The following is a 144,179-nucleotide window of genomic DNA, read 5'->3' as shown; positions in this document are numbered from 1 at the left end:
ACCTCAGGGGCTTCTGCATACATGACTTGGCACCAGAAAAGCTCCAGTTGGCCAAATGGTGGTCCTTTCCTTCTGAGCCCTGCCATGTGCCCAGGCAGCTAATAACAGCCACATGTAGGGTATTGCCGTACCCGGGAGAACCCACATTACAGCTTATGGGGTGTATATCTCCGGTGGCACATGCTGGACACCATATCGGACACTGACATGGCATAGATATATATAGAAAATTGCAAATCTCACTCTGCACCATCTGCTGCGAATTATCTTTTACACAGTACCTGTGGGGTCAAAATGCTCACTACACCTCTAGATGACCGTCTTAAGGGGTGTAGTTTTTAAAATGGGGTCACTTCTCGGGGGTTTCAACTGTACTGGTACCTCAGGGGCTTCTGCATACATGACTTAGCACGAGAAAAGCTCCAGTAGGCCAAATGGTTGTCCTTTCCTTCTGAGCCCTGTCGTGCGCCCAGGTAGCTAATAACAGCTACATGTTGGGTATTGCCGAATCCCGGGAGAACCCACATTACAGCTTATGCGGTGTATATTTCCGGTGGCACATGCTGAGCACACTATATCGGACACTGACATGCCATATACACTACCGTTCAAAAGTTTGGGGTCACCCAATTTTGTGTTTTCCATGAAAACTCACACTTATATTTATCAAATGAGTTGCAAAATGACTAGACAATATAGTCAAGACATTGAAAAGGTTAGAAATAATGATTTTTATTTCAAATAATAATTTTCTCCTTCAAACTTTGCTTTCGTCAAAGAATGCTCCATTTGCATCAATTACAGCATTGCAGACCTTTGGCATTCTAGCTGTTAATTTGCTGAGGTAATCGGGACAAATTTCACCCCATGCTTCCAGAAGCCCCTCCCACAAGTTGGATTGGCTTGATGGGCACTTCTTGCGTACCATGCGGTCAAGCTGCTCCCACAACAGCTCTATGGGGTTGAGATCTGGTGACTGCTGCCTGCTTCTTCCCTAAATAGTTCTTGCATAATTTGGAGGTGTGCTTTGGGTCATTGTCCTGTTGTAAGATGAAATTGGCTCCAATCAAGCGCTGTCCACAGGGTATGGCATGGCGTTGCAAAATGGAGTGATAGCCTTCCTTATTCAAAATTCCCTTTACCTTGTACAAATCTCCCACTGTACCAGCACCAAAGCAACCCCAGACCATCACATTACCTCCACCATGCTTGGCAGATGGCGTCAGGCACTCTTCCAGCATCTTTTCAGTTGTTCTGCGTCTCACAAATGTTCTTCTGTGTGATCCAAACACCTCAAACTTCGATTCGTCTGTCCATAACACTTTTTTCCAATCTTCCTCTGTCCAATGTCTGTGTGCTTTTGCCCATATTAATCTTTTCCTTTTATTAGCCAGTCTCAGATATGGCTTTTTCTTTGCCACTCTGCCCTGAAGGCCAGCATCCCGGAGTCGCCTCTTCAATGTAGACGTTGACACTGGCGTTTTGCGGGTACTATTTAATGAAGCTGCCAGTTGAGGACCTGTGAGGCGTCTATTTCTCAAAGTAGAGACTCTAATGTACTTGTCTTGTTGCTCAGTTGTGCAGCGGGGCCTCCCACTTCTCTTTCTACTCTGGTTAGAGCCTGTTTGTGCTGTCCTCTGAAGGGAGTAGTACACACCGTTGTAGGAAATCTTCAGTTTCTTGGCAATTTCTCGTATGGAGTAGCCCTTCATTTCTAAGAACAAGAATAGACTGTCGAGTTTCACATGAAAGCTCTCTTTTTCTAGCCATTTTGAGAGTTTAATCGAACCCACAAATGTAATGCTCCAGATTCTCAACTAGCTCAAAGGAAGGGCAGTTTTATAGCTCCTCTAAACAGCAAAACTGTTTACAGCGGTGCTAACATAATTGCACAAGGGTTTTCAAGTGTTTTCTAATCATCCATTAGCCTTCTAACACAGTTAGCAAACACAATGTACCATTAGAACACTGGAGTGATGGTTGCTGGAAATGGGCCTCTATACACCTATGTAGATATTGCATTAAAAAACAGACGTTTGCAGCTAGAATAGTCATTTACCACATTAACAATGTATAGAGTGTATTTCTGATTAATTTAATGTTATCTTCATTGAAAAAAACTGTGCTTTTCTTTAAAAAATAAGGAAATTTCTAAGTGACCCTAAACTTTTGAACGGTAGTGTATATATAATTCATTGTCTAAAACAATAGATCATAATAAAACACACATATAAAAGAGAGATAGAGGGTCTCTTGAGGTACAACGGGTTTAGGGGAAACAGAACCCCTTTATCAAGTAAACATGAGACCATAGCCTTTAACCCCTTCCCCCTGCTTGCATTCTGGGCCCTAATGACCAAGCCATTTTTTACGTTTTTCCATTGTCAAATTCAAAGAGCTATAACTGTTTTATTTGTGTGTCGACATACAGTGGAGGAAATAAGTATTTGATCCCTTGCTGATTTTGTAAGTTTTCCCACTTTCAAAGTCATGAACAGTCTAGAATTTTTAGGCTAGGTTAATTTTACCAGTGAGAGATAGATTATATAAAAAAAAAAAAAAGAAAATCACATTGTCAAAATTATATATATTTATTTGCATTGTGCACAGAGAAATAAGTATTTGATCCCCTACTAACCATTAAGAGTTCAGCCTCCTCCAGACCAGTTACACGTTCCAAATCAACCTGGTGCCTGCATTAAAGACAGCTGTCTTAAATGGTCACCTGTATAAAAGACTCCTGTCCACAGACTCAATGAATCAGTCTGACTCTAACCTCTACAACATGGGCAAGACCAAAGAGCTTTCTAAGGATGTCAGGGACAAGATCATAGACCTGCACAAGGCTGGAATGGGCTACAAAACCATAAGTAAGATGCTGGGTGAGAAGGAGACAACTGTTGGTGAAATAGTAAGAAAATGGAAGACATACAAAATGACTGTCAATCGACATCGATCTGGGGCTCCATGCAAAATCTCACCTCGTGGGGTAACCTTGATCCTGAGGAAGGTGAGAGCTCAGCCGAAAACTACACGGGGGGGAACTTGTTAATGATCTCAAGGCAGCTGGGACCACAGTCACCAAGAAAACCATTGGTAACACATTACGCCGTAATGGATTAAAATCCTGCAGTGCCCGCAAGGTCCCCCTGCTCAAGAAGGCACATGTACAGGCCCGTCTGAAGTTTGCAAATGAACATCTGGATGATTCTGAGAGTGATTGGGAGAAGGTGCTGTGGTCAGATGAGACTAAAATTGAGCTCTTTGGCATTAACTCAACTCGCCGTTTTTGGAGGAAGAGAAATGCTGCCTATGACCCAAACAACACCATCCCCACTGTCAAGCATGGAGGTGGAAACATTATGTTTTGGGGGGTGTTTCTCTGCTAAGGGCACAGGACTACTTCACCGCATCAATGGGAGAATGGATGGAGCCATGTACCGTCAAATCCTGAGTGACAACCTCCTTCCCTCCACCAGGACATTAAAAATGGCTCGTGGCTGGGTCTTCCAGCACGACAATGACCCGAAACATACAGTCAAGGCAACAAAGGAGTGGCTCAAAAAGAAGCACATTAAGGTCATGGAGTGGCCTAGCCAGTCTCCAGACCTTAATCCCATCGAAAACTTATGGAGGGAGCTGAAGATCCGAGTTGCCAAGCGACAGCCTCGAAATCTTAATGATTTACAGATGATCTGCAAACAGGAGTGGGCCAAAATTCCATCTAACATGTGTGCAAACCTCATCATCAACTACTAAAAATGTCTGACTGCTGTGCTGGCCATCAAGGATTTTGCCACTCAGTATTAAGTCTTGTTTGCCAAAGGGATCAAATACTTATTTCTCTGTGCACAATGCAAATAAATATATATAATTTTGACAATGTGATTTTTTTTTTTTTTTTTTATATAATCTATCTCTCACTGGTAAAATTAACCTAGCCTAAAAATTCTAGACTGTTCATGTCTTTGACAGTGGGCAAACTTACAAAATTGTTCGGGTACTAATCAGTCTCAACCGGCAGGGATAATACGCTGAGTTCGTACGAAAGGAATCACACCACACAAAGTCTGGTACAAAGCTCCTCACTCAGTGTCAGGAGAGGCGTCACTGCTTTATTACACACATTTGTTCTATATCTCCTTTCTCCTGGGGGTGGGTACATGTTATCACACTTTTATAAAAGCACGTATCACTGTAAGCCTCTTGTTACTTGTGTCATCCTTGGATAGGTTCACCCTTATCTGGTCCTTTAGATATGTCTTCATAGTTCATAGTTCGTTCATACCAGGAAGTGACTTGTTATTGTATTAGGGCGTAGTCCCTGTTCAGGGGCCATCTTGCCACGTATACTTATCTAATGCTACTATTGCTTCATCACAATTATGTACACAACTCCTAAGTCTATATTTTATTAAAGAAAGAAAATTATTATAAACATTAACTTTTGTCCACTCCATCCTTCACAAAATCAGCAAGGGATCAAATACTTATTTCCTTCACTGTAGCTGTATAAGGTCTTGTTTTTTGCGGGACAAGTTGTACTTTATAATAGCACCATTTTGGGGTACATATAATTTATTCATTAACTTTTATTAACTTTTTTTTGGGGGGGGATAGAAGAAAACCTGAAATTTTACCACTCTTTTTTTGGACCCTAAATCTACGTAGTTTATCGTGTGGTATAAATAACACAATAACTTTATTCAGTGGGTTGTTACGATTGCAAAGATACCAAACTTGTATAGATTTGGTATGTTTTACTACTTACACAGTAAAAACACTTTTTTTTCAAAATTATTTGTTCTTGCGTCTCCGTATTTGGAGAGCCATAACTATTTTATTGTTCCACAGATGCAGTTGTATGAGAGCTTGTTTTTGCGGGACGACTTGTAGTTTTTATTGGTACCATTTAAGAGCATATGCAAGTTTTTGATCACTTTTTATCACATTTTTTTAACTCATGATTAACAGAAAACAGCAATTTTTCCATTGTTTTTTATTTTATTTTTTACGGCGTTCACCGTTCGGGTTAAATAACTTATCAGCTTTATAGTCGGGGTCTTTACGGACGCGGCGATACCAAATATGTGTAACTTTTTTGCTTTATTGTGTTTTTTTAATAGTAAAGCATTTTGTAAGGAGAAAAAGATGGTTTTTCATATTTTTTTTTCCACACTAGGGGACTTTAATATGCGATCATCCAATCGCTATTATAATACACTGCAATACTTTTGTAATACTTTTGTATTGCAGTGTATTACTGTCTGTCCGATTAAAATGGACAGGCACCTGCTAGGACATGCCTCTGGCATAGCCTAGCAGGCATTCACTACAGGCAGACCTGGGGGCCTTTATTAGACCCCCGGCTGCCATCTGAGACACAGACACTCGGCGATCCCATCGCCGGGTGTCGGTGGGATGAGAGGGAGCTCCATCCCTCTTTCCAAAACCACTCAGATGCGATCCACGCTATTCAGCACCGCATCTGAAGGGTTAAACGGGTGAGATCGATACTAATATCGATCTCACCCGGTCGAGCAGGGATGCCCCCAGCCCTCAGCTACCTCTGGCAGCTGAGAGCAGAGAGATTTGACAGTTCCCTGTTCTGTTTACGTTATTCTGATGCAGCGCCGTGGAATGGCGGTGCTGTAGAATAAAGCCAACTAATGACCGTGGTGAAAAGGCTTATCGGCGGTCATTAAGGGGTTAATGACCGCCGTAAAAAGGCATATTGTCATTAAGGGGTAATATTCACAGTGTTAGGCGGTCATCTCCAGTTTACTGTAGTATCAATTTTATTATTACACCAAAATTTATATTATATTATATAATATAATAATATATTATATAATATATATATTATTATATTATACCTGTTAGGAGATTATGTCACCCCCAGACGAAGGCTGTGCCGAAACGTGCGTCGTGGTTGGCGCCATCCCGGTTGTGTCATACAGATGGTTATATATTGCGGCTTGTTATTTCATATGCTGTACTCTTTGGAACATGTGTTGCAACTATCCTAGGACCACCACTACTTGTATTTAGTTTCTTGTCCATGTCCTTATCCATCCTGCAGTATTGCAAAGACAATTAATATTATATATGGTATATATCTTTATTTAATATATTGCTTAGCACTTTGCACTTTATAAATAAGATGTATCCGTATTGTTATGGGCATGTGTTCACCCTGTGTATTTCACTCCGGAGATGTTGCTATATCTATTGTGTGACTCTTTTTATTTATTTGTCCTCTATATTTAATAAAGTTTTTTGATACTTTTCAAAAGCATCACTATTGGTGCTTTGTGCCATCACTGTTTAGGTCAGGTTCGCCCCCTGCCGCTAGGGGCTGTGGGGTAACACAGGCGGAGTCGTATGTAGATGCCTGAGGGACTCAGTGGGGTGCCTGCTGAACATGGTGGGGCGGTTCCCTGGTGAAGGGTGCGGGTCCATCCCAGGTTTTCGCGTGGGCGGTCCTGTAAAGTCTGGGTAGGAGGGCGGTTTTTCCACATTTTCCCTTGTTAACCCTCTTCTGGTGAGTCATGAGGCGGTTGCGGTCTCAGTCCAGACTGAGGCACCTAATTAGGTAAACGGGGATCAGTTGGCTGTGTATGTCTGCTTCGAGGGATCGGGGCCCATCTTAAGCAGGAGGTCAGGAAACGTATAGGGAAGGATGAGTATGTGGAGATGTTCTCCCTCCTCCCCTTGGAGAAGTTCTATCTGGATCAGGGGAAGAGGGACTAGAACAAAAAAGGACGAGGAGAAAAGGCGTTATCTCCCGATTCCGCAAATGTTTACCAATTGGTTAATATGGTAAACGTTTGCATTTGCGATTCCAGCTAGTGTGATTTGCGAAAAGACGCCGGAGCACTGCTCGGCCCTTTTATGTTTTATAGATTCTATTGCGGAAGCACATAGGGTGTATGAGGGCCTGGTATGGCTCTGTTATGATAAAGAAGTCACAGTACAGACAACGCAGCTGACACTAAGCTTTATGCAGAACATAGTGGAATGTCAAAAACAGCAAAAAAAATCAAGGGAATCAAAAGAAATTTTATAAAACAACACCAGTCCCAAGTGAATATAATTCGTAATGTTGTAGGGGGTAAGGGAATGATAATGCTGGGAACTCAATCTGTTATACTCTACTTAAACCCTGCCCACCACTGCAGGATAGCTGCTCTGATAACAGCAATCCAACACTCGAGCCTACAGTACCTATTATACGCTAGATCCACCCGAATAATTATTAGTGGGACCAAAGAAATGGTGACCAAAAACATCCAATTCCAATGCTATTCCCTATGTCTGAAGGTTATAGTTCATAAGGGAAACAAATATAGTTACTGGCCATACCAATCAGATCCTGAGTATACAGTAGTAGACGTGTGAGATAATTGTTGTTTGGGTAAATATACGTTTCAAAGATAAGCAACAGTACAGAAGGTTGTATTGATCATGACAATAATTATATAGTTAGATATTCCAAAAAGAAGGACCAGTACAAAATAAAGTTGCACTGATCACAGCAATAGTACTTGTATGTCCCCAGTGTAGAAAGAAGTCAGCTGCATAGTTTAGCTGGCCACCCGATGTCAGTCCATAATGGTGCAGGGGATAGAGGAGTATTCCCTGCACATAATACAAATAGCATCTGATGTCATAAAGTACTGCCCCGGATGTGATGATGAGCGGTACCATTGCACGGTGCAGACGTCTATCAAGCATGTGTCACTGGTGGGAGTATCATGTGTCTCCCATGATACGAATGCCCAGAGTGTAGTCCATGAGGCTTCTCATGACATGAGCTGCCAATGTGTGTCAACAGATAGGGAACCAATAAGTGTGTCAGATGCCGGATACCACATCATCGGTAGCTGTGTATTGTATCTGTAGAAACCTGACCACAAATGTATTAACTCTAGGCACTCTCAGGAGTTTTCAGTGGTGGTCCTCTCTGTGATTTTTTTTTGCTGTTTTTACTTTCCACTGTGTTCTGTAGTCAGCGTACTGACCGCCCCATGATAAAATCACAGCGTACTTATGGAGTGACAGAGGGAGCCGCCTCCCGCTGTCTACCCACTTAAATGCTGCGGTGGCCATTGACTGCACCATCTAAGAGGTTAAATGGTCAAGATCAGAGGTTTCAATCACAGCCGGGCTCCTCCTGTGCCCACACAATCACCATGATGGAATAGTACGTCACGGTGGCCCTATGTAAAGCAATCCATGACGTACATTTATTTTATGGAGGCTTAAGGGGTTAATTTTATGGTTGAACTGTGTATAATCATCAAGGGCATAATAATAGGGGTTGCAGAGGTAAAAGCCTCACTGGTGCCATGCTACCTAAGGGGCCCCAAAACAAGACACTTGAATTATAAATGGAGCACAGTCTAGAAAAATAGTCGCCTATTGGTCAGAGTCTGTAGTGTCCGGAATAAAAAGAATACGTTGTTTCAAGGTAAAGTTGTTATGATGAGACGACCCCTTTAAATACATAAGTGACAGTTTTACACAATGAATTTAAGTGACACTATTGATATAATTGTTCTGCAATATGTCAGCTTCTATGTACAGATATAGTGATCTTTAACTTGACTTTAACCCCTTCCCGACATTTGTCGTAAGTATACGTCATGGAAAGCCAGTGCTTCCCACAAAATGTTGTATACTTACGACAAATGTTTGGCACCGGATCATCGCCGGATCTTAGCTGTATCTTACAGCTGACATCCGGCTGTAATTTCGTGGAACGAAATTAGCTTCGATCCCTGCCATTAACTCCTTCAATGCAGCGTTCAAACGTGATCGCTACATTTAAGCTGTTTGTAGCTCATCAAAACCCCAGCAATGAAATTGCCGGGGTTCCGGTGGCTGCAATGGCAACCGGACAGCTAATACTGGCCTCCCGATCTGCCTAGCACGGAAGCCCATCAAGATCCTTCCGGCGGCGGAGCCTGATCGGCTTCCGTAGCCGCCGGCAAGATGGCGCCGGCTCAGGAGCTGATCCATCATCATCAGCAGTGGAAGTCAGCTGTATGTTACAGCTGACATCCATCTGTAACGGCAGGAACCGGAGCTAGCTCCAATCCCTGACATTAACCCCTTCGATGCAGCAATTATAAAGTGTAAAAAAAAGTCAAAAAAATAAAAGTTTGAGAACAATAAAAGTTTCAAGTAATAAAATAAAACACAATCGCCCTTTTTCCCTTATCAAGTCCTTTATTATTGAAAAATAATAATAAACCATACGTATTTGGTATCACCGCGACCGTAACGACCTGAGGTTTTAAAATATTATATTATTTATTGCACGCGGTGAACGGCGTAAAAAAAAACGTAAAAAACTATATCAGAGTTTCTGTTTTTTGGTTACTTTGCCCTACAAATATTGGAATAAAAAGTGATCAATCCAAAAATGGTACCTATAAAAACTTTCGCTTGTCTTGCAAAAAACAAGCCCTCATACAGCTCCATCGACAAACAAATTAAAAGTTATGGTTCTCACAACTTGGCGACAGAAAAAATACATTCTTTTTACAAAAGTAATTTTATTGTGCAAAAAGTTGCGTTTTTTTGTTTACCTGGCTTCCCAAAAAATAGAAGAAAAGGTAATCAAAAAGTCGCATGTACCCCAAAATGGTACCAATAATCGCTACAGCTCGTCCCGCATATAAAAGCCCTCATACCACTATGTCTTTGAAAAAATAAAATTAATTAAGGCTCCAATAAGTCAGGAAATAAAAAATATGAAGTTGTGCCGGCCCGAGGGGAACATTTCTTCTGTTTCAAGAGGCGATTTATCAAGGACCTAAAATTAGGGAACCAGGAAAGGGAGGGCCCAAACATATCTGCTGGAATCGAGGGCGCCCGTATTATACCAGGACAACACTTTCCCAGCAAAATTGCCCAAACTGCAAAGGTGCGGAGTGTGGACCAAAAGGGGCATAAAAAAGGACGCCATATATAAATGCAACACCGGCCTGTGCAGAAAGGATTGTGTCACAGCGTAACACACATCTATGGATTATTTTATTGTTTTCTTTACCCCATTATTATGCCACCTGACTATGCCCCTGATGTCCTCTGCCCAGCTTACATGTACCCCCACATTATAAATGGAAACACCAGCAATAATCAAACAAATCTACTACCAAGCAAAATCCGCTCTCCAAAAGGCAAATGGCGCTCCCTCCTATTCGAACCCTACAGTGTGCCCAAACAGCAGTTTCCTTCCACATATATGGCATCGTCATACCCGGGAGAACCCTTTTAACAATTTTTGGGGTGTGTGTCTCCAGTGGCATAATCTGAGTATGACATATTTGCCACTGAAATGGCATATCTAGGGAAAAATATACATTTTTAATATGCACCATCCGCAGTGCAATCATTTATGGAAAAGACCTGTGGGGTGAAAATGCTCACTACACCCCTTAATAAATGCCTTGAGGGATGTAGTTTCCAAATGGGGTCACTTCTCAGGGGTTTCTTTTTATTATTTCACATCTGAGCTTCTGCAATTGTCAACCAATACTTTGTAAATGGCCAAATTAGGCCTCAATTTTACATGGTACGCCTTCACTCCTAAGCCTGGTCGAATGTCCAGGCAAAAGATTAGTGCCCCATCCATGTAGGGTGTTTCTAAAACCGAGAAACACCGCATAATAATTAGAGAGCATGTCTTGTTATGGTGGCACAAGCTGGGCACCACATATTGGCATATCTATGGAAAAAATCCCATTTTCACTCTGCAACATCGAGTGCACACTAATTTCTACAAAACATCTGCAGGTTTAAAATGCTTACTACACCCCTAGGTAAATGCATTGAGGGGTAGTTTCCAAAATTGGGTCACTTCTGGGTTTCTACTGTTTTTGGCCCACAGGTGCCCAGAGACCAATCCAGCAACATCTGCACTCCAAATGGCCCTCCTTCCCTTCTGAGCCCTGCCGTGTGCCCAAACAGAAGTTTATGACCACATATGGGGTATTGCCGTACTTGGGAGAAATTGCTTTACAAATGTTGGGTTCTTTTTTTCCTTTATTTGCTGAGAAAATGAAAAATTTTGCGCTACAGCCACGTCTTATTGAAGAAAAAGGATTGTTGTTTTTTTCACTGCCCAATTCTAATAAATTCTAAGAAACATCTGTGGTGTGAAAATGCTTACTACACCCCTAGATGAATTCCTCAAGAGGTGTAGTTTCCTAAATGGGTTCACTTTATGGGCGTTTTCATTGTTTTGTCCCCTCAGGGGCTCTGCAAATGCGACCTGGCCTCCGCAAACCATTCCTGCTAAATGTGATCTCCAAAAGCCAAATAGCGCTATTTCCCTTCTAAGCCCTGCCGTGTGTCCAAACAGCTGGTTATTACCACATGTGGGGTATTGTTTTACTCGGGAGAAATTGCTTTACAAATTTTGCCGTGTCTTTTCTCCTTCAGTCCTTGTGGAAATGAGAAAAAATTTGCTAAACCTACATTTTCTCTGAAAAAAATTAGATTGTCATTTTCAGGGCCTACTTCTAATAATTTCTGTAAAAAACCTGTGCGGTCAAAATGCTCACTATACCATAGATAATTTCCTTAAGGTGTGTAGTTTCCCAAATGGGGTCACTTTTGGGGGATTTTCACTCTTTTGGCACCGCAAGAGCCCTTCAAACCTGACATGGTGATACCCGGACCCGCTAGGAGTCAATGGTTATAGAAACGGAGCGAAGCTCAGATATTCATTCAAGCCATGTGGATACATTGTCCCAAGGGTCCATATCCAACGAGTCTCACATTGTGCCAGCTTATGTTTAACAGCACCTCCCCTCATACCCGATATGATGTGGTCAATCCCCCTCACCTTTAATTGAGATGGATCACAGGAATGATGTAATCTGAAATGTCGGGCTACTGGTTTGAGACCTTCCAAATTGTCCACTTCTGTCGCTCGCTTGATGTCGGACATATGTTCCCTTACTCGGACCTTCAATTCTCTGGATGTAAGGCCAACATAGATTTTTGGACAGGGACATACCGCATAATACACTACAGCTTTTGTGGTGCAGGTTATTGAATAGGTGATGTAGTATATTTTTGTACCTGAGGCATTCGTGAATGTTGATGCCATCTCTATATTTGGACATGCAATGCAGTGTCCACAAGGATTACAGACCCATTTCGGGCCCTTAGTCCCAAAAGGATACTTGGTTTTGATTGGATTGTAGTGGCTCCTCACCAGGTGGTGCCTCAGGTTTTTAGAGTGTCTTGCTGTAATGCTTGGGTGTCTGGTGATGAATCTCTCCAGTGTAGGGTCTGTCAATAAAATGGGCCAATATCGTTTAAAAATTTCCCTCATTTGTAACCACCTTGAGTGGTAGCTGGTTATAAACTCAAGGGCGTAGCTAGGGGGCAGGCGGGGCACGTGCCCCGGGCGCAGTTCAGAGGGGGGCGCCAGCGCCCCCTCATCCTGCACTATAATTGTACCTGTGTCGCAAGGACACAGGTACAATTACAAGCAATGAATGACCGGGCACGTTCCGTGCCCGGCCGTTCAGCGCCTCTCCGCAAATGAAGCGACTGGTACCTTTTGTACCAGTGACGCTTCCGTCGATGAAAGGCGCTGACTGACTGGCAGGGAAAGTCATCCTGCCCAGCCAATCAGCGCCTTTCATAGACGCTGTGTTCAACCCCCTGGAGACCTGCGCAGAAGAGAGCAGGTCTCCATGGCTGCCGGACGGTGTGGGAGCGGGAATAAGGTGAGTTTGAATATTTTTTTATTTTTTATTAAATGTAATAGAACTGTGCGGCTGTATCTGCGGGGGGGAGGGGGGACTTTGTCTACACGGGGGGGACTTTGTCTACGGGGGGTGTCTATCTACAGGGGAACTATATCTACAGGGCTGGGCTATATACAGGGGGAATATATCTACAGGGGGGCTATATCTACAGAGGGGGAATATATCTACAGGGGGGCTATATCTACAGGGGGGCTATATCTACAGAGGGGGGCTATATCTACAGGGGGGCTATATACAGTGCTGGGCTATACACAGTGCTGCTATATCTACAGGGGTGGGCTATACACAGGGGGCTATATCTACAGAGGGGGGCTATACACAGGGGGGCTATATCTACAGAGGGGGGCTATATACAGGGGGAATATATCTACAGGGGGGCTATATCTACAGGGCTGGGCTATATACTGGGCGACTATATCTACAGGGGGGCTATATACTGGAGTGGGCTGTCTATAGAGCACCATATACAGGGGTGGGCTATAGCTACAGGGGAGGCTATATAGTATATAGCCCCCTGTAGATATAGCCCACCCCTGTATATGGTGCTCCATAGATAGCCCACCCCAGTTTATAGCCCCCCCTGTAGATATAGTCGCCCTGTATATAGCCCAGCCCTGTAGATATAGCCCCCCTGTAGATATATTCCCCCTGTATATAGCCCCCCTCTGTAGATATAGCCCCCCTGTGTATAGCCCACCCCTGTAGATATAGCAGCCCTGTGTATAACCCAGCCCTGTAGATATGGTCCCCATGTAGATATGGTCCCCCTGTAGATATGGTCCCCCTGTAGATATAGCCCACCCCTGTATATAGTCCCCCTGTAGATATAGCCCACCCCTGTATATAGTATCCCACAAATAGCTCCCCCTATAGTGCTCCACAGAAAGCCCACCCCTGTATATAGCCCCCTTGTACATATAGTCCACTCCTGTATATAGTGCTCCACATATAGCCCACCCTTGTATATAGTATATACAGGGTTGGGCTATCTGTGGAGCACTATATACAGGGGTGGACTATCTAGTGGAGCACTATATACAGGGGTGGACTATATGTGGAGCACTATATACAGGGGTGGACTATATCTACAGGGGGGCTACATACATGGTTGGGCTATCTGTAGAGCTCTACATACAGGGGTGGGCTATATCTACTGGGGGCTATATACAGGGGTGGGCTATCTGTAGAGCACTATAGGGGGAGTTAGTTGTGGGACACTATACAGGGGTGGTCTGTATGGGGGCACTATCTACAGGGGCTCTATGGCAGGCACTATCTACAGGGGCTCTATGGCAGGCACTATCTACAGGGGCTCTATGGCAGGAACTATCTACAGGGGCTCTATGGCAGGCACTATCTACAGGGGGCACAGTGTGTGTGTTTAGGATACGGTGTATGGTGCTATTATAATTAGAGGTGCAGTGTATGGCGCTATTATATTTAGGGGCGTAGTGTGTGGTATAATGATAACTTTATATTTATTTATAGGTGCAGAAATGTTGGAAAAGTGAGAAGCTGAAGACATCTGAGCAGCAAACTGCAGAAATGGTCTGTGACCGGGAGAAGCCACCATAGAGGTCTGGACCGGATGGAGAAAAAGAACTAGAATCTGAGACGTCACCGGTGAGTCACTTAATGTAAATGTTTATTCTGCCTCTAATCAGTAATGTAGTCACTTTATGATCTGCAGCGAGATGATTATGATAGGATTTATTTTTTGTGAAACAGCATCTCCCAGCATATCCTTATCATTATTCGGGCCATGCTGGGAGCTGTAGTTTTACGCCGTACACACCTATACAGCAGGGGTAGCACTAAATTGAGCTGTATTTGTGCTGGTGTTGTATATATGTACTGAGCTTGGTTCTGGGGCTGTATATATGTACTGAGCTTGGTTCTGGTGTTGTGTATAGAACTATATTGCTTGTGAAATGTACAAATATTTTTATGCTCGCGTTACATAAAAAGAAATGACACGTCGATTGGTAGAGAAAACAAACACGGCGAGGGGGAAGGAGATGTCGGGAAAGAGGTTGGGGGGGGGGGCGCCAAACTGAATCTTTTCCCCGGGTGCTGGAGAACCTAGCTACGCCTCTGATAAACCTTAACTGTGTTTGTGTGTTTGTCTTTTTCTTTGGAAAGAGAAGGACATCTCTAGAAGTGTGTTTCGCCCTGTGATATGCCTTTTCAATGGACCTCATACTATATCTGCGGTTAAGGAAACGATTTTACAATTTGTCTGATGAACAGATTCTCCTAATCCGCAGAAATTGTCCAATGGGGACTGCCTGAATAGTCTGTGGGGGATGGGAAGAAGAAGAGTGTAACAATAATCTGACAGAGGTCTCCTTACGATACACATCGCTTTGCAGAAAGTCATGTATATCCTTGACAAGTTTAATATCTAGAAATTCTATTTGTTTGCAGTGGAATTTATAGGTAAATTTCAGGTTTAATGTATTCGCATTCAGATTAGTCATGAATGAATCAAACTCAGACATCGCTGTCCCACATCCTCCCTGATGACGCGGCTTCCGGAAGTGGGGTGGTGGCCATCTTTTTACCCCCTATCTGACGCCGGTGTCCTCTTTCCGCTTGTGACCGGTGATTTTTGATCTGTAACACATGGGCCAGGTAGGATATAGGAGGGGGTCCCGCTAGGATGATGCCAACCCCAGACGAAGGCATTCACCGAAACGCGCGTTGGGTGTTGGCGTCCTTCCTATGCGAGACCATGACTTTTGGTGTGTACTTATTCCTTACACTCGTCTGTTATCTCATGTTGGCAGTTTGATGCTTGAAAAAGGTCCCAAGGTGGGACAGAAACGTTGCATTTGCCATGTTGGCACAATAAACTTCACTTTTTTCATCTTGATCATCGGAGTGCTGTTGGATTTTCTTCGTGTAATAAAATTTATATATTTTTATACTCCAACATTTTGTGCCGAAGTTGATCATTTTTCCACTTTGTAGTATTCTTCTGGAAAAGAAAGAAGCCAAAGATGTCAGTGTGTCGAAATGCAGACAAGTCATGGCTATGAGAAGTCGTCTTGGCGGTCTTGGCTAGGTGAAGAAAAGAAAAACGAAAAGTGACCTACACTGTACATAAAATTAGTGCCAAACAGCCACAATTATATCTAAAAAAATATATATAATTTTTTTATGCTGCAGTCAAAACAATCATTAAAACCAATGATGAGTCTCACAAGAATCTGCATCACAGGGGCACACTAACTAGACCCCTAAGTTAGTTCAAACCCCTGACCAGTTCCTTAAATTATTACAGACCACAGACAAGACCCCTAAATCAGACCCCAAAATTAATAAGACCCCAGATTAGACTAAAGGAAATTAACTCAGACCGCTTTATTTACTTACTGTTCCTCGCTGGCTTCTCTTCTTTTTGGGCGCCGCTGCACACATGGTCCTGATGCCAGCCAGCACAAAGACCTTGTATGTACCGCAACACACAACATCCTGGCGGTGACTAACATCAAGACCCTGTGTGGCGGGCTGTGAAGGACTTGATGTAGCTCTGGGGCCCACTCACAACTGCGACCAATGTGACCCCTATAGCTCTGCCACCGCTTCCTGTTTAGAATCCATAGCAATGAAATAATAAATGCAATATATCTCATGCATGACTTTCATCTGAATGGACACCATGTAACAATGTGACACTACATTTCTCTACCTTTTCAACCAGTATACTAATAGTTATGTCACTGTACATAGAGATCAGGACAATACACAGTATATAGAGAATTTATATAATAGAAATATATATGGCTATGAATGTATGACATATGGGGGCACATGTATGACAACAATGTGAGTCGATTTCTTGTAAATCTGAATAGAAATTATAAGATCACATTATAAAGCTTCTGGTCCTCAGATTTTGCACATTTTACCCACGTCCAACAGATTTTTGGATTTGTAGATGCGTCAAATTTATGAGAGGCCTGCAAGATGTTAAATGGTGAAGATGACATCCTCCGCCAGGTCAGACATCAGTCAACATGCTTCTAACTCCAGCACCTACACCAAAGTTACATACATTATATATCAATTTTATATTAAAACGCACCATGACATTATTTCAGTGTACTTTCCCTTTAAATTTGCTGAGGCATGAATCATTATGGCAAGTGCCACAAACAACAACCAATAGAATCGCAGGATTTGAATTTAAAGATAGAGAAAAATCATCAGTTGGTGCCAGTCTGCGATTGCTCTTTTCAGAGATAAGACAGGCTCCATTTTGTTCTTCAAAGCGACTTGACAAACGTTTACTTTTATCGGAGAAGACACTACTGCGTATCTGCGTCTTCTGAGAGACAACACCAACTGTCTTCAAGACTTCACAGGTAAAGTGCCGCCATTTACTAACCATAATGACTGATCCACGTCATCCCAGACACAGACACAGATGCTTCTTCCCATACTGAAATTGATTGTATTTTATTAATAAACTCAAAGGTTTTCACCTAAATACCCAAAATCTGGATAAACTAAGGAGACAAGAGTAAAATAACCCGACGTATCATCTCCTTCCGCAGATCTTTCTGATGGATCCCAAGCTGTAGGACCGTATGCTTATTATTATTCTGTATTTAGAGAGGTTTCCATTCTAGAAAATGATATCAATAGGATTTTCCACCATATTCTGATCAGTCTGCCAGGACCATCACCCCATGTCTTCACTTTTACCCTTCGTAGTGGCAATCCCCCCCCCCCCCCCCCCCCGGTGTGCACGGAACTACAACATAGTCTGATTAATTGATTACACAATGCTGTCTCTTCATTCTCAGGATCGCAGGGGTCCCGGAGATCAGACCCCACTAATCAGAATGTTATGTCATATCCTAGTAATATGCCATAACACTCAATTATGAGTAAACCCCTTTAATATTCATAGTATATACATTTTATACCTCAGTGCAGCTGTCCTGTGATTCTTCTTTTTTTATTTTCAACCAAAATTTAAAATTTTCTTTAATCTATAATGTGTGTAAATTGGGTCCGGGGATATGGATAATGTTAGAGGGGTGCTTATTGTGTTTTTACTATAATATATAAATATATTCCTGGTCTCTAATGTAAAATCTGTAACAGGGCCCTTTCTATACCATGTGTTATTTATAATACTGGTGTCTTATGGAAGAGTGGATTTTGGGCCAGCTATGGCAGTAGATCCTTGGTGTCCCTGCTACCTCTGCACCCTCTATAGCTACGCCCCAGTTATAATGTCAGTCCAGCGCACATATTACATGTTTATATTAGTATAAGTTTTTGTAACATCTTCTTCAGGAAACTGGAGGTCCTCAGGCTTATTAGCCATTGGGCCCATGACTGTGTGGCACGGAAGGGGTTAAAGGAGGGATATATCCTGCTAGGGGTGGGTCTGTCCAAGATAAATTTAGGTGGGCCATAGGTCCTATAGGGATAGAGGGCACCCGCCCAGGGGCGCAACTAGGAAAGACTGGGCCCCATAGCAAACTTTTGACTGGGGCCCCCGCCTCCCCTGGGTGTCACACAACCCCCCCTTGTAGATTGTGCCTTTTTTACAGCCCCCCCTATAGATAACGCCATACAGCCCGCTCTGTAGATTGCGCCATACAGCCCCCTCTGTATATTACTCCATACAGCCCCCTCTGTAGATAACGCCATACAGCCCCCTCTGTAGATAGCGCCATACAGTCCCCCTGTAGATAACGCCATACAGCCCCCCCTGTAGATAACGCCATACAGCCCCCCTGTAGAGAACGCCATACAACCCCCAGTAGAGAACGGCATACATCCCCCTGTAGATAACGCCATACAGCCCCCACTGTAGATAACGCCATACAGAGTCCCCCCTGTAGATAACGCCATACAGCCCACTCTGTAGATATCTACAAAGGGGGCTGTATGACATTATCTACAGGGGGGACTCTGTATGGCGTTATCTACTGAAGGGGCTGTATGGCGTTATCTACAGAGGGGGCTGTATGGCGTTATCTACAGGGGGGACTCTGTATGGCGTTATCTACAGAGGAGGCTGTATGGTGATACCTACAGGGGGGACTGTATGGCGTTATCTACAAGGGGGACTCTGTATGGAGTTATCTACAGAGGGGGCTGTATGGCGTTACCTACAGGGGGGGCTGTATGGCGTTCTCTACAGGGGGCTCTATGGCGTTACCTACAGGGGAGGCTGTATGGCGTTATCTACAGGTTGGGTGTATGGCGCTACCTACAGCGGGGCTATATGGCGTTATCTACAGTAGGGGTGTATGGCGTTACCTACAGGGGGGCTGTATGGCGTTATCTACAGAGTGGGTGTATGGCGCTACCTACAGCGGGGCTATATGGCGTTATCTACAGAGGGGGTGTATGGCGTTACCTACAGTGGGGGCTGTATGGCGTTATCTACAGAGGGGGCTGTATGGAGTTATCTACAGAGGGGGCTGTATGGCGTTATCTACAGGGGGGCTGTATGGTGTTCTCTACAGTGGGGGCTGTATGGCGTTCTCTACAGGGAGGGCTGTATGGCGTTCTCTACAGGGTGGGCTGTATGGCGTTCTCTACAGGGGGGGTGTATGGCGCTCTCTACAGAGGGGGCTGTATAGCGTTATCTACAGAGGGGGCTGTATGGTGCTAACGCCATACAGTCCTCCCTGTAGAGAACGCCATACAGCCCCCCCTGTAGGGAACGCCATACAGCCCCCTGTAGGGAATGCCATACGGCCCCCCTTGTAGGGAACGCCATACAGCCCCCACTGTAGAGAGCGCCATACAGCCCCCACTGTAGAGAACGACATACAGCACCCCCTTAGGTGAACGCCATACAGCCCCCCTATAGGGAATACCATACAGCCCCCCCCCCGTCGGGAACGCCATACAGCGTCCCCCCTCCCAAAAAAATGCGACCTACAGTGTGTCCTACAAAATACATGTATCCCCTATCCACAGGATAGGGGATACATGTGTGATCGCTGGCACTGATAAGGAGAACGGGGGACTGAAAGTCCCCTGAAGTTCTCCATGACTAACCTCTGACTTCCGGCTTCTGCGCAGCTCAATTAAAATGAAAGGAGCGCTGGTCACGCATGCGCACAAGCGCGACCGGCGCTCCATTCATTTCTACGGAGCTGCCGACACAGACCCCGGAAGTCCAAGGTTTGTGATGGAGAACTTCAGGGGACTTTCAGTCCCCCGTTCTCCCTATCAATGCCAGCAATCACACACGTATCCCCTATCCTGTGGATAGGGGATACATGTCTTTTGCTTAATGGCAGAGCGGGGAGATACCTCCCTGCTCTGCCGTAGTCGTGTTCAGTGGCGTCCCGCTGTAGCAGCCATAGCAGCTGCTAGCGGAGCCTCCGGCCATGGTGGGGGCCCGTGGCAGCCGCTACGGCTGCTACGACGGTAGTTACGCCACTGCACCCGCCCCACTGAACGTTTTTTGGATAGATTTGGGAGCGGTCTTGCCCATCCTTCCCTACTTTGGGGGCGGGCAGACATCTTCCTCTTTTGGCCGTTACTTGTCCCACCCTCCCTCCCTATTTGTTTTGTGTTGAACCTAATTTTTTTTTTTTTTAAAAAAACAGAAAAGAAAAGAGAAGTATATATTGACAAAAAGTCATAAAAAATAAATAAAAAAAAATATAAAAATAATTAATTATACAATATGTTTTAAATAAGAGACAAAAGTAAAATAAATATATATATATATATATATATATATATTTGTCTCTGAAGCACTATGTGTATTTTATACGGAATTATACTCCATACAATTGTCATGTTGTTTAGCAACTCCAAGTTTGTAAAAGGAATTGTCGTTTTTCTGGTCATGAGGCATTTGATTTGTTTCGAAACTCATGTCACAGCAGGCAGTAATTTGTTATTAAAAGAATTGACCTACATGCCCTTCCTTAGGCGGGCTGGCATACGGGTATAATAAGAAAACTTTATTTTGAAAATACTTAAATAATAAATAAAGCTGTGGCCGACCCTCGTGTCAACCCACGTTTAAAAGTTTAGTTGTGTGTCGTTCAAATTACTTGTATGGTTTATGTATAATCCACCCTAGCCTGTACATGGTACAGGTATGCGCACAGTCAGTCACATTCCCAAATATTCATGGTAATATTCTCTTCTATTTAAGTTTCCCAGGAAGAGGAGAAGAGATGGCGAGGAAGAGGAAGAGAGAGATGGTCACTCTTCATGTGGAGGAGACGTCAGTACAAGATTTTATATCACTGCAGTCACTACATATCAAATCCATACTTAGTGTTACAAACCATTACAAATCTAATCCATCAGCTTCTTATTAACCTCTTCACCCATGAGAATAAACGCCCTATAAGGGTGACGCGTGCTTCTACCAAGGTCATACAAAGCTTAAAAGGAATGTGTCGCTAGAATTTTTTTTTTTTTTTTTTTTTTTTAATTAAACAGTTAGTATATAAATGATTACACATTGTTCTAATTTTTTTCATTTTTTCACAAGTCTGTAAATATTATAAATTAGATTCTAATTTATAGCATTTCCATGTGCTGGTAACTAGAGGGAGCAATTCCCAAAATTGCAGCATTGGCATGTGGTAAAGCAACCTCATTGCCTTATGCTGCAAAATTGGAGAAATCACACTCTTTCCAGTGTCCTCAAACAAGGAGAAAGGAGGGGGTGGAATGTTCAAATCGCCGCCATTTTTTGAGCGAATGCACAATGTAGGAGGATTAGATACAGTGGTAATCACACAATATAAAACTAACATACACAAACATAACTTACCTGCTCCTGCCGCCGCTGTCGCTGCCACTGCCTCCGCTCCTAGTCCTTGCTTCTGAACATATGGACTGAAGCCGCGACCGTAAGTAGTCGTCTTACTGTCCGGCCGCGGCTTCCGGTCCACATGAAAATGGCGCCGGATGTCGCTCTGCCGAAGACCTACCTTTTGGTCTGTGTGGGAGCGGCGCTTCCGCCGTTTCCACACAGCCGGCGTACACTATAGTGAATGGAACGGCTCCCGTTCGCATTCTCTATGGGGATGTATGTGCCATATTCCATCTCTGTATGTGTCGTTAATCGACACATACAGAGATGGAAAAAAAATGGCAGCCCCCATAGAGAAGTAAAAGAAAGAAAAAAGAAACACAAACACACAAATAAATAAAATGTATTTTAATGACATACTAAAAGCAATAACATATAAAAAAAAATAATTTGTGACACCTTCCCTTTAACTAATGCTCTGAGAGGTGACAGCACTAACCCCAGAGACATACCACGAGGAAATGTTCTTAAACATGGATTTTACTAAGATTTCCCTGTCATTTATTCATTTCATTTTTAATTCATTGTAAACTTATTAACACATAATTGTCTGTATTTTATATTTTTACATTGGACTGCTGACTGTAATATCTATTTCTTCACCAAACATGGACTCCTTGGATTGCTTTTCAGGGTTCTGACTCCTATAAAGACATTATACGAGAGCTGAGTACTGCGCGGCAGCCTGAGTAGCGCTCTTTACTTTGAGGGATGTCATGGTGGGACACCCCACTCACTTTAATCTGCTCCTCACCCTCCTCCATTTCTTTTTTTTTTGTAACTTTCTCTTCGTTCTCTGTACTCTTATGCGGCTGTTGAATCCGTCCTCTTTGTAGGGGGCCTGGAGTCATGTAGACTACTCTCCTGCGTGGGAATATTGGCTTTCACCTCAGTTCTTTATATGTACGCTGCATTTATACTTTCTGTACTCTTATGTAATTCTGTACCCCAAATGATTTACAAAATGGACCTTTTCGATCATGAAAATAAAGATTTTATATTTTTACATTGGACTGCTGACTGTAATATCTATTTCTTCTATCACAGTTCGCTGACCTACATGATAGACGAGTGCCGGAAGAGGAGGAAGGAGCATACCCTGCAGCCAGAAGAACGGACTGCTTTCTACAATCTCCTCGGTAAGAGTCACTGCACCTTCCAATGATTCTGACCAGACACAACGAGGGGGATTTATTAGGACTGACGTTTCATACCCCGGTCTTAGTAAACAGTTCGCTGGAGTAGGATGCGACACATTTAATAAGAAGCTAATTTCTCATAATAATTTTGCTGCATCTTTCAGCTGGCCATTCACCACAATCGTGGCGTAACAATTGCACTCACAGGGTGTGTGAACGTGACCGCAGCCCTATCCCTTTTCTCCCAGGATCGGACATAAGATAACAAATATATATATGCTCACCGTTCCTCTTCTCCCTATGCCCTCTCAGCATGCTACGGCTCATACAACATACAGGGCCATATATGTGATGCAGCACTCAACTACCTCAGTGCTGCGTCACATACAACGCTCTGCGCCAGTGCCTTGTATGAGCTGTGGTCCGCAGGGAGAGCCTAAGGTGACCCAGAGGGGAGAAGCGACGTGGAGCGTTGAGGTGAGTACATTTTTATTTTATTATTTTGATGTATTGTCCGATAGGAGGGGAGGGGGAATTTGATCACACAAAGTGTGATTTACATTTATTCTCATGTACAAACATATGACAACTTATTCTAAACATAAGCCATCAATATTTTATCAGTGGGGGTCTGGCTCCTGGCACCACTATAGTAAGCAAAGTAAAGGAGCTGCAGTGTTCCAGCGAGTGTTAGGCTGGGTTCACACGACCTATTTTCAGACGTAATGGAGGCGTTTTACGCCTCGAATTATGTCTGAAAAAACGCCTCCAATACGTCGGCAAACATCTGCCCATTACTTTCAATGGGCTTTACGATGTACTGTGCCGACGACCTGTCATTTTACGCGTCACTGTCAAAAGACGACTCGTAAAATTACAGCCTCGTCAAAGGAAGTGCAGGACACTTCTTGGGACGTTATTGGAGCCGTTTTCTCAGACTCCAATGAAAACAGCTCCAAAAACGGCCGTAAAAAATGCTGCGAAAACGCTGCTAAAAACGCGAGTTGCTCAAAAAACATCTGAAAATCAGGGGCTGTTTTCCCTTCAAAACAGCTCCGTATTTTGATACGTTTTTTGTTAAGCGTGTGAACATACCATAATGAATCCTTTACTGTTTAATCAAGAACAGCGCCATAGATATAGTTGTGGCTGTGCCTGGTACTGCATTTCACTGCTGCTCAGTCCCAATAAAGTGAATGGGACTGATCTGCAGTACCAGATATAGCCACAACCATATATATGGTGCTATGCGTGGGTAAACAACAAAGGGGCCGTTGTTTATCCCTTCTCCCTGCTTGCATTCTGGGCCCTAATGACCAAGCAATATTTTACATTTTCCGTCGTCACATTCGAAGAACTATAACCTTTTTATTTTTGCGTCGACATAGCTGTATAAGGTCTTGTTTTTTAATAGCACCATTTGGGGTACATATAATTTATTGATTAACTTTTATTAACTTTTTTTTGGGGGGGTGGTAGAAGAAAACCTAAAATTTTGCCCATCTTTTTTGCGTCCTAAATCTACGCCGTTTACCGTGTGGTATAAATTACAAATATCTTTATTCAGCGGGTTGTTACGATTGCAACGATACCAAATTTGTATAGATTTTGTATGTTTTACTACTTACACAGTAAAAACACTTTTTTTTTTAAATTATTTGTTTTTGTGTCTCCATATTTGAAGAGCCATAACTTTTTTATTGTTCCGCCGATGCAGTTGTATGAGGGCTTGTTTTTTGCGGGACAACTTGTAGTTTTTTTGGTACCATTTTGGAGTAGATGTGACTTTTTGATCACTTTTTATCATGTTTTTAAGTCAGGATTCAAAGAAAACAGCAATTTGTCCATTGTTTTTAATTTAATTTTTTACGGCGTTCACCGTGCGAGTTAAACAATGTAATAGCTTTATAGTCGGGGTCGTTACGGACGCGGCGATACTAAATATGTGTAACTTTTTTGATTCATTTTGGTTTTTTTAATAGTAAAGCATTTTGTAAGGGGAAAAAGTGTGTTTTTAATTAAAAAAAAATTCAATTTTTTTTTAAATTAACGTTATTCAACTTTTGTTTTTTACTTGTCCCACTAGGGGACAACTACTTTTGTATTGCAGTGTATTACTGCCTGTCTGTTTAAAACGGACAGGCATCTGCTAGGACATGCCTCTGGCATGACCTAGCAGGTATTCACTACAGGCAGACCTGGGGGCCTTTATTAGGCCCCCGGCTGCCATTGGAGACACAGACACTCGGCGATCTTATCGCCGGGTGCCGGTGAGATGAGAGGGAGCTCCCTCTCTCCAAAACCACTCAGACCAAAACCACTCGGATGCGGCGCACGCTATTTAGTGCCGCATCTGAGGGGTTAAACGGGTGAGATCGATACTAAAATCGATCTCACACATTCGAGCAGGGTTGCCCCAGCTCTCAGCTACATCTGGCAGCTGAGAGCAGGGAGATTTAACGGCTCCCTTCTCTGTTTATTTATCCTGATGCAGCGCCGTGAAACGGCTATTGCATCAGGATAAAGCCCACTAATGACCGCCGTGAAAAGGCTAATCGGCGGTCATTAAGGGGTTAAGCATTTACTTAACCTTTAATTCTTTGTATATAAACTATTTTGGATTTAAAGAATTTGAAATGAACTTTTTTCGTAGATGATGAGCACATCCAGCTGTTTTTGGCCAAGGACATCTGTTTGAGGATTTCGGACAAGGTAATTTTATAATGACAAAACAAATAGACAATCAGCCAGATATAGACATGACTGACAAGAAAGATCAGATTTGAATAAAAGGGTTTATGTGGCATTAAGAGATATTCTACTTTACATCTACGTCCTTGGTAAGATAATAATATTAGATTCAGAACAATGAGGATAATCCTGTGATTTATGTGTTAGGATTATGGACCGATATTAATAAACATATAAATAGAATCACCACATAAAGATAAGACATAAGAAGAGACCATTTCTCTATCTCCAAATTCTAACTTCTTGTCTTCTTCCACTAGTATCTGCTGGCCATGGTCCTCGTGTATTTCAAGAGAGCCGGACTGTGTACCGAGGAATACAGAGAGAATTTCTTTGCATCCCTGTGAGTATATTCACGTATCACATGTTTGAAGGAATACTCTCAAGTAGTTGTGGATCATGTGCTTTCAGGGTCACCATCAGGGCAGTACAGCTGGTACGGCAGTCAGGGGCCTTCCGTTCCTTCCTTGGAAGTAAATGTAACACTGGGACCCCGAGAGGACAGTAGGGGAAGCTGCTGCATGAGAAGCATGAAAGCAGCTCCGTGTGGAGAGAGCCGCCCACCAGACATTTAAAAATTGCGGCAAAACTGCCTTATTTGTGCCGCAATTACAAAAATTACATTAAAAAAATAATGGAACAAAACATGAAAAAAACTGTGCTTTTAGGCTATATTTTCACAGTGCAGTTAAATCAAGTTTTTGCTGAGATTTTGCAAAAAATTGAATTTGACTGCACTGTGTGAATAGACCCTAAAGGCCATTTTACCGGCAGATAATCGGAAGGTGCAGCCAGCGCTGTTCAACGAGACATCGTTGATTGGGGCCCGTTTGCTCCTGTCACACGGAGCTATGGATGGAGACGAGTGGTCGTTACACGGATCCCTCGTCCCCATACGTTATTATCATTTACACAGGGAGATGTGCTGCCAACAACGATAATATTTCACTTTTTTAAAACGATACGACCAGCAGATGATCGGTCATCTTGTGTTCGCTGCCCTCTTTACACGGGGCAATTATCGGCAACGAGCGTTATATGAATGCCTATGTCTCCTATATTTGGTGCTGTTGCACACTGAAAATCCACTACAAACTAGAATACAATTTATGTGAATTAGGTTTTCAAATCCGCATTCACATGCAACAGAAACAAAATCTGCATGGGCTTTAAGGCATTCTGCTGATTGTTAAATCAGCAGCATGCCTATTATGTTGCAAAATTGGCACGCATTTCACACTTTACAATGCAAAGGGTTAATTTGCTGCGAATCCTCAGCAAAATCTGTAAAGGTAAATTTACACGTAGCATAAACACTACAGATTTTCCACAATGGATTTCATTTTGGAAAATCTGTAGCGTAATACAGTAGCAGCAGAGTGGATGAGATTTGAACAAATCTCATCCACACGCTGACTAAAAATATACAGAAAAACAGTTCATAAAATGACCTGCGGTGCGTTTTTTTTAATCCGCAGCATGTTAATTTATGCTTTGAAATCGCTGTTTTCCCAATTGGATTTAATGGGGAGGTAAAACCCGCAACAAATAGCAGATGTTGCAATTTTTGTGGTGAAAAAGCTGCAATGTCAGGGGCTTCCCAATGCCGGAGTCCCCAGGCAGAGCATCACAAGCAGTCTGCCCGTGGACTTTGGCCCAGGTAAAGCCCCTCACGTCTCTGTTCATTTATGGACAGTGACTTCAGGAGTTTCCCCAGGGCCGTTCCCCAGGCGACGTATCCCATTGTGTGCCATATGTTTTGGCTGAATTCAATAAAATCCAGGGTATCAACTGGTCACTGACTGCTTCATGGTTTCGTTCTCTATAACTTGAACAAAATCAGTTACTGCATATAACGTACAAACGTGAGCGCCCCACTTTCCGTTGCCCACCCATGGTAATGAAGGGGGGACCCAATCTCTTTGGCTGTATGGGGCCCAGAAATTCCTGATTGCGGCCCTGTTCGCTTTACATTAGCTTTATCCCTTATAGGTTACAAAACAATTATGGTCATGTTTTAGCAGTAAAATAAAAATATTTGAACATTTTAATATCCAAAAGACAAAATATCAAACCTATAGATTACACTATGTAGCCTTCTGACTTTGGGGGGAGGGGTCATTCTAACATCCTTGGACACCATTGCTATCATTTATAGTAACACAAGTTTCCTTTACATTGAGATATAGACGTATACAGTGCTCTGCTCTTCCATGTGTCATTAATAAATTATTACTTTTTTTAAGATTTCTAGCGAACCAGTTTGAGGAGGACGAGGACTTCAGAGACGAGATCTACACGTGGGCCTTAGGAAGTGACTGGGAAGTGAAGACAGAAGAGCTGCATCACCAACGCGACCAGTTGCTCCGCCGGATGGACTTTAGAGCGTGGGTGGCCCGGACCACATGTGATCTGGTCAGTAATATAAAAACAGAACAAGTGCCGTCTTTCATTAAGAGTCTGTGATGAGAAGTCAATTTTACCTCATTTACTATTCCATTTTAGATCATGGCACAAGACCCTTTGCACTGGGCATGGATGAGAAACAGGCAAATCCATCACAGCTGGGCCATACGTGCGTCAAGGAGAAATAAAGAGGAGTTTTACACCCGAGGCCCATGGAAGAGCGCGCTGTCCTGTGCCCGTTGTAGAAACATCATTTTGCATCCGTGGATGTGGAAAGTGGAAGGAAACATCATTAGCCGGATAGACACAGCAGTGGACCCGGAGACACAGATTGAGGTCCCTGACTAATAATAAAGCTGGTAAGTAAAATGTTGGTGTTGCAAAGAAGTAGGTAAGAAAAAATGATCACAAAAGTGCGAAGTAAAATGCAGTAATGGATTTTCTAATCCACATGTTGATGAACAATTTCTCTTGTACCTCTATTCCCACCCAGGAGGTTCTGCTGCCTGATCCACAAGAGAGAGGAAGACCATGATGGATGACCAAACGTGAGAAGCAGGTAATGTATAACACATGCATGCACGCACACAAAAACACATAATAAATACATACACACTAATACTTACACACACACATATAGAACTATACACAATCATACTCACTGACACACTGCACATAGTAACACAGTCACTTTTTAGATTTTCTGGCTCTATTCCTTGTATGGGGGAATCCACAGATACACATGTATACTGTACACGCGCACATACGTTATATAGCGTTAACCTCTCTTAGTATGCCAGAGGAAGGACAGTACAGCGGCCATGGTTTCCCTGCAGGTTTCCTCCACTGGGGGTTTTGCCTGTCCTGAGTGTCGCTCTACGCTCTTTGTGAGTGATGGGAGGTAACACACAATCACAACACACACACATACACACAACAATAAAATTCACATAGTTTAACACTCCTTACGTTGTCTGAGTCATTTCTTGTATGAAAGTGACATATGGTGGTCTGTGTGATGGGTTTGTGATAATGTCCTCCCTTCTGATCGCACTGGAGAAATTTACTGACACTATGTGAGGGATGTCCGCTCATCATCGACATTCAGGAGAGGCATCAGCAGAAGTCTAGAGGAAAGAAGACATTTACAAATCAATAAAGAAATGCATTTATTGGATGTAAGGTTCATGGGTGGGCGTTAGTTAAATTGTAAAATTAAACAACTTTCTAAATAGTCTTTATTAAAAATGTTCTACCATTTTGTTGCTCTAGAGTCTATGCAATTCCTATACATAGCTGGCTGTGCTGCTGCTTTTGTCATAGATCTGACAGCTCACTGCTCGCTCGGGACTGACATTATCTGCTCTCCCCTCCTTTCTTTTAGTGTTAGGGATACCAACAGAGAGGGGCGGGGGTTATAAACTATATTAGATACCCAAATACAGTGACAGCCACAGTGTACCTAAATCTAATGACAGCCACTGTCATCAAATGCAGCAACAGGCACAGTGTCTTAAAACACAATGACAGCCACAGTGTCCACAGATATAGTGACAGCCACATTGTTCAAAATATACTAACAGTCAAAGCGCCCCCAGATATTGTGTTAATCATTGTGTCCCCCAAAAATATATTGACAGGCACAGTTTCCCCCGATATAGTGATAGACACATTGTCCCAATTTTGAAAACCAAACTGAGGGCGGCTGAAGTAAAGACCCGGCAAAGCATCACAAGGAAGGAAACTCATCATCTAGTGACGTCCATCTGTTTAGACTTCTGACAGTCAGTGACTTACAGCCAAGTATTAACAATAATCCTTATATCTATTGTGATGGTAGTTTGACTCTATATGCAGGGATCATCTGGTTTTACTTTTACACCAAATACTCATCTTATTGACAAGAAAATATCCCAGGTCACACTTCTAATAAAAATTAGATGAAAAGCTTTGATATTAACCTTAAAGAGGCTCTGCCACCAGTTTATAAGTGCCCTATCTCCTACCTAATCTGATAGTCGCTGTATTGTAGATAACATCAGTTTTGTTTTTTAAAAAACGTCATACACTTCTCTTCATTCATGTTCAGCTGTACTCACAGCACAGCGTGATCTCGCGAGATCACGCTGTGCTGTCACTTACTCCCACATTAACTTTACCGGATTGTCGGGAGAATGAAAAGACATCTCCTCCTGGCTGTAGGCGATGTCTGGTCATTGTCCCGTATGTCCAGTAAAGTTAATGTGGGAGTAAGTGACAGCACAGCGGGATCTCAGCGACTATCAGATTACGTAGGAGATAGGGCACTTATAAACTGGTGACAGAGCCTCTTTAAGATTAATATCAAAGCTTTTCACCTAGTTTTTATTAGATGAGAATACCACTTTAAAAGATGCGGATTGGTTGGATGCACTGGAGTATCCCTTACTAGCATCTCCTGCTGTTCACAATCAGAAATTATTGCTATCTCACACCAATGCCACTGCTTAGAAGGGGTTGTAGTCCATCTACCAATTGTCATATATGTTTGGCAGTCAATGCCGACTTTTGGCACCTTATATGGCAATGCCCCAATATTTCACACTTTTGGCAGGTAATTGTATCCTTACTGACTGATATTTCCCAGAAGCCAGTTCCTATGACTCCAGATGTTTGTCTTCTTGAAGCCAGGTCCTACTAGAAATAATCACTTTCACAGGAGGCCCTCCTCTTGGCCTGGAAAACCATTGCTATGTGGTGGATGGCAAGGCGATCACTCTGTTAGGCAGTGGCAAAATATGATTCATACAATAATCCCATATGAGCGCTTGGTATACAAGAATAGGTGGTGTCCCAAAAAATTTACCATACTTTGGGATACAAGCTATTCATTCACACTCACACCTTACTCTGAGAACTGACTTAGGACTTCAATGTCTGCCTATCCAATGTAACTCTGAAATGTGATGAGGAAATCGGATTCCCTTGGTTTCTTTTTCCTTAATCTGTACCATGTGCATATACTGTATATTGCTATTATGACCCACATGATGTCTTACTATTGTAGGAAACATTTCTCTGTACCAAAAACAGGGAGAGAAAATGTTTAATGTACACAATTTATTGTAGTACATACGTAAAAAGTAATTCATACAATCTGTTGTGACATTTCCGCTGTAATGTATCTTTCTTATTGTCTACTGAACTTTCAATAAAAAGAGCTTTAAAAAACTTTTGTTATTTATCCAATTTTTTTTTAAATGTAAAAGTGGAGGGATGATGTAAAAAAATGGCTGTATTTCCTAAAAGCTTAATGCAATATTTTTTGCTAAACCCCTAGTAAATAATTAGTGGGTAAAGTAGTTGATGGCAGATATGTGTCATTGAGGCTTCTTGTCTAAGTTATGTAAGTGACTGGAGTTTGGGTCTGGGCCTTAGGGGTGACTGAAGCTCCTGAGACAGAACAATTAAATTGCAAATGCAGATGTGATGTCCTCGAATACAGTGATAGCCACCATATCCCCAAATTTAGCCACAACTTCATACCTCCCAACCGGATCCGGCAGGACAGTCCCGCTGGCCGCTGCATCAAAACAGCTGATCGCTGCTGACTGCAGCAGCGATCAGAAGGCAGGAGTCTTGCGGCGGTGTTCCCACTGGGATCGATGCCGGCCCGGGAGTGGACCAGTACAATCACCTGACCTGTCATCTGACCTCACCGGACAGGTTACTGGACTGGTCCACTCCCGGGACGGCATAGACACCAGTGAGAACGCCGCTGCAAGACTCCTGCCTTCTTCTGACGGTGAGTGACGTCAAAGCAGAGCAGAGAGTGGCAGCAGTAGGCTACCTGTACTGCTCTCCGCTCCGGCGGCATTGTGGCACAAAGTATAGGTTGTGTTGCATTACCTACAGGGGGACTGTGTGTGGCGCTATCTACAGGGGGACTGTGTGTGGAGCTATCTAGAGCGGGGCTGTGTGTGGAGCTATCTACAGGGGGGTCTGTGTGTGACGCTATCTACAGGGGTGCAGTGTGTGGAGCTATCTACAGGGGGGTCTGTGTGTGGAGCTATCTACAGGGGGGTCTGTGTGTGACGCTATCTACAGGGGGACAGTGTGTGGCGCTATCTACAGGGGGCAGTGTGTGGCGCTATCTACAGGGGGGCTGTGTGTGGAGCTATGTAGGGGGTTTTATCTGCACGCCTGACTGACTCTCCTGGTTCACGTATCATGGGTAAGACTACCTCTGAATAGAGAGGTGGGGGCTGACTGATCAGTTTGTGGACCTATTATTACCAGTGACTAATTTTATCCCTAACCCTGTTTATTGCATATTCTGGTTGTATTATATTAGGGTTTAACCATTCATTCATATCACTTAGTACTTTGCCCATACCCCACACTCTGTATCTGGAGTGCTTGTAATTTCGCCCTGGACCAGTTTTGGGAGTCATCTTTGGTAGTGCTTTACTGGAACTACAGAGTCCTCTTGTCCTTTTGTAACTTTTAACATGTTATGTGTATTGATGTGTTAATTAAAGATATGTTATTTTACTACTTGTCTGTTTTGCTCCTTGTTCTCCTTCTGTTCATATATGAATCTATAGGAGTTGCCTTTATCTTGCATTTAGGGAGGTTGCTTTATTTGCATAGCACCTAGCCCTTTACTATTATTGCTATACGAGCTTTCTTTGTGTGTATAACTATGTACAGGGGGGGCTGTATCTGGCCCTATGTACAGGGGGGCTCTATCTGGCCCTATGTACAGGGGGGCTGTATCTGGCCCTATGTACAGGGGGGCTGTATCTGGCCCTATGTACAGGGGGGCTGTATCTGGCCCTATGTACAGGGGGGCTGTATCTGGCCCTATGTACAGGGGGGCTTTATCTGGCCCTATGTACAGGGGGGCTGTATCTGGCCCTATGTACAGGGGGGCTGTATCTGGCCCTATGTACAGGGGTGCTGTATCTGGCACTATGTACAGGGGGGCTGTAACTGGCACTATGTACAGGGGGGCTGTATCTGGCACTATGTACAGGGGGGCTGTATCTGGCCCTATGTACAGGGGGGCTGTATCTGGCCCTATGTACAGGGGGGCTGTATCTGGCCCTATGTACAGGGGTGCTGTATCTGGCACTATGTACAGGGGGGCTGTATCTGGCACTATGTACAGGGGGGCTGTATCTGGCACTATGTACAGGGGGGCTGTATCTGGCACTATGTACAGGGGGGCTGTATCTGGCAAAGTCAGTCAATGTTCAAGTAAAAAGTATGAGGTAGAGAGAATGTTCAATTATATGATGAAACAGTTAGTCAAGATACCTGGTGGGTAATTTACCCCTGGTGCTCCTCTCTGGTCTTCTGATTGGTTCTTCCTCGAAGAAAGTTGGTTCTGGGTACATCTGTTCCTCTGGGCCGGCTGAAGACTCTGGCTGTGATGTCATCAGAGTCTCATCTTTGTCCGGAACACTTTTGCCAGGGACAATGAAGAAAATTAATGGCCCAAAGAACCAATCCAAAGGAGTAAAATCTGGCATCTGCGTCTCTGGTGACGGTAAAGGTTTCTCAACAACAGGAGGTTTCTCAACAATTTCAGCCTCTGCAGGAAGAAACTCTTTTTGACACAATTTAAGTCTGTTACAATGGACCACTTGAGGTGCTCGGCCTTCTATCACTATTTTGTACACGGCTGTGTCAGGATATGGGATGGCTTTGATGGTGTACGGTTCTGTTTCCCACTTCGTGTCCAGTTTGCTCGTTCTGTGATTATTCTTGAGCCAAACACGATCACCAATCTGAAAAGGCTCGGCTCTAGCATGCAAGTCAAAGTCCATTTGTTGCTTCTTGCGGGCTTCCTCCATGCGACTTTCAACAATTTCGTTGGCATCAGCCAGACGTCTCTGGTGGTCACTCACCCAATCGATTCATGGCAACGCATTGATGGCATCAGGCACTGACACATCCAGGTCTAAGTCAGCTGGTAATTTGCCCTGACGACCAAACATGAGGTAGTAGGGAGTGTACCCAGTGGAACAGTGTACAGTGTTGTTGTACATGTAAACTAACTCTGGTAGCAGGGTTGGCCAATTAGTCCTCCTGTGAGATGGCACAGTTCTCAGCATCTCTATGAGCGTCTTGTTCATCTTTTCACAGAGGCCGTTGCCTTGCGGGTGGTAAGCGGTTGTACGGGGCTGCTGACAACTGTAGAGAGAACACAGTTCTTGGAGTAGCGGAGATTCAAATGCTGACCCTCTGTCAGTCAGGATCTTCTCAGAACATCCGTAGGGTAGCATGAAGTTTTTCCAGAAGACAGCTGCAGTGGTTTTGGCTGTCAAGTCTCGGACAGGTACTGCAACCGCAAACTTGGTGTAGTGATCGATGATGGTCATCGCATGTGTGTATCCAGATCTGCTAGGCTCAAATTTCACATGATCTATGGCCACGATCTCCAAAGGTCGGTGACTAATGATGGGATGCAATGGAGCCTTCTGATCATGTTTTTCACCTCTGCTTAGAGCACAAGCTTGACACTCTCTGCACCAATTCTCAATATCTTCACGCATTCCTATCCAATAGAACCGTCTGCGGGTTGTGGCTTCTGTCTTTAGTACACCGAAGTTTCCTGACCGGTCATGGTAGGCTTCTAGTACTGTTCTTGCATCTCGACGGGGTACTACTATTTGATGTAGACGGTCACCAGTGATGGGAACTAGAGTGCTGCGTAGCATTAGACCTTTTTTCATGAAGAGGCATCTCCTCTGTCTCCAGAGACGGATTAATTCAGGGTCCGCATTGCCACGACGAAGTCTCTCAGATACTCTTCTACTGACGAGAAAATCTTGCAGCTCTCCCATCACCCGACTCTCTGCTTGAAGCTTAATCCATTGCTCCTTCCCTTGGAGTGATTCTGAACTCTGTTGCTGGGAGCAGAGTCCTTTCTCCATGATGGTGATTGTGTTCTGCTGGGTGAAGCGGGTGTAGAAGGATGGCATTTCTACTTCTTCCCAGTCTTCTTCATTCTGAGCAGGTACTTCATCGGTTGGCAGGCGGGATAATGCGTCCTCATTCTCATTGGATTTGCCAGTTCTGTACTTGACCACAAAGTCGTAGTTTGCAAGACGAGATTCCCACCTTTGCTCTAGGGCTCCCAGCTTGGCTGTGTTCAGATGCGCCAGGGGGTTGTTGTCTGTGTAGACTACGAATGGTGTTGCCGCGAGGTAGTCTTTGTACTGCTCGGTTACAGCCCATACTAACGCAAGGAACTCCAATTTGAAGGAGCTGTAATTTTGGTCATTTCGTTCAGTCCCTTTAAGCCCTCGGCTGCCAAAGGCCATTACTCGTTCTCTTCCCTCTTGCATTTGGGTCAGGATGGCTCCAAGACCTTTCTTGCTGGCATCTGTGCAGAGGCAGAAAGGTTGACTGTAGTCTGGATAACCAAGGATGGGTGGCTCAATCAGCTTCTGTTTCAGCAGCTGGAAGGCAATCTCTTGATCCTCAGTCCATTCAATAGGAATTTGTCTTTTCAGATGTTCCTTTGGGTGTCCTCTAAGAAGCTCTTGTAGAGGCTCTGCAATCTGGGCAAAATAAGGTATAAAGCGCCTGTAATAACCTGCGAATCCCAGGAAACTTCTCACCTCTTTTACTGTAGTGGGAGTAGGCCAATCCTTCACAACAGCAATCTTTTCTGGGTCAGGCATCACACCTTCAGAGCTAACAACGTGTCCCAAGTAGTTGACTTGTGGCTTCAGCAGATGGCATTTGGAGGGTTTCACCTTCAGGCCATGCTTAATGAGAACCTGGAAGACCTCAGCCAGATGTTGTAGGTGGTCTTCATAGGACTTAGAGTAGATGATCACGTCATCCAAATACAGCAGAACAGTCTCAAAGTTCTTGTGGCCCAGACAGCGCTCCATCAACCTCTGAAAAGTTCCAGGTGCATTACAGAGTCCAAAGGGCATGCAATTGAATTCAAATAGGCCCATGGGAGTGGTAAATGCTGTCTTCTCAATGTCTTCTGGGGCCATAGGTACCTGCCAGTACCCACTTGTCAAATCCAGGGTGGAGAAATAAGCAGCTATTCCCAAAGCAGTCAAGGTCTCTTCTATGCGTGGTAGAGGATAGGCATCTTTGTGGGTTATATTGTTAATTTTCCGGTAATCTACGCAGAATCGCATCTTGCCATCTTTCTTTTTGACTAAGGCAATAGGTGCAGCCCAAGGGCTGTGACTGTCCAGAATCACATTGGCATCCTTCATTTCTTTTATCATCTTCTTGACAGGTTGGTACATAGTGGGTGGTATGGGCCAGTATCTCTCTTTAATTGGAGGATGAGAGCCAGTTGGGATATTGTGCTTCATTATGCTGGTCTTCCCGAAGTCCAGGGGATGTTTACTGAAGGCATGATGGTATTCTCTTGAGACTTCCAATACTCCTTCAATTTGTTCAGCAGGCGTGGCAATATGCCCAACATAAATTTCTGACCACCATGGTGTAGATGAATTCTCTTCTTGTGTACTTGAGTGGACTGTTGGGCAGCAACTGTTGGAACTTCCACAATGTCTTGGAATGTGACCTGTAATAACTGGGCAACAGAGTAGTATTTCTTTAATTCCACCGGGATGTCACTCAGATTCAAGAGGCGGGTGGGTACCTTTCCGTGGGAAACGGTCACTAAACTTCTTGCAGCAAGCACCATAGGATGTTCTTCAAGATAGAGAGGTTCTACTAAGGCTTGGTAGTCTTGGCCTTGGATCCCTGGGTGAGCATGGCACCACAGCAGGGTTTCGGTACCGGGTTTCAGGATCACTGGACGGACATCGCTAATGCGGGCACGGCAGATCTCTCCTCTGATGTTGGCAAACGTCTGCTGAGCGCACAGCACACGAATAGTCTGTTGGATTACCTTCTGCGCAGAGTGTGAAGCGGTTGGCAGGGATCGGTGTAGGGCATCTAGCATTTCCCCATAACAATTTCTTAGGATGTTCATCCCGAGCACCACTGGAGGCATGTCTTCATCATGTACCTTTACTACAATCACACCTTGCTGTGTTAGGTTAGTCTCTCCCACTTGAACGGTGGGTTCCCAGTAACCTTGCAGGGGTACAGTCTGACCATTGCTTGCAATAACATTCAGCCAAACTTCTGGTGGCTGCATCAATAGGTCGCTGCTCCAGTATTTCTCAAACATGGCTTTCTGTATGGTGGTGACTGGCGAACCAGTGTCCAGAAGAGCTGTAAGGGGTACCCCATTAATGTGGATGGTGACTAATTAATGGGGCCCGATATACCTGGTCAGCCAATTTGGATCTTCTGAACCTAGTGTTCTTCCACCCGAGGGATGTCTCTTTTGACCGCCAGCACTCTCTCTCCACATGACCACTTTTGTGGCAGTGTCTGCAGATGGGTCTTCCATTAGTATCAAACCTGTCTGTAGGCAATCTTGCAGATCTCCTGTAGTATCCTTTGCTTGGCCTGTCAGTAGGACGACTCCTATGCTGTGGGGACTCACAATCTTGCTGAGGACGCATCTCTAACTGTTCAAGCTTATGACACACCTTCTCCAAGCTCTTGGTCAGGTTTGCGACTTGGTCCTTTAAATCAGCCACTGCATCTGGAATCTGTACTTGTGCACCCTGGGCAGCAATGAGATTTCCTGGAGACGCAGGACACATGAGCTTAGCATCTCCATAACAGTCAGCAGGACACGCAGCAAATTTAGTTGATTAAAATCCAGGAATGTACTTTAGTTGACTTTTCAGATACTTTGTTTCAGCTCCTTCAATAAACTGCTCCCGCAGTGTGTTATCTGCATTCTGTGCTTCACGTGGGTCCACTTGTATAACGGCCCTCAGGGCCTCCTGTAGGGATAAAGCATAGTCTCTAAGGGACTCACCGGGCTGTTTCTTGCCAAAGAAACGCATCTTTAATTCTGATAGCGTCCTGGTTTCAAAGCTGACCAGTAGTCTTTCAAGAATCTGTTCTACTGTCTTTCTTTCTGAATGAGGCCATGACTTTACCTCTCTCAATGCAGCGCCCATATGCCTGGTGGTGGGTGATCAACTTCGGCTGGGGGAGCCGTTATCGCTGTCGTCAGACATTTCTAATATGAATTCCTGTCGTTGCCCCTAGCAACGGGATGCTCAGTAGCAGAATGTGTAGTAAGTCTCTTATTTGTTCTCACTGATGCGACAAGTTCATCTTTACTTGGGCTGAATTGTAAAAACTTTCTCAGCGGTACTCACTGTGCTGGAGCTGGAACCTCTTTCTCTGTCTTTTTGAAATATAGGCAGCCGCTGTGACTCAGATTCTGTACTTTTCAAGATGGCGGCGCCCATCTACTTCCGGTGGTTCCGGCTGGTTTCTCCTTCCCCACTGCAACAGTAGGTAGGAACTTTGGTTCCACTGTAGTGGTCTGTAACCTGAGGTTCCTTGCTGTTGCTGGGCAGATTCTCTGCTTTCCCGCATTGAAGTGGGCGGGGGTGGAACAAAGAGCAGTTGTGATGCAGCAGACAATTCAATGCAAACACAGTCTCTAATGTCACGTTTCTTCTGCTAAAACAATGATTCTTTCATGTAAGGCTGGGTTCAACAAGCACATTAACGTCCAGGCTACTAGCATCATAGTTATGTACGATGCTAGGAGTCCCTGCCTCTCTGCAGGACAACTGTAATCATGTTTTCAGTACGGGACAGTAGTTCAACGGAGAGGCAGGGACTCCTAGCATCGTACATAACTACGATGCTAGGAGCCCGGCTCCCTGCACTGAGTTCGGTCAGGGACTTCTGGCCGAAATACGTCCGTCCATTACGGACGTTAATGTGCTCGTGTGAACCCAGCCTCAAAGTCTCAAATCACATTCCCTCTCAGTACAGCAATTTCTATCACAAGTTCCAGAAGTAACACTTCAGAGTGATAACCACAGCTTTTACACACAGTCTTTCCAAGATGGCTGCTTAACCTCACATGTGCTGGTCATAATTTCTTGCAACAATAAAGTCTCTTTAGCAGGCACAGAGGTATATTTATCCTGTTCGTGATGCCAATTTATGTGCAGCAGCCCGATGGGGATGAGGGAAAGTGCGGAGACCAATGTTGGGAGTTGTAGTACTCACGGTGGCTGTAGTCTTCTTACACTCCTGCGGAGCTGGCACAGTGAAGGAGGGGGATCTGCATAATGTATGGGTGGTAGTTGTTGATTCCCCCTGGGGCACGCTGTCTCCTGGTGGATGGGATATGGGGTGCCCTTGTTGTTAGTGGGTGCAGTGCAGATTAACACACAGGAGACGGTGATGTAACTTGGTATAATAATAACTCACATTTTCTTTACTGGAAGATTGCAGGCTGCAGCTTGGCTCCACATAGAAGTTATTATCCAGCTAGGGCAGGCGGGATGAGCCAGACGGAGACAGTTTCCTATCTGCAAGCAGCAAAATGAACGGTCTTCTCTCTTGCTTTCCTTCACTTTAAGCAGGTTTGTTTTCCTGTATTAATTTCTAGTTCAAGCCAGAAGCTTTCTGAACTAAATATGCTGTGAGGCCCAGTATTATCTCCGCTCTCCTCACAGGCTGTCTTGCCTCGTTCCTGTCCTGGAACAGACTCCTCTACAACCTTCTCCTGCAATGCCTCATGGGAACTGCCTCTGACCCTCCTCTCTAGCCACACCCTTTACAGGCTGGAAAAATAGATTGTAATGACAATTCTGCATCACTAGGTGGCAGCATAACACAACATATCACATTATGTACAATGCATTACAATGTAAGCAATACTCCTCTTTGGTATTGTCAGGACACTACATTAGCCCACCACTTCACATCGGTATTCAACAGTGAAATTGGTCTATAACTTGCACAATCATCAGGGCTCTTCCCCTCTTTAGGAGTTAGAGTAATATAAGCTTCCAGAGCCTGTGTCGGAAGGGAAGAACCTGAGAGAAGCGAATTACAAACTTCAAGGAATTGTGGGAGAAGTGTGTTACAAAACTTCTTGTAATACATAATGGGCAGGCCGTCAGGTCCGGGACACTTCCCTGACGGAATTGTTTTAAGTCTAGTCTGTAATTCTTCCAGAGTAAAGGGAGATAAAAGGGATGCACTTTCACAGTCTGACAATTGAGGGAAAACAAGTTTATCTAGAAAAGTCTGCACCGCAGTGGTTCGATTGCCGGGTGCGGATAAAGATGTGTCTGATAACCCGAGAGTGTCCAAATCATATAGGCTAGCGTAGAATTGTCTAAAAGCCTCTGCAACCTGTGGGGTGGTAGAAACCTTCTGACCTGAGGCTGTCCTAAGGGTATGTTCACACAAGGTCATTACGTCCGTAATTGACGGACGTATTTCGGCCGCAAGTACCGGACCGATCACAGTGCAGGTAGCCGGGCTCCTAGCATCATAGTTATGTACGACGCTAGGAGTCCCTGCCTCACTGCCGGACAACTGTCCCGTACTGAAAACATGATTACAGTACGGGACAGTTGTCCGGTCCGGTACTTGCGGCCGAAATACGTCCGTCAATTACAGACGTAATGACCTCGTGTGAACATACCCTAACAGAGGACACAAAAGACTTCTCGGTCTGTGTTTTAAGCAGACTGTATGCATATAGCAACATTTAACCCCTGCGTGTCCCCCATACTAAAATAATATAACACGGAATTCTCTTTTAAAGTGGGGTTGACTCGGGGGTCGGCCACAGCTTTATTAACCCCTTAATGACCGGGCATGTTTGTGCCTTAATGACCAAGCCAGATTTGTCAAATCTGGTATGTCTGACTTTATCAGAGAATAACTCTGTGAAAGTTTTGAATATCCAAGTAATTCTGACATTGTTTTTTCGTCACATGTTGTACTTTATTTTAGTGGTAAAAGTAGACTGATACGATTTGCGGAAATTAATTAAAAAATAGAAAAATGGAAGAAATTTTGTAAAAATTACCATTTTCCCCTATTTTTAACTGCTATATGTCACATATGTACATACATACTGTACAATTTTTTTAATTAAATATAGATTTCTATCTCTTTACTCCATTTTGGCAGCACTTTTGAAAAAATAAAATAAATTTTCAGCAATTTAGAGGACTTACAAATTGAATAATAATTTTATAAATTTTGAAGTACATTTTGTTTTCCTGCACCAAGCCAGGTTTTCAGAGGCTCATAGGTGTCAGAATGGTGGAAACCCCCACAAATGACCCCATTTAGAAAACTAGACCCCTTAAGGTATTTACCTAAGGGTATAGTAAGTATTTTGACCCCACAGTTTTTTGCTAAATTTAATACATAGCAGGTGAAAAAAAAAAAAATTCACTTTTTTTCATAAAAGTATCAGTTTGAAGACCAATTTCTTTGTAAAGCGACCATGAGAATGAAGAAACACACCACAAAATCTATCACCCTGTTTCTCCTGTTTTCAAAAATACCAACATTGTGGCCCTAATGCACTGCCTGGACACACGGCAGGACCCAAAAGGAAGGGAGCACCCGGAGGCTTTCAGGACTCATATTTTGCTTGAAAATGTTTTAGGCCCCACTGTACATTTGGAGAGGCTTTGAGCTGCCAGAACGATAGAAACTCCCCATAAACGACCCCATTTAGAAAACTAGACCCCATAACGTAATTATTTAGGTGTATAGTAAGTGTTTTGACCCCACAGTTCTTTGCTAAATTTAATGCATATCAGGTGAAAAAAATTATAATTTCACTTTTTTCATAAAAGTATTAGTTTGAAGACCGATTTCTTTGTAAAGCGAACATGAAAATGAAGAAACACACCCCAAAATCTATCACCCTCTTTCTCCTGTTTTCAAAAATACCCACATTGTGGCCCTAATGCGCTGCCTGGACACACGGCAGGACCCAAAAGGAAGGGAACACACGGAGGCTTTCAGGACTCATATTTTGCTTGAAAATGTTTTAGACCCCACTGTACATTTGGAGAGGCTTTGAGCTGCCAGAATGATAGAAACTCCCCATAAATGACCCCATTTCGAAAACTAGACCCCTTAAGGTATTTATCTAGGGGTATAGTTAGCATTTTGACCACACAGGTTTTTCGCTAAATATATTGAAATTAGTCTGTAAGAATTAAAATGTACTTTTTTTCTGAAACAACATAGAATTTTTTATTATTTACAAGGAATAACGAAGAAAATGCACCCCAACATTTGTAAAGCAATGTCTCCCGATTACGACAATACCCCATATGTGGTAATAAACTGCTGTTTGGACCCACAGCAGGGCTCAGAAGGGAAGGAGCGCCATTTGGATTTATGATTTTGCTGGAATGGTTTTCGGTGCCATGTCGCATTTGCAATGCACTGGAGGGACCAAAACAGTGGAAACCCACCAAAAGTGACCCCATTTTGGAAAAACCTTCAAGGAATTTTTCTAGGGGTATAGTGAGCATTTAGACCCCACGGGTCTTTTGCAGAGTTTATTAGAATTAGGGCGCGAAAATTAATATCAACATTTTTTCCACTAAAATGTTGCATTTTCTCATTTTCACAAGGGATAAAGGAGGAAAAAAACAACCATTTTTTTATAAAGCAATTTCTCCCGAGTACGGAAATACCCCACATGTGGTCATACGTTTTTTCCATTAGAAATGAATTAACCCTTTCAGGACTGATCCATTTTTTGCTTTCATATTTTAGATTTTCACTCCCCGCTTTCCAAGAGCCATAACTTTTTTATTTTTCCATCAATAGAGCCGTGTGAGGGCTTATTTGTTGCGGGACAATCTGTCGTTTTCATTGGTACCATTTTGGGGTACATGCGATTTTTTTTGATCACTTTTTATTAAATTTTTTTGCAATCCTGAGCAAAAAACAGGAATTCTGACACCGGTTTTTAGGTTTTCTTTTTGCGGCGCTCACCGTACGCTATAAATGACATTTTTACTTTATTCTGCGTGTTTGTACGATTACGGCGATACCAGATGTATATAGGTTTGGTCCTTTTTTTTAGCGTTTGCGCAATAAAATGACTTATTTATAAAAAAAAAAATTCTCTGTCACCATATTCTGAGAGCCGTAATTTTTACATTTTTTACTCAAAAAAGCTGTGTAAGGGCTTGTTCTTTGTGGGACGGATAGAAGTTTTTATTGGTACTATTTTCGGGTACATGCGACTTTTTGATCACTTTTTATTCTTTATTTAGGGAGCGGTGGTGACCAAAAAAATTGCGATTCTGTCGTCGTTTTTTATTGATTTTTTTGGGGGTGTTCATCGTGCGGGAAAAATAACATTATAGTTTTATAGTTGGGTTCGTTACGAACGCGGTGATACCAGATATGTGTACTTTTTTTAACGTGTTCATTTTTTTTCTATAATAAAAGTCTTATTATAGGAAAAAAAGCATTTAGTGTTTATAGAACTTATAACTTTTATTTTTACACTTTTTTTTAAAACATTTTTATTACTTTTTTTTACTTTTTTAACTTGTCCCACTAGGGGACACTTAGTCTTGCAGCTTTGATCGCTGCTAGAGTACATTACACTACACACGTAGTGTAATGCACTCCAACTGTCATTGTGACGTGACTGTCACACTGACAGGAAGCAGAGGAGGAACGGCCGGAGGCTGTTCCTCCGAGGCTTCCGTGCATGGCAACCCGGAGGTCATTATCTGACCTCCGATTGCCGTGACAAGCATCGGTAGCCCTCACGATCACTTCGTGGGGGCTGCTGATGTGCTTCAAACCACTTAAATGCCGAAATCAGCTGTCTCAGCTGTCGGGGACAACTGTCAGCGCGGGTCTGTCACTCTGTGTTTACACAGAGTGACAGTTTGAAATGCGGACGAAAATGAACGTCATGGTGCGGGAACTAGCAGCCGACCATGACGTTCATTTTCGTCCTTGGTCGTTAAGGGGTTAATACAATAAAATTGTAAATAACATATTTACAAAATATATAAACACAATGACCTTAACAGAGGTCAATAAACAACCTGTATGCCTGCCTAAACCAAGGACATATAGGTAAATCCCCTTCTACTACCGCCCGCTGTGACATAAAACAGCATCATACAAAATATCCCAACAATACACCATTGTGCCCAGAACAAACCAGTAACCAACTTGTTGACCACCATGAGGAATATCTTTCCACCTCTCGTTTGTATGTTTTTTGTTTTTTTTGTAACAACACTTTCTAAATAACCGTAACGTTTGAGGCCTCTTATTTTTTTTTTTTTATTATTTTTTTTTTTTTTTAATTTTGTTTATATATTTATTTTTTTAAATACGCACACATTCCACCACCCACCAACCAACTCAAACCTTTATATAACCATACCTAAGGGAGGGAGGGAAAAATCCTGTCAAAGAGGCCGCACTACAGGTAACCAGCCCCTATATGCCTTCTCACATTACCCTAAGCCCACCCCTTCTCCTCCCCTAATGCCCCCTACCTAACTCTGACTCACCCCAAGTACCAGGGAGGGGAAGGTAGACATTAACCCTCGCTTAACCCTTTCCCTGCAACAGTCCCTGGCTCAGCGGCTATATGCCTGTGAGCCCCCATGACTGTATGCATAAAGCAACATTTATCTCCTGCGTCTCCCCCATACTAAAATAATATAACAACCGACACGTAATTCTCTTTTAAAGTGGGGTTGATCCAGGGGTCGGCCACAGCTTTATTAATACAATAAAATTGTAAATAACGTATTTACAAAATATATAAACACAATGACCTTAACAGAGGTCAATAAACAACCTGTATGCCTGCCTAAACCAAGGACATGTAGGTAAATCCCCTTCTACTACCGCCACCAGGTGACCGTGTACTCCTTAACTACACGGCTCACCGACCCCAACAAAAACAGAGCCTGCTCAACCCCATCCTGCAACCCTGACAAGAAAAAATCGAGCCCAATGTCCGTCAGGTGCACCCCATCCGGCAGCAACAATCCCCTGTTGTCACCTTCCAACTCCCGATGACGATCCACCACACCTCCCCTAGCTCGTACAAACCGGGACACCCTGGTATTCAAGAAGCGCCTCGCCCGCTCAATGGCATTCACATCCCGCGCCCCATGCCACACCAACCTAGGAACTATTTCCGACCAGACTAACACCAACCAGGGGAAAAAGGAAGCGAACCTCTCTAAGTCCGACTGTATCAGCGAGATCAATTCCCCCAACCTAACCGAACACAGATCATTACCTTTCAAATGCACAACCAAAACAGTTGGTACCAGCCGATGCCGGCTGATGTCGACCACTTCGGGCAGTGCCTGCAACCAGCGCAGGCCCCGGAGGCCCCTCCAATAGATTTCGGTACTTGCAAAGCCCAACGATCTTCCACCAGGGCGTATTGCAGCCCTCCTTTCCGCCCAGAACACATAGGAGTGCCCGACAATCCACACCGATGGTCTGGAACCAAAAACGAAAACTGAATTAATGCAAAATAAGATCCGGGCGAACATGACCAGCAAAACAGTCCGACTTCCACCTACCGATGCGTCTCACTGCCGCATCTGATAACTCCAATTCGCTTGCCATCATGGCCGCCCCAATACGGAATGAATGAGTACCGTACTCACCCGGACCAACGCCTTACGGAAAATAGCAGAATACTGGAACCTTGTAAGCGGCCGCCCATCCGAATGCGACAAAAATTGGACCCCTCCACTACGCACCCCCAAGAAAGCCGACACCGCCGCCACCGGGCAAGCCGAACCCGGAAAAGGCCGAAGCGAAACCCAACCCCGACCAAACACATCCGTCTTAGAGCGACGAATCCGCAAACGAACCCGCACCGATGAAACCACTACATCCTCAAAAAGCAACCCCCCCGGCCGAGCCGCCCCCATCGGAACTAACTCCGAAATCCGCAAAGCCCCGAAAAAACATAACGAGAAAGCCACTGAAAACAACACGGATTCATACGGAGAAGAACAAACCGCCGGCAGCGCCCTTATTAGTTCCTGCAATAAAGAAAAGGACACCGGACGACGTGACTCCCTCCTGGAGGCCAACTTCTTCCAACCCTTCAAGGCTTGCAAAATAAAAAAGGACTTGGTCACGTCCAACCACCCCCTTAACTTGGAAAAGAAAGCAATCCCGGCCAGACGCCGCTGAGCTACCACCCCCTGAAACACCACACTCACGCAAAGCTGTTAAATACTCCAAAGTCACAGTTGTGCGCAGCACCGGATCATCCCCCACCCGTCTATCCCCCGCAGCACTCAACCATTCCTTCCACGCATTACCGTAAGTAGCCCAGGTAGAGGGCGCCAGGGACGACCTCACCAACAGCACTTACTCCGATCCAGCAGCCTCCACAAAAACTCCGGGCAGCTGGTCCCCTCCCGCTCCGCCTGCGGCCAAAGGGAGCGAAAAACCTGCCAATGAAAACGAGATAAGGCGTCAGCAACCACATTATGAACACCTGGAATATGGCGAGCACGAAAACTGATGTTACACTGCAAGCACCTCAACACCAAATGACGGAGCAAAGCCAAAACCGGACCTGAGGAAGAAATAAGTCGGTTAAAAGCAAAAACAACACTCATATTATCCGTCCAAAACACCACAGACCTGTTGGAGAGGCGCACCCCCCACAATTCAACGGCAACCACTATGGGAAAAAGTTCCAACAACGTCAAATTTTCACACCAACCCTTGTCCCTCCAGGAATCAGGCCAAGCTTCCGCGCACCACGCCGAACCCAGCAATGCCCCAAAACCCACCGTACCAGCCGCGTCCTTAAACAATTCCAAGTCCACGCTGGAAATGGAAGGCGCCCTCCAACACGTACGCCCATTGTAGTCCTCCAAGAAAGTGCGCCAGACGCGCAAATCCGCCTTAACAGAACTGGAAATCCGAACATGATGAGAAGGCACCGAAAACTCCCACTGTAGCTAGAAACAACCTCCTGGCAAACACCCGCCCCATGGCCATAATATGACCCGCAAAGACCAACAAACCCAACAACGATTGAATCTGCTGCAACTCCATCTTCCGCGCGGCCAAAGCCATGTCCAATGTGTCACGTAATTTCACCACCTTGTTCGCCGGGAGGCGAAAGACCATAGCAACCGAGTCGATTTCAATGCCCAGAAAACACAACACCGACACATGTCCCTCCGTCTTTTCCTCAGAAAGGGGAACCCCGAAACGCTGAGCGAGAAGTTGAAAGGACCTCAACAAAAACTGACACTGCCCCGAGGACCCGGGCCCTACAAACAAAAAATCGTCCAGATAATGAGTCACCGACCCAGAACCGGTGAGATCCCGCACCGCCCATTCCAGAAATGAGCTGAACACCTCAAAATAAGAACAAGAAATCGAACAGCCCATCGGCAAACACATGTCGTAATAGAAAAACCCCTCCAACGCACGGCCCAACAGATGAAAACAATCCGCATGAACAGGCAACAAACGAAAAGCGGACGCAATATCCGACTTGGCCATAAGGGCGCCCGCCCCCTCCCGACACACCAATTCGACTGCCCGTTCAAACGAAACATACGAGACAGTCGCCAAATCACTGTCAATCCCGTCATTCACCGACCGCCCCTTAGGATGGGACAGATGGTGAATCAAACGGAACTTACCAGGCTCCTTCTTAGGAACCACCCCCACGGGCGACACCCGAAGATTTGGGAAGGGCAACGCAAAAAATGGGCCGGCCATTCAGCCAAGCTCCACTTCCTTTTCCACCTTTTCCCTAATGATGTCTGCAAACTCCTCCACCGACTTCAAATTCCGTGACATAACCGGGTCCGCCTGAGCAGTAAACGGAATAAAGAACCCAAAACAAAAACCCACTCTAAGCAGGGCGGCTTCCGCCATCTTGGGTTATCGGCTTAACCACGGGAGCATCGCGGACACGCGCACAGGCGTCCTCCCCTCGACCAACACCCGCAGGGCAGGCGACCGCCGCCACTCGACGGGAGCACCTGACCACTGCATGGGTACCTCCGCACGAGGCATAAAATCTACAGTGTCCCTCGTTAAAGAGCCAACAGGCTCCTGCTCGACGGACACCCCCAACCCCCCCCGCCAACCCCGCCCCCACCGGAAGGCTTTCGTATCCCACCCCACCTCTGGGCCAGACGCCGACGGAACTCCTCATCGTACCGCCACCAGGCCGAGCCACTGTGCGATTTATACGCACTAAAAATCATATCCAAATACACAAACTGCCCCGCACACGCCAGCCGTGCCTGACTAAACATCCCCCCCAAAATAGCAAAGGCCTGCACCCAATTATTGAACAACCGCACGACCCTAGGCTTACTCAACACACCCCTTTCAAGTCTACGCTCCTTATCCACCATCAACGAATCAACCAACAAAAGAGACCAAATATCAATATAAGCATTCTTCCCAATTTTCTCGCGCACCTCATCAGACACATGAGCACCTAAGGGAGACACACTACAAAAATAAGAATCTCTGAAAGCGGGGACCGACGGAGTGGACATAGATGTGGACGCCTCCACCGTGGACCTCGCCCCCACGGCCTGCGACGACGGTCCCACGGGCAACGAGACGGCCCCCGCCACCAGAGATTGCACCGCAGATAATAAATCAGTGGCAGACATGTTATCAGCATTCCAAGCCCGAAGGCAGGCATACTCACCGTGTCCAGCAGCAGACGCACCTCCTGGCGCTGACGGACCCACGTCAGCCGGCGTGGCAACTGGGACCACCGAAACCACCTCTGGCGTAGGGGGCACGACCCCTGGTGCTCCAACCGAGGAACGGCGACTCCGAGTCCCCCGGTCGGACGCAGCGCGAATACTCCTGCTACCGCTCCGTGCGGCCCGCCAAATATCCCGGGAGTCGTCGGACAATGAGTAGTCAGACGAAGACCGCCTATACCAATGATAATGGCGAAAGCCAATGTCTCCTCGAGCGACCGCGACCGGACACGTGGCGCCGCCCCGACCCAGCTCTACTCGCCCCGTGCCTGCTATGGGACCGATCCCGGCACTCTCCACTTATACTTGCTGCCGACACAGTTGCCACCGCCGCCGGCCCAGGCAGCGCTGGCACCACATTAGCGGGAGGGGCCACCGGCTGACGTGCCACCCGCCTAGCTGACCAGCCCGAAAAGAAGAGCTCCGACCCTTCAAAGGAGCCATCATCACCCGACTCATCCACCCACTGCTTCCCCTTCAAAACCACCCACCTCCCGTCCCTCCGATGCCAGGAGCAGCGGCACACTCCCAGCTGGGGAAGCAGCTGCAGCTGCCGAAATGGAAGCCGACGTTAGGGCCTGCCCCACGAATCCCCTCCTGTCCAGTGGGTGGGTCTAAGGCCCACCACACCCGTGGCTCCCCTGGTCCCCTGTGTCGGGGGAACCACATCCCCCACAACGGCCGCCGACACCCCCGTTCCCGGAAGCACCGGCGCCGGAGGAGTCAGCATTACCGACGGGGTAGGGGCCGGAACACTCGCCACGCACGTAAGCCCTTGCCGCCGGACGCACCCCACCGGAAGTGGAGGGAGAGAGCCGGAACGGCGAACGAGAGGCCCGAGCCGAACGACGCCACCCAGCCAAAGGAGCAGGAGCAGACTCAGCTGACTCCCTCAGCAGGGACTGCAGCCAGTTGCTCCCTTCCGCGGCGATAGTGCCGTGCAGCGCCTGAAGAAGCTGAGAAAAATCCTGTCAAAGAGGACGCACTACAGGTAACCAGCCCCTATATACCTTCTCACATTACCCTAAGCCCACCGCTTCTCCTCCCCTAACGCCCCCTACCTAACTCTGACTCACCCCAAGTACCAGAGAGGGGGAGGGAGACATTAACCCTCGCTTAACCCTTTCCCTGCAACAGTCCCTGGCTCAGCGGCTATATGCCTGTGAGCCCCCATTTCTGGACATCAATTTCAAACCTCTATCCCCGTGCATATAGATTTGACATTTAAGCCGCTGAAAGGATTTAGCCGCCTGAATATTAAGCATATCTTTAAATTGGTGCCTGAGTGAGTCCAAATCTGTATGGACTGAGACTACGGTGTCTTGTTTATGAAGTTGTTCTAGGGTAGAGATCTGAGCCAATAAAGAATGCAGTCTCTTAGTCCTATCTCTCTTCAGGTGTGAGCATAGTGCAATAAATTTCCCCCTAATATAAGCCTTATGGGCTTCCCACACCATGGGCAGTGATACATCCGGGGTTCTATTGAAACGGAAGTACTCTTCCAGTTTTACATCTATGGCTGCCATATGAGCCTCATCTGACAGTACTGTATCGTTAAGCCGCCACAACCAAGATCTACTGGGTAATTCCTGTACATGAATCATTGCTATAACCGGTGTGTGATCTGAAACAGTATTATGCCCAATTGACGCCGACTGCAAATTTGGGAGATGTGAAGTGGACAGAAAAATGTAATCCAATCTACGATACACCTTATGCCTATGCGAATAAAAAGTATAATCCCTATCCTGGGGATGAGATAACCTCCACTTATCAGTCAACTGGCAATTATGCAACATTAATTTAAGTTTATGCATAGCCCGATGAGAGGTCACACGGGTGGCTGAAGTGGAGTCAAGATCTGATTCCAACACTACATTTAAATCCCCCCAACAACCAACATCCCCTCCCCAAACCGTTTGAATGTTCTCAAAACCCGCAACAACCAAGGGATTTGTTTATCATTTGGTGCATATAAACTAGCTATAGTCATCTTTGTGTTACAAAGGGAACCTTTTAGAAAAACATATCGACCTTCTGGGTCAAGTTTCGAAGTCTCCACTTTAAAAGGAAGGACCTTGTGAATACCAACAGATACTCCCCTGGAGGCAGATGTATGAGTACTGTGAAACCATTGACTATATGTGGACACGGGTAGATGGGGCACGCGGTTGTGCCTAAAATGGGTCTCCTGTGGCATTAACACTCCTGGTGTCTCCTGTCTCGGCAAAGACAAAAACCTGGGATCTCTTTTGGGGAGTACTGAACCCATTCACATTTAACGTCAGAAAAGTGATTGGAGCCATGTAGCAGTATAAAAGCTGTCAGCATCCAAATGAGGTGTAAGTGAGAGTACCGGACAAATAAAAACACACAAGTAACTATATAGAAATAGGAAATAAGAAAAAGAAAGGCATCGACATACCGTGAAAGATGGAATATTAGGGAGGCGCCTCCTATCCCACAGAGGACGCCCCACAGACAAGTATGCAGCAGCCTAAATGTAGGATTATCGGAGGGGGATGAGATGAGGAAACCAACCTCATGAAACAAATATAGAGAACACAGACTTCTGCATAATCAGAATAACATAAGCAATATAAGGAGGGTAGATAGAAAAACAGGGCCCTGGTAGTAAGTTACACAAAACAAAGTAGCATTGTAAGGGCCTTAGTGTTTAGCACATAACAATTGGTTCCCACCTGTCTAGGAGCACCAGTAATTGCATTGGAGAAAGTACCTGAATCCCAAGGGTATCAACGTCAAATGACAAGCACAGCAGGTACATGCTATCACCGCCGAAAAGAAGAAACAATGTAGTAATCCCAATCAGGGGAACACAGAAAAAGCTCATGAAGCATCCGATTGTTGGTCCGATCTTTTCCTGCTGCGTGGAGCTTTGCATTTCTGGTTTTTTTGCCAAGCATGAGGATCAGAAATCCCCTGTGGAAGTGTAAAGGATCTGCCAGACACAGCTTCTGTGTCGACGCCCGTGGTTAGTCAGTCTGCACCTGCTCCTAAGTCTGATAGACTGACTGCTTCTTCTACCACTCAGGCTGGGAGGCTGAGGAGTGGGAGAGCCTATCACAGCCTGGCCAGATGGAGCAAGCTCCCGCCCTCTGTCTATTTATACCTTCATTTCCTGCTTCTCATTTGCCTGTGATTCTGCTTGTTTCCTGGCTCTGCTGCTGCTGCTTGTACTATTTGTCCTCTGCTTCATATTGACCTTGGCTTTACTGACTACTCTCCTGCTCTGTGTTTGGTACCTCGTACACTCCTGGTTCGACTTGGCTCGTTCAGTACTCTTGTAGCTCACGGTGTTGCCGTGGGCATCTGCCCCTTCTCCCCTAGCTTCTTTGTACCCTTGTCTGTCTGTCTGTCGTGCACATAGTGAGAGTAGGGACCGTCGCCCAGTTGTACGCCGTCACCTAGGACGGGCCGTTGCAAGTAGGCAGGGACTGAGTGGCAGGTAGATTAGGGCTCACCTGTCTGTCTCCCTACCCCGTCTTTACAGGAAGAGTATCCTTTTGTATCGGCATCCAGTCCGACAAGTCAATTTTTTCAATACCCAGTTTTGACTAGGCCTTAGAAAGATCCTCCGGTGTTCTGATGGTAATCTGCCGACCCTTTTTTAAAATAGCCAAACCAAACGGAAACAACCAACGTATGGGTATTTTCCTCAGTCGCAGAGTTTCAGTCAGGGGCTTCATCATTCGTCGTTTGGCCAGAGTACTGGCCGCCAGATCTTGAAAAACCATAATCCTGCTTTCCTCAAATTTCAGGTCAGGAGTCGCTCTTGCTGTTAAAATGGCAGCCGTGTCCAGGTAATTAAGCAGGCCACATATGACATCCCTGGGAGGCTCATCCCGTGCCGGTTTAGGTCGCAACGCGCGATGAGCATGTTCAATAATAACCTGCGCCACCCTTTCTTGGCCCAAGAGTGTGGCAAAAATATTCCTGACTGCAGGTAAAATCTCCTCCGTAGAGATAATCTCAGAGATGCCCCGCGACCTGATATTTTTCCACCTGCTGCGATTCTCTTGATCTTCAAGTTGCAGGTAAGTATGGTTCAGATGTGTAAATTGAGAGGTCACAGCGCTTTGAAATGCATCAGCCTGGTGGATAATGGCGGACTGAGTGTCCTCTAGTATTGCCACCCTCTGCCCCACGTGTTGAATATCTGCTTTAATGGAGGATATTTCCTTCAGGGCCGGAGTCATTGCGCTGGCCAAAGCCTTTTTCAGAAATGCTCTGGTGATAGAGAGAGGGTCAGACCCACCGATGGCATCAGAATGAATGCAGGAACTGTCATCCGAATCATCTCCCCGACACTCCTCTGGTGGGTTCAGCGTCCCCGGCACCATCTTGCCTTTCCCGGCCGGGGAAACATGCTTCGCATGGAGGAATTTCTCCATCTCCGACTGAGATTTACCGGCCTTTGGCGTCCCCCGGGAATCACTCGACTTGTCTCGATTCGTGCAGACCATCTTAGGTAAGAAACAGCCCTCCAGCTGTAGAAGTCTATGTCTCTGTGAGGAGCGCCGGGATCAAGCGACCATCACACAGCAAGGCGGGGCGCCAGTTTATTATGAGTGATCGTTCTGGTTAATTTCGAGGAAGTACTGTACCTATTTTGTCCACTTGGTGTTAAAGTCTTAGAAATGGGCATCTGGTGGAGAAAAAGTGCCTCTATGATAATATAATGTGGATCAACACCGTTTTCTAGTTTTACATCAGTGGGAGAAGTTAAAGAATATCAAGAGAATATACTATTGTTGAGAATGTAGATTTTTAGCTTTAAGCGAATCTTATATAATCAGGAATTGCCACTTGACTATGAAAGTCTAAATTTGTGATGAATGGAAAATATGATTGCTGAATCAAAGTAGGGCAGAAATGTGGCCACTATGTTAGGTTCAAGCTGGTATTATATCAGCAAGCATTGCCACCTAGTGGTGAAAGTCTGAAGTTGTGATGAATCAAAAATATGATGCTATGTTTGAGATGACTTTCAATGCAATGTATCCCTAACGATGTTTAAAATCTCAAAAAAACAAAACAAAACAGAACAAAGTGTATATATTGAATAAATCCTAGGTCACAGATCTGCAAGTGTCTACCTCATTGCCTACAATAGGGGGACTGTTGCTTATGAATCTCAGAGAAGTGGGGGTAGAGGACCCATGTTCCAGCTCCCTGGCAATATTTTACAGTCATAGCCAGTATATGGCCTGTGGGATAATTAAGACTCCCTGCATTCCAGAAAGAAGGGACAGCAATTGGTGGCAGTGATACATAAGGTGCCATGTTCTCCATCTAACCCAGACCACCATGATGACTTCACCAAACCATGACTCGTCTCTGTAGAGTTTACTGTACAGAAAGATTTGACTCCTCGCTTTTCCAGAACCTCCCTACCTGTACTCCACCCTTTTCACAAACTTATCATCCTGCTACCCCTTTAGTACCGCCCTGCTGCTTCACCCATTATTGTGCTTGCTACTGTTCCAGGTGTCTACATTACTGTACCTACTGTGTATTAAAATGGTAATGGTGTCATAACTATAGATGCCCCATAATAATAGTGCTAACAGATCGTGCCCCAGGTGGTAATAGTTCCCTCACAGTAATGTCCCTGTCTTTGTGCCCCACTCAGTAATAATGCTTCCTTACTGCTTCTACACAATAATAATGCCCCTCACTGCCCCTACAAAGTGCACTCGCTTAGTAAAAGTGCCACCTTAGAGACACCTACTTATTAAAAGTGCCCTCTACTTAGTAAAAATCTCCTTTCACACAGTAATGGTGCCCCCCCCTCCCTTAGAAAAGGTGCCCCCTTAGTGCCCTCCACCAATTAATAGTTCCCTCACACAGTAATAGCGCTCTTAAGACCCAATACAGTAGAAGTGAGATTTTAGTACCACTGGTCCCACATAGTAATAATGCCCTCTAAATAAACGCTACAGTGAAATTAATACAATTATTACGATGAACAATGTAGCCTGTGATGTCAGCAGCACGGCACAGGGGGACATAATGATGTCACTGGATTGCTCCGGCATGTGCCGAGGTTTTAGCGCCTCTGAGGGCACAGATACAGTTAAAAGTGGCAGGGCGCAGGGGTCCTCTTTTAGGAGCGCCCTGCTGCACTCTACCAGCCAAAAAAGGTGCACCGTGGCACCATGACACCACTGCTCGTAAATGGATCCCCCATTACCTGTAGTTGGCAGGGGTGTTTTAAAATCCTACTGTTCCATGTTTTAAATGGGGTATATGAACATATGTTAATTAGTTGCTGTAAAAGCGGTTTCCTAATATTTAGTGAATGCTTTTGCACCCAAGCGGAGAGTCTGTACCTAACTTGACCATTTTTAAAAAGGCCCTTAGCGTACATTACACATGTAATCTCTTACTTCTATGTTGAGTTATCAATGCTTAAAGACTGAGGCTGTACTAATGGTGCAGCGTTGTCACCAATATTCAATCCAGGTGAGAAGTAGATACTGATAGATGGGAATCTGGATTTACATAGTGTTCTTGACAACTCTGCACCTGACAGAAGTTAGAAGAAGGCATGTTATCTTCAGAACTTCACAGTAGAGAAGCATCACACTTTGGGCTTGTAAATCCAAACAAATTATATTTTAGCATAGACGTTTTTCCAAAGGACCTTTTATACATTTTTCTGAAAGGTCTTGGTCTTAGTTATGAACTTGATCATGACACAACATTACAATACATTTATGATACTCTATTTGTAGATTTTCTATTTTACTCATTTGCACATTTCTATAAATATCTGTAAAATCTTCTAATAACTTAGAATAATAATGAGCTTCTTTAGGCTTCGTTCACATCTGCATCAGGGCTCCATTCATGGGTTCCGTCTGAGTTTTCCGTCAGGAGAACCCATGAACTGAATCCTGACTGAAACAAACGGAAACCATAGGTTTCCGTTTGCATCACCATTGACTTCAATGGTGATGGATCCGGTGAAAATGGTTTCCGTTTCTCACCGTTGTGCAAGGGTTCTGTCGTTTTGGCGAAATGAATAGCGCAGTCGACTACAATAATGGCTCCGTCAAAACTTTAGAACCCTTGCACAATGGTGACAAACGGAAAGCATTTGCACCGGATCTGTGAAATCAATGGTGATGCTATGGTTTCCGTTTGTTTCAGTCAGGGTTCCGTTCATGGGTTCCCATGACGGAAAGCTCAAACGGAACAGATGAACGCAGCCCTGACGCAGATGTGAATGGAGCCCTATGTGTATATTTATTCTGTATGCTTTTAATACTATATTGATTGTGTATCATTTCCTTGTTTCTTAGGCTGGATTCACACCTACGTTGTGCCATTCCGTTGTTCTGCTCCGTCAGAGGAGCAGAACAAGGGAATTATGGAACCAACCGTTGCATAACGGACACCGCCGATTTCCGATGGAACCTAATGACTTTAATCGTTTCCATCGGGGTTTTCGTGATTTTACTGGACATAATAGCGCTGCATGCTGCACTATTGTCCTGCCTGATTTTCCATGGAGGCCCCTAACGGAGCCTCCGACGCAGACGTGAACGAAGCCTTACAATGAAACCATTGTGTTTTCAAGAGAGATAAGATGTGGAGTTTGCCATTGTGATACTACAGGAACTACAAATGTATTCGTTTAATACTATATTTAGAAGTTCCTCAAGCAAATGTTTTATTACAAAGCTTTATAACCACTTGTTGACTAGTAAAATATAATATACATGTGACTATAGAGAATCTGTCAGTGAGCAAGATCTATATATTAGATGTCATAGTAACCCTTTTTCCATATACCTTATGATATGGGAGGGGGGTTTGTGCCCCTTCTATTAGTCAGAGTGGGCAAAAAATGGGTCTTGCTCTAAAGGACCTGGCTACAAGGAGGGCCTATTGATTTCAATGAATGCTGCATAATGCCGCATTTCTTCCTACATTATACATATATGAAAATAATATATATATATATATATATATATATATATATATACATATATATATATATATATATATATATATATATATATATATATATATGTGTGTGTGTATGTAACTAGAAGCTGGGTATCCTGCCAGGTAATAACATAAGAATGCGAATAGCTCAACTAGGTGAATAGTCAAGAGCGTGTCTGGTCACCTCGCCTCGAAGCGCTTTTCTAATCAGTTTTCCTCAAGAGGCGTGAAGATGGAAGTACACCAGCACAGGATAAATGAAAGGTGTAACACTAATCCGTCAGTGACCACTACTCCCCTCAATAACAGCTAATCACCTAGACTCCCAACATAATTGAAGGATATATATAATAAAAAGGGATTGTCCAAAGGGGATAAATATAACACTTTTCTGGACGATGTCCCAAGCTGCTCACCACCGCCATGGCTACCTATAGTGTAACATGCTGCAGTATTCTAGAAAGTGTCTTTATATAAACAGACATGTGATGAACCCATCTTAGATCAATGATGGAAAAAAAATGGATCCTAACAGATCATTACTGATATTTTACGGATCTATTATTAAGATCATAACTTAGGTTGCCATCTTTTCCACCCAAAATTATCAGCCAGGGCAGTGAAGAAGTTAATGTAAGCATCCCTGGTGGACTGGTAGGGGTTAATATAAATCTCCCCAGTGGTCTAGGATTAATGTTAGTATCCCTGGTTGCCTAGTGTGGCGATTGATAATACCTGGTATCTAGTGGGTGGCTCACGCCTCCAGACTCCAGCCATGTCTTCTCTTACAGGAAATTGAACATGATGTGACGTGAAGTGCTGTGTCAAATCACAATAAGGGGCATTGCTAGAATCTTAAAAGGGACGCAAACCTCTCAGTATATAGCCACGAAGATGATATATATGCAGCAGGACCCGGATAATACTTTATAATGAAAATCAGTTCTGTGGGGACTAAAACCTGTTTCCTTCGAAGCCGTGCTTATTTGTGTCATAGTTACCTAAAAAATAATCGTGCTAAACAGATAGTGCCCTAGACGGTAATGGTGCCCAACACAGTAATATTGCTCCACACAGGAATAGTGCCCCCTACTGTCCCTACACAGATATAGTGCCCCTACACAGTAATAGTGCCCCCTCAGTGTCTGTACCCAGTAAGAGTGGCCCTTAGTGCTCATACGCATAAATAGTGCCCACTCAGTGAGCCTATTCAGTAATAGTGCCCGCTTAGTGCTCCTTTACAGTAGTGGTGCGGCTTAGTTCCCCAAACAGTAATAGTGCCCCTTAATTACCAACAAGAAAGAGTGGCCCACACACAGTAATAGTGCCCTGTTAGTAACGGCCACAGTAAATGAGCCCCCTACACAGTAATAGTTCCCCCTTAGTAACTCTCCGACACATTGATACTGCCCTCTAAGGCCTCATGCACACGACCGTAGCCATGTGCACGGCTGTGATTTTCGGGTTGGCCGGCTGCGGACTGTCAGCCGCGAGCCGCCTGCAAATCACGGGACATGCACATTATTTTCAATGAGCCCGGACCGCAGAAGATGGCCGTAATAAGACAGGTCCATTCTTTCTGCGGTGTGGGCTCCCGGGCCATGCACGGACCATAAAAACTACGGTCATGTGCATGGCCCCATAGAAATGAATGGAGCCGCAATTCTCCCGTGGATTTTCGGGGGAATTGCGGCCGCAAAAGCACGTTCGTGTGCATGGGGCCTTAATATTCCCACAACACAGTAATAGTGCCCACCTTGGAAAAAATAGAAATAAGTAAAACTAATACTCATCTAACCCCGTGTCCACAATGAGCAGAGCAACTCAGACTACAGGCCTATGACGCAGGCGGGTGCGGTGATGTCACTGCATGACTTTTGCTTATAACCGAGCTATGACAGCTATCTTTTCAAGTAAGTGGAGACCGTCAGGTTTCTGTTGCGTATTTTTCACTGCAAGAATAGCGCTGTAAGCTGCACTTTAATGCTGTCAAAAATACTGCAAACCCGTACAGTAGTGAATAATTCAGTAGGATTAATGTACGAAATCTAGTGCAGATAAGAGCAGTAAATTGGTGAATACTTTGTGTAGACTGCTTCCTTTTTGCATTTCCAGATAATTCATCTGTATGTGTAATTCTCTGTATTCATGTAGCAGTGCTCTGTAAACATGCTTATAATATACTACATTCTCTACTTATTAAGCATGTGGTGTGGACAGCGGCTTCTGGAAAGTCCATGGTTTTACACAGGGAGGTGAATAGCAGATAACAGATATCTGGTTACATCAGGTGGAGACGGTTAAATAAAACAACTCACATGTCAGATACTCCAATCTCTCAGCATAATGATAGCCCGACCTGAATATAGACTATACAAAGCACACAAACACCACCATCCATATATGGCTTCATCATTTATTAGTACTAGTAAGGCCGGATTCACACGAGCGTGTTCGGTCTGTTATATACGGTCCGCATGTCTGCCGCATTTCCCAGACCGAACACACTGCAGTGAGCCGGGCTCCTAGCGTCATAGTTATCTACTGTCCCGTACTGAAAACATGATTACAGTACGGGACAGCTTTCCCACAGCAAGGCATTGCGCCAACTGTAACGTTTGGTGGAAGAGGGATAATGCTATGGGGTTGTTTTTCAGGGGTTAGCCTAGGCCTAGTAGATAAAATGAAGGGAAAACTTAATGCTTCAGCATACCAAGACAATTACTCCAAGTTTGTGGGTCCGGCCCTCCCCCCCAACATCAGTGTCTGACCAAACAAATGTTCTTCTGGCTTACTGGGCAAAAATTTCCACAGACACACTACAAAATCTTGTAGAAAGCCTTCCCAGAAGAGTGGAACCTGTGTTAGCTGCAAAGGGGGGGACGGGACCAGCTCCATGTTAATGCTTATGGATTTAGAATGGGATGTTAGAAAAGCTTCTGTAGGTGTAATGTGTAGGTGTCCCAATACTTTTGTCCGTAATGTGCATGCCAGTCATATTGTGCTTTATTAGTTTTAATCTATTTACATTAGAAGGTGTCAGTTATTAGAGATTTTTATGAAATTATCCACCATAATGTTCAACATCATATGTGAGATATGACCTCCTAGTACTTCTGTGCCGCCCTACTTAGATCCATTTCTACAAATGTTGCATCCTCTTAAAGTAACAGCTAGAATACTACATGCAAGCAGGACATGACAGGCTAATGACGTGTAGCTTTTGTTTTTTGCATCAACTCTACCTCCAGATTAGTGCAGAAAAGAGTGAACAGAGACGCTGCGACAAATATGAAGAGCTGGTTGTACAATTTTTATATCTTCTAAATCATTGCTGGAGGTGGAGCAGACCTGTCTTCTATGTGCAGTATTCACTTGCACGCCATAAAAATGTACGCTTTGTGCCCTCCACAAAGTAATAATGAGTCCCACAGGTAATAATGCCTCTCACAAGGTAATAGTGCCCCCTTTGTGCCTCCAAAACATGGACCCCGGCCAGCATGGACCACTAAATGAGACTGAAGATCAGAAAAAAAAGGCATTTGCTCAAAACCCCTGCCCTCTCTTCAGGGCCAGCCCGTCCCTGGCTTCTTCAGGGCTTCTCTTCTCTCTTTAGGGCTTCTGTTCAGACCCCCACTTAGATCCCCACGGGCTGCCGCATCAGGGAAGGTCTGTGCCGCGGAACACAGCAAGTCTTGATGCTGGATGTTTTGTGCTGTCTCACATACAACATCCTGACACTCCCAGGCATCAGAATATTCTTTGTCCTGTGGCTGGCAGCCTGTGGGGATCCAGGGTGGGTAACCTTCCCCTGCAGTCGCGGTTGAAGGGGGTGTACCCCCTGCGATCCCGATAGGGCCCACTCAGTGTTGTTATGGTAACGCCACTGAGTGGGCCCCACCATGTAATGCAGCGTGCTCCTAGGTATAGTGTTTTTTCTGATGTTTTTTCTATAGGACTAAAAAAACACCATACCACATATTTAATTAAGAGGAAACAAAATTAACTGGATTTTGCCTGTGACAAAGAGAACAGTTCTCTGTGGGACATCAAGCTTTGATGGAAAATGAACAATATTTTCTATGTTGGTTCATGGACCATTCTCACTCATGTATGTCTACCTTTTATTTATTGTCCCAATGAATCTGAAATAAATGAAGCAACTTTTTCAAATAGTCTTAATAAAAAAAAACTTGGGGCCATAACATAGAATTTTAATGGATCAGTGCCGTAGAGCTCCGTAATACGATGTCCAAATAAATTTGTGGTCCAATGCAGTGCCTCTGTATGTCTTAAGTTCCAAACGCAGATGCGATGCAAGCAGGTTTTTTTGTTTTTTTTCTCACAGATTCATACAGAATACGTGAGCGAAGAAAAGTTGTGACATGTTCCATGGATTTCCTCATTACAGAGGTAGTCTCCTATAGAAACATTGCTCCTAGGTGAGGATAAAGACGTATAGGGACTCTGTGTGCGCCTACAGGCTCCATGTATATGGCTTTGATGTGTAAAAAAAATTCCTGTAGTCTGGTATCTGAGAAATTCATTAATACAGAATCTAAGAAATTCTTTTTACAATACATCTGAGAAAGTTGGTAGACTGACACTGGATAATCTGGAGCCTCACAGGACGTGAAAAGATAACAATCTACTGAAATATTTTATGCTAGTATTGTCTTCCTGCAGATTTCATACCCTTACAAATTAATTGACCATGCGATAATCCAGAATATTTCATATTTAAAACCTACTGGGTCTGGTACTTCTTTATGCCGGGTTAAAAAATATTTTGTCATATGGTGCAGTGCAGGAACCGTTCTTTATAACTAGTTTTATAGTGTAAGATCAAAGCCTTGTGTTATATACATCATATAAAACCCCCTGATACTGCTAAAATGTGTCTGAGACCAGACATTACCAGTAATGACAAATGTCACAATCCCCAATTATCCGTACTTGTGATTGATCCACCTTCCTCAGTTTCAGCGTCTTGGTAATGAACCTTATCATGCCAGGTGACTTTCTGTAGAATAGGAGGAGACCTCTGGCTTTCTGTGTGTTATTGGTTAGAAAATTACCTTAAACCTAATTTAAAGGAAGAATAAAGAAAGCTCCTGTCCACAGTTGGGAAGAGCACTGAAAATCCGAGGTCAGGTAGGAAAAAGTGTGACCCCTATGTCCGGACAGCCACTGCCCTGCAATTCTTGCTAGGAGTTGTCATTTTGGAGAACCACAGGTTGGGTAACACTGTGTAACTAAAAGATTATCTCTCCCCAACGTTATCACAATGTATAGAGGTTTTTTTTTAATGCCATTTTTGAAGCCAAAACCAGGAGACTTTACACAAACCTGCACGTGTGAATTTCCCCTTAAGGAACATTTGGTAATCTCTGTTTTCCGCAGGATGTCTCAGCAGGAATCCCCTCCTAGTGGGACAGATCTGAGAGCCCTTCTCAAATGGCACCGCACAGAAATTGCTGTGGCTATAACTGATCTCTTTCCTCTACTGCATGGCATGATGGATAGAGACCTTGTATCTGAAGACAGATTTCAGGTAGGTGTGCTTTATGGAGTTCTTTATAGCAAGAATGGCACCCAGCATGCCAATTTGGCACTATTGTTATGATTGTAAACTCTTAGACACAGAGCTGTGTGCATGAAGCCTGTATGGCACTACATTTTGGCTGTACAACTCCCTAGTACAAGTCTCTGTGTGCTGCCGTATCGGCTCAATCAGGGTGCCATATGTACAGAGCTATTCTCCCCTCTGTATGCACAGCATCCAATAAAGCATGCCACCATTTTTTTTCTGTTGGATTCGTACAGAAAAAAAACGTCCATTTATCCGTATAAAATTGAAGGGATTATACAAAATGGAACATGCGTCAGGGCCATGTGCATGAGGTCTAAAACTAAAGTTTTTGTAGAATTAGGTATTTTTACAGTAAAACGTACATGATACGTGGCAGATTAGCAGACATTCTACAGTATCTTTACAGAAATCTCCCTGATGAGCCATACATTTTTTTTTAGAGAAGGATAGGGCATGATAGGGCATTGTACTTTATAGTCCTTCAGTGGGTGAAGCTCTGGCACTGGGGCGCAGTGGTTTAGGGATCGTTTTAAAAGGGACCATACAGTCTATTTTTCTTACTCCTGCTTTATTAGAGCGAAGGAGCTCCCTCTGCTCCTCCGCTCTGAACTAATGCTGAAGCAAGGAGCTGACTGTTCCTTGCTTCATCATTAGGTTCTTCTGTATCTGCGTCCTGAGGATGCAGATACAGTTGACTGCGGGACATACCCCAGATTGTCCTGGACGGTTGGGAGGAGGAGCCTCTGACATCACTGTCCATACATGAATAGGGACATCAGGGCGGTATTCCGCTGCAGGAGGAATATTTAATTGTATCTGCGCCCGGCGCACCAACTGCCTTCTCTTCCAGTTGCGCCCAGGGCACATGCCCCCCTGCCCCCCCTAGCTACGCCCCGGCCCCAATGATTCAAAGACAACCCCATTTGGAGCCAATCACTTGACGCTAGGTTCTATTTCTTTTGGGTTGATTCGCAAATAACCTGTTAGAAGTAACTTGATGATGTCTCCTGTGTGTACACCGATAAAAAATGTTGCACATGTTTCATATAGAGATGGAGGTTAGGCCCTTCAGGTTGGCTTGAGAAACCCCAGCCCAATACTGGTTGTAATGGTGTAAACATCCATAGTTATAGTGATTTTGTGAGTTGGTTGTTGTTTATCGATGACATGTACTGTAAATGGGCTTATAATTTCCCCACAGGAGATTCAGCATGCTGGTGAAGGAATAGGAGCAGAGAAAGCTTCACATGCCCTTCTAACTTGGCTTCTCACGTGTGACATGCACTACGTACGTGGCTTTTGGTCTCTCCTGTCCACAGAGTATATTTTAAAGAGCTACCCCCGCCTATCAGGAATTCACAAAGCTTTTCAAGCTGGTAAATACAGTACGCTCAAAATTCAGCAGTCGACAAATGATAACCTAGACCCTTCTAATGTTTTCCTTTTGTTTAGAGTGTCATTCAGAGCACTTTTACTTCTACTGACTTTTTTTTTTTTTTTTTAAACCCACTCATTACTGAAGATACCTATATGCACATATCCAGGTCATGATAAAGATTACAGTGTGATGGCTAAAATTTCCCTCACACGTTAAAGGGAATGTATCATCAGAAAATTACATTAATTTAATCAGGATTTTATTATAAATCTGTAAAGGATCTGCCAGGCACAGCTTCGGGGTTAACTCCCATAATTAATCAGTCAGCACCTGAATCTACATCCCTGAGACTGACTCCAGCTTCCACCACTCAGGCTGGCAGGCTTAGGAGTGGGAGAGCCTATCGCAACCTGGCCAGACTCAGCTAGCTCCCGCCCTCGGTCTATTTAAGCCTGTCCTTCCTGTCCCTCGGTGCTTGTGATTCTTTTCGTGTGGTTTCCTGGCCCAGCTACAGCTCCTTCTATTTTGATCCTGCTCCATACAGACCCTGGCTTACTGACTACTCTTCTGCTCTTCGTTTGGTACCTCGCACACTCCTGGCTTGACTCGGCTCGTTCACCACTCTGGTTGCTCACGGTGTTGCCGTGGGCAACTGCCCCTTTCCCTTGCTTGTATTCCCTTGTATGTTTGTCGTGTTTGTCGTGCACTTACTGAGCGCAGGGACCGCCGCCCAGTTGTACCCCGTCGCCTAGGGTGGGTCGTTGCAAGTAAGCAGGCTAGGTCCAAGGTCCCGACCAGGTCCCGACCAGCGGGCTTACTGCGTTCGTTGCCCATTCCCCAGAGACCTTGGACACATATCTCCATGGATTTTATCACCGATTTGCCTCCATCCCAAGGCAAGTCGGTGGTGTGGGTGGTAGTAGACCGCTTCAGTAAGATGTGCCACTTTGTGCCCCTCAAGAAACTACCCAACGCCAAGACGTTGGCTACCTTGTTTGTCAAACACATCCTGCGTCTCCATGGGGTCCCTGTCAATATTGTTTCGGACAGAGGGGTACAATTTGTTTCATTGTTTTGGAGAGCCTTCTGTATGAAGTTGGAGATTGATCTGTCCTTCTCCTCTGCCTTCCATCCTGAAACCAATGGCCAAACTGAGAGGACTAATCAATCTCTAGAACAATATTTAAGGTGTTTTGTCTCTGACTGTCAATATGATTGGGTCTCATTCATTCCCCTCGCCGAATTTTCCCTTAATAACCGGGTCAGTAACTCGTCAGGGGTCTCCCCCTTTTTCTGTAATTTTGGGTTTAATCCACGGTTCTCCTCCGTTTCACCTGGTAGTTCCAACAATCCCGAGGTAGAGGTAGTTCATCGGGAACTGTGCACAGTCTGGGCCCAGGTTCAGAAGTACCTAGAGGCGTCCCAGAGCGTACAAAAAACTCAGGCTGATAGAAAACGTTCTGCTAACCCCCTGTTTATGGTCGGGGATCTGGTGTGGTTGTCGTCTAGGAACTTGCGTCTCAAGGTTCCGTCCAAGAAGTTTGCTCCCCGGTTTATTGGGCTGTATAAGGTCATTGAGGTCCTCAATCCTGTCTCCTTCCGGCTGGAGTTACCCCGTCTTTTCATATACACGACGTGTTTCATGCCTCCCTCCTTAAATGCTGCTCCCCGTCCTTGGCTCCCTCGAGGAGACCTCCTGTTCCCGTCCTCACCCCTGAGGGGGTGGAATTCGAGGTGGCCAAGATTGTGGACAGCAAGATGGTCCAAGGCTCCCTCCAGTACCTGGTCCATTGGAGAGGATACGGGCCCGAGGAGAGGACTTGGGTACCCGCCCGGGATGTTCACGCTGGGGTATTGGTCAGGAGGTTCCACCTGCGTTTCCCCAGTAAGCCAGGTCCACTTAGAAAGGGTCCGGTGGCCCCTCATAAAAGGGGGGGTACTGTAAAGGATCTGCCAGGCACAGCTTTGGGGTTAACTCCCATAATTAATCAGTCAGCACCTGAATCTACATCCCTGAGACTGACTCCAGCTTCCACCACTCAGGCTGGCAGGCTTAGGAGTGGGAGAGCCTATCGCAACCTGGCCAGACTCAGCTAGCTCCCGCCCTCGGTCTATTTAAGCCTGCCCTTCCTGTCCCTCGGTGCTTGTGATTCTTTTCGTGTGGTTTCCTGGCCCAGCTACAGCTCCTTCTATTTTGATCCTGCTCCATACAGACCCTGGCTTACTGACTACTCTTCTGCTCTTCGTTTGGTACCTCGCACACTCCTGACTTGACTCGGCTCGTTCACCACTCTGGTTGCTCACGGTGTTGCCGTGGGCAACTGCCCCTTTCCCTTGCTTGTATTCCCTTGTATGTTTGTCGTGTTTGTCGTGCACTTACTGAGCGCAGGAACCGCCGCCCAGTTGTACCCCGTCGCCTAGGGCGGGTCGTTGCAAGTAAGCAGGGACAGAGTGGCGGGTAGATTAGGGCTCACTTGTCCGTTTCCCTACCCCCCCGTCATTACAAAATCAAAATATTTTTAAACATTTTGGTGGTGTTTTTTTAACATTTCTGTGACTGTCCTCATAAAAAAATCTTTAAATATTCCAGTTTTTCTACAGGCCCCTAGAGCAGTCACAATAAGATGACATTTCCTATATTCTGTAACTTACTTGTCAGCTTTGCTGTATAGTCTAGTATAGTATAGCAGAGTCCTTTCATTTCATTCAGGGTGGGAAATTTAATGTCAGCTCTCTTGTATTACTGGAAGCCTAGATAAGGCTGGATAGCTACACTATACACACACTGTATTCATCTCCCCTGTCACTCCATGGTCTCTAGGGGAGGGAGCTGTATGTACTCCATCGCTTCCTGGAAACTAATAGCCTATGAAATTTCTCTATCAATTAACTCCCATTCATTTCAGCTGCCATAAAGTGCACATATGCTGAGGTACTGCCTACAAAGGAAATACAGGAATAAAGTGTGTGTCTCTAATATAGCCACCACCAGCCAAGGTTTTATAAATAAAAAATAAATAGCTAGGACATAAAGAAGAATCAAACACAATTATTAGGCTGTACACTTAAAGTAATTATACGGGCACCAAAAATTGCATTGCATTAATATTTTATGTAAAAATAAGTCACTTACTAATGTACTTTAATTTATAATTTGTGAATTGTTCCTGGAAGTCCTGTAGCTTTTCTAATATTGATGACGCGCTGACACGGCCCCACGTGACTGAGGGCTTGCTTCCTGTGCTGTTCGTGTCAACGTGTTATTTATCGCATGACCGCAAGGGGCTGTCACATTGCCTATTTCTGGAGTCCCCGAGCAGAGCATCAGCTAGCGCTTTGCTTGGGACTCCAGCACTGTTCCCGACATTTGGTCAGTGACTTCAGGGGTTCCCTATAGATGGCGTTCCCGAGCAGAGCATCAGCTGATGCTCTGCTCGGTGACACCAGTACTGCTGCCGATGTCATTCTCCATATATGGACAGTGACTTTGGCAGTAGTGCTGTAGTCCCCGAGCAGAGCATCAGCTGATGCTCTGCTCGGGAACACCATCGATAGGAAACCCCTGATGTCACTGACCAAATGTTGGGAGCAGTGCTGGAGTCCCAAGCAAAGCGCTAACTGATGCTCTGCTCGGGGACTCCAGCGATAGGAAACCCCTGAAGTCACTGACCAAATGTCGGGAGCAGTGCTGGCGTCCCAAGCAAAGCGCTAGCTGATGCTCTGCTCGGGGACTCCAGCAATAGGCAATGTCACAGCCACTTGCGGTCATGCCATTGATAACACGCTGACACGAACAGCACAGGAAGCAAGCCCTCAGTCACGTGGGGCCGTGTCGGCGCGTCATCAATATTAGAAAAGCTACAGGACTTCCGGGAACAATTCACCGGGTTTGAACTGCACAATTTAGTACCAAATTTTAAATTAAAGTACATTAGTAAGTGACTTCTTTTTACACAAAAGTATTAATGCAATGCAATTTTTGGTCCCCAGATAAACCCTTTAATTATGGAAATTAATATGAAATACATGACATATTCCCTTTAATGTAGATGGGTGTTCTAAAACATATAGGGAGGAATTTATTAAGACTGGAGTTTCATATGCCAGTCATAATCTCAAGAATGTTGTTAAATGCGCCTAATGAGTAATGAGCTGGCGTAGATTTGTGCCATAATTTACGCCAGTTTCTAGTAAATTTGTCGGGCCGTTGTTATCCCCGCACCCCTTTTGCTAAGCCATACTCCTTTGAAAAAGTTCCGGGTGTGGCACAAAAGTAAAAAAATAAATAAAAAATAAATAAAAAATTTAAAAATAGATGTAAGCTATTTGCCACTTACTTTGAATATAACAAAAATTCTAAATCAACCATTTATAGTACTCAGGTAATGATGGTCATAGACAACCGAACAATTTTATAGTAAATAATGATAATTGTTATGTCTATGGTACTAAAACCATTGGTTATGACTGATGTAAATCTGCACCATTAGGCTACATTCAGACGAGCGTGTCCGATTTGCACATGTACAAAACGCAGCATTTTTCCTATATTTCCTGCCCGTGGTTTTTAATGTATTTGATGCGTGAAACACAGACAGCACGCGGATGTCGTCCGCGTGCTGTATGTAGTTTTCACGCACCCATAGACTTCAATGACTAGGTGCGTGAAAACGCACCAATATAGGACATGCAATGAGTTTCACGCAATGGACACACACTGCGTGAAAAACAATGCATGTGTGAATGGCCCCATTGAATTCTATGGGTCTGTATGCTGAGTGATTTCAACGCACAGCACACGGACGAGTATTCCGCTCGTCTGAATGAGCCCTTAGTCGAAACACTTAATAAACTTATTTTGAAATAGTGATGCCCAACTCCATATATACTTTACAGAAAACAAGAACAGATCTCGGAAGATCTGCTTTGGTAAGTTGTTTGTTTTTCTCCCTTTGATTCCAAACCTATTTTTAGTTCAATAAATTGTACGACGAAAACACCAGCCAAAAAAACAGCTAGTGTAAAAAAAGTTAGGCCCCATGCACACGACCGTAAGCCATTCACTTTCATTGAACACTGACACCTTTCCATAGCACTACGGAAGGGTGTCAGTGCCGTGGAAATGTTCCGGGAATTATGGAACATGTCCGTTCTTTCGCATACTTTGTATGGAAGCACGGCCCGAAAATGCGGCTGTCAGTCAGCGGCCGGCCGTGCCCGCAATCGTGGGCCGTGATTGCGGGCACGGTCGTGTGTATGGGGCCTTAGACCCCATGCACACGTCAGTATTTTTCATCAGTAATTACTGACAGTAATTATGGACCCATACATTTCTATTGGCCACGGGCGCCTTTCAGTATTTTTACTGATGGGTGTCCGTGCTGATAACATTATAGAACCTGTCCTATTCTTGTTAGTAATTACGGCAAGGACACTCCCATAGAAGTCTATGGGAGCTTCCGTAAATACGGACGGTATATGGATGTGCATCCGTATACCGTCCGTATTTACTGAAGCATTGCTAGGCAACATGTTGATGACATCATTTGCAACCTCCCTCTTTTTGTAAGGATCCGTATATACGGATGGAGTACGGATGCAATACGGACCGTATTTACGGACACCGTATATACTGATGAAATATGGGTACCTACTGATCCGTATTTACTGACAGTATTTCGGGATAGATGAAAATACTGTCGTGTGCATGCGGCCTAAGTGTGTCATACAAGTGCCTACCCCGGAGCCAATCCTGGCTGAATGAGATGTGCCACCCTTTGATGGAGTCACGGGATGCTTTTGAAGCCCCCACAATATGTTGGGTTGAATACCATGAGTCAGAGGAATATGCAAAATATTTCCCAAGGGGGATATGATTTGTATCATGACAAATATCTTGTATATGTATTTTTCCCAACAAGCTCCTAACAGAAGAAAAATTTTAGAACATTATTCAGATTAGCGGAAAATCTTTACCTCTACGGACAGTTTTGATACAAAATTAAATGTAGCAGAGTTCAGTAGAGTATTGCCCATGCTGGCATGATCATTGTGTCTGCAAGTTTCTCAGTTATCGTGTCTTATTCAATCTACAGCTTCAAACAACCTGTCCCAGCGCAAAGCCCGGCGCTCTACTCCTGTTACCAAACACTCAGACCATCCAAAGCTGAAGAAAAAACGAAAAGCTGGAGGAGAGAAGGACTCAGGAGGCACAGAACAACTTTTCGGCACTGGTATGATGACAAGAATGTTACACAGATGTGGATGATTATCATATGAAATAGTCATAAATGTTATTGAGCCTTACCCTACTAAAAGATATTTGCACATTTTGACGCTGCTTGGTAAATTCTCTTCATTTGACTTGTTATAGACTAATTTACAGTTCCATTGTATCGTATTACTACAAACATGAAATATGCAAATGAAATCGATCATAGTACATACAATAGTTGTTATAGTGTAAACATTTATCTCATGGTCATAACAGTTTTCATCAGTCGGTTGTTGTTAATCGGTGGTATAACAATAATGCATCATGTAAATGGTTCTTAGGATGGCCATACACATTAGACAAAAACAGACAGGAAGGCCGTGAATGTTGATGATACACTTGGGTTTCCCTTTCCCAATTGGTCTTGAGCTTCTACCTTAATCCTTCGTGCTATTTTTTTTTCTTATGTAAGGATTTTACCTTGCTCCGCTTTTCCTGATTATATGTCAAATTTTTTTCAGTATTGGTTTTTCCCTTTTTTCCTTTTTTGAATACAATACATTTTATATTAACCGCTTTCTATATTTTCACATGTACGTCACGGGAAGGGTACGCTTCACGCATCCCGACATGTATGTACGCACAATCGTCACTTTGCAACTCTCATTTGACCCCTAAATGCTGCGATCATTAGCGACCATGGTATTTAAGTGGTTTGACATGGGGAGGTGGTCCCCTCTGTCACCGATCGGCGGCCTGCGGTCGCTGGCCACCGAAAGGTTGCCATGGCAGCCAGGGGGCCTAATGTCTTATTAGGCCATGTTAAAGAAAGCCAGTAAAGCTTTGGTATATTTTCCGTCAGGTCAGCTGCACTGACTGCTCTGTTAAAAGCTGGTCCTGCATGTCTCTGAACTTAGATGTAATTGTCATTAGCTGGATCCTATGTGTCAGAGACATGCAGAAACAGCTTTCAGCCAAGCCGTCAGTGCAGCTGACTTGACGGAATCGGCTTTGACAGAAAGATACAGCTTCTAGGTATACAGGATACAGGGCTATGCTTTTACCGCATTCATCGTGCGGTAAAAAAGACATATAAACTTTATTCTACGGGTTGATACGATTACAACGATACCACATTTATAAAGTTTTTTTTATGTTTTATCACTTTTACAAAGAAAAAAACTATTTGTTAAAAAAAAATTGTTATGTGTCGCCACATTCGGAGAGCTATAACTTTTTTATATTTTTGTTGTATGAGGGCTTATTTTTTGCAGGACAAGCTGTTGTTTTTATTAGTACCATTTTGAGGTACATGTAATTTTTTGCTTACTTTTTATTCAATTTTTTTGGGTAGCTAAGGTAACCAAAGAACAGGAATTCAGTTTTTTTTTTTTTTTTGCTACATCGTTAACCATGCGGTTTAAATAACGTTATATTGTAATAATTTGGACTTGTACGTACTCGGCGATACCAGTTCTGTTAATTTCTTTTTTTTAAAAACATTTTTTAGGGAAAAAAATGGTACAAAGGTTTTTTTTAACTTAAATATTTGATTTGTACATTAAAAAAAAAAATCTAATTGTATTGCTTTATACGTTATACTAATGTATTGCAGTATATTGTGATTTTTACTGGCTCCTATTAGTCCCTGCCTCTGGCAGAATTGCTATTTTCATCTCCCCCGCAAAAAAAATCATATAAACATTAATCAATAATAATAGTTTTTGGCTCCGTTTTTCGAGCCAAAGGTGGAAATTGATCCAAGAAATAGGAAAAGAGTGATGCATTTCCTTTCTTTTGTGTCCACTTCTGTACACAAAAACTGCAACAAAACTGTTTGTGTGATCCTGGGCTAATTTTTTTTTTTATTGTGCAAAAGTAGTAAAACTTAAAATAAAACTATACGTATTTAGTATGGCCGTAATCGAACTGTCCCAGAGAATAAAAGTAACATGTTATTTGGTGAATAGCTGGGGTGTTTTATAATCCCCCCCCCCTCATAAAAAAGTTAATAAACGTTAATCAATTTAGTATATGTACCCAAAAATGGTGCCACTTAAAAACACAACGTGTTTAGCAAAAATCACGCCCTCATACGGCTTTTATTAAAGCAAAAATAAACAGAAAACGATTACTCTTGGAATGCTACGATGAAAAAAATGGTCACCAAGGGGTTAAGGCTGTGTACATTTCTTGCATATAAGGATTTTGTATATGGTAGATTGTATTATTGGTGTTTTGACTTTACATGTTTAGATTATTTTAGGTGTGAGCCCTGGTTTTCGCTATATATATTTTTGAGATAGACCCCGGGGTAGGATCATCTTATTGCGATGAGTTCAAGTCTTATTGATTTTGGATGTTTTTACATTTATGTAAGATTGCTTGTTTATACATAAAGGGATTCATTGATGTTTTGGATATATTATATTAGAGTGTGCCTGTCGTTTTACTCTTTATCTTTTCTTTTTACATCAGGGTCTGTCTTGTAACTATTAAGCAGGCCTAACACTAACGCTACATGGCGACTTTGGCCATGAGACATGTTGCAAGGCCAAACAAAGACCACTATGTCACACTGGTAATAATAGTAACCATAGTAAATGTAACAATAGTAAATGTGGTCGCTCCGCGGCCTGCAAGTTGCCGCGTCCATGACACCACAGTTGCAAGAATGGCCAATTAAATGTATTGAAATCTGTCTCATCTAAGTAATGATTATTTTTAAGACTGGATTTCCACACAGTGTTTTGCAGCGTTTTTGTGTGTTTTTTATGACATTTTTAATTATTCTTTTTTTGTTCGGCCAGATATTACATTAAAGTCTATAGTAAAATGTAAAAAATTCTATATACAACTGCATTTTGGTTTGTGGCATTTTTCAGGCAATTTTGTGGTAAAGTGGTGCTCTGGGTATGGTGTTTTTTCAGGCTTTTTTCTATAGACTTCTTTATATAACTTCAAAAACACCAGAAAAAAAAAGAAAAGTACTAAATGATTTTCAATTAAAAACACTAAATAAAACACCATAAAAACCACACATTACATTTTAGTAAAACTATTGTGTTTAGAAGTGTTTTTTGAGTTTAAAATGCCCAAAAAAATTGTGTGTGTGAAGGAGGCCTTAATCTTATTTATCCCATGTACAGGAAAGAAACTCATCCTGCAGTGTGCTGTGGTGACTATTAAGTCTATTATTAATGGTTTAACGTGGTAATTTTTCTTCCCAAAACAGGTCCTCCACCCAAAACAAAGCCACCTCGTAAAACAGAGAAAATGGAGAAACTCGGGTCCTCACTGGTGCAACAAGTTCAGTGTAAGTTTCTGGAAATAATAAGATACGTTAATTATTCATACAAATAATAAAACGTGTGTTTCATATGACCAAAACAAAGGATCGGGTTTACCTTGAGTTAATCATGGAGCGGTCAGTTCTTCTACTTCCAGTTTCATGCTGTAATACTACCCTAAGGTCATCACATTTAGTAAAAGTCTTGCACATATTTACCTCCAACTCCGTTCAATCCGGACAGGATAACCCATTGCCCTAAATGTAATACAGGATTCACAGAGCCAAATAGATACAAAAGCTTTGGATGGCCACATTGCAGCCAAGGGTTAATGTTCAAAAATTATTTCAAAGAGAGAACCAACCGATAAAAAAAAGGCACCTAAATAAAAACGTAACTTTTAATAAATAAAGCAGATAAAAGGAAGGAACATATCCTTACTATAGGGGAAGTGGGTGCAATGAATATACACTAACATCTGACTGTGATGTTTCCTATCTAGCCACCCTACCTAACTAGAGTAACTGTCCCAAATGGGGCAACTCCGACCTCCAACCTATCCCTATAAGCACTGTAAATGGCCTAACCAACTAAGGCTTGAAAATGTATGGGTATATATATATATATATATATATATAAAAGGAGGTGAGGTACAAAAACTAAGTGGAAAAGAAAGAATGATTACGACAGAAAACAGCAAGACAACCAGAGATTGGACTGCATGATTGGGCAGCAAAGATTGAAAGAGGGAGACTCGTTGCCAAAGAAAGTAGAAATAACCCAAAATATTTTTCAAATACATAAATAATAAGAAACTAAAAACTGAAAAGGGTTGGCCCTCTCAAAAATTATCTAGGTATAATGGTGGGGGAGGATGAGGAAAAGTCCAATCTATTAAACGCCTTTTTCTACTGTATTTACACAGAAAAATCCAATGTCATACGACATGATTAGGGATAAAGTAAATTCTCAATTAAATGTCACCTGCTTAACCAAGAAAGAAGTGCAGCGCCGCCTTAAAAAAACTAAAATAGACAAATCACTGGGTCTGGATGGTATACACACGCCATTCTGCAGGAATTAAGTACCGTGATAGACAGACCCTTATTTCTGATATTTAAGGATTCTATCATGACAAGGTCTGTTCAGGAGTGGCGCATAGCAAATGTGGTGCCAATATTCAAAAAGAAGAGCCTGGAAACAATGGATCTGTAAGTTCAACCTTCATTGTGGGTAAAATATTTGAGGGTTTTCTAAGAGATGCTATTCTCATATATCTCAATGCAAATAAACTGTTAACGCAGCATCAGCATGGGTTTATGAGGGATCCGTCCTGTCAAACTAATCTGATCAGCTTCTATGAGGATGTAAGTTCTAGACTGGACCTGGGTAAGGTTGTGGATGTGGTGGATCTAAACTTTTCAAAGGCGTTTGATACTGTGCTGCATAAAAGGTTGGTATATAAAATGAAAATGCTGAGACTGGGGGAAAAATATGTGTAATTGGGTTGACAACTCAGTGGTAGAAAACAGAGGGTGGTTATGAATGGTAGATCTTTAGAGTGGGTCACAGTTACCAGTGGGGTTCCACAGGGGTCATTGGACCCTCTTCTTTTTAATATGTTTATTAACCCCTTAGTGACCAGCCCATTTTTGGCCCTAATGACCAAGCTATTTTATTCATTTTTCTATAGTCGCATTCAAAGAGCTATAACTTTTTTATTTTTTCGTCTAGATAGCTGTATGAGGACTTGTTTTTTGCGGGATTAGTTGTACTTTTTAATAGCACCATTTTAGGGTACATATAATTTTTTTATTAACTTTTATTAACTTTTTTGGGAGGGATTATAAAAAAAACTGAAATTCCACCATTGCTCTATGCGTTTTTAAATTGACGCCGTTCACTGTGAGGCATAAATAACATGTTACCTTTATTCTATGGGTCGGTATGATTAAGACGATACCACATATGTGGAGGTTTTTTATGTTTTACGACTTTTGCACAATAAAAACACTTTTGAACTAAAATTATTTGTTTTTGGCTCGTCGCTTTCCAAGAGCCGTAACTTTTTTATTTTTCCATCAATGTAGTGATTTTTTGGGCTTGTTTTCTGCGGGACGAGACGTAGTTTTCAATGGTACTGTTTTGGGGTGCATGGGACTTATTGATTCCTTTTTATTATGACTTTTTTGGGAGGCAATGGAAAAAAATAGCAATTTCGCCATTGTTTTTTGCGTTTTTTTTTTACGGTGTTCACCTTGCAGTTTAAATTACATATCAACTTTATTAATGGAGTTATTACGGTCGCGGCGATACCATATATGTGTACTTTTATTTATTTTTTTACACTTTTACTAAATAAATCACTTATTATGGAAAAAAATGGTTTTATTTATTTTTTTACTGTACTTTTTATTAATAATCTTTATTTCACATTGATGACTTATTTTATTAGTCCCACTAGGGGACTTTACTATGTGATCTTCAGATCGCAGCTATAATGCTCTGGTATACTTCGTATACCAGAGCATTATTGCCTGTCAGTGTAAATCTGACAGGCAATCTGTTAGGACGTGCCTCCGGCGCGTCCTAACAGGCATATGTCCAGGGCAGACCTGGGGGCTTTTATGAAGCCCCCGGCTGCCATGACACCCCATCAGAGACCCGCGATTGCATTCGCGGGCCGCAGATGGGTGAGAGAGGGAGCTCACTCCCTCTGTAAACAAAGTTAAATGCCGCAGTCGCTATTGACGGCTGCATTTAACGGGTTAAACGGCCACGATCAAAATAAACTTCGATCGCGGGCGTTGGAGCAGGAGCTCAGCTGTTATTAGACAACAGAGCCCCGGCTCCAGCCTGCACGGGAGACCCGTGAAAAGGCCTCAGCCTAGCCTAAGGCCCTTTAGTGACGAACGTGAAAAGGCGTATTGTTGGTCACTAAGGGGTTAATGACCCTGTGGAGGGTTTACAGAGTATAATTTCAGTATTTGCAGATGATAAGCTGTGTAAAGTAATCTACAAAGAGGAGGATAATTTAATACTACAGAGGTATTTTCAGGTTTGGGCAGAGAAATGGCAAATTAATGTGAATGAATGTAAGGTTATGCACTTGGGCCAACGAAACACATTTTACCATTATGCAATGGTAAAACACTGTGTAAAAAGATTTGGGGATATTGGTGGGCATTTACCTTTAGCAACCAGTGCCAGGCAGCTGCTGCCAAGGCAAATAAAATCATGGGATGCATCAAAAGAGACATAGATGCTCATGGCAAGAACATAGTTTTGCCTCTATACAAATCACTAGTCAGACCACATACGGGAAATTGTGTACAATTTTGTGCACCTGTGTTCAAGAAGGACATGGCTGAACTAGAATGGGTGCAAAGGAGGGCGACCAAGGTTTGACTTGATGAACCTGTTTTTTTTTCAACCTCATCAACTATGCAACTATTACGTCCAACGGCATACCCAGAGCGTGTGCAATATATTTGATATGTCTGTATTACCAAAAGAGAGTAGTATCCAAAAGCTACACAACACAAAAAAGGGTATCAAGTACTGAAGAGTTCCGATTGGACTAAATGGTTGTGTGCAACACCAAACCCAGCGTAAATGTGATAATATATCTAATATAGTTATGGGTTACCAACAAAAAGTGACATCCCAAACCGTTAAATCAAAAGCTGCAGAGTTCCGACGCTTTTCACCCTTAACATAGAGCAGGTTGTATTAGGAAACTAAAGAGAAAAAAGAGATCTCAAAGAATGAAATTGGCAGGTGAGATGAAAGTTGCTGGAAAAAATAGCTAGTACTAATAATGACGCCAAAAAACAAGGTGGGAGTTTTCTAGATACTGTTACTCGCGACCTCGTGTAATGCTGTCAGAGTGAGGACAGAAAACATGTTGACAGCATAGTGCATTGGTATAGTAACCCACGACACCAATGAAAATGAAAAACCAGAATACTTATAATAGTGTTGAGACAGCTCGTTGATTGGTGCTCGTTTGCTCTCACAAGGAGGTATTATTAGTAATGTATAGGTACGAGCGCTCGTTAGTCCGATCACTCATCCCCATACATTTCTGTTATGTAAAATATATAAAATATAAATATATTAAATATTATCAGTGTCGGCACACATCCCCGGCCATTTAAAACTATACAATCAGCAGAGTGTTTGCACGTTCATTGGCTCATCGTTGTCCTGTTTACACAGGGCAATTTTCTGGAAAGTGCGCTCGTTTGAACTCTCTTGCCCGACAATTGGTCAGTAACTTATTTGCCCGATAGGGCAAATATCGGGAACGAGCGTTCTATGAACGCTCGTTTGCCTGATAATTGTCCGGTGTAAAAGGGTACTTACTCTGTTCCTAAGTCAAGGTGTCAGAAGGTGTCTATTCTATTTTGAGTACGAGTAAAGTTGTATGCGTCCATCAAAACCCTATTGAGGTATCCTCTTTGGATAAATATATCCCTCAATTTGTCTGACTCTTATTTGAAAGCCCTTCTTGAGGAGAAGTTTCTACGCACCCTCAAGTACTGTCCCTTAAGGATGTCTCGTTTTAATGGGACTGAGTGGTGATTATGCCACTGTAGACGGCTGTTGTCAGCAGTGGGTTTCCTGTACACAGATTTGATGAGAAAAGACAGCTCTGTGACTTGGCAGCATCTAATATTCATTAAAATTGTAAAATTAATCTAACGGGAAAATATTCTGTAACTCACAGATTTCACAATTGCAGAATATTTTTCCCATAGGTAAAAATACGCTGTTGAAATACAATTAGGCTGGGTTCACACGACCTATTTTCAGACGTAAACGAGGCGTATTATGCCTCGTTTTACGCCTGAAAATAGGGCTACAATACGTCGGCAAACATCTGCCCATTCATTTGAATGGGTGTGCCGACGTACTGTGCAGACGACCTGTAATTTACGCGTCATCGTTTGACAGCTGTCAAACTACGAGGCGTAAATTGACTGCCTCGGCAAAGAAGTGCAGGGCACTTCTTTGCAACGTAATTTGAGCCGTTCTTCATTGAAGTCAATGAAGCACAGCTCAAGATTTACGAGCGTCACAGACGCCTCGCATAATGCGAGGAGGAGCTTTTACGTCTGAAACGAGGCAACTGTTTTCTCCTGAAAACAGTCTGTCTTTTCAGACGTAAAAGGCACTTCTCATGTGTACATACCCTTACACCACATGTAATTCCACCAGAATAGAAGGAAATAGATTCTGCTAACGCAGCAATATGCCTTCAACTTTCCATACAAGGCAAATGAGGAAAAACTATTTTCATATTCTTCTTATGAACTACTTGCTTTCACATTATGTGTTAATGGATAAAAGAGGAGTAACGGTTCATGTGCAGTACAGATTACATATTCTGTATACTATCTGCCAAAAAAACGCCATGGTTCTACATAACAGTTTTGACTAGTACGAGTTACTTGCCTGTTTCAGTTATAAAATCCAAAATTTACAGAATAGGTGAAACTTGCCGTATGTATGTAGAATAGAGGAAGAATAATAGGAAACGCAAAGAATATAAATATATTTTTATTTATATTAAAAAAGTGTTGTTCCTTTGAACCAATGTGAAATAAAAGACAGCCGCATCGGCACCCTGTTCGGCGCGGTTTTCAAATTGCTCATTAATGGCCTCGCATTGTGGGTAAAATGGCTGTTCACCTGCAAAATTGTATGCCCATGAAGGTTTTTTTCATTGATGCCCACACAATTTTGCAGGTAAACCACAGTTTTACCCTCAACAGCGCATAGTCATTAACAAGCAATTTAACAACTGTGTGAAACAGCGCACCATGTCGCCCCATGAGGCCTTCCCTTAGTCAGCCTCTGAATGTAGACAATGAATGTTTCCATTTAGTAACAGCAAGGCGACATCTTGAAAATAATGAGGGATAGTCACACAGAGGGCGGATTTATTAATGGCTAAATGCCAGTATTATGCCGTCAAAAGTCGCAAATTATGGCACACGGCATATTTCCACAATAATTTTCGACTTTTTTGCTGTTTTATGCCGCCTCTCCAACTTTTGAAAAGTGGGTGAGACTTAGCATTAGTATTGCCCGACAAATTCACTATAATTTACATAAATATTGTTGAAATATATGCCAGGTCGTAGATATCCCTTTCTGGCACACAGACAGCTATAGATGTGCCTAATTTATTAAGGGGTATGCTCCTTTCAATAAATAAGGTGCAGTTTACTCCAGCGCTCTTAATATTAAGACCAGTGTATGAAGCGCCAGTTTCTATTAATTCCCCCCAAAATATATTAGAAAGTTGCAAGACTTTTAATAAGTTACTTAAAGGAACATTCCAGACAGAACGGATACACTGTGTTATGTCTGTTGCAGTGCCTGAGGGGGCGGAGCATGACACAGGGATTCTCTCTTTGTATTCTATGAATACCTGTGTCATGCAGCTTCCCCTCAGGCTCTGGGTCCCACATTGTGAACATTTTGTGAATATCATGTACTGATAATAATATAGACCTATTGCCATAAATTTGGTTTTATTTCATTTTATTCGAAGCACCACAAAAAGTCCAAAACTCTGTGGGTGATGCTGAGGGGAAAGCTGCAGTCTTCACTATAAGCAAACCAGTGACTACAGATAGGAAGACCAACACGGGTAGGACAATCTTCTTTCTATAGTATACCAGTTTTTTTGTATTACTATGGAAGTTCTGTTGAAGAGGGTAAGAAGGAAGAAAAAAGTAGATCCATGATATCTTGAGTTTATAAACTTGATTAGAAGGTAGATAAAAGTACATTTCTGATGAAAGCTAATTGTTATTGCTTCAGTCCAGATTTCGCTACAGAATTTTGCCATTGTACCATCGCTTTAGAAAAAAAGAACGGCCATATTTGACATGCCAGACATTCAAATGAATGGCAAACCATATAATACATGGATGGGCCACGTCCGCCATAGCGAGGACTGTTCTTACTTAGAGGTCCCCTGTATGATGTACATATACTCTGATAGGGTATATTGAAATTAGTTGTTTTCATGAGACAAATCCTTTAATCTCTTCTCGCCCTGCACCGTAAAAGTGGATTCACGCGCGTTTTGTTGCAGAAATTTCTGTGATTGAAAATTAGTTTTATATATCTGAATCGTTGTTTCTGCAGCAGGTGTATGGATTTCTGCAAGTTCCATTCAGATGATAGGAACTGATTTTAAGTTGCATACATTTCTGCATAAAAATCTGGCGCATGTGAGTTTATCCTAAAATAGTAAGTATCTATGAAAGTGCCGTTACAAGCGGCAGATTTTGTTAAATAAATTTTGTGTGACTGAAAATCGGTTCAATTCTTCTAAATGGAATTGATTTTCAGTCGCAGTAAATTTCTGCAATGAAATTATAAACCAGAAAGCAAAAATACATATTTGGTATTGCCATAATCATAATGACCCGTAGAATAAAGATAACCTAATTATTCATCCTGCACGGCAAATTTAATTGAAAAAAATCCCCCCAAAAAATTGCAGAATTTTTTTTCCCTATTAACTCTCCTCTTTTTTTTATTACACTCAATTAATAATTTTTATGAACCCTGAAATGGCGCAATTAAAAACTACAACTCAACCTGCAAAAAACAAGCCCTTATAAAGCTAATTCGATGGAAAAATAAAATAAATTAAGTGATGGGGGCAAATCCAAAATATTTTTTTTCCACAAAGCATGCTTTTATTGTGCAAAATTACTAAAATATAAAAAATATACATATTTTTTTATCACAGCAATTGTAATAGTGAAAAAAAAAATCCCCAAAAACAATGGATGAGTTGCTTGGTTTTATTTTTCAGTTCCCCCACAGAAAAATTACTAAAGAGACCTGTCCTATAAACCAGCTGCAGTGTATGTAGGGTTCACTACATTCACTGCAGTGTAACATCAGGCCGCTGCTTTAAAATACCCTAGTGCCCAAATCGGCATGTGTGTAGGGTGCTGGATTCTAAGGTAAATTCTTAAAAGGGTATTCTGGCTACTACAAGTTATCGTCTATCTACTGGATAGGTGATAACTAATAGATTAGTGGGGGTCCAACTGCTGGGACACTACCAATTGCCATTACAGGGGTCACATGTCCCCCGCTCTCCCCAGCCGCAAGCCCACTGCTAGGAAGAGTTGAATCTAGTGGTAGGCGAGCATGCGCCCTGCCGTTCCATTCAAAGTTTATGGCACTGACAGAAACTCCATCAGTGACAAAGCGTTTGCATGGAGCGGCAGGGCGCATGTTTGTGTGTGTTGTACGTTGGTATGTATTGTGTATTATCTAACACAACATTGACCTGCATAGTATGAAAGCGATATAAAAGATGGGTATAAGTGTTGGTGTTATTCATGTATTTTAGCACAATGATAAAAACAAATAATTTTACAGATAGGTCCAAACAGAAGGAAATTGAGGTGGAAAGCACAGAGCGAAACAGTGATCAACCCCTGAAATTGACTCTGCGGCCAAAGTTATTCATCAGTAATGTAAGTACACAGAACTTACACATATGTGACCATTCAGAAAGTCACGTAAAAGAATATAGATTTAAGTATGTAGAAGCTGTCATATGTAGGGAGAGTAATGGATATGGAATTTCTCTCATAATAGTTCTTATCTGCAGAAATTTGTAGAATTGAGTTCTATCTAGTTTGTATCTGAATGATAAGTCAGAGAAGCAACAGAGATTATTTTATATGTTAAGCCTGCGTTTATCCAGCTGTTTATGTCTAGATCTGGAAGAAAGTCGTTCAAGATTTGAAATGGGATTTTGGTAGGCATATCAAGATGTTTATATTTAGTAAAATTGTTCCAAATTTGTAAAGTAGCATGTACTGTAGATGTGGAGCCGTGTTCTGGCCTATATTTAATGGCTTTTGCGTACAATATATTTTTTAAGTTATCTACTCCTAGGTAAGCTTTTTCTATGTCTACCCATTTCTTATCAGAATGAGGGAGCCACCATTCTTTGAGTTGGTCTAGTATGGCAGCATGGTGATATAACTTCAGATTCGGAACAATAAAACCTCCATCAGATTTATGTTGCGACATCGTTTTTAAAGCTATCCTTGGTTTTTTGTCCGATCAGATAAAGTTAGACATTTCTTTATGTAGTTGGTTTATTATAAGGAGGGGGATAAGAATGGGAATTGTTCGTAATTTATATAGTATAACAGGTAAGGTCATCTTTTTATATCACGCAATTCTACCACACCAGGATGATTCATATTTACTCATATGATCTAAATCTTTCTGAAGTTGAACAATTAGAGGTTTAAAGTTCTTATCAATCAAGGCCTTGATTGACGAGTTTAGTTCTATACCTAGATATGGGATAGATTGATCGTGCCATTTAAATGGAAAGGAATTGGTTATAATGTCCTTTATTTGCGGTTGTATGTTTAAACCTAAAAGACACAGGGGCAGAGCAGGGAGACAGGGTCAGAGTGCGGTGACCGGGTCAGAGCGGGGAGACAGGGTCAGACCGGAGAAACACAAGGTCAGAGCGGGGAGAAACAGGGTCAGAGCGGAGAGACATGGGTCAGAGCACGAGAAGCACAGTGGAAGAGCGGGGAGACAGAGGGGGAGAGCGGAGAGACACAGGGGAAGAGCGGGGAGACACGGGGGAAGAGTGGGGAGACACAGGGAAAGAGAGGGGAGACCCAGGGGAAGAGAGGGGAGACCCAGGGGAAGAGAGGGGAGACCCAGGGGAAGAGAGAAGACACAGGGGGAAAGCGGAGAGACACAAGGGAAGTGTGAGGAGACACAGGGGGAGAGCGTGGAGACACAGGGTAGAGCAGGGAGACACAGGGGCAGATTGGGGAAACACAGGGTCAGAGCGGAGAAACATAGTGGTAGAGCAGGGAGACACGAGGAGAGCGCAGAGCGGAAAGACATGGGCAGAGAAGAGAGACACAGGAAGAGAGGGGAGACACAGAGGAAGAGAGGAGAGACACAGTGGGAAAGCAGAGAGACACAGGAGAAGAGAGGAGAGACACAGGGGAGAGCAGAGAGACACAGGGGCAGAGCGGGGAGACACAGGGGTAGAGTGGGGAGACACAGGGGCAGAGTGGCGCTTCCTAAGGGTATGTTTACACACAAACGTAAAATACGTCTGAAATTACGGAGCTGTTTTCAGACGAAAATAGCTCCTGAATTTCAGACGTTTTTGCAAGTGCAGGCGTTTTTCGCGGCGTCCATTACGGACGTAATTGGAGCTGTTTTTCAATGGAGTCAATGAAAAACGGCTCCAATTACGTCCCAAGAAGTGACATGCATGTAAAACGCCTGAATTACGTCCGTAAATAGGGCGTGTGAACATACCCTTAGGACGGCACACTGAGTACTTGATCTTTGATTTATTTGTTTTTATCGGCCTACCATATAAAAAAGGTTGCCAATCCCTGGTAAAAGTCTCTCATTTAAAGGGTAATTAACCCCTTAATGACCGCCTATTTTGGACCTTAATGACCAAGCTATTTTTTACGTCTTTCAATCGTCGCATTCCAAGAGCTATAACGTTTTTATTTTTGCGTCGACATAGCTGTATAAGGTCTTGTTTTTTGCGGGACAAGTTGTATTTTTTAATAGCACCATTTTTAGGTACATATTATTTATTGATTAGCTTTTATTAACTTTTTTGGGGGGGGAATAGAAAGAAATCAGACATTTCTCCCCTCTTTCTTGCGTCCTAAATCTACGCCGTTTACCGTGTGGTATAAATAACACAATAACTTTATTCAGCGGGTTGTTACGATTGCAACGATACCAAATTTGTATAGTTTTTGTATGTTTTACTACTTTTACACAGTAAAAACGCTTTTTTTTCAAAATTATTTGTTTTTGTGTCTCCATATTTGAAGAGCCGTAACGTTTTTATTTTTTCGCCGATGCGGTTGTATGAGGGCTTTTTTTTTGCGGGAAGACTTGTAGTTTTTATTGGTACCATTTTGGAGTAGATGCGACTTTTTGATCACTTTTTATCACATTTTTTTAAAGTCAGTATTCACAGAAAACAGCAATTTTTCCATAGTTTTTTATAAAAAAAAATTTACGACGTTCACCGTGCGGGTTAAATAATGTAATAAATTTATAGTCGGGGTCGTTACGGACGCGGCGATACCAAATATGTGTAACTTTTTAACTTTATTTTGTTTTTTTAATAGTAAAGCATTTTGTAAGGGGAAAAGCTGGGTTTTTCATTTTTTTTCACATTTTTTTTTAAATTAACTTTATTAAACTTTTTTTTCACTTTTTTCTAGTCCCTCTAGGGGACTATAATATGCGATTCTGCGATCGCATTTATAATACACTGCAATACTTTTGTATTGCAGTGTATTACTGCCTGGCCGTTTAACACGGACAGGCATCTGCTAGGTCATGCCTCCGGCATGATCTAGCAGGCATTCACTCCAGGCAGACCTGGGGGCCTTTATTAGACCCCCGGCTGCCATTAGAGACACAGACACTCGGCGATCGTATCGCCGGGTGTCGGTGGGGGAGAGAGGGAGCTCCCTCCCTCTCTCCAAAACCACTCTGATGCGGTGCTCGCTATTGAGCACCGCATCTGAGGGGTTAAACGTGTGAGATCGATACTTATATTGATCTCACACGGCAGAGCAGGGACGCTCCCAGCCCTCAGCTGCCTCTAGCAGCTGAGAGCAGGGAGATCTGACAGTTCCCTGCTCTGTAAACTTATTCCGATGCCGCGACGTACAAAGTCTATGGCATCGGAATAAGGCCCGTTAGTGACCGACGTAGAAACACGATGGGCCGGTCACTAACGGGTTAAACATTTAACAAACTTCTGACATGTCATAGTGACATGTCAGAAGTTTTGATTGGTGGGTGTCCAAGCTTTTTCCAATAAAATACTTTTTTAAAAATGTCAGTTAGGCTGTGTTCACATCTGTGTCAGGGCTCCGTTCCGACAAAATTTTCAGTCGGATTGGAGCCCTGACTGACACAAACGGAAACCAAAGGTTTTTGTTTCCATCACCATTGATTTCAATGGTGACGGATCCAGTGCCAATTGTTTCAGCTTGTCTCCGTTGCGCAGAGGTTTCCGTCATTTTGACGGAATCGATATCATAGTCGACTATGCTATTGATACCGTAAAGCGACGGAACCACTGCACAATGGAGACAAACGGAAACCATTGGCACCGGATCCGTCACCATTAAAATCAATGGTGATGGAAATGGAAACCTCTGGTTTCCGTTTGTGTCAGTCAGGGCTCCGTTCCGATGGAAAGCTCTGATGGTACGTCAGAAACAGCCCTGACGCAGATGTGAACGCAGCCTTAGACATGTCATAAAAATATAATCGCTTGAGGTCCATCTGGTGGGACCCAACTGATCCTGGGTGTAAGCTTCTGCCAATGAAGACAAGTAGACAACATCTTCTCCATTAGTGCACCAGCCTATACTCCTTTTTTATGACTGAATTACTCTAAGGGTATGTGCACACGATAACTGCAATTACGTCTGAAATTACGGAGCTGTTTTCAGGAGAAAACAGCTCCTGAATTTCAGACGTAATTGCATATACTGGCGTTTTTCGCCGCGTCTTTTACGGACGTAATTTGGAGCTGTTCTTCATTGAAGTCAATGAAAAACGGCTCCAATTACGTTCCAAGAAGTGTCCTGCACTTCTTTGACGAGGCTGTTATTTTACGCGCCGTCTTTTGACAGCGACGCGTAAAATAGCAGGTCGTCGGTACAGTACATCGTAAGACCCATTGAAAATAATGGGCAGATGTTTGCCGACGTATTGGAGGCGTTTCTTCAGACGTAATTCGAGGCGTAAAATGCCTCCAATACGTCTGAAAATAGGTTGTGTGGTTCAGCCTTAGACCAGGATCACACATGCATTTTTTACATAGTTTTTAGCTCAGTTTTTTAAGCTAAACACAAGAGTGGACACAAAAGAAATGAGATGCATCAGTCTTTACGTTATACTTTTCCTTCGTTTTAGATCCACTTCTGGCTTTGGCTAAAAAAAACTGAGCAAAGAACTGCATCAAAACTGTGTGTGTGATCCTGGTCTAAAAGGACAGGAAAGTGTCATAAATGTAAAATTTCTCATACAACCACTAATCCATTATGGCTAGCAGTTGGAATTGAATTAGTCTTCTTTCTTCCATTTTTCAGACTGGCATTGCTGCTCCGGCTCTCCCTTCTCCAGGGTGGTCACATCATCAGGTCTGTGTAACATCATTACTTTACTTATATCGTACTTCAGTCACATGTGGCAAATGTCAACTTTCCTCTGTATGTTAGGATTTTATTACTTTGTATTTCTCACACTTACAGTAATACCTGTCTGCTGTCTCTTCCAGAGTAATGATGATGAGTGCTCAGTGTGTCGGGATGGTGGGGAGTTATTATGCTGCGATGGGTGTCCCCGGTCTTTTCACCTATCATGTTTGGCACCTCCACTTACTTTTATCCCAAGGTTTGTTGCTTATAGTCATGTTTATGTGGTTTTTTTTTTGCAATATTTCCCCTGTTCTATATAAAGAACCCAAACTTTAAAAAGCAATACAGAACCAAATGCCTTCTTATACATGGTATCACATGGCGGCATTGCTGTGTACTTTCCACCTAGATAATGCCAAGTTCAGAAAAATACTGCGGGATCCTGTAGGCATCCCATGATGTCCCAAAGCATTCAGGCCGGGATCACACAAACAGAGCTAAACAAGTGGCCACAAAAGAGAGGAGAAATGTCAATCTTTTCTTTATATCTTTCCTTCCTTTTGGATCCACTCCTGGTTATGGCACAAAAAACTGCACCAAAACCTTCCATAAAAACGGCATATGTTATTCTAGAATTACATGGGTTTTCTGGTATAATGAGAAATGCACCTTTCTTATATACTTTTTGTTTCAATTCTTCACTATTTTTAGGATCTCTACTTGCTGTCACTGAATGAAAATATTCTAGTTAACATCCTCAGCAGTGGTCAGTGGTTCTGACAGTTGGGGCTGCAAGGATTTGCTGGGAGTTTTAGTTCCACAACCTCTGGACACTGATCTACAGGCTGAAAACCTGCCCTGATCATAACCGTCAGACACATGTGCATGGCTTATTAAATGAGAGAGCCCTGGTACATCTAACAAGCCCTGCACCTGTGTCAGAAGGACTTGATCAGGACAAATTTTCAGTCTCTGGATTTAAAGGCGTTCTCCAGAATTAGAAAAAATGGACTGCTTTTTTTCCCCCTCAAAATCAGTGTGTTCATAGGATGTGTCTGGTATTGTAGTTCTGCCTCATTCACTTGAATAAGGATGAGCAGCAATACCCAGACCCATCCTATGGACAAATCTGGCGCTGTTTCTGGAAGCAAAAATAAATGGAAAAAAACAGACCCATTTTAAGCTTTAATGTTTCCATTCACTGACGGCAAGCAAAGATTTGGATAAGGATTGTAACTCAAAGCATATTAGAAAGTTGCAGAATTGACGTTGAATAAGCTTTAATTACAAAAAAAAAAAAAAAACTCTTTAAGTCCTAGGCTACTTGGAAACTTTTTGTAGCGCAACTTGTGGACTTTAACCATAGAGTGAAACTGCTGTCCACAGGAATGCATTGATTTGTATGCAATCTTGTGGACTGCAGCTAAGAAAGTCTCCATGTAGCCCAGACTTAAAATAATATGTCCATCCTCCTCGGTTAGGGTATGTTCACATGGCAGCGTCCGTTACGGCTGAAATTACGGGGCTGTTTTCAGGAGAAAACAGCTCCGTAATTTCAGGCGTAATGGCATGTTGAGCCGCTTTTCGCTGCGTCATTTTTACGCGCCGCCTTTTGACAGCGGGGCTTAAAAAAAATGACCGTCGGAACAGAACATCGTAAGACCCATTCAAATGAATGGGCAGATGTTTGCCGAGGCTATTGAGCCGCATTTTCGGACGTAATTCGGGGCTAAAACGCCCGAATTACGTCCGTAAATAGTGTGTGTGAACCAAGCCTTACACTTGTAAAGAAATACTTTCTATTTTTTTCTGTCTGCTGTCTCTTAAGTGGAACATGGAGATGTAACTCTTGCAAGATAGTTGGATTACCGATGGATGAACGTAAAGACCATATCGATCAAGAGGCTACAATAAATACTGTAAGTGTCACATGCTTGTCACATCCCTTGATTAAATAAACATGTCTTTTTTCAACCACACAAACTATGTAACTCATGGTATTGTACGGTCATTTATATTTTATTGAAAACAACAATTCTAAATACAACTATATATATATAAATGCAAACAATAAAGTTATACATTTATTGTTCTATAAGCCTTCATACATAGTTCATTTCAACTAACTAAACTTTATTGTTTCATATCTGAGAGGCAATTTTGAGATGAGAAATGGGGCGAACAGTGCCAGATCTACCAAGATGCCCCCAGACACCCCCACATGAATGTTGATGTTGATGCTATGAAGTTGTTACTTGTGACTATTTATAGATACCATTTTCCTTCTGCTTTAGAAGAACCAATAAGGGGCTCATCAAAATTTAATTGTGGTATCTAATTAGTAATAACTTCAGCAAGCCAGAAAAAAAGTGCAATAAATTTCATTATTGGCATAAACAGAACCCCGAATGGTCCCCACTCCCACTGAGAGCTCCACCAAAAGTACATTTTTTATTAAAATGAATTTTACCATAATGTCATAAAATATATTTATAAGGGTTGGAGTGGTATTTTTTTTACACACAGCTGCAAATCCTCTGCTTCCCTATACACAATCATAGCGCTAAATTATAAAATGCTAACCGTCTGCAGCCAACACAAGGGGGAGCTATCTGCACACCACTGGATATCCTGCACCCAATGCAGATATTGGCACAGTGCTTAAGAGCTAGCCTACCCTAATGACCACTGATTTTCTTAAAGAAGCCCATATGCACATACATCATGATCAATTAATCCTTGAGCCCCAACTATACAATAGTTCTTTTTTGTGAAACCAATAAGTCAGTAAAAAGGTCAAAATCATCATTTTTGTTCTGTCTTCACAGGAGTCTTCAGAGAATTCTGCTATGGAAAGCAGCAAAGACAGTCATGTTCTCCCAGAGAATGGTGGGTCATGCAGGTAAAAACTAAGCGCTCTCTGAACTTCCTCCATATGTGGGGTATATCATTTTATGCTTTAAATAGGAGGATTGTGCACAACACCTCAAACTACGGACAAAATATACAAAACAACAAGTATGTAAAGTATATAATGTCAGCATATTCCATAGTTCTATCCAATCAGGAAATAAATATACAAAATGACAAATATTGAAATTAATTAAACATCTTTTGACAATGATCCTAAGGACCCTGCTCAAGCATGGATCTTTATGTCAATGGGGAGATAGGAATAACCTCTGACAATAGCTTACCTCCCGTGGGAACAAAGGATCGGGCATGTTGTAATCCTGACCGATCCTTCTTTACCCGAACATCTGCCATTGGTAGAGAGTTGGGTGGCCCCCATACACATTAATTGTTGGATAATCGAGACAAAAGTAGCAGGTTGGATCAAGTTTTGTCTAATGTGTAAGGGCACTTTTACATTCTAAAGGAGATATGAAGAGAGGCACATTAAAGGGGTACTCCCTGCATTAAAAATTATAACCTATCCACAGGATAGGTGATAATTGCCTGATTGTTGTGGGCCCCACTGATGGAACCCCAACGGCGGTCGAGCAGTGAGGAGGAACAGGGGGTTTGGGACTCCATTTCTCGCGATTCATGTGGGTCCCTAGCGATCAAACAATTAGAACATGTCCTGTGGATAGGTGATAATTGTCGATTCGGGGAATACCCCTTTAAGTACAAAACACAGATTTTATCCAGTGGACCAGTATCAAAAAGCATTTCACACTAAAATAACAAAATATATACACCGCTCCCTAAAGGGGTTTGTCCAATCAGAACAATTTATTTTGCTCAACAGCAATGAGCTGATTATTGGAGGTCCGGCTAGCCTTCAGGAGAAATGTAGCCTTACACCGTGTCCATTGAAATCAATGGGCTATCATGCAATACTTGGTCACACTGAGTCCTGTAGAGCAAGAGCAGCTCTTTGCAGCAGTTCTCATGTGCAGGGGAACCCTTATCAAAGGGTATGACTTGGTTTAATGTTGTCAAATTTCTGTGTTATTCCGGTTTCGTGGAAAGCTGTGTGACAAGTATTGCAACCATTACAGGGGGATGGCATCAGCTTTCTAAGGCCCCATGCACACGACTGTAAAAAAACTCTGTTTTTGCGGACCGCAATTCACTTTCATTGAATGCGGACACCTTTCCGTAGCACTACGGAAGGGTGTCCGTGCCGTGGAAATGTTCCGGGAATTATGGAACATGTCCGTTCTTTTGCATTTTGCGGGCCGTGCTCCCATACAAAGTATGGGAGCACGGCCCGAAAATGCGGCTGTCAGTCAGCGGCCGGCCGTGCCCGCAATCGCGGGCCGTGATTGCGGGCACGGTCGTGTGCATGGGGCCGAAGGCTGCTGAATAGTAATATACCTTGTTATGCTGTGTCACATACCCTCCTCTAAAATTGCTAAATAACCAGGCATATTATCTTCGTCAAGTTGTAAAAATTGGGTGACAACCCCTTGTGGAAGCTGTAATGGCACCCATATTGCTTGTTATACGGATTTCCTAGAAACGGGTATAACTAAAAAAAAAAAAGAGGGAATTTTTCTACAATTCGACAGAAGAGGATAACGCAAGAATGAATATTTGAAGGTTACTTCTTTATCATATTAAAAGGCTCTTTAAATTCATTCACTTTTTCTAGTCAATAATAATTTTGAGTATTTTTCTTGTAGCGCAATACAGAACACACAGCTCTGCTCTGATCAGCACCAGATACATCGGCAAACAGACCAACCTAAGATGTGTCCCACACCCCAAAACTGCTCCCAGCTACAGACACAGAGCTTCCATCAACCCCTGCTTAAACCCCAGCATGGGCCTCATTTACTGTCACATCCATGTCCCTCTCAAACCCCTCTGCAACAAAGTTGCCCACCGCTTCCTCATGGGCCCCCAGTAAGGAACTCCCAAAAGGTTCACACTCCTGCATATCCATCCCATATTAAAAGTTGCAATGCAGGGGGGCCTCAGATTCCCCATCCAAATAGTGTTCAATCACAGTTACATCAGGCTGAGGGCAGCCTCCCACAAGAAGCCTGCCCTGAGGCCAGTGGTGTACATCAGTTTGAGAGGCCCCCTAGAACAGAACCTTGTCTTCCATTTGTGCCAGCTCGAGGAGATATGGTGCCAGGCTCTGGAACATTGCAGACAGAAGTGGCTGAGGCTAAGGTGAGTACCTCACTGGATGAATTCAGATTTATTGTGGTCGCAGTCAGCATTTTCCCCCAATAACGTGCTGGAAGTCTATGCCAGGAAGATGCTGGACTACATTTACATAGGCATTCGACCTATTACTAGGTTACTTGGTGTTTGGGAAGTTCTAAATACCAGACCACGGAACACAATCCAAGATAAAATGATGGACAAAATATTGAAATGACAAAATTCCCCATTTGTTAATCATCATTTATCACTATATGTGACATTGTTTCTCTGTGACTAAGGTTACTATTACATGGCCCGACAGCTCGTTGATCGGCGCTCGTTTGCTCCAATCAAACGGAGCAATGAGTGGATATGTATAGGGACGAGCGCTCGTTACTACGATTGCTCGTCCCTATTTACACAGGTAGATGTGCTGCCGACAACGAAAATTTAAAATTCTGCATAATAGATCAGATCAGCCGATGAACGAACATTTGCTTGTTCATCGGCTGATCGTTGCCCTTATTAAACAGGGCAATGATCGGGAACGAGCGTTCATATGAATGCTCATTTGCCCGATCATTGGCCCGTGTAATAGGGCCTTAGGGCATGCCCAGACGTGGCAGATTTCTTCCGCAACTGTCCGCATCAATGCCGCACAGAATTTGCGTTGCAGATTCTGTTGCGGATCTGCCCAAAATGGGCATTAAATTGATGCGGACTAGCCGCTGCGTATTGAGGTGAAAGTACTTCCCTTCTCTCTATCAGTGCAGGATAGAGAGAAGGGACAGCCCTAGTGAAAGTAAAAGAATTTCATACTTACCGGCCGTTGTCTTGGTGACGCGTCCCTCTTTCAACATCCAGCCCAACCTCCCTGGATGACGCGGCAGTCCATGTGACCGCTGCAGCCTGTGATTGGCTGCAGCCGTCACTTAGACTGAAACGTCATCCTGGGAAACCGGACTGGAGGAAGAAGCAGGGAGTTCTCGGTAAGTATGAACTTCTATTTTTTTTACAGGTTGCTGTATATTGGGATCGGTAGTCACTGTCCAGGGTGCTGAAACAGTTACTGCCGATCGCTTAACTCTTTCAGCACCCTGGACAGTGACTATTTACTGACGTCGCCTAGCAACGCTCCCGTAGTTACGGGTGCACACACGTAGTCACCCGTAATTATGGGTGCACACAAGTAGTCACCCGTAATTATGGGAGCCCCATTGACTTCCTCAGTCTGGCTGTAGACCTAGAAATACACATAGGTCCAGACAGAATGAAGAAATATCATGTTAAAAAAACAATACGCTCCGCAGCACACATAACATCTACATAACATCTGCGGACTTCAATGGAGATTCAAAATTCCGCAATGAAGTCAATGGAGAAATTCCGCAATGAGTCCGCAACCAGTCCGCCACACGTCCGCAACAACCATTGTATGCTGCGGACACCAAATTCCGCACCGCAGCCTATGGTCCGCAGCGGAACTGTCCGCAACGTGCAAACGAACCCAACCACAAAGCTGTGGAAGGCAATGGAGAAACGGGTCCGCTGCGGATTTCCGCTGCGGAGTGTCCGCAGCGGAATTCCAGAGCAATTCCGCTACGTCTGGCCATGCTCTTAAGATGCAAACATTAACATCTAAGGGTGTGCTCACACGTAGCATAATTGCATTGTATTTTGTCAGAGTAAAAATATGCTGTAGAAAACTATAATGTATGCCTATGGAAAAAATATTCTGCAACAGATTTCTCTAGTTCTTATGTTGCATAATTTTTTTCCCATAGGCATAAATTGAAACGTTTTCTGCAGAGTATGTTTACACCGTGGAAATACAATGCAAGTATGCCATGTGTGAACACACCCTTAGGCCTTGTCCACACAGTACAGATTTGTTGCAGATTTTGCCAGTATTTTTTCAAGCCAAAACCAGGAACGGAGCCTAAACAGAAGAAATATATATAAAATATAGGTCTGCTCTCCTGGATCCAATTCTGGTTTTGGCTTAACCCCTTAATGACCAGCCTATTTTGGACCTTAATGACCAAGCTATTTTTTACGTTTTTCAATCATCGCATTCCAAGAGCTATAACTCTTTCATTTTTGCGTCGACATAGCTGTATAAGGTCTTGTTTTTTGCGGGACAAGTTGTATTTCTTAATAGCACCATTTTTAGGTACATATTATTTATTGATTAACTTTTATTAACTTTTTTTGGGGGGGGAATAGAAAAAAATCTGACATTTTGCCACTATTTTTTGTGTCCTAAATCTACGCCGTTTACCGTGTGGTATAAATAACACAATAACTTTATTCAGCGGGTTGTTACGATTGCAACGATACCAAATTTGTATAGTTTTTGTATGTTTTACTACTTTTACACAGTAAAAACGCTTTTTTTTCTAAATTATTTGTTTTTGTGTCTCCATATTTGAAGAGCCGTAACGTTTTTATTTTTTCGCCGATGCGGTTGTATGAGGGCTTGTTTTTTGCGGGAAGACTTGTAGTTTTGGAGTACCATTTTGGAGTAGATGCGACTTTTTGATCACTTTTTATCACATTTTTTTAAAGTCAGTATTCACAGAAAACAGCAATTTTTCCATAGTTTTTTATTAATTTGGTTACGGCGTTCACCGTGCGGGTTAAATAATGTAATAGATTTATAGTCGGGGTCGTTACGGATGCGACGATACCAAATATGTGTAACTTTTTAACTTTATTTTGTTTTTTTAATAGTAAAGCATTGTGTAAGGGGAAAAGCTGGGTTTTTCATTTTTTTTCACATTTATTTTTTTAATTAACTTTATTAAACTTTTTTTTTACTTTTTTACTAGTCCCATTAGGGGACTATAATATGCGATTCTGCGATCGCATTTATAATACACTGCAATACTTTTGTATTGCAGTGTATTATGCCTGTCCGTTTAAAACGGACAGACATCTGCTAGGTCATGCCAGAGGCATGACCTAGCAGGCATACACTACAGGCAGACTTGGGGGCCTTTATTAGGCCCCTGGCTGCCATCGCAGACACAGACACTCGGCGATCGTATCGCCGGGTGTCGGTGGGAGAGAGAGGGAGCTCCCTCCCTCTCTCCAAAACCACTCAGATGCGGTGCAGGCTATTGAGCACCGCATCTGAGGGGTTAAACGTGTGAGATCGATACTAATATCGATCTCACACGGCAGAGCAGGGACGCCCCCAGCCCTCAGCTGCCTCTAGCAGCTGAGAGCAGGGAGTTTTGACAGCTCCCTGCTCTGTAAACTTATTCCGATGCCGCGACGTAAAAAGTCTATGGCATCGGAATAAGGCCCGTTAGTGACCGACGTAGAAACACGATGGGCCGGTCACTAACGGGTTAAAAGATGCAAGCAAAATCTGCAGCAAATCTGCACAGTGTGAACAAGGACTTTAGGTGCAGTCACACGTGGCAGATTTTGTTGCAGAAATTTCTGTGACTGAAAATCAGTTCCATTCATCTGAATGGGGTTGTTTCAGCTGAAAGCTCAAAATCTACTGCGTGCAGTGGGTCTTAGGCCTTGTTCACACAGATCAGATTTTCTGCAGTTAGATTTTGAATGTATTTTTTAAGCCAAAACCAGGAACAGAATTCTAACACAAGAAATATTTTAAGGAAGGCCTTATAGATTTAAACGAATGGATCCCATTCTGGCTCGAAAAAATGCATGCAAAATCTGCAACAATCTGCATTGTGTGAACAAGGCCTTAATGTCCTTTAATCCTCTTGTACTTCATCATGGCAATGAATGCTAGGTATAATCATACCCATAGACATACACAGTTTTGATTGGGATCTCTGTACCCAGTGTCACTGTCACACAAAGTCCCAATGAGGCATCACTAGGATTTCCTGTACTCGGGATGTACCTTGTTACAGCTATCCCTAGTTGTACAGCATGATCTTATATATATTTTCTAAAGTTTGTTTGAAGCCCGATTTTTCATTGGTTTAAAATCAGGGAATAGCTATTTTTGATTGGACACGCGTTCCCCAGGTAACGGATTGCACTGACAGGCTCCACTCAATATTGATGACGTGGCAGCCCATAATTGGCTGCAATGTACATCATTCCTCGCTGAATTGCTAACACAGCAGCACTGCGATGTTGGCCACAGCGGGTTTACAGAGGCAGGACAGTTGTCCTGTCTCATATAATTGAGGGACTAAAATGCATGGAGAAGCAATGAGCGATGGAGGGACTAATGGTAAAGATGAGGAGCGAGGAAAAAAGATGCCAAATGGGCATGAATCAGAAGTTCCCGCCCCTCATCCACCACTTCGTAGTTTAGTCTAGGAGCACTGGCTTAGGACTTTTATTTTCTAAAGGGAATAATTTTTTTTTGATCATGTGATCATAGTGTTAAGGATATTTAATGGTGCTTCCAATAACATTGAAAAGAGAGAAGGGGCAGCCCTTTCGGGCAGAGTTTCCGCAGCAATTGAAAGTAAAAGAAGTTCATACGTATCATTGTCTTGGTGACGCGTCCCTCCTGACATCCAGTCCGACCTCCCTGGATGACGCGGCAGTCCATGTGACCGCTGCAGCCTGTGATTGGCTGCAGCGGACACATGGGATGAAACGTCATCCCGGGAGGCCGGACTGGAGGAAGCAGCAGGTAAGTTAACTTATAATACTCTATAATTATTATGCGGGTCGTGCTCCCATATAAAGTATGGGAGCACGGTCCGTAAAAAGCAAAAACAGGACATGTCCTATCTTTTGCACAGCCTTTCTACTTTGGGTATTTAAATAGTGAGCTTTTACTCTATCTATACCGTAAGTCAACCTCACGAGCAATGTTGGGTATAAAAGCTAGTAGGAAATAAAATGAAAAAAATAAATAAAAATAAAAATACAGGTGCACATTTTTTCATTCATATAACATTCAAAATAACAAATTAAGTCACAGGTAGCACAAATGTTACTTACATATACTTTATTAACCCCTCCCAAAAATAACCATATTAATAGTTATGTACACACATCTAAGATCCTCTTAAGCAATAGCCCCCAAAAAAATTGTACATTTCATGTGATCAGTTTATTTTTGTTTTAAAGGGGTTGTCTCATCGGGACAACTCCATATTATAAATTACTTTTAAGGCCCCTTTAATTGACCAGAGAGATATTTGAATGGCCACCATGTAATGCTACTTTGCCCCAAATGTCTGGCCAGACAATGCCTCCCCCAGTAAGATCCCCTCTTTTTCCTGAGGTGCTGGAAGTCAGACCCGCAGCGTTCAGCCAAGGCGACCTCATTCTGAAACAATTTATCTCTATAGAGACAAGTCCTCTACGGGTATGTTCACACGCTAAGCTAAAAACGGCTGTAAAATACGGAGCTGTTTTCAGCCGTTTTTAAAGCATCAAGCGTTTTTTGATGCGTTTTTTGTGGGCAGTTTTTTAAGCTGTTTTTCTATTGACACAATGAAAAATGGATCCAAAATGTCTGAAGAAGTGACATGCACTTCTTTTTACGGGGCGTTTTTTTACGCGCCGTTTTTCCAAACGGCCGCATAAAAAAACACTCAGTCGGAACGAAACACAGTTTTTCTTATTGAAATCAATGAGCAGATGTTTGGAGGTGTTCAGCTTACGTTTTTTCAGCCATTTTTCGGGTCGTTTATGGCTTGAAAAACGGCTGAAAATAAGCCGTGTGAACATAACCTAAGAGGATTCCTGATATATGTATGTAGCAAATAAAAAAATAGCAATCCAAAGAATTCCAATTAAATCATCCATGTCAATGCAAAGTTTCAGCCCTATCACGGGGCCTTTATCATATTATTATGGAGAAAGATTACTTGAATTGAAGAGAGGGTTGTAATGTAAACAGAATATTACCAGCTACTGGTAAACCACAAAAGGCGCTTGAACTATGTGAATTCTAGATTAAGTGCTACCCTTCAATGTGGTAGATGTGTGAAAAACTGCAAAGAGCAGTACTTTTATCACGAAATACATGGTACAATGCATTAATACAGCCAGCAGTGAATTTATGTGTACAGTCGGTTTTACATTTACCATCCCTAATAAAGACATCAGACTGAAATTATTCTTAAATATGTTGCAATAAAATCAAAAAATTGTCCTGCAAAGTACTTTTATGACCTGTTTTTTTTACTACTCCAATGCATCTAAATGGAAAATGAAACAACTTAGCAAAAATGTCCTCTAGTTTTGTGTCTGCAGGCCTACAGTATGTGTATCCATGGTAACAGACTACAAAGTCTGTGTAGTCTGATTCTGCAGTTATATTGCCATCCATCTATCCCCTACCTCTAATAAAGACTATTTGCATTGTTCTTTGTTTTAGATGCATTGGAACACAGTAACAAAAAAATGTCTGCGAAGCTATACCTTCCCTTTAAGTGAACTGATGAGGTAAAAATGGGGGTTCCTGCAATTCCTTATTTCTTTGGAGAGTAACTAAACAAGGCGCCTCAATTTTTAGGATCATGGGATGCCCAACTGTTGACTGTACTTTCATATCATTGAGCCAAAACACTGCGAGCTTTCAATTGCTCAGTTGGCTCTGGCAGACCAATATTCTTTATTGTGATTCTGGTGGGTTCGGCTTGTAAAGTCAACATTTCTAATAATAACATTGTCTAATAACATTGTCTATTAACATTGTCTAATAATAACATTGTCATGGTTTTTACACAGACCTCCTGTATATGATGCCACACAGACCGCCTGTATATGATGGCACACAGACACCCTGTAAATGATGGCACACAAACCCCCTGTAGATGATGGCACACAGCCCCCCTGTAGATGATGCCACACACCTCTCCGGAGAAAGCACCACACCCCCCCCCCTCCCTGTAGTAATCTTCCGGGACTGTATCTGTATATTCAGGACAGTCCCGAAAAATTCGCTACAGTTGACAACAATGCCCCCAGTACTAGCGCCACACTACCCTTGTAGTGAGGGTAACAATACCCGACCTATAATTCCGCCAGAATGCAGCGCCGTCTACTTCACGTGTGGCCTCTCGTCTTCACAGGTTCTGTGAAGGCGGCGCGATGACGTCATCTCGTCGCCTTCGCAGAACCCGTGAGACTAGAGGCCACACGTGAAGAGGACGGCGCTGCATCGGTGAGTATGTGTCATCGCGCGGCCGATAGCAAGCGAAGAAACCAAGAGTTTCCTTGCCTCTTGAGCCCCCATGTCACAGATCCGTTTTTAATGGTTGTGACATGTATTGACAGCAGTTAAAAACGGATCCATTGGGGGCGTGGCTTGGCAGCCGAGACTGATGGCAGCTTGAACAGAGAGCTCCGGCACCGAGCGACTGACACAGCGTATAAAGCTACTTTCACTTTCTACAAACCTTCCCCCAGTGAAGCAGATTCATCCCTGATGATGACCCGTGGCAAGAGGCAGCATCAAAAGCAGGAGAAACTGGAGTTCTTCTTTGATAAAGAGCGGGGAGTGAAAGGCGCGAAATCGGGCAGGTCGCCATCTTCCTCTCACTCTGGGACATCTCCCCCGTCGTGCTCCTCGCCCAGACAAGAGCAACCGGAATCATCACAAGAGGTAGGAGCAGAGGAGGGAAACAGTAGTGCTGGCTGCTATCGACAGCATGCAGAGAGAGAGGGGAGTTTAAACTCTGAGAACAGGCACGTCCCTTCCCCCGAGCGGGCTGATGATAAAGCTCTTGCTCCTGTGCAACAGAAGCAGAAGCTCCAGGAGCAGCCGGGTTCACTATCTGAGGTGAGATCCTCCCCAGCACATGTCAATGCAACGCTGCAGAGTTTTCACACTACTGATGCACCAGCTTCTGGCACTTTACTGAGGGACATGTTGGTAGCGTTTAGTGCATCCATGCACAAAGAATTTGCACAGCTTCTTTTACCAATTCACACCACAGTTAATGAACTAGAAGTGAGAGTTGATCATGTGGAAAATAAAATGGCGGATTTTGCATCCTCTCATAATAATCTGGTCGATTCGCACAATGCTTTATCGGAAGACATAGAGCAGATCCATATGAAAATCAATGACCTGGAAGATCGCTCTAGGCGAAATAATATTAAATTTCGAGGAATCTCGGAGGAGGTGACACAGCAGGAGATACAACAGTATTTGCAATCCTTCATTAAAGCAATGATGCCTATGTGCTCCCTGAATGATGTGATTATAGATAGAGCTCACAGAATCCCCCGGCCAAAGCATCTGCCAGAGACAACGCCGAGGGATGTTCTGGCGAGAATACATTTCTTCCACATTAAGGAGTATCTTATGGATATTGCAAGGAAAACAAAAGATCTTCCAACTCCGTATCAACATGTGAAGTTATATGTGGACCTATCTGCAGCTACGCTACGCTTGAGGAGGCAACTTGCGCCCATTACGACCGTACTACGTGATCAAAAAGTGGCATATCGTTGGGGATTCCCGGTCAAAATCCTGATTCTACGCCAGGGGACTATGCATTCTATTTCATCACTGGAGGAAGGTGCTAAATTACTGCAGAGGTGGAATCTTCCAGCACCAGAGAAAAGTGGAGATAATGGAGGATCATCGACTCGTATACATCAAGAATGGCATACCGTGACACATGGAAGACGCACCAAGCATTGAACTCTGTTCGCTACTTCAAATGGTGCATTGAGAGTTCTCTGACCCTCTCGGTGTGTAACCGTGAGTGGGTACCCGTTTCTATGGATACAGCAGATGAGGCTGTATATGTTTTACCATTTTCTTTTGTTCTCCTTTGTTATTGTTTCACAGGTTTGTTTTTTTTCTTCTGGGCATTGCAGGATGTATAAAACGGAAAGATTTTGTGTACGCAGAGTAATGGGTGCGAATTCAAAGAAGGGTCTCTATTCCAACGAAGTGTACCTTTTCTTAGAGAGCATATCTAGGTACCGATTATCTTCTAAAGCTTTTTATGCAGATGTAATGATGGTAGTAATATCTGGTATTTATAGTCCTCATGGTTCTTAAATTTCTTTCTTTAAATGTCAAAGGACTGAATAGTCCTCATAAACGCTCGTATATGTGGAAAGAGGCTATCCAATCTAGGGGAGATGTATTGTGTGCGCAAGAAACGCACATCATTGCTAAGGATGCACATAGACTCAAACATTATAAGTTCCCGTGTATTATACAATCACACCACATTAAAAAACAACGAGGCGTAATGTTGGCAATTAAAGACACAGTCGCTCATAAGTCTATTGAGACAATTGTAGATCCAAATGGCAGATTTATCATACATGTCTGCAATTTGAACAACACTCTGTACACACTGGGGGTGGTGTATGCCCCTAACCAGCATCAAATCCGGTTCTTGGGTAAATTTTTTCGGAAACTTAAAAAAGTTCAACAAGGTCATTTAGTCATGTGTGGAGATTTTAATGCTATCCACGATAAGGCTCTGGACTCTACAGCGGAGCAGAGATCGGCCTCCCAACCCCTGGGCGGATTTTTACACATGAATGAGTTATATGACATATGGCGCATTCACCATGAAAATGAGAGGGATTATACATTTTTCTCCTCCGCACATGCAACCTATTCACGCATAGACATGTTTTTGATACAGAAGTCCTTGTTGCATACTGTTACTAACACTACCATTGACCTTATTAAGTGGTCAGATCATGCCTCCATATCACTTCAAATCGAAGAATCCTATGTGGCATCCAATACGTCTTTATGGCGATGTAATCCCTTCCTATTAGCCCACACGGAATATAGAACTGAGATAGAATCGGCCTTAAAAGAATACTTCCAGTTAAATGTGGGTTCAGTTACTAGCCCCTTCACAATTTGGAATGCTCATAAAGCCATAATCAGGGGAGTATTCATTAAATTAGGACACAGAGCTAAGGTAGAAAGGGAAAAAAAGATACAAGATATCATGCAGAACATCCGTACATTAGAAGATCTAAACAAATCTTCAGTATCCGCAGAACAGGTGTCACAACTTAGAGATCTACGAATACAATTGAGAGATTGTTTACTACATGAATATGAAAAATCCCTCACCAGAATTAAGGCCCAGTACTACTCACAAAATAATAAAGCAGGCAGATTACTGGCTCAACGGTTAAAGGCAAAATCATATAAGACTAGGATCCCCTTTTTATATCGAAGATCTACACAGTCCAAGATATATGACCCCCGAGATATAGCCAATGAGTTTATGGAATTTTACTCTAGTCTTTACAATTTGGATGGGTCGTCAAATTCCTCATCTGTCCCTGTGACTTCTATTAGCCAATTTCTAACAAAATTAAACCTACCTATCCTTCCTAAACGACAGCTGGAGGCCCTAAATTCCCCGATACAACTGTCGGAAATAGAAGACATTGTAAAAGCACTTCCCTTGCAGAAAGCACCAGGTCCAGATGGCCTCACAAATTGCTACTATCAAACATTTATAGATATTCTGATCCCTCATTTGCATAATACTCTAACACAGGCCTTTAAAGAGGGCTCATTTCCAAAAGAAATGCTTTCAGCTCTAATCGTAACACTTCCAAAGCCTGGGAAATCCCCAGATATCCCGCAAAACTTTAGACCAATATCGTTACTTAATACAGATCTCAAAATATATGCAAAACTTTTGGCTAACCGACTGGCACCATTAATACCCTCCCTGATAGGAGGAGATCAAGTAGGATTTGTCAAGGGCAGACAAATAACTGAGAATACCAGAAGGGTTCTGGATATATTGGACTATGTCCAGGGCTCAAAGGAAGCCTCAGTGATGGTGACACTAGATGCTGAAAAAGCGTTCGACCGAGTGCGTTGGTCATTTGCCTTCTCGGTGTTGGAGACTATGGGCATAAAAGGTGGGATATTGCAGGCTATCAAGGCGTTATACTCTGCACCTTCCGCGAGAGTGTATGTTAATGGGACACTCTCAGATAACTTTGATATTTCTAATGGGACTAGGCAGGGGTGTCCACTTTCCCCCTTGATATTCATACTATCAATAGAACCGCTAGCTCAAGCGATTAGACTGAACAAGGATATCACTGGGGTTTGCATAGGAAATAGACAACATCGCATTTCGTTGTTCGCAGATGACATCATGCTGACACTGGAACACCCGGAGAAGTCTTTAGAGACAGCACTAAACATTATTAAAGAATTTGGGACACTATCTCTTTATAAAGTTAATGAGAATAAATCTCAAATTTTACCGTTTAACATTCCTCTGGATACTCTTCAATCACTTAAATCTAAGTTTCCCATGGATTGGCAGTCACACCATGTTACCTATCTAGGTATAGCAGTTACTAACTCTATACCTGCGTTATATAAATATAATTATATCCCACTGTTAAAAACCATTGAACAAGATATGTTGCTGTACAATAAATCCGAAATATCCTGGGTGGGTCGCATAGCGGCCTTTAAAATGCTAATTCTACCAAAAATGCTGTACATATTTAGAACGGTCCCTATTAAACTACCGAGTTCCTTCTTCAATAAGGTGCAGAAACTGTTGAATACATTTATTTGGAAGCCGGGAAGACCCAGAATCGCTTCCTCGATCTTGAGTAGAGATAAAAAATGTGGAGGTCTGAGTCTACCCAATATTCAAGATTATTTTTGTGCAACTCAAGTCTCGCTCTTAAGAAACTGGTGGACAGGTGATGTCTCACAACATTGGATACATATTGAGACTTTTTGGGCACCTAGCCATAACTTGAGGGCTTTACTATTGGCTTCACTAATGCCCATAGCCATACCTACCTCTCTTCCTTACTTTCTACATACTTCCTTGCATTATTGGAAACAGTTTCATTCACGTAGTCCGAATACAACGTTTTCAATTCAGAAGGTAACACCTATCGAGACTTTCTGCATAGCCTTAAGCGATATGGATTTGAGACCCTGGAAAGAAAGAGGCATTGTATACCTCAATGATATGATGGAAGAGGCTCAATTAGCTCCATATTCCGATATAACACATAAATATGGCATCTCCCATAAAGATTTCTATAAGTATTTAAGAATAAGACACCTCCTATCTACGGGAGACTATACTCAATTAACAGCCAACGAGGAGGTGTTTCAACTATGGTCAGCCCCATCAAGTACTCCAGTCCGCCTTAGACCTATTTACTCACTCATGGGTTCAAAGTCCTTATTTCTTAAAACGTCTCCATTCCTGGCATGGGAAAAGGAATTGAAACAGGTCTTTGAAACATCCCAGTGGAAATTCTCTTTGAAATTCATCACTACTACTTTTACATGCGTCTCGCATTACGAGTCTGCTATCAAGACGGTACTGCGTTGGTATTATACGCCTGATAGGTTGAGCCATATATATCCTAATTCTTCCAATCTATGTTGGAGAGGATGTGGACATAGGGGCACACTGCTTCATATATTGTGGGCATGTCCTTATCTTCAGTCCTTGTGGGCCTCGATATTCAGAACTATTTCCCGAATATGTAAAACTAATTTGCACACATCACCGTCTCTGGCACTCCTTTTACTGGGTCTTGAGGAGATACCAAGAGAGTTTAGGGTGCTGGTTGCTCATTTTTTATTAGCTACCAAATTAGCAATAACCAGATACTGGAGGAGTACAACCATTCCGTCCATTGATGAGATTCATACTATGCTGAATGTTACGTGTGCTTATGAAAAAATGATAGCATATAAAACTCACAGATTCACAAGATTCACAGAGGAATGGAGGGGGTGGTTGCTTCTTCCTCAGAACTGTATATTTCCATGATGCTTAGGGGTTGCCTGGGAAGCTATAGGCCCAAGAGTTAAATATGTAATTACTCTATCTTAAGCATAATTTTTTGATGCAGTTGTTTGTTTTGATAAACTTTATGTGATGATGAGTATGTTATTCTTGTCCTTGCAATGCATAATTTGTACTGAAAAATTTTTCAATAAAAAACAGTGTTGATTAAAAACGGATCCATTGACTTCTATGGGTGCCGTCTGGCTGTGAAAACGGCCAAAAATAGTACATGTCCTAATTTTTGACGGCCAATATTCACGGGCCATTAAAAAAACGGTAGTGTGAATACACCCATAGAACATCATCGTTCTGAAAACGGCCATGTGACGGCCGTTTAAAAATCGTCTGTCACACGGACGTTTTTCACTGTCGTGTGAATGTAGCCTTATATAGTGGTTCCAAACCAGTTCTGTACTCTAAAGCTGCTCATACACTTGTGACAGCTGCTGTTCAGATGCACGTGGAGATGAGGAGGATGGTGGAGCAGCTGCTTTTTTTCTGAGATGGAGAGGATGAGTGAAATAGAATTACAATTCCAACATGACTTAGGCCTCTCTCACACGGCAGTATTCTGGTCAGTATTTTTTATCAGTATTTGGAAGCCAAAACCAGTAGTGGAAAATAAACAGAAAAAAAAGTATAATTGAAAAATTGGCACCCTCATCCATGTTATCGACGCACTCCTGGTTTTGGCTTACAAATACTGTTGTGTGAAAAAGACCTAATTCAATAACCCTTCTAGAGGGGACACATGGGGTGGTCTTGCACAACCTTCAGATGGGCATGTCATGTTTGATCAGTTCTGTTTATTAATTTTTATATACTGTTTTCCTTGGTTATTCATTTATTCTCAGGGTGTGACTGAAACTATTGGCAGCAACCTGACACTGAGCCGACATGAACTGGAATGCCTTATTACTGAGGTAAATATACTGGTATTGTGTTAGTGTATATATTCGTATTTCTGTCATATAATTAGCAACATTTGATATGTATATATATATATATATATATATATATATATATATATATATATATATATCTGCAGTATATATTTGTAGTATGAATAGGTTTTGACTGGAAGTTACTTACAAATAGCCATATTGCTGACCACAAAGTTTGCCTTTTCCTGTCCTGATATGAAAATAACGCTGCTCTTATAAATGGGTATGTGACTGCAATAGTAGACCTTTGTACCTCAGTATAGTGAAATATTTCAGCTATGTGAATCTGGCTTATTCCCTGTATAGAAATGTAGTGCCATAAACATCGGCTTTATGAACAGCGTTACATAGTCAATGGAGTGAGGTGGATCTCTGCCTCTGCAATAAGCCGTGCTCACTCTTAGACAATATGGCATATGATTATACGTACTTAAATAAAAATTAACAAACTGCTCTATTGATGTTTTCTTTAGATTACATTGCATATGATTTTCTAAGTGATGCCAGGAATTTTCTATATAAATTAAGTTCTTTCTCGTTCAGGGTCCCAGCCAACAACAAAATCTGTCCAAAACACCAACAGTGGGTTCAGTTTATTATCACTGCTGTAAGATGATCCTACATGCAAGTGGCACTAACCAGACATAACTCCGCTCATTGTAAAAATGCTGCTGTTATCATTGAACACACGGCCATATCATCAATAAGAACTAATCTGCTGTTTGTGAAAGAATCCAGTCATTAATCCCAATAGAAAGTGATCCACTCTACTGTCAGCCTCAGATGGGGTTGTCTGCCAGTGGACCCTGTTATCACTGTTGCCAATTATTGGGTGAGAGTCTGGGCCCACCAGAGGTTCCTATGGTAAACCAGTCCTTGCCTGATAGGAGTCATCTGCTGAAATACTTCATTAGCATTTTCTTACAAGCCCACTGTAATTCTTAATTTCCGTGGGATCATTATTGGTCTGGGTGGTCATTGTGAGGCGCATACATTGTAGTATAAAATATTTCCACATAAATGTATCAATGAATAATACAATGAAGGATCTTTGTGTTGTGATGTTGCCTCATGTGCCCATTTCTCTTCTCTGACAGAGTTCCTTTGATTGCTTCTTACAGTGGGCGTTCCAGAATATGACTCGTCCAATGACGTAATTTGACAGACCCTCGTCTCCTGCTTTGATCACAACAGTCTCTTCTTAGAAATCTAGTTTATCTTTCGCTATGTTAAATAAAGTTACCCACTGCAAATAAAACACTTCAAGTGAAGGAAGGAATGAGGCCAGAATGTCAGCAAAATCAGTTTGTCGCTTTCCTTTAGGGCTTATAAAGACAAGAGTCCATGTTGTAGAGTGGCTCATTCTTATAAAATTATTGGTCCGATAAATAAAAACAGTGACTGACAGTGATGACAATCTTTATGTACTGTCCTACATGAATTTACCTGCCATTACACTAAAGGGATTGTAAAAACACTAACTATTAACCAAGTATGTAATGTGTATGGAGACTACTGCTCCAGTGCAAAATAATAAAGGTAAGGCCTCATTCGCACAGCAGTATAAGAGGTCCTTTCTGTAAGGAGCCATAATAAAGCACCCATAGAAGTTCATGGGGCCTTTAGGCTATGTTTACATCTGCGTTGGAGGCTCTGTCGTTTTTGACTGGAAAAAGAGCGCTATTTTTCCAGTCACAACAATGGACACCTCAGCAGAACTCAACAGTCCCCATTATAAGTCAATGTGGTCCGTCGGGCGTCGTCGGTGTCCGTAGTGCGACGAACCCAACGCAGTGTTGTGGCTTCCGTTATAAACTGAAGCCACAACGCAAGATGTAAACGGAGCCTTATTTTACCATCATATGCCTCCGATTTCATATTGTGGCATGCTCTATCAGATGATGTATGGGGATTTTTTCCCCTCAAAGCATTGTTTCTCCCTGTGGCTGTAATACAAACATGAGCGGTACTCTGTCTGCCTCTCGGCCGTGCACGTGAATCCTAATACTATTTCAGTTCACAGAGCATGAGGTCGGTGGGACAGCCGTGTCCGAGCTCAGACTCTGAATTAATTATTTTTGCCTCTAACACAGCAGAAAGTCCTAGCACCAAAGAGAAGCTAAAATATATCCAGCTATTCTGCTGCATGTAACCAAACCCATAAAAGATGCCACCAAACAAACAAAACAAGGTGGAGCATTAATTTATGCTGTGTTCATTTCTAGTTGACAAATAATCTGCATTAATAATTTGTATATTAAATAACAGATATTGTTATGCACAGAGACTGCAACTTTAATTCCACGTATTAAAGATATTGGGGAAGATTTACTAATACTATCTAAGTTTTAGACAGTGTAAACTTAGTCTAGTCAGAAATTGCGCCAAATTTATCAAAGTGGTGCATGCTACATGATAAATTTGGCACATCCAGCTAGACATGATAGGCACGTCTCTCTTCCTTACACCACCAATTAGTTACCTTAAGTTTAGGCTAGTTGTTTTAACGGCACAATTTTGGCACATGTATTCGCATTTTAAGCCACTTCCTTTTATAGACCATTCCACTTTCCCGTTAAGCCACGCCCCGTCATGCATGTAAAAAAAAATGTTTAGAAATGTGGCGCACGGCATGTACACCAGAATTCCGATACATTTTGAATCGTAAATCTGCCCCAGTGTCTGTTTTTGAAAAATTCTTAGTTCTGTGTCCTGATCAATCCCCCACCCTTCGCACTAGTTGACATTCCAAGTAGGACTTCTCACTATTTTAGGCACGCACATGCACAAATATATAAGGGCTCATGCGCACAACTGTATTAGGGATCCGTGTTGTATAGATCTGGAATACTGCGCCTGTAGAATTCTATGGGCCCATACTGGGTCATGGATCGTGGCATGGAGCATCGCATCATGTTATATTACTGAGGTATTCTCCCCTAGAAGTTTCTCACCCTCTCTAAGGGAGAATATAGCACCTGAGAGAGGAATCATACAGTGTTACATTTACCCCCGGAAAGTGGAAGTGAGCTACGATCTGTTTGAAACCATAGAGCGGCACACAGAGATCCTATGGGTCCAGAACACGGATCTGTAGAGACTCTTTGTACCAATCTACAAGGTCAGTGCATGCAGAATTGCGGTGTACATGGGGCCTTAGGTGAATTTTTTCATAGGGAGCCAACTGAATCTAAAATTTTTGGGGGCGTTACAGTCAATTCAGAAAGTATTCAGACCCTTCACTTATTACACATCTTGTTACGTTACATCCTTATTCCAAAATGGAAAATATTTCTCTTTCTCATCAATCTATACACAATCCCCCATAATGACAATGTATATATCAGATTTGATCAAATTTGTGAAAATGTATTAGAAATAAAAAAACTCTTGTCCATAGGCTAGGTCTTTTATTGCAGCTCATCCTCATTAACAATACAAATGGACAAGAGGGGTGCATTTTCGAGAAAAAAAAGCAAACCCTTTTCTCTACTCCTGGACAACACCTTTGGTCGAATAGGTTGAAGCATGGTGGTGGCAGAATGTTGTGGGGATGTTTTTCAGTTGAAGAAACTGGGAGTCTAGTCAGGATCAAGGGAAAGATTAACGGAGCAATGTACAGAGAGATCCTTGATAAAAACTAGAGCACTCTGAACCTCAGAGTGGGGCAAAAATTCCCCGTCCAACAGGACAACGACCCTCAACAAACAGTCAAGACAAAGGCCTTAGGATAGGAGTGGCTTCAGGACGAGTCGGTGAATGTTCTTGAGTGTTGCAGTGGAGGGACCTTAAAATAGCTGTGTAGCTGTGCAATGACACTCCCCATCCAACCTGACAGTGCTAGGAGTATCTAAAGAGGGGAATGAGGGAAAATCCCCAAAAAAGGTGTGCCAGTCAATATGAGGTATCTCAATAAAGTACATAGGGCAGAATCTATCATCAAGTTTACGCCACTTTAGTGGCAAAAAAGTAGCACATCTTGGCACACCTCTGTTTTATACAAAACTTTGCAAATTTTTCACTTTTACAAAGGTGTTGGGGTTTAGCGTAAGGGGCGGGGCCATCTGCGGACTAACAAATTTACTATAATTTATGTAAGAACATGGTGTAAACTATAGTGGAAATCTACGCCAGCTGCTCATGGCTGCCGTCGATTTTAGTTATAGCGCTGTTTGGGAAAATTGTGGCGAAAGACAAACTTTAACCGCGAATACATATTTTTAACGTCTGAATACTTATTTAAAGGTGATATGTAATTATTTATTTATTTTTTAAATAAATGAGAACACATTTCTTGAAACCTGATTTTACTTTGCCATTATGGGGTGTAGATGTATAAGAAAATTATTATTTTTTTACATTCATACTGCACTGTATAATCATTCAAGTACAGCGTAACATTATTTATGGTAGGTAAAATTTAGTTTGCAGCTTTGAAGTGTATTCAAACTTCTGATATAAAACCCAGTACATGTAAACTGCACCCTAGAACATGGGTGATGAACCCTTGGCACACATTCTGGAAGTGACTCACGTCACACGACAGATCATTGGATGACCAGAACTTCAGGAGGGTTGTGAGGAGAGGAAGTAATGTAACACTTGTGTCGCTGAATGACATCCAGAGCAAAAGTGCTCTTTTCCTGCCGCCATTCACCAGATCACAGTTACAGTAGTTACATTCAGGCTGGGACTGGTAATCTGCCCAACCAGGAGGCACAAAGGGGTCATTATTGCTGTATAGGAGCACAAAGAGGACACTAAGAGGAGCTATTTTACTGTTTGGGGCCTAAATGTGGCACCAATACTGATTGGAGTCACTGAGAACATCACTATTACTGTGTGGTGCACTACTATTTCGTTTAAATAACTTATTTAGGGGTTTGGGTTGGAATTAATTTAGGCGTCTGTTCTGGGGTCTGAAATTATGGAGGCCAGGGCCACCAAAAGAAGTTTCTGGGCCCCATACAGTCAAAGCGTCCGCCCCCCCCCCCCCCCTGGGGCAGCGATGAGATGCAAACTGGCAGGGGCCCTGTGGAGGGGCAGGTCAGAGACAGTAGGTAGGCAAGGGCTCTGTTAGGGGACAAGGGGGAGAGACTAGGTGGGCAGGGGCTCTATGGGGAGAAGGCCAAGAGAGTTAAAAAGTAGCAGGGGCAGGAGTAGGGCCAGGGGGTTATGCACCCTCACATGTAATCTGTGGAGAGATAGTGGGAAGACAGGTGGTTAGGGGTTCTGTGGGAGACCAAGGGATAGACACTAGGTGTGCAGAGAGGCATCATAAATAAAATCACTGCACCTGCAGGCTCTACAAACTTTCACTGTTGCGGCACACTTGGACAAAGTTTTCACCTCCTCCTCATATGTGACACCTGCATAGACACCAAACCAGATCACAAATTTAGTCAGACCTCTAAAATAGTTCAGACTCCCGACCGGACCCCTAAATGAATACACACCCCAATCAGACCCCCAATTTAATTCAGACCCCCTAACCAGACCCACTTCCCAACTTGAAATATACAAGGTGAAGAAATCCACCCTTTTTCATCAATCTTGAAGTCCTGGTGCCTTTACTTTATCCTATGGATTAGATAGATAGATAGATAGATAGATAGATAGATAGATAGATAGATAGATAGATAGATAGATAGATAGATAGATAGATAGATAGATAGATAGATAGATAGATAGATAGATAGATAGATAGATAGATAGAAATAAATCACTTGCAAAAGTTTACATAGCCTCTATGGACCTGTAGCTGCCACTGTGCTTGGAGGTCCTCTTGCTTTCATTGTTTTGGGGTTGTGTCAGGCGCTTCATGTTATAATATTATGCTCATATTTAGGCTGTATTTACATGGGTACAGAAAATCACTGTAAATTTCTGCAAAATTGCATCAGGATTTTTGCAGATTTACAGTCATTTGATATCACCATATAGTCCCAGTTTTATTGGTACCTTAGCACTCAAGAGAATTTTCCCAAAAATCTTTTGAACATTTGGGCACACTCTGACAAAAAAGTTTGACACCCCTGTTTGAATCTATATACACTGGGAATGTTGAACTACAATGAATATGTCTTCAAATAGATAATCAAATTAGTGTTGACTCTTAGACAGTTGTGGTCACCATTGAATACACAAGTTGGATATCTATTCAAACATCTTTTCTTTTACTATGATTGATAAATCATGATATTACATATTGATGGAGTTCTGCAATCGTGTGGGTTTTTAGAATGTGTTCTTTAGAAAGAGCAGAAAACATTAGCACAGAAAAGAAACCTCAACACTTGTTCTGGAGTATCTCGCTGATTAAATGGTTCTATATCTTAAGAGTCTGTCACATGAGAATGTCTTCTCTTTATATGTAGTCTGTCCTTCCTCCCTATCAATCACTATGGTCATGGTGCCAGTCTAGAAATAAAGCTTAGGACCTCTTATGCCACTTGTCTAAGGTCTTTCAAGAGACGGCACAAGGGGATGAAGTATCAGTGATAATACTATCCAAATGTTTCGTTTTGAGTGTTTATTTTATTTATTTTTTAAATCAGTCAACTTTTTATTCTGGCCCAACACATAGCAGTACAGCTGGTACAATAATATTTTGCAATTCCAACATTACAAATAATCATAATGCAATACATTCTTAACCCATTAGTCACCGCTCCATAGTGTTTTTACGGCGGCCACTAACGGGCTTTATTCCGAAGCATAGGCCTTTTTACTGCGCTGCATCGGAATAAATAAACAAAGCAGGGAGCCGTTAACCCCTTAATGACCAGCCTATTTTAAACCTTAATGACCAAGCCATTTTTTAAGTTTTTCCATCATCGCATTCCAAGAGCTATAACCTTTTTATTTTTGCGTCAACATAGCTGTATAAGGTCTTGTTTTTTGCGGGACAAGTTGTATTTTTTAATAGCACCATTTTGGGGGACATATTATTTATTGATTAACTTTTATTAACTTTTATGTGGGGGGGAAATAGAAAAAAAATGGAAATTTCGCCACTCTTTTTCACGTCTTAAATCTACGCCGTTTACCGTGTGATATAAATAACACAATAACTTTATTCAGCGGGTTGTTACGATTGCAACGATACCAAATTTGTATAGTTTTTGTATGTTTTAGTACTTTTACACAGTAAAAACGCTTTTTTTTCAAAATTATTTGTTTTTGTGTCTCCATATTTGAAGAGCCGTAACGTTTTTAATTTTTCGCCGATGCGGTTGTTTGAGGGCTTTTTTTTTGCGGGACGACTTGTAGTTTTTATTGGTACCATTTTGGAGTAGATGCGACTTTTTGATCACTTTTTATCACATTTTTTTAAAGTCAGTATTCACAGAAAACAGCAATTTTTCCATAGTTTTTTATTACATTTTTTACGGCGTTCACCGTGTGGGTTAAATAATGTAATAGATTTAAAGTCGGGGTCGTTACAGACGCGGCAATACCAAATATGTGTAACTTTTTAACTTTATTTTGTTTTTTTAATAGTAAAGCATTTTGTAAGGGGAAAAGCTGGGTTTTTCATTTTTTTTCACATTTTTTTTTAAATTAACTTTATTAAACTTTTTTTTCACTTTTTTACTAGTCCCACTAGGGGACTATAATATGCGATTCTGTGATCGTATTTATAATACACTGCAATACTTTTGTATTGCAGTGTATTACTGCCTGTCCGTTTAAAACGGACAGGCATCTGCTAGGTCATGCCTCCGGCATGACCTAGCAGGCATTCACTACAGGCAGACCTGGGGGCCTTTATTAGGCCCCCGGCTGCCATGGGAGACACAGACACTCGGCGATCGTATCGCCGGGTGTCGGTGGGAGAGAGAGGGAGCTCCCTCCCTCTCTCCAAAACCACTCAGATGCGGTGCACGCTATTGTGCACCGCATCTGAGGGGTTAAACGGGTGAGATCGATACTAATATCGATCTCACCCGGCAGAGCAGGGACGCTCCCGGCCCTCAGCTGCCTCTGGCAGCCGAGAGCAGGGAGATTTGACAGCTCCCTGCTCTGTTTACTTATTCCGATGCCGCGACGTAAAAAGTCTATGGCATCGGAATAAGGCCCATTAGTGACCGACGTAAAAAGACGATGGGCCGGTCACTAACAGGTTAAATCTCCCTGCTCTCAGCTACCAGGGGTAGCTAAGAGCTGGGGACATCCCTGCTCGAACGGATGGGATAGATATAAGTATCGATCTCACCCGTTAAACTCCTCAGATGCAGCGCTCAATAGCGAGTGCCGCATCTGGGTTGTTTTGGAGAGAGGGAGCTCCCTCTCATCCCACCAGTACCCGGCGATAAGATAATCAATAATTAATAATAAAGGCCCCCAGATCTGCCTGTAGTGTATGCCTGCTACGTCATGCCAGAGGCATGGCCTAGTAGATGCCTGTCCGTTTTACACGGACAGGCATAATACACTGCAATACAGAAGTATTGCAGTGTATTATAAATGCGATCGGACAATCGCATAGTGAAGTCCCCTAGTGGGACTAGTAAAAAAGTAAAAAAAAGGTTCAGAAAAAGTTTGTTTTTTTAAAAAGTGAAAAAGAAAAACCCACTTCTTCCGCTTACAAGCTGCTTTATTATTAAAAAACAAAAATAAAATCAAGTCAAAAAGTTACACATATTTGGTATCGCCGCGATCGTAATGACCCCCCCTATAAAGTTATTACATAATTTAACCCGCACGGTGAACATTGTAAAAAAGAAAATAAAAAACAATGCAAAATTTGCTGTTTTCTTTGAATCCTGCCTTAAAAAAAATGTGATAAAAAGTAATCAAAAAGTCGCATCTACTCCAAAATTGTACCAATAAAACCTACAAGTCGTCCCGCAAAAAAAAAAAGCCCTGAAACAACTGTATTGGGAAGAAAATAAAAACGTTACGGCTCTTCAAATATGGAGACACAAAAACAAATAATTTTGAAAAAAAAAGTGTTTACTGTGTAAAAGTAGTAAAACATAAAAAATCTATATAAATTTGGCAACCCGCTGAATAAAGTTATTGTGTTATTTATACCACACGGTAAACGGCGTAAATTTAGGATGCAAAAAAGTGTGGCAAAATTGGAGTGTTTTTTCTATCACCCCCCCCCCCAAAAAAAGTTAATAAACAAATTCTATGGATCCCAGAATGGTGCTATTAAAAATTACAACTTGTCCCGCAAAAAACAAGACCTTATACAGCTATGTCGACACAAAAATAAAAAAGTTAAATAGCTTGGTCATTAAGGGGTTAAAGTAGTACAAAAGATACATTTCAGTACATATACAGAACATACCCCCCACACCCTCCAAACCGCCCATCTAATATCATCTTAGTCATTAGACATAATGGCATATATGTTTTACGAAACCAACCATTGATAGCTTCCAACTGACCCTCCGGAAACCAACCCCTCCCTCCCTCTCGCAGTTCCTAGTACCCCCTTATACTGTCTGAACCTTCTATTCCACCACTCTGTACCCCAGTGTACATGCGGAAACTGGAGGCCAATCCCGTAACATTTCCGGCCTGGCCAAACTACGACTATTCAGCCATTTCCCCCATTGCTTTTCATATTTATGTAGTGCCCCACGTTTAAGGTAAATCTGTTTATTTACATAACTTATTAGTTCAGTTACACCTGGAGGATCCCTCTGTATCCAATATTTTGCAATTCTCTTTCTTGCATGGTATAAAACCTTTCTAAGGGATAGCGTTTCAGCCTGATCTCCCTCCTCCTCTCCCATACATCCCAAAAGGTAAACTTTAGGATTTAGCGGTATATCGCTCCAAAACACCCTAGTAAGTCTCTGATCCGCCAACTAATACCCATTTAGACCTGAGCAGTCTCAAAACATGCGCTTCAAGTTGCTGACGATCTAACGTTCATTTGCCATAATACCTTCGGTGTTCTGTACACTCTGTGTAGCAGGAAGAGTTGCGAGTGTCTATGTGCTATACTAAGAGATTATTCCTTCGGAGACGCGTGTATTTCTCCCTTAGTAAGCGGTGAGGGTTTTTTTTTTGACCACGCATAATATGGAGTTGGCCTTTCTAGGGGCTCATGCACACAACTGTTTCCATTTAGCGGGCTGCAAAACATGGATCACAGTTGCTTCCATGTGCTGTCTTTTTTTTTTAATTCTTTTGCGGACCCATACACTAGAATGCTGACAATACATAACAATGATAAATGGAGTGGGGGGCACCAAAGGGCAATTCCGCACAGGGCACCCTGTAGCCTAAGGCCGGCCCTGAGTGTATGAAGTCATTTGTGTTTTTAAAAAAGGGTTATATGAAGTCTTCTACCTCATACACATATATACAAGTTGGCTATTTTTCCAGATTCTTGAAATTGATGTACAGTAACAACAACTTTTCTAGAACGCAACATTTCTATAACATATATAAAATACATCTTAAATAATACACACTAGGACCATGTTAAGCATAGGGCTTGATTGAAAGTGCTAAAATCCAATCTTAAACATCACGTTTTTACCTTACGTTTAGCGGGTACATCGGGAAAGCTCCTGACGTACACTCTAAACGTGTCCATAGAGCTCCAATAGCCCGACGGAGGTATACATTTTTTTTAAAGCATGTACTAGCGTCGTAGACTAAACTATTCCATACAACGGCATGCCGCAAAAAAAGTATACTGCGCGGTATACATTTTTTAACATGGGAGCCTACTGTATATGGGTGACGTATGCCGCTATTGCCGAGATTCATGGACGCCGCAGCCGGAACAGTGTGGCGCATTATACCCACGAGCGCTGTATTTCTTCACTTTGGGTGAGTTAAAGTGATTAGATATATATATATATTGTTTCCATACACCTGAAAACTTACAGCTGTCTGGTATAAACTTGTGATTACGATTTAGAGAATTGTGAGGTTATTTTTATAGTGTCACTTATATTTCTATGTACACCTTCACACATATATATATATTGTTATACAACACTGACACTATGGATTTTGTATGATCAGACGATTATACTCTAAGGGTATGTTCACACGCTAGCTGGCTTTTACGGCTGAAATGACAGCCTGTTTTCAGAAGAAAACAGCTGCGTCGTTTAAGCCGTAAATGCTCCTCCTCGTAATATACGAGGCGTCTCTGACGCTCGTATATCTTGAGCTGCTCTTCATTGAGTTCAATGAAGAACGGCTCAAATTACGTTGCAAAGAAGTGTCCTGCACTTCTTTGCCGAGGCAGTCAATTTACGCGTCGTCGTTTGACAGCTGTCAAACGACGACGCGTAAATTACAGGTCGTCTGCACAATACGTCGGCAAACCCATTCAAATGAATAGGCAGATGCTTGCCGACGTATTGTAGCCCTATTTTCAGACGTAAAACGAGGCATAATACGCCTCGTTTACGTCTGAAAATAGGTCGTGTGAACCCAGCCTTAGGGTATGTGCACACGATAACTGCAATTACGTCTGAAAATACGGAGCTGTTTTCAAGGAAAAACAGCCCCTGATTTTCAGATGTTTTTTGAGCAACTCGCATTTTTCGCAGCGTTTTTTACATCCGTTTTTGGAGCCGTTTTCATTGGAGTCTATGAGAAAACGGCTCCAAAAACGTCCAAAGAAGTGTCCTGCACTTCTTTGACGAGGCAGTCATTTTACGCGTCGTCGTTTGACAGCTATCAAACGACGACGCGTAAATTACAGGTCGTCGGCACAGTACGTCGGCAAACCCATTCAAATGAATGGGCAGATGTTTGCCGACGTATTTTAGCCCTATTTTCAGGCGTAAATTGAGGCATAATACGCCCTGTTTACGCCTGAAAATAGGTTGTGTGAACCCAGCCTTATAAACTTTAAAACTTTTTATTAGTTGTAAATTTTGATGATGACTCCTCCCACTGTGGGTTGTATAAATGCACTGAATTGTTTGTTGTATTTTGCTTGACAAAGGCTGCATGGAGCAGCTGAAACGTTGTACCCTTTTTCACAGATGGGTGAATATATTTATTCCATTTGATACGACTTTTGGAGTGCTGCCTCTTTTTACAATTTTGTCTACAATTGGGGATTTACAAGTCGGATCCCTGGAGACCTGCACCCTGATACCCTGGAGGTTTCTGTTCTGCTGTGCTGCCCACATTTCTTTTGGGTATGCCACTGTATGTCATACATCACAGGCAGCCGTTTAATTTGTCTGTCATGGTCTTTTCATGACGTACACGTTAATCGGATACCATTAGGGTATGTGCACACACACTAACTACGTCCGTAATTGACGGACGTATTTCGGCCGCAAGTCCCGGACCGAACACAGTGCAGGGAGCCGGGCTCCTAGCATCATACTTATGTACGACGCTAGGAGTCCCTGCCTTGCTGCAGGACAACTGTCCCGTACTGTAATCATGATTATACTACGGGACAGTTGTCCTGCAGCAAGGCAGGGACTCCTAGCGTCGTACATAAGTATGATGCTAGGAGCCCGGCTCCTTGCACTGTGTTCGGTCCGGGACTTGCGGCCGAAATACGTCCGTCAATTACAGACGTAATTAGTGTGTGTGCACATACCCTAATAGTCTATGAGTAACTGATACGTCAGGAGCTTTTCCCGGTGTACACACTAAAATTAGGTAAAAAAACGTAATGTGAACATAGCCTTGTCTGAATCTCATTCGGTTTTCAGCTACACATAGGAAACTGTGGTATGTGACAGCACACACTGTTTCTTTGTGATGGACTTTGCAATTCTGAGCAGTTGCAGATTTGTAGAAACTTGTCCATACCAATGCCAGAACTAGTCCAGGGTATTTCAGCAATTAAAGGTCACAAAGGAAACAAAGTAAAACAGGTACGACCGACAGATTTTGTAATCATGCCCTCCCTGCCATACATGTGACCTTCTGTATTACGCCTCATTCACATGACAGGGTCCGAGTGTCGGCCGATAAAATCGGCCATTTTGGGCCGTTTTTCCCGGCCGGTTTGCATCCGTTCCGATTCCGTTCCGGGCCGTGTTGCCGTTTTTAACGGCCGATTTTGACCCGTTTTGCATCCGTTTTTTTCCCTGTCCGTTTTAAAATCGGATGAATTTCATTTAAATTTGTTGCCACACACAGCCCTTTGTAGATAATGCCACACAGCCCCCTGTAGGTAATGCCACCCAGCCCCCTGTTGGTAATGCCACCCAGCCCCCTGCAGGTAATGCCACCCAGTCCCCTGCAGGTAATGCCACCCAGCCCCCTATAGGTAATGCCACCCTGCCCCTACAGGTAATGCCACCCTGCCCCCTGTTGGTAATGCCACCCTGCCCCTTGTAGGTAATGCCACCCAGCTCCCTGTTGGTAATGCCACCCAGCTCCCTGTTGGTAATGCTACCCTGCCCCTTGTAGGTAATGCCACCCTGCCCCTTGTAGTTAATGCCACCCTGCCCCTTGTAGGTAATGCCACCCAGCTCCCTGTTGGTAATGCCACCCAGCTCCCTGTTGGTAATGCCACCCAGCCCCCTGTAGGTGATGCCACCCAGCCCCCCTGTAGGTGATGCCACCCAGCCCCCTGTAGGTGATGCCACCCAGCCCCCTGTAGGTGATGCCACCAAGTCCCCTGTAGGTGATGCCACACAGCCCCCTGTAGGTTGCACCCATTGACTCACTGACTTCAATGTCCATATATGGACAGTGTTACATAGTTACATAGTTAGTACAGCTGAAAAAAGACACATGTCCATCAAGTTCAACCAAGGGACGGGAAAAGGGAAGGAAAAATTTCTACACATAGGAGCTAATATTTTTTGTTCTAGGAAATTATCTAACCCTTTTTTAAAGCCATCTACTGTCCCTGCTGTGACCAGCTCCTTCGGTAGGCTATTCCATAGATTCACAGTTCTCACGGTAAAGAAGCCTTGTCGCCTCTGCAGCTTCAACCTTTTTTTCTCCAGACGGAGGGAGTGCCCCCTTGTTTTTTGAGGGGGTTTTACAAGGAACAGGATTTCACCATATTTTTTGTATGTGCCATTAATATATTTATATAAGTTAATCATGTCCCCCCTTAGTCGTCTTTTTTCAAGGCTAAATAGGTTTAATTCTTTCAATCTTTCCTCATAACTTAAATTCTCCATGCCCCTAATTAGCTTCGTTGCTGTTCTTTGTATTTTTTCCAACTCCAGGGCATCCTTTCTATGAACTGGAGCCCAGAACTGAACTGCATATTCTAGATGAGGCCTCACTAATGCTTTGTAAAGTGGTAATATTACATCCCTGTCCCGCGAGTCCATGCCTCTTTTAATACACGACTATATCCTGCTGGCCTTTGAAGCAGCTGATTGACACTGCATGCTGTTATTGAGTTTATGATTTACAAGTACACCCAGATCCTTCTCAACAAGTGAATCCGCCAGTGTAGCTCCCCTAGGACATATGATGCATGCAGGTTGTTGGTACCCAGATGCATAACTTTACATTTATCTACATTAAACTTCATCTGCCAAGCGGACGCCCAAACACTTAGTTTGTTTAAATCTGCCTGCAATTCATGAACATCTTCCATAGACTGAACTATATTACTTAGCTTGGTGTCATCTGCAAAAATAGAAATAGTGCTATTAATCCCATCCTCTATATCATTAATAAATAAGTTGAATAATAGTGGTCCCAGCACTGAACCCTGGGGTACACCACTTATAACTGGGGACCATTCCGAGTAGGAATCATTGACCACAACCCTCTTGATACGGTCCTTGAGCCAATTCTCAATCCAATTACAAACTATATTTTCTAAACCTCTAGTCCTTAATTTACCCATTAGGCGTCTATGGGGGACAGTGTCAAATGCCTTTGCAAAGTCCAAAAACACTAAATCCACAGCGGCCCCTCTGTCTAGACTTCTGCTCACCTCTTCATAAAAACAGATTAGGTTAGTTTGACAACTTCTGTCCTTAGTAAAACCGTGCTGGCTGTCACTTATAATGCTATTTATTGTCACATAATCCTGTATATAGTCCCTCAATAGCCCCTCAAACATTTTCCCCACGATGGATGTTAAGCTTACTGGTCTATAATTACCCGGGGAAGACCTAGAGCCCTTTTTGAAAATAGGCACCACATTTGCGCTGCGCCAGTCCCTTGGCACTATACCAGTCACTAGAGATTCTCTGAATATTATGAAAAGGGGGACAGAAATAACTGAACTAAGCTCTTTAAGAATTCTAGGGTGTAACCCATCTGGTCCCGGGGCCTTGTGCACATTTATTTTATTTAATTTAGCTTGGACCATATCTACATTCATCGAATTCAGTATATCAACTGATATATTAACAGCACTGGCACCGGCTGCATCAGCTGCTCTTTCTTCTGTTGTATATACAGAGCTAAAGAACCCATTTAGTAACTCTGCCTTCTCTTGATCCCCTGTGATCAACTCCCCATTACCATTATCTAGGGGTCCTACATGTTCAGACCTTGGCTTTTTAGCATTTATATACTTGAAGAATTTTTTGGGATTTGTTTTACTATCCTTGGCCACCTGCCTTTCATTTTGTATTTTTGCTAATTTTATTACATTTTTACAGATTTTATTAAGCTCTTTATATTTTACAAAGGCTACAGCTGTACCCTCAGATTTGTATTTTTTAAATGCCCTTTTTTTGTCATGTATTGCCCCTTTCACAGAAGGTGTAAGCCATGTGGGTTTTAATTTGAGTCGTTTATACTTGTTACCTATAGGAATAAATTTTGCACTATAATAACTCAAAGTAGATGTGAAAATCTCCCATTTATCATTTGTTCCATTATTTGACATTAGTTCTTCCCAGTCCATATCCTGAATTGCAGCCCTCATCCTGGGGAAATTGGCTTTCTTAAAATTAAATGTTTTTGCCCTCCCAGCCTGCGTTTGTTTTTTACAGTATAGGTAAAATGTAACTATATTATGATCACTGTTACCGAGGTTTTCACGAACATTGACATTCCCAACAAGATCTGCATTATGAGAAATGACCAGATCCAACAGAGCTTCACCTCTAGTCGGGTCTTCCACAAACTGGCCCATAAAATTTTCCTGCAACAGGTTGAGGAAATGTCTCCCCTTTGCAGTTGAAGCCGAACCATGACACCAATTAATATCCCGGAAATTAAAATCTCCCATTATCACTACAGTACCCGCCTGTGCAGCCCGCTCCATCTGTTTATATAGCTGAACTTCCATCTCCTCAGTTATATTGGGGGGTCTATAGATTACACCAAAAGTAATTTTTTCAGTGTTTACCTCCCTTTCTAGTTCCACCCACAAGGTTTCAACCTCCTCACAGTATTCACCCACTATTGTCTCTTTCACACTCGCCTTCATATAATTTCTCACATACAGACATACACCACCGCCTTTCCTATTTGTCCTGTCTTTCCGAAAAAGTGTAAAACCCTGTAGATTTACAGCCCAGTCATGTGAAGAGTCCAGCCATGTTTCAGCAACACCAACTATATCTATATTTTCTTCCAGTATCAAGGCCTCCAACTCCCCCATTTTGCTTGCTAGACTTCTGGCATTTGTGAACATACACTTTAACTTGCCTGTCAGTTTTTCACTTTTATTATCAGAAATGTGATTTGACATTAATCGGGCCTTTTTATTTACACTGATGTTTTGTAACGAAAGGATCTCCTTATCTTGTTGTCTAGTCCTCTCCCCACATTCTGTTTCTCCACCCACCAATATAGTCTGACCCCTCTCTAACCTGGCTACCCCTTTTTTTTCTACATTGACCTCCCTCCTCAGCCCTAGTTTAAATACTCCGCCACCCCAGCTAGAATTCTCTCCCCCAGCACAGCGGACCCCCTTCCATTTAGGTGCAAATCATCTGCAGAATACAGTTTGTACCCCAATGAAAAGTCAGCCCAGTGCTCTAGGAACCCAAATCCTTCTCCTCTACACCAAGACTTCAGCCATGCATTTAACTCCCTGAGCTCCCGCTGTCTTTCCTGTGATGCGCATGGCACAGGCAGTATTCCTGAGAATACTACTTTGGAGGTCCTTCCCTTCAGCTTGTATCCTAGTTCTTTAAAATTATTCTTAAGGCTCCTCCACCTACCATTTATTCTGTCGTTGGTACCGACATGGACCACGACAGCTGGATCATCACCAGCCCCTCCCAGCAATTTGTCCACCCGTTCCACCACATGCCGAACCCTGGCACCAGGGAGACAGCAAACCATTCGGTTGAGGTGGTCTTGGCGACAAATTATTCTATCCGTCTTCCTGATTATAGAATCCCCTACGACTATCAATTGTCTTGGCTTACCTGCATTACCATCCCACCGACTACTAGATGGGCTGTTCTCCCGGCTGTTAGAGAGATCAGTATCCACTAGGGCTGCCATTTCTGAGACTGACACCCTCGCATCATCACCCAACTTGGCAATTTTGCCTGGAATGTCATCACTGACTTCTCCTGGAGAGGAATTCCCTGCCACAGGTCGGGAATTCCGCTTCAGAAGTGAGTGACGTCACTGTGTCCATATATGGACAGTGTAGTAGTCACTCACTTCTCCTGTAGCGGAATCCCTGGCCATAGAGTCGGGGATTCCGCTGCAGAAGTGAGTGACATCGCTGTGTCCATATATGGACAGTGTAGTCACACTTCTCCTGTAGCGGAATCCCCGGCCATAGAGTCGGGGATTCCGCTGCAGAAGTGAGTGACATCGCTGTGTCCATATATGGACAGTGTAGTCACGCACTTCACCTGTAGCGGAATCCCCGGCCATAGAGTCGGGGATTCTGCTGCAGAAGTGAGTGACTTCGCTGTGTCCATATATGGACAGTGTAGTCACGCACTTCTCCTGTAGCGGAGCAAAAAAAAGACCCTCCTCCTCCTCTTCACATGCACTCTGCACTGTGAGGAGGAGGAGGAGGAGAAGAGAGAGCACCCGAGCGACGGAATACATGGCTGTCACTCGGGACACATTCCGGTGATGGCCGTGTATTACCCGGCCCCATAGACTTCTATGGGAGCCGGGCGGCCGGGTAAACGGCCGAAAATAGGGCATGTCCCATTTTTTGACGGCCAGGTTTCCCGGGCCGTCAAAAAATCGGTCATGTGAATAGCCCCATTAGGGGTCTATTGTTCCTAATGCAGCCGGGTGACGGCCGATTTATGAACGGCCGTCACCCGGCCGGGAAACCCTGTCGTGTGAATAAGGGCTTAGGCTTTGTTCAGACAAACGTGTGTCAAATCAGCCATGAAAAACTGATGTTTTTCACAGCCGATTTGCACTGTGCGAGACTTAAGTCTAATGAGGGATACATGAAAATGGACAAAAATAGGACGTGTGCATAGTCCCGTAGAAGTACATGCAGTCATGTAACGGCCTTTAAAAAAACAAACGGCCGTCACAGGGTCGATTTACAAGTCCATCTGAGTAAAGCCTTAGGGTATGTACACACGTAGTGACCAAAAACGTCTGAAAATACGAAGCTGTTTTAAGGCGAAAACAGCTCCTGTTTTTCAGAAGTTTTTTTTAACAACTCACGTTTTTTGCGGCGTTTTTTACGGACGTTTTTGGAGCTGTTTTTCAATGGAGTCAATGAAAAACGCCTCCAAAAACGTCCCAAGAAGTGTCTTGCACTTCGTTTTACGAGCCGTCATTTTACGTGCCATATTTTGACAGCGGCGCGTAAAATAAAGGCTCGTGGGAACAGAACATCGTAATTCCCATTGAAAGCAATGGGCAGATGTTTATAGGCGTATTAGGGGCATTTTTTCAGGCGTCATTCGAGGCGTAAAACGCCTGAATTACGTCTGAAACCACTGCGTGTGAACATACCCTCAGAAGCACTTTGTGTGTGATCCTAGCCTAAGACTAAAATCACACATTCAGTTTTTGTTGCAGTATGAGGTGCAGTTTTTCACTCAAAGTCAGGAGGTGATTGAATAGGAAGGAAAAGTATAAGTTCTCCCTTTATACTTCCTTTTCCTTTTGAATCCACTCTTGGCTTTGGCTTAAAAACCTGCATCAATAACTGCACCTCAAACTGAATGTGTGATTCCAGTCTATGGCTATGTTCACACTGAATTTTTTTGCAGGCAATAAATTCAGCGTCGCGGGCAATAAACACAGCGAAATACGCTTTCTCTGCCTCCCATTGATGTCAATGGGCGGTCAGAGACGTAAACGCCCAAAGATAGGGCATGTCGCTTCTTTCTCCCGCGAGACGATTTTTCCGCTCGCGGGAAAAAAACGCCTCCGCCTCCCATTGAAATCAATGGGAGGCATTTTCGGACGTTTTTTGGCGCGTTTTCCGACGGGATTTCCGCATCAAAAAACTCTGTGTGAACTGGCCCTAAGTCACAACTCACTGTTGCTATACAAATGAATAACATGTCTACCTAGTCCATAAACAATAACTTTATTCTCTGCTGTTATCCAGTGAATCCATCTGCAGAGTACAAATGGCAGCCTGTACTCTACTCATGGAGCAGAAGACTTCAAAATTTTCCTGCTATACAATGAGGTTGCTTTTTTTTTGCAACGGAAGTGATTCCAATAATAAGTAAATATAAGTGAATTAGCAAAAGAACGGCCGGAGCTGAGCCCCGGGCTTAGGAGGAGGCCACATGACCGGAGGAAATAGGCAGGGGAGGAGCTTGCGACACGAGGCCGGACATGCGGCGCTCTGGTTTGAGCGCCATTCTGTCCGGAAACACAGTGAGGAGCAGTTGTCTCCTCTGCTCTCTCCGTCCTCCGGCTTCCCCGCGTCTCCGTGCCTTCATGGACATCCAGGTAATCCTGGATCAGCTGCGTTCTATGGCCGGCGAGCGTGGGTCAGATTGGCTAAGGACGCAGCTCGCCGATCTAGTCGATGGCCCGGCTGGGCCTGGCTCACCGGGTCCTGCGGGTGGGACTGTTAGTGAGTTGGAGGCAGGGGAGGAGGAGATTGCTGGGGGATCGCAAGATTGCGTTCCCCAGGGCGGTCGGCAGCGTCGGTCGAGGACGGCGCGGCCGCCGTCCTGTTTCAGCCCGGCCGCAGGGTTTGGAGCCCCTGCAGGGATCCTGGAGACCGGGGGGCTGGGCCCTCACCTGCAGGCCGCAGGCCCCGGTCTGGCAGGAATCCCGCTTCCCGGCCAGATCCATCGGCAGCAAGTAGTTTGGTCCCCATGAGGCGGGGGACGCTATCTGGCTCCAGGTCTGTCTCTCCCGGATCGGCGGTGGGCCGGCCTGGCGATGGCCCAGTCGGGCGGCCCACCTGTACAAAAGATGGCCGTACTAACACTGCGAGGCGGCCACGGTCTGTGGTCGTGTGGGGTAACGGCAGCGGGCGGCGTCCTGCTGGCTGTGTGTTGGATGGTCGACGCCCTTCCAGGGCTTTGAGGGCGGTGGAGATCTTGCCTGCGGCGGAGGGTGACAGGAGTTACCCTCCAGGTTCGTCGTCATCACGGATTCTGGAGGAAGATGGAGGCCATTGTGCGAGTCGGATGGATGATCCGGGTCTTCCGGCTGGTGGGATCACAGCTCCTGCGCAGCCCGGTGAGTCTATGTCTTTATCTTATCCCATCCCTGTCATTTTTAGGTCCCCGGGGTCGGGGGGGGGGGATATCTGTGGGGGGCGGGATGGTTGAGTCAGGTAGTAGCGGGGTAGGATCGGGGGATGGGTCGTGGTGCAGGGGTTATTGGGCAGTTTGCAAGAGTTGCTGTCACAGTGCGAGCAGGTAGGTTTGTTGGGGGAGCCGTCCCCGGTGGCTGCTTGGGGCGGTGGTGGTGGGATTCCGCAGGGTATGGGAGGTGTCCCAGTGGTGATGGGCATGCCGGAGGTTCGTGAAGCGGGTGTTGCAGGGTCAATTCAGACGGAAAAGGATGGGGAGGTGGATCGGGTGCGGTTGGATGATAGGGCCAAGGGGGAGGTGTATGTGTGTTTTGAGGAGCCGTTGGGGGCTCATTTAAAATCGGAAGTTAAGGAAAAGATCTGGAAGGATGAGTATGTAGAGATCTTTTCACTGCTCCCCTTGGAGAAGTTCAATCTAGATAAGCCCAAGCGGATTGAGAGCAAAAAGAAGGAGGAGAAACGTAGATATAGGCTGATACCTCAGACGTTTCCTAATTGGTTGCAGGCGTTTGCCATCTTGGCGAGTGTGATTGGGGAGAAGTCACCGGATAATTGCTCAGGCCTTTTTTTGCTATATGGACACCATTGTGGAGGCTTATAGGGTGTATAGTGGTATGACGTGGCTTAGGTATGATGAGCAGTTCCGTAAAAGGAAGACGGTCCACACGAATATTCAGTGGGACCAGAAGGATATTGGGTTGTGATTGAGGGTTATGGCGCCGGTGCGTTTTGGGAGGAAGTCCTTTCCAGGGGCGGCCGGGGGGTCCGGCCAGATTAGTTAGCAGGGGGCTGGGGGACAGTCAGGTACTTCCTCAGGGGGTAGGTCGGGCCTTTGTTGGCAATTCAATGAGGGTCAGTGTAAGTTTGGAGCGGGCTTCAAATTTAAACACTCCTGTTCGGTCTGTAGTGGGGCATCCCAGGGCGCGTCGAGATGTTTTAAGAAAGGAAAGGGGAGAGGAAACGCAGCAGGTAGCCATGGGAGTGACGCCGGTGAAGTTGGGAGAGATGCTGCCGTATCTAAATAGGTACCAAATATACAACTCAGCTCTCTACTCACTGAAATATCTCAACAAGGAGATGAACAACCGGAGCAGGTAAAAAAGAGGTGAAATCCTCAACACCACAAAAAACAGAGACAAATTGATAGTTTTTTACCGCTCAGACGGTTGTAGATGTAAAGTCTGAAGTGTCCATCAAGGGTTTAACCTTCCCCCAGCTAGCATGCAGAAAAAACGATCCAAATTTCAAATTCATATCATGATATGCCCCAGAGGAAGCCAGAAGGGCGAAACCCAGGGTCGGGTTGCATTATTTGGCGTGTTACAAGAGCTTATCTTATGCTTTTATCTACAGTATATCTGTTTTTGTAAGTATGGAATAAACTCGTGGAATTTGTAGTTTCCAAAAGGTAGTGCACTATCTCCTTTTTCTCCCTTGTTGGAGATTTAGAACATCAAGTACGAGGATATACACAGCAAGCCGTTGCATTTCTGCAGTTTAATTTCTGTGTGGAACCACAAGTATCAGCGAGATATACACACCAGTGGAAATTTGGATTGTTTTTTCTGCATGCTAGCTTGGGGAAGGTCAAACCCTTGATGGACACTTCAGACTTTGCATAACAAACCGTCTGAGCGGTAAAAAACTATCAAGAAGGTGAGTTTGTTGGAAGGGGGTTTCGCGTCGGTTTCCGTATCCCCCCTCTTATGTTGTCCCTTTTTCGTTATGTAATTTAAAATCTCAGCTGTGTCTGAGAAATTTAGTAAATAGGTGCGGTTGGGGAGGATGGCAGGTCGCTTTTTGTTCCCTCCTTTTGTTGACATGGTAGTTTCGCCGTTGGGTGTCGTGCCTAAAAAAGAGCCTAATAAGTTTCGGTTAATACATCGTCGCATCCGAGGGGGGGATTCGGTGAATGATGGGATTGATCCAGCACTTTGTTCTTGTGTTTATACGTCTTTTGACGCGGCGGTCGAGTGGGTTAGGCAGTATGTTCGGGGAGCTCTCATGGCAAAAACGGACATTGAGTCAGCTTTTCGTTTGCTTCCAGTGCATCCCAAAAGTGTTTGGTTGTTGGGCTGTTACTGGGAGGGTTCGTATTTTGCGGACAGATGTCTTCTGATGGGCTGCTCCATTTCCTGCGCCTATTTTGAAGCCTTCAGTTCATCCTTGGAATGGGTGATTTGTGAGGTGGTGGTAGTTGCCTCCGTCATCCATTACTTGGATGATTTCCTTTGCGTGGGGCCGGCGGGTTCACCTGTTTGCGGGAACTTGTTGGCAACGGCGGAGTGGGTGGCTGGTCGTTTTGGAGTGCCCCATGCGCCAGAAAAAAACAGAGGGTCCGAGGTCGGTCCTAGTGTTTTTTGGAATCACGATTGATTCCGAGAGTATGGAATGCAGGCTCCCCCCGGAGAAATTGGAGGATTTTAATTTGTTGGTGGGCAGGGCGTGCCACTTGAGGATAATTAAGTTGCAGGATCTGCAATCTCTCCTGAGGAAGCTTAACTTCGCTTGCCGCATCATGCTTATGGGGAGGGTTTTCTGTAGACGTTTGGCGAGGGCTTCGGCGGGAGTGAAGGCCCCACATAATTTTATTAGGTTGGCGGGGGAACATTGGGAGGATCTGAGAGTGTGGTTTGACTTCCTGGGGCCGCATAATGGGAGGACGATCATCATGGCCCCGGTCATTGAGAATGTTGATTGGGATTTGTTCACGGATGCTTCAGGGAGCGTGGGCCTCGGGGCCTATTGCGGGGGGCAGTGGTGCGTAACTCAATGGCCCGTTAAATGGGTGGAAGTGGGTTTGGTACGTAACCTGGCATTTTTGGAGTTGTTCCCTATTGTGTTGGCGGTGGCAATTTGGGGGGACAGGTTTAGGAATAAAAAGGAGCGTTTCCATTGCGATAACATGGGGTTGGTGATGGCAATTAATAAGGTTTCGGTGTCATCTCCCCCTGTTGTCTGTTTGTTAAGACAGTTCGTCCTACTTTGTCTGTTCACGTTCCCGGGAGTGGATAACTCAATTGCGGATTCTCTTTCTCGCCTGTAGTGGGATCAGTTTCGGCAGTTGGTCTCGGAGGCAGATGCGATAGGGCTCACATCCTGAATCGACTGAACCGGTCTTTATTTACTCCGGGGACATGGACCGCTTACGAAGCAGCCTTGGTGCGAATGGGAGGCTCGGCTGGATGTGTTTGATGGAGCGTTTTCTTATGGGGATCAAGTGGTGGCATTGTTGGCATTTTTGGGTCATGTGTCTGCTGCGGGCTGGTCGGTGGCGAAGGTTAATTGCTTTGTGGCGGCCCTAGCATTCGGTTTTAAATGGAGAGGTTTAAGGGACGCCACAAAGGAATTTTTGGTAGGCCAGGCCCTGAGGGGGTTTAGACGGGGCGGGTGGCACCTGATAGGCGGCGCCCGGTATCGTTTGGGCTGTTGGAAAAATTGGTGATTGTGGTGAATGTGGTGTGCAGGTCGGTGTATGAATCGGTGTTATTTCAGTTGGCGTTTTCTTGGGCCTTTTTTGGTGCGCTACAGGTAGGGGAATTAGTGTCACCCAGTGGGGTGCGGCCGGGGGGATTATTGACGGACGATGTGGTGCACTTGGTAGATCTGGTGGGGTTTTGAATTCGTTGTTCCAAAACGGATTAAAGGAGGTCGTGGGCGCGGTTATGTGTCCTGTTTGGACATTTTTTCATAAAATATTGGATGGGTTTTTTGTTTTTTTTATGTTCCTAGGACCATTTACAATTGAAAACCACATGTCCAGCCATTCCCCTTTTTGGTTTTCTCCCCTCTGGCTGATTGATGAAGTCCCTGAATGAGGGACCATCCCCCTTCCATTAACCTTATATTTTACTAATAGGGTATGTGAAAATGGGTTTTCTTAACCTGACAGCCCTTGAACTTAGAGAATGTCTGTGATTTCTGAATTAAACCCAAAAGTTAAAGGTCGACTTCTATATACAAATCTATATTTCACATTTCTATGAAAATGCGTTTGTATCCACATGCTTAGTTTTATCATTGCTTTCATGTTCTGGCTGTGTTATTAGGTCAAAAATGATCAAACACAGTTTTAAAACTCTTTTGGCCATCTGGAAAGCTTGACACAATCCTGATTTTTAATCCCTTTAACGCAATGAGATAATAAGGCCACACATCCCAGCATGCATTTCACTTACATAGAATAGGAAGAATGACAAGCTGGTAGAGAGCGTTACTTGTACTGTATATAGCATGTGGTCTGTTGTACTGTCAGTGGTAAGACAGGTTACACTGCAGTAACTATTTCTTAACCCCTTAGAGACCAGCCTATTTTAGGCCTTAATGACCAAGCATTTGTTTCCGTCTTTCCAGCATCGCATTCAAAGAGCTATAACTTTTTTTTTTTTTTATCGACATAGCTGTAAGATGACTAGTGCGGGATTCGTTGTCTATTTAATGGTACCATTTTGGGGTACATATAATTTTTTGAATTAACTTTTGGGAGGGGAAAATAAAGTAATACAGCAATTCTACCATTGTTCTATGTGTTTTAAATTTATGCCGTTCACCGTGAGCCGTAAATAACATGTTACCTTTATCCTATGGGTTGGTACGATTACGACGATACCACATATGTATAGGTATTTTTTGTTTTACTACTTTTGCCCAATCAAACCACATTTGAACTAAAATTATTTGTTTTTGCATCTTCGCGTTCCAAGAGCCGTAACTTTTTTTATTTTTCCATCAATGTAGGGATATGTGGGCTCGTTTTTTGTGTTTTTTCTTTTTTTACCACGTTCATCTTACGCTTTAAATTGCATGTTAACTTTATTGTTCAGGTCATTATGATCGCGGCGATGCCATATATGTGGTTTTTTTTTGTTTGTTTTACACTTTTACTAAATAAAACCACTTTTTGTGAAAAAAATGTTTTTTTTTTGTTTTGTTTTTACTATGCACCTTTATTAATAATTTTTATTTCACATTAATTCATTATTTTTTTAGTCCAACTAGGGGACTTCACTATGTCATCTTTTGATCGCTTATATAATGCTTTGGTATACTCAGTATACCAAAGTATTATTGCGTGTCAGTGTAAACATATCTATTGCAATCTGTGTTCACATCACCGTTGCCCTTCCGTTGAGTGGTTCCGTCGGAGATTTCCGTCGGGTTAACCCCTTAACGGAAAGGCAAACGGAAACGTAAGCTTCCATTTGCATCACCATTGATATCAATGGTGACAGAAATATTGCTAAAGGTTTTCGTTTGTCAACGTTGTGACAGGGTACCGTCAACCCCTCAACGGAAGGGCAACGGTGATGTGAACAGGCCCATATAGGCAAGCCAGGCCTGGGCTTTTGTTAGGCCCCCGGCAGCAATGGCAACCCATCGGAGGCCATTAATCGCATTTGCGGGCCACCGATGGGTGAAAGAGGGAGCCCCCTCCCTCTGTAAACCACTCAAATTACGCGGTCACTTTTGACTGCAGCATCTAAGGGGTTAAATAGTCACGATCAAAGGAAACTTCGATTGCTACCGTTAGAGCAGGAGTCCAGCTGTCATCAGACAGCTAAGAATCCACTTTAGCCTGCACAGGACACCCGTGCAGGACTTAGACTGGGCTGCCGTTAAAAGGCGGCGGCCAAGCCTACACCCCGTTAGTAACCACCGTGAAAATTTGGTGGCCTAGCCTACGGCCCGTTAGTGACCGCCGTGAAAAGGCCTTTTTCACACAGTGGAGATTCACTGCAGATTTTACATGCATTTTTTAAGCCAAAACCAGGATTCGACCAGGAGAGCAACACTACAAGGCATTCCTTTATATATTTCTTCGTTTTAGGGAGATTTCTAGGACTAATAAACAGAAAATCATCAAAATAAAAGATAACCCATTCATCAACCCCTTCCCGACATTTGTCGTAAGTATACATCATGGAAAGCCAGTGCTTCCTGCAAAATGTCTTAGGGTATGTTCACACGCACTATTTACGGACGTAATTCAGGCGTTTTACGCCTGGAATTACGGCTGAAAATACTGCTTGAAAGCGTCGGCAAACATCTGCCCATTTATTTGAATGGGTTTTACGATGTACTGTGCAGACGGTCATTTTTTTTACGCGCCGCTGTCAAAAGACGGTGAGTAAAAAAGGTGCCCGCGTCAAAGAAGTGCATGTCACTTCTTGGGACGTAATTGGAGCCGTTTTCCATTGACGCCATAGAAAAACAGCTCCAATTACGTCCGTAATGGACGCTGCGAAAAACGCCTGCACATGAAAACAGCTTCGTAATTTCAGCCGTAACGGACGTACACGTGTGAACATACCCTTATACTTACCAGAAATGGATGGCACCAGCTCAGAAGCCATCGGAAGTATATATAAATATAAAAATATTATGTTATTCATTCAACCCGGTGAACGGCGTAAAAAAACCCTGTAAAAAACAATGCCAGTATTTCTGTTTTTTGGTCACTTTGCCCTACAAAAATTGAAATAAAAATTGATCAAAAAGTCGCATGCATCCAAAAACGGTACCTATAAAAACTATAGCTCGTCTTGCAAAAAACAAGCTCTCATACAGCTCCGTCGACTAAAAAATAAAAAAGTTATGGTTCTCACAACACGGCGAAATACATTCTTTTTACAAAAGTAATTTTATTGTGCAAAAAGTTGTAAAACATAAAAAAGTGCTATAAATTAGGTATCGCCGGAATCGTACTGGCCGCAGAATAAAGTTAACATGTAATTTATAACGCTGTATAAAAAACTAAAAAAACTATGCAAGAATTGCTGTTATTTGGTCACCTTGCCTCCCAAAAAATAGGATAAAAAGTGATCAAAAAGTTGCATGTACCCCAAAATGGTACCAATAATAACTACACCTCATCCCGCAAAAAAACAGTCCTCATACCACTATGTCTATGAAAAAATAAAATTAGTTAAGGCTCCAATAAGTCAGGAAATAAAAAGTATGCGGTTGTGCAGGCCCGAGGGGAACACTACTTCTGTTTCAAGAGGCGATTTATCGAGGGTGCCCGCATTATACCAGGACAACACTTCACAGCAAAATTCTCCAAACTGCAAAGGTGCGGAGTGTGTACCAAGAGGCGGATAAGGAAGGACATAATTTATTAGTGTGACACTGGCCTGTGCATAAAGGATTGCTTCACAACGTAACACACATCTATGGATTCTTTTATTGTTTTTTTTTTTACCCTGTTATTATACCACCTGACTATGCCCCTGATGTACTCTGCCCAGCTTACACGTACCCCCACATTATAAACTGAAATACCAGTAAAACTCCAAACAAAACTAATACCAAGCAAATCCACGCTCCAAAAGCCAAATTGTGCTCCTTCCCTTCTGAGCCCTACAGCGTGCCCAAACAGCAGTTTACTTCCACATAAATGGCATTGTCATGCCCGGGAGAACCCGTTTAACCATTTTTGGGGTGTGTGTCTGTAGTGACATAAGATGGGTATGACATATTTGCCAGTGAAATGGCATATCTGGGGAAAATTTGAAATTTGCACCATCCACAGCACAATCATTTATGGAAAAGACCTGTGGGGTGAAAATGCTCACTACACCCCTTAATAAATGCCTTGAGAGGTGTAGTTTCCAAAATGGGGTCACTTCTCAGGTTTTTTTTTTTATTATTTCACATCAGAGCCTCTGCAATTGTGAACCAATACTTTGTAATTCACCAAATTAGGCCTCAACTTCGCATGGTACTCTTTCACTCCTGAGCCTGGTCGAATGTCCAGGCAAAAGATTAGGGCCACATGTAGGGTGTTTCTAAAACCGGGAAACACCGCATAATAATTAGAGAGCTGTCTTGTTATGGTGGCACAAGCTGGGCACCACATATTGGCATAGCTATTGGCATAGATATGGAAAAAATCCCATTTTCACTCTGCAACATCGAGTGTACACTAATTTCTGCAAAACACCTACGGGGTTAATATGCTCACTACACCCCTAGGTGAATACTTTGAGGCATGTAGTTTCCAAAATGGGATCACTTCTGGGGAGTTTCCACTGTTTTGGCCCCCAGGGGCTTTGCAAATGCAACATAGCGACCAGAAACCAATCCAGAAAAATCTGCACTCCAAAAGCCAAATGGCGCTCCTTCCCTTCTGAGCATTGCCGTGTGCCCAAACAGCAGTTTATGACCACGTGTATTTCCGTACTCCAGAGAAGTTGCTTTACAAATGTTAGGGTTTTTTCTTTTATTTGTTGAGAAAATGAAAAACTATGAGCTAAAGCTACGTCTTATTGAAGAAAAAGGATTGTTTATATTTTCACTGCCCAAATCTAATAAAATCTATGAAACACCTGTGCGGTCAAAATGCTCACTAGACCCCTAGATGAATTCTTCAAGGGGTGTAGTTTGCCAAATGGAGTCACTTTTTTGTCGTTTTCACTGTTTTGGTCCCTTAGGGGCTTTGCAAACGTGATGTGGTCTTCGCAAACCATTCCTGCTAAATTTGAGCTCCAAAAGCCAAGTGGCGCCCTTTCCCTTCTAAGCCCTGCCGTGTTTCCAAACAGCCGTTTATAACTACATGTGGGGTATTATTTTACTCGGGACAAAATGCTTTGCAAATGTTGTGGGCTTTTTCTCCTTCAGTCCTTGTGGAAATGAGAAAAAATTAGTTAATACTACATTTTCTTTGAAAGAATCTAGATTTTAATTTTTACGGCTTACTCCCAATAATTTCTGCAAAAAACCTGTGGGGTCAAAATGCTCGCTATACCCCTAGATAATTTCCTCAAGGGATGACATTTCCAAAATGGGGTCACTTGTCGGGGGTTTCCACTGTTTTGGTCCATCAGGGGCTTTGCAAATGCGACATGGCCTCCGCAAACCATTCCTGCTAAATTTGAGCTGCAAAAGCCAAATGGCGCTCTTTCCATTCTGAGCCCTGCCGTGTGTCCAAACAGCCGTTTATTAACACTTGTGGGGTACTGTTTTACTCGGGAGAAATTGCTTTACAAATGTTGTGGTGCTTTTTCTTCTTTAGTCCTTGTGGAAATGGGGAAAAAATAGCTAAACCCTCATTTTCTTTGAAAGAATGTAGATTTTCATTTTCACGGCCTACTTTCAATAATTTCTGCAATAAACCTGTAGGGTTAAAATGGCCACTATACCCCTAGATAATTTCCTTGAGGGGTGTATTTTTTAAAATGCGGTCGCTTTTGGGGGATTTCCACTGTTTTGGCACCTCAAGAGCCCTTCAAACCTGACATGGTATCTAAAATATATTCTAATAAAAAGGAGGCCCAAAATCCTTTGCTTCTGAGGCCTGTGCTTCAGTCCATACACTAGGCCCACATGTGGGATATTTCCTAAAACTGCAGAACCTGGGCAATAGATATTGAGTTGCGTTTCTCTGGTAAAACTTTGTGTTACAAGAAAAATGGATTAAAAATGAATTTCTGCAAAAAAAAATGAAATTTGTAAATTTGACCTCTACTTTGCTTTAATTCCTGTGAAACGTGTAAAGGGTTAAGAAACTCTCTAAATGCTGTTTTGAATACTTTGAGGGGTGAAGTTTTTTAAATGGGGTGACTTTTTGGGGGTTTCTAATATATAAGGCCCTCAAAGCCACTTCACAACTGAACTGGCCCCTGTAAAAATAGCCTTTTGAAATTTTCTTGAAAATGTCAGAAATTGCTGGTAAACTTCTAAGCCTTGTAACGTCCTAGAAAAATAAAAGGATGTTCAAAAAACTATGCCAATCTAAAGTAGACATATGGGAGATGTTAATTAGCAATAATTCTGTGTGGTTTAACTGCCTAACTTACAAGCAGATACAAATTTTAAAAAATGCACATTTTTAAAATGTTTCACAAAATTTGGGTGTTTTTCACAATTAAATACTGAATGTACCGAGCAAATTTTGACAGTAACATAAAGTCCAATGTGTGACGAGAAAACAATCTTAGAATCGCTTGGATAGGTAAAAGCATTCCGAATTTATTACAACATAAAGTGAAACATATTCGATTTGAAAAATGAGGCTCTGTCAGGAAGGTCAAAATTGGCCAAAGTGGGAAGGGGTTAAAAGTAGAAAAGGTCTCAATGTAAAAGCAAGACTAAGAGCAGTCCGCAGGCAAATATTTGTCAAAATCAAATTGATCATCAAAGTGAAAACCAAGGGAACCAAAAACAGACAGATAAATAGTTCATTATCAGCTTTTGCCATAAGGGCACCAGTACCAAAAATCCTAACCAATAATAAACCACTTGGTGACAACTGGCATAGCTGAAAGAAGATAAGGATTTGTTAATTTCATCATCAAGGGACTCCCCGTAAGGGACTGATAAATGAGGAATCAGTGTGAATAAACCGGGATCCTTTTTTGGCACCACCCACACAGAAATCTCAACATTTCAAAAGGACCAGCAGTTCTATCTAGAGACAATTCCTTCTCAATCTTCTGCCTAACAGTATGTAGGTACATATTGACTGATGATCCTCTGTTCACCCATTTACAGCCAAGGCCAGTAAATGGTGGAGTAAGAAAACGTTGACAAAAGTCCTTAGTGAGAAGTTCAATCATTTGTCTGTGTGGGTACTTGTCTAGCCAAGGACACATTTTCTCAAGATTTACTGGAGTCAAAGTAAATGTGCTCCTGGGTAAAGGCTTAATTAGGCAAATTAGCTTTTTTTTAAATACCTAAACATGGGGCGGCTCCCCCTACAAAAGGAGCATTAATACTTGTACTTGCATGTGTTGAGGTTACCTATACTGGGATTCATTGTGTGCAAAAAAGGTACCCTTTATCAATAGGATAGACGTTGTAGATGCACCCTGAGACTTGGTGGCCGACATAGGCGGTTTCTGTGGCAACATTAGATATAGCCACAGACACAAGTCTTCGACACCCCAATGCAAACGTTTTTACTGGAATGCCCGCATCAAACCGGAGACCAGGAGAAGACCAGGCCTGGGAAGGAGTGGGAGCACAAATTGGAGCTCCAAGGAGAGAGATGATGAGTGGGAGGTAGGCCTGGGGCTTTCTGATGATCCCTGGAGAAATTACCTTTTACTGACAATGATCATCCTGAGGCCGCTGTCTGGCGTGCAGAGAAGCTGGCGGAGGGGGAACATAAGGAGGCCTATGTTTCTGGGGTGCCTTTGATGGCTGGTACACACTTCAGGTTTGTCCACCCTACTTTCTGCTGGATCCGCTGTGCCGCTCATCCAGAGCTACACTTCGGGCGCCGAAAGTCTGTCGATGCATTGGAGAAGGGGATAAGCGCTGCCTCTGACACTTTAGATGCTACGAAGACCTGACACTTTACCTGGAAAGTCTGGACACTTTATTTGCAGACGGCACCATTGCTGCTGGAGGAACATCGACCATTGGGTGAGGTGAAGATGTCTGGACGAGCATTGGAGGGGCATCCACAGGCACACAGAGGTTGTTCAGACAATCTCTCCTTCGCCAGCTTTAAGAAGCTATGGTGAGTGGAAACCAGCTAACGGGCGAGCAGGCAAGAAGGAACCAGGAGCATAGTAGCCAGCAGTCTTGAAAGGTAGGGCGATGACCGCTCCCAGGGCCTCTCTTTTAAAAGGCCCCAACTGAATTAGCTCTTGTTGCCAGCTGACCCTGAACTTTACCCACCTCCAGACGGGAAAAACAGACCACTTTTGGTGCGAAAATTAATGCCAAAATTATATATAACCATAAGAAAGGAAACGCATAGATGATTATAATCCCATGCGGATCCCTCCTTATTTTCTGTGATTCCTACATTTTACCTGCGGTGTGTAGTATTATTACAAGTCATCCATTCAGATGAACGGATGATCATATAATACAAGGTCCTGTCAAGTCCATCAGAGCAGGAGCCAAAACATATGGAATAGGGCCAAGGTTCTTGCAGTATGGTTTAGCTTTGTGCTAAACCACTACTGCTAGGTGTGAATGCACCCTCATGAATTTCATGTAAAAGAATGTGCAACAGCACAACTATGAAGTATATAAATACTTTAAAGGGTAACTAAACATTTGACAAACTTCTGACATGTCATAGTGACATGTCAGAAGTTTGATTGGTTGCGGTCCGGGCACTGAGACCCCCACCAATCGCTAAAACAAAGCGGCAGAAGCGCTCGTGAGTGCTCAGCCGCTTCGTTTCTGTTCGGCTTTTTCCGGAATGCCGATGTATCAGAGTACGGGCTCATAGACTCTATTGAGCCCGTACTCTGATACATTGATTTCTGTAAAAAGCCGAGCACACACAAAACGAATGAGCGCTCACACGAGCGCTTCTGCCGCTTCGTCTCAGTGCTCGGACCCCCACCAATCAAAACTTCTGACATGTGACATGTCAGGAGTTTGTCAAAAGTTTAGAAATACTAGCTAGCATTAGACTAAGGACTGAAGGTCAACTTCTTGCCTGCATACATACATACATACAGTACCACAATGGTGTTTTTCATCACAGAGGTGCAAATATGAAAACTATTTATTATTATAGTTGCATTTTGGCCATAAAAACTAATTTTCTAGCTGCTTCCGCCTTTGTAAGTCCATAAAATAGAGAAGTGCATAGAAAAAGTTATATTTGGTACGCAATGGGTTAATGCCAGACTGGTCATTTTTGTGGTATTTCTTCAGCAGAGCTATTTTACCACAGCAGTCAAATGCGCAATTTTAGACATTGCTTTAGTGACCTTTGGTTTTGAGGAGGTGTTAGGGTATGTTCACACGCTAAACTAAAAACGGCTGTAAAATACGGAGCTGATTTATGGGAAAACAGCGTCTGATTTTCAGCCGTTTTTAAAGCATCAAGTATTTCTTGATGCGTTTATTTATGGCCGTTTTTGGAGCTGTTTTTCTAATGAGACAATAAAAACGGCTCCAAAAACGACATGCACTTCTTTTTATGGGGCGTTTTTTCAAACAGCCGCGAAAAAAAAAAAGGCCCCGTCGGAACGGAAATCAATGGGCAGATATTTCGGCGTTCAGCCTCCATTTTTTCAGCTGTTTTTCAGGGCGTTTACGGCCGAAAAACTGCTGAAAATTAGCCATGTGAACATACCCTAAGATTGTGCTACATGCTCAAGGAGAATAAGGAAGTCTGTAAGTCCTTGTTCACACAGTGCAGATTTGCTGCAGATTTTGCATGTATTTTTTAAGCCGAAACCAGGTACGGAACCTAAACAGAAGAAATATATAAAGAAAGGCCTTAAAGGGCTTTTCTCCTGGATCCAATTCTGGTTTTGACTTAAAAAATGCATGCAAAATCTGCAGCAAATCTGCACTGTGTGAACAAAGTCTAAGGCTACATGCACACGTTGCGTATTTTGCTGCGGAAAATACGCAGGAAAAAAGCAGGTAACCGCAAGAAATTGCAGCAAAAAACGCACCGGAAGATGCCTTTTTTTATGCAATTTTCGGTGCAGTCTTTAAGTGTTTATGCGTAAATCGCGGCCTTTTCATGTTGTGTCTTTTGGTGCGATTTTCCTCTGCACTAGGTTGATAGAATTCGCGAGCGGAAATGTAGGATAAATTAACATGCTGAAGATTTTAAAATCTGCACCGCAGATCAATTTACGTGCGGGAAAATACTGCAGCGTGTACATGAGATTTCCTGGAATCTCATTGACTATGCTGGTACGGTATTACGCGGCGGTTTTGCCGCACGCAAATCTGAAAGGCAAAACCGCACGTAATACGCATCGTGTGCATTGACCCTAAAGGTAGATTCACAAGCGGCAGATTTTATCGCAGAAATTTCTGCAACAAAATTGCCGCCTGTGACTGCATCACAGGGAAAGATGCAAGTGCCGTTATTACATCTACAGGTTTCATAGGAAAAAAAGAAAACGTTTTAATAAACATAGATTTGCTGCTTATTTTTTCTTCTTCTTTGCAATAGGTTATGCTTAACAATTGCATAACTAATAATTCTCCAAACTAAACAGGCCCTGTCCATGTGTTCTATTGGGGCAAATGGGCATCAGAGGGGGCCTCTGATTTAAAGGGTAACTAAACGTTCAACTAACTTCTGACATGTCATAGTGACATGTCAGAAGTTTTGATTGGTGGGGGTCCGAGCACTGAGACCCCCACCAATCGCTAACACGAAGCAGCAGAAGCACTCGTGTGAGTGCTCAGCCGCTTAGTTTCTGTTTGGCTTTTTCTCATAGACTTTCTATTGAGCTCATACTCTGCTACATTGATTTCCGGAAAAGGCTGAACAGAAACGAAGCGGCTGTGCGCTCACACGAGCACTTCTGCCGCTTCATTTTAGCGATTGGTGGGGGTCTCAGTGCTCGGCTGTCACTATATATAACGACTGCCACTGTTATGGGAGTATATTGGAGGTCTGTGGCTGTCACCGTCAATGGAGTTCCTGTCACAGAAAGGGTACGTGCACACGTAGCGTTAAGGGTATGTTCACACGCTTAGCAAAAAACCGTCTGAAAATACGGAGCTGTTTTCAAGGGAAAACAGCTCCTGATTTTCAGATGTTTTTTAAGCAACTTGATTTTTGTGGCGTTTTTTACGGCTGTTTTTTTTAGCTGTTTTTCTATAGAGTCAATGAAAAGCGGCTCCAGAAACAGCTCAAGAAGTGACATGCACTTCTTTTTTGCGGGCGTTTTTTTATGCAGCCGTTTTAAAAAATGGCCGCGTAAAAAAAGCCATGTCGGAACAAAACGCTGTATTTCCCATTGAAATCAATGGGCAGATGTTTTGAGTCGTTCTGGTTCCGATCGTTCGGCCGTTTACAGCCCGAAAAACAGATGAAAATAAGCTGTGTGAACATGCCCTAAGGGCTTATTTACACGAGCGTAGTTCACGTCCGTGATACGCACGTGAAAATCACGCACATCGCACGGACCTATGTAACTCAATGGGGCCGTTCAGACAGTCCGTGATTTTCACGCAGCGTGTGTCCGCTGCATAAAACACACGACATGTCCTATACTTGAGCGGTTTTCGCGCATTACGCACCCATTGAAGTCAATGGGTGTGTGAAAATCACGCGCGAGACACGGACGCACTTCCGTGTGCTGCGCGTGATTCGCGCAACAATTGTTCAAGAAATGAAGGCAAAAATAAAAGCACTTCCTTCATTTCTGTTTCTACACATAAAACCAGAGTGTCATAACGATGCCATATGCGCAAAAATCACGCAGCCACTCAGCAAACACTTATGACACTTGGAACTGCAACGCACATTCATGTGAATTTCGCCTAAGGCTGGGTTCACACTGAGTTTTTTGACGCGGAAACCGCGCCGCAAAACTCGCCAAAAACAGGCCGAAAATGCCTCCCATTGATTTCAGTGGGAGGCGGAGGCGGTTTTACATGCCCTATCTTCGCGCGATTACGCCTCTGACCTCCCATTGACATCAATGGGAGGCAGAGAAAGCGTATTTCGCAGCGTTTTATGCCCGCGGCGCTCAATGGGCGCGGGCGAAAGATGCAGCGAAAAACGTTGCGTGCAGGCAGAGGAAAATCTGCCTCAAACTTCCAAACGGAATTTTGAGGCAGATTTTCCGCCTGCAAAAAGCTCTGTGTGAACCCAGCCTAACACTTAATTTAAGGCTGGATTCACACGAACGTGTATTGCGTCCGTGCGGGCCGCGTGGTTTTCACGCGCCACGCACAGACCAATACAAGTCTATGGGGCAGTACAGACAGTCGGTGCTTTTTGCGCAGCGTTTGTCCAAAGCGCGACATGGTCAATATCTTCGCGTATTTCGCGCATCACGCACCCATTGAAGACACTGAGGAATTTCCGCACTTAAAATCCGGTCAGAAATTCCACAGTGCGACAGCTAGCGAAGGCTGGGTTCCCACAGGACGGATACACTGCGTAAAAACCATGCATCGTATCCGACCTGGAACCCACAATACAATTTTTCAGACTGAGTTTCTGCTGTGGAAAGCAGCGGTAAAAAAACGCTCATACTTACGTAGGTCATTGTTATGGCTTCTGCAGCCAATCACAGGCTACAGCGGTCACATGGGATGCAATGTCATCCCAGGAGGCTAGATTGCAGGAAGAAGGAGGGCATTCTGGGAAGTATGATTTTTTTTAATTTTCCGTAGTTGCGACTTTTGCTGCTTAAACACTGCAAATACGCCACAAAAGTTGCAATACTTGGCTTCCTGTTGCGGGTTTTGCATCCCCACTCAATCCAATGGGGCAAACCCGCAATGGAAAATCAACAAAAACGCTGCATAAATTGGCATTATGCGGAATTCAATTCCACACCGCAGGTCAATTTATTAACGCTTACGCTGCGGTACTTTTCCGCAGTATGGGCATGAGATTTTCTTAATCTTATCCACTTTGCTGCTACTGTAAATGCTGCGGAATTTCCGCACAGAATTCCGTTGTGGAAATTCCGCAGCGTTTACTCTACGTGGGAACCCGGCCTAAGGCTATGTTCACACGGGGTATTTTGCCGAGTTTTTTGACGCGGAAACCGCGTCGCAAAACTCGGCAAAAACGGCCCGAGAACGCCTCCCATTGATTTCAATGGGAGGCGTCGGCGTCTTTTTCCCGCGAGCAGTAAAACTGCCTCGTGGGAAAAAGAAGCGACATGCCCTATCTTCGGGCGCTTCTGCCTCTGACCTCCCATTGACTTCAATGGGAGGCAGAAGAAAGCGTATTTCGCGCTGTTTTATGCCCGCGGCTCTCAATGGCCGCGGGCGAAAAACGGCGCGAAAATCGCCGCGAAAATCGGCGTGCAGGGAGAGGAAAATCTGCCTCAAAGTTCCAAACGGAATTTTGAGGCAGATATTCCTCCCCCAAAATACTCAGTGTGAACATAGCCTAAAGCTGGGTTCCCACGGGACGGAATACGCTGCATAAAAATCATGCAGTGTGTCCGACCTGGAACCCGCAGGACATTCCGTCAGAAAAATCGCACCACATTGTGGTGCGATTTTTGGGACCGAAATTCCGCAGCAGAGGAAAGCCGTTCATACTTACCCCCTCCCTCCTCTGACATCCGCTCCGGCCTCCCTGGATGACGTTTCAGGCCATGTGACACTGCAGCCTGTGATTGGCTGCAGCGGTAACATGGGACGCCATGTCATCCCAGGAGGCTGGATTGCATGAAGGAGGAGGGCGTTCTGAGTGAGTATGTTAATTTTTTTCTTCCGACGTTTTGATTTTTGAGGCATAAACGCTGTGATTACGCCACAAAAACCGCAACGCTTGGCTTTCTGTTGCGGGTTTTGCATCCCCATTGAATTCAATGGGGAAAACCCGCAATGGAAAATGAACAAAAATGCAACATAAATTAACATGCTGCGGAATTAAATTTGCATCGCAGGTCAAGTTATTAACGTTTACGCTGCGTTTTTTTTCTGCAGCGTGGGCATGAGATTTTCTAAATCTCATCCACTTTGCTGCTACTGTAAACGCTGCGGAAGTTCCGCACAGAATTCCGTTGCGGAAATTCTGCAGCGTTTATGCTATGTTGGAACCCGGCCCAAGGGTAGGAACACACACATAATCAGTGCAAATACACTGCGTTAAGCTGCGCAGCGTATCCGCCCTGAACACCGCAGGGAATGCCGTCCGGAAATTGGCACCACATTGTGATACGTTTTTCCATTGGGAATTTCATCTGCGAAGGGGCGCCGGAAAAAGAAAAAGTTCATACTTCCCCCGAAAACGTACTTCTCAGGGCGCGTAGTCCGGCCTCCTGGGATGACGTTGCAGGCCATGTGATGCTGCAGCCTGTGATTGGCTGCAGTGGTCACATGGCCTGCAACGTCATCCAGTGAGGCCGGACCGGAGAAGCAGCATCTCTGTGATTCCGTCGCAAATATCGCAACACATTGCTTTGTTGCGGCTTTAAGCACCCCATTGAATTCAATGGGTAAACCCGCAACAAAAGAGTTGCGTATCTGCAGAATTAATTGTCATGCTTCGGTTAAAGTAACCGCACCGCAGGTCAATTTATATGCGTTATTTCTTGAAATCTTACCCACACTGCTGCTACTGTAATATGCTGCGGATTTTCCGCAATTAATCCGTTGTGGAAAATCCGCGGTGTTTACGCTGTGTGTGTTCCTACCCTAAGGGTATGTTCCCACAGGCCATATAAGCTGCCGATTTTCCACAACAGAAAATCTGCAGAGGAATCTCATAAATCCACAGGTAAATCAGTCACAGAAATCTGCAGCAATTTGTGCATTTTGCTGCACATATTGCTGCAGAAAGACAATATGGCTGTGGAATTCACTGCAGACTTTCCGCAGCGGTTTTACCTGGGGATTTAGTGTGAAGCATTGATTGTAGAAGTTTATAGGTAGTTACGGATTTACTGTGGTTTTAATTGCAGAATCGCTGTGAAAAAATGCAACAAAACTCAACTTGCCTATTTTAGTGCGGAATTTCTGCTCCTCATTCAAGTCTATGGGCCAAACACGCAGCATCTCCGCTCAGAGTACGCAGCATAAAATAACATGAGAGCCACACAGCGGAGCACTATGTGAACTGATTTTCTGCATATTTTTTCCGCAGCATATGGCGGACATTTGCTAAAATCTCATCTGCAGCGTATCCTGC

The 144,179-nt window shown here is 43.4% G+C and overlaps 2 protein-coding genes across 2 annotated transcripts; both read left to right on the top strand.

The window, feature by feature from the left end:
- The first annotated feature begins 22,684 nt into the window (after positions 1-22,684).
- LOC142760442 (speedy protein 1-B-like) lies at positions 22,685-28,268 on the top strand. Its single transcript, XM_075863633.1, has 5 exons — positions 22,685-22,763; positions 25,417-25,475; positions 25,775-25,857; positions 27,761-27,929; positions 28,020-28,268. Exons 1-5 carry the CDS (start codon positions 22,685-22,687, stop codon positions 28,266-28,268), a joined length of 639 nt encoding a protein of 212 aa, XP_075719748.1.
- Positions 28,269-62,054: 33,786 nt separating this feature from the next.
- On the top strand, positions 62,055-107,377 carry AIRE (autoimmune regulator). Its single transcript, XM_075863632.1, has 13 exons — positions 62,055-62,093; positions 63,334-63,508; positions 69,606-69,743; positions 72,960-73,040; positions 79,580-79,678; positions 81,439-81,536; positions 86,202-86,252; positions 86,390-86,505; positions 88,078-88,168; positions 89,078-89,151; positions 90,884-91,379; positions 104,968-105,036; positions 106,155-107,377. Exons 1-13 carry the CDS (start codon positions 62,055-62,057, stop codon positions 106,212-106,214), a joined length of 1,587 nt encoding a protein of 528 aa, XP_075719747.1. The 3' UTR covers positions 106,215-107,377.
- The last annotated feature ends 36,802 nt before the right edge of the window (positions 107,378-144,179 follow it).

This window comes from Rhinoderma darwinii, chromosome 4, assembly GCF_050947455.1.
Source record: "Rhinoderma darwinii isolate aRhiDar2 chromosome 4, aRhiDar2.hap1, whole genome shotgun sequence".
NCBI classification, from domain to species: Eukaryota; Metazoa; Chordata; class Amphibia; order Anura; family Rhinodermatidae; genus Rhinoderma; species Rhinoderma darwinii.
Note: the sequence above shows the minus strand (reverse complement) of the source record. Positions and strands in the feature narration are given on the sequence as shown.

Coding starts and splice junctions, on each gene's coding strand:
- AIRE (XM_075863632.1), top strand. CDS start 62,055: ATGATGGATAGAGACCTTGTATCTGAAGACAGATTTCAG. Junction 62,094..63,333: donor TATCTGAAGACAGATTTCAG/GTAGGTGTGCTT, acceptor ATTTCCCCACAG/GAGATTCAGCATGCTGGTGA. Junction 81,537..86,201: donor CAAAGTTATTCATCAGTAAT/GTAAGTACACAG, acceptor TCCATTTTTCAG/ACTGGCATTGCTGCTCCGGC.
- LOC142760442 (XM_075863633.1), top strand. CDS start 22,685: ATGATAGACGAGTGCCGGAAGAGGAGGAAGGAGCATACCCTGCAGCCA. Junction 25,476..25,774: donor GTTTGAGGATTTCGGACAAG/GTAATTTTATAA, acceptor TTCTTCCACTAG/TATCTGCTGGCCATGGTCCT. Junction 25,858..27,760: donor GAGAATTTCTTTGCATCCCT/GTGAGTATATTC, acceptor ACTTTTTTTAAG/ATTTCTAGCGAACCAGTTTG.